The sequence below is a fragment of the Trichosurus vulpecula genome, chromosome 8 (genome assembly GCF_011100635.1).
Source record: "Trichosurus vulpecula isolate mTriVul1 chromosome 8, mTriVul1.pri, whole genome shotgun sequence".
Classification (NCBI taxonomy): domain Eukaryota; kingdom Metazoa; phylum Chordata; class Mammalia; order Diprotodontia; family Phalangeridae; genus Trichosurus; species Trichosurus vulpecula.
The window spans coordinates 113,725,963-113,866,658 of record NC_050580.1 but is presented as its reverse complement, the minus strand read 5'-3'; the positions used below and the strand labels follow the sequence as shown (position 1 = coordinate 113,866,658).

The 140,696-nt window shown below is 44.6% G+C and overlaps 6 protein-coding genes across 19 annotated transcripts; 4 read left to right on the top strand and 2 right to left on the bottom strand.

Moving 5' to 3' along the window:
• Positions 1 to 28,705: 28,705 nt before the first annotated feature.
• Positions 28,706 to 73,020, top strand: SLF2 (SMC5-SMC6 complex localization factor 2). 2 transcript variants are annotated; one of them, XM_036735002.1, is made up of 20 exons: positions 28,706 to 28,958; positions 39,265 to 39,308; positions 39,723 to 40,477; positions 42,122 to 42,179; positions 45,320 to 45,828; positions 46,431 to 46,501; positions 47,978 to 48,100; positions 48,955 to 49,122; positions 50,574 to 50,676; positions 53,814 to 53,889; positions 55,269 to 55,407; positions 60,046 to 60,151; positions 60,650 to 60,826; positions 61,915 to 62,012; positions 62,544 to 62,631; positions 63,159 to 63,287; positions 66,346 to 66,420; positions 68,470 to 68,556; positions 69,624 to 69,692; positions 70,610 to 73,020. In XM_036735002.1, exons 1-20 carry the CDS (start codon positions 28,831 to 28,833, stop codon positions 70,643 to 70,645), a joined length of 3,039 nt encoding a protein of 1,012 aa, XP_036590897.1. In that variant the 5' UTR covers positions 28,706 to 28,830; the 3' UTR covers positions 70,646 to 73,020. The 2 variants fall into 2 exon arrangements, with proteins under 2 accessions (XP_036590897.1, XP_036590896.1); XM_036735001.1 differs by having other exon boundaries at positions 28,942 to 28,958; positions 39,727 to 40,477.
• Positions 73,021 to 79,694: 6,674 nt separating this feature from the next.
• SEMA4G (semaphorin 4G) lies at positions 79,695 to 93,604 on the top strand. 10 transcript variants are annotated; one of them, XR_005008982.1, is made up of 18 exons: positions 79,695 to 80,078; positions 81,779 to 81,854; positions 82,436 to 82,561; positions 83,952 to 84,270; positions 85,427 to 85,575; positions 85,883 to 85,945; positions 86,958 to 87,056; positions 87,359 to 87,452; positions 87,711 to 87,824; positions 88,350 to 88,513; positions 88,632 to 88,801; positions 89,255 to 89,399; positions 89,764 to 89,986; positions 90,194 to 90,309; positions 90,454 to 90,614; positions 90,802 to 90,863; positions 91,077 to 92,316; positions 92,495 to 93,604. XR_005008982.1 is itself a non-coding variant. In XM_036735859.1 (17 exons), the coding sequence occupies exons 4-17, from the start codon at positions 84,147 to 84,149 to the stop codon at positions 91,913 to 91,915; spliced, it is 2,523 nt and encodes an 840-aa protein (XP_036591754.1). In that variant the 5' UTR covers positions 80,024 to 80,078; positions 81,779 to 81,854; positions 82,436 to 82,561; positions 83,952 to 84,146; the 3' UTR covers positions 91,916 to 93,604. The 10 variants fall into 10 exon arrangements, 8 of the variants coding, with proteins under 8 accessions (XP_036591754.1, XP_036591753.1, XP_036591755.1 ...); XR_005008981.1 differs by lacking the exon at positions 79,695 to 80,078 and adding an exon at positions 80,180 to 80,246; XM_036735859.1 differs by having other exon boundaries at positions 80,024 to 80,078; positions 91,077 to 93,604.
• Positions 93,605 to 95,151: 1,547 nt separating this feature from the next.
• Positions 95,152 to 95,956, bottom strand: MRPL43 (mitochondrial ribosomal protein L43). Its single transcript, XM_036735865.1, has 3 exons — positions 95,803 to 95,956; positions 95,536 to 95,642; positions 95,152 to 95,398 (listed from the first exon to the last, which is right to left on the bottom strand). The coding sequence occupies exons 1-3, from the start codon at positions 95,931 to 95,933 to the stop codon at positions 95,172 to 95,174; spliced, it is 465 nt and encodes a 154-aa protein (XP_036591760.1). The 5' UTR covers positions 95,934 to 95,956; the 3' UTR covers positions 95,152 to 95,171.
• Positions 95,639 to 100,082, top strand: TWNK (twinkle mtDNA helicase). Its single transcript, XM_036735864.1, has 5 exons — positions 95,639 to 97,811; positions 98,014 to 98,254; positions 98,449 to 98,556; positions 98,888 to 99,029; positions 99,501 to 100,082. Exons 1-5 carry the CDS (start codon positions 96,569 to 96,571, stop codon positions 99,783 to 99,785), a joined length of 2,019 nt encoding a protein of 672 aa, XP_036591759.1. The 5' UTR covers positions 95,639 to 96,568; the 3' UTR covers positions 99,786 to 100,082.
• A 5,319-nt stretch (positions 100,083 to 105,401) lies between these two features.
• Positions 105,402 to 114,480, top strand: LZTS2 (leucine zipper tumor suppressor 2). Of its 4 annotated transcripts, none has more exons than XM_036736226.1 (5): positions 105,402 to 105,854; positions 110,126 to 110,584; positions 110,790 to 111,464; positions 112,536 to 112,805; positions 113,100 to 114,480. In XM_036736226.1, exons 2-5 carry the CDS (start codon positions 110,168 to 110,170, stop codon positions 113,790 to 113,792), a joined length of 2,055 nt encoding a protein of 684 aa, XP_036592121.1. In that variant the 5' UTR covers positions 105,402 to 105,854; positions 110,126 to 110,167; the 3' UTR covers positions 113,793 to 114,480. The 4 variants fall into 4 exon arrangements, with proteins under 4 accessions (XP_036592121.1, XP_036592123.1, XP_036592120.1 ...); XM_036736228.1 differs by having other exon boundaries at positions 110,123 to 110,584; XM_036736225.1 differs by lacking the exon at positions 105,402 to 105,854 and adding an exon at positions 107,495 to 107,605.
• Positions 114,481 to 114,983: 503 nt separating this feature from the next.
• Positions 114,984 to 134,474, bottom strand: PDZD7 (PDZ domain containing 7). Its single transcript, XM_036736558.1, has 16 exons — positions 134,276 to 134,474; positions 127,488 to 127,628; positions 126,906 to 127,080; positions 125,965 to 126,141; positions 125,732 to 125,879; positions 124,907 to 124,967; positions 123,549 to 123,971; positions 122,930 to 123,127; positions 122,304 to 122,351; positions 121,902 to 122,077; positions 119,336 to 119,427; positions 119,118 to 119,209; positions 118,893 to 118,964; positions 116,098 to 116,709; positions 115,866 to 115,966; positions 114,984 to 115,247 (listed from the first exon to the last, which is right to left on the bottom strand). Exons 1-16 carry the CDS (start codon positions 134,472 to 134,474, stop codon positions 115,080 to 115,082), a joined length of 2,883 nt encoding a protein of 960 aa, XP_036592453.1. The 3' UTR covers positions 114,984 to 115,079.
• Between the last annotated feature and the right edge of the window lie 6,222 nt (positions 134,475 to 140,696).

Below are 140,696 nucleotides of genomic sequence, written 5' to 3'. Positions count from 1 at the left end.
ATTGCCTCCTTGGAAAAACAAAAAAGCATGTGAATATTTTGGACCACACCCAAGACCATCTTTTCTCATGCCTGGAGTGATCAAGCATCTTGCATAACAGCCTTGGAGGGTCTGAGATCATCCTTCTTCCCATCCCCAATAACCCCGGAATGAGTAAGCATCATGCCCATGGGCTAGAAGCTACTATCCTATAGGTCTCTGGTCCAGGGATGATGGACCACACAAGAGGAAAGGGGCCAGATTCCTGGGCTCGGCATGGGGGACAGTGGTGGTGCCGGGCTGATGAGTTTGTTATAAATTAGAGACTCGTTAGGAAGCAGCGGGAAGGACTCAGTAACAGCTTTCGGGGCCCGTCTTTTCGATTTCTTGTTCGGTTTGTTTATTGCTATTGTTCCTGTCTCATAAGCTTATTGCAAAACCAATAAAAATGATCTATTCAGAGTGAGGAACTGCTCTTTTGACTAGTAAGTTGCTGTTTCTGCCTCTAGCCCTGCGGGCCCCAGCCAGGCTGACCGGCTGCCTCCTGCAGCAGGGTCAGCAGAGGGTGCCAGATCCCTGCTCGCCAGTCCACCTGTCACACTGTCACCACCCCCCAGACTGTCCTCAGGCCTCCACAGCCCACTGACCACCACCTCCCTAGTCAGCCCCCTGCTCTATTCGTACTGACCCATGGGGAGGTGGGGGCAGAGCTGGGGGTTAGAAGCTCTGAGCCCATCTGGCTCTGCCTGGCCTAGGGCTGACCTGTCTACAGAGGGCAAGAGGAAAGAAAGGGAATTGGATTAGGAAGAAAATGTGGAGTCCAGGTAGAGCAGCTAGAACCAGCAACCCTCTATAAGCTTTGGCTCAAACCTCTTACTGTGTCTGGAATATAGGACCCCACATAACATCCCCCATCTGTCCCCAGTAATATGGTAACCCCTCCCCATCTGTTTTCTTGTAACATTTCCTGTCTTATCCCCCATAATATGAGGTGCTCTGTAAGATGGGCTCCCATTTACCCCTTACAAAATGAGCAGAAAGGCAAGAAAACAGCATTTATTAAATGCCTACTATATGGCAGGCATTGTACTAAGTGCATCTTCACAACAACCCTGGGAGGGTGGGTGCTATTATTATCCCAGTTTGCAATTAAGGAAACTGAGGCAAACAGATTAAATGGCTTTCCCAGAGTCCTATAGCTAATAAGTGCCTGAGGCCAGATTTGATCTCAGGTCTTCCAGGCCTAGCATTCTGTCCACCATACCACCTAGCTCTAACACTCCCTATGTAACAGCCCGTCTGCTTCCAATAACATGAGCTCCCCAATTTGTCCCCTGTAACACCCCCTCTAACACAGGGTCCCAGTCTGCCCCCTGTACTATTCATTCATCCATCTGCCCTTTATAGAAGGGGCTGGCCCTTTCTGTGTCCTATTGACATCAAGTCCCCCATCTGTCCTCTATGACCTGGACTTTCTCATCTATCTTCTGGAATATGGAGTTCCCCACTTGTCCCCTATAATATGGGGTTTAGAAGCCGCATACACTTTGGCTGTGTGATCCTGGGCAATTCATTAACTTCTCACTGTTGTAGGTGCTGGCCTACATTGGCAGAAGGAGTTTCTTCACCCAGGAATAAACTATCATTTCAATGAAATCAGGGTTCCAATCCCTGTCCTCACAGTTCCTCACCTCTGAGCTGTGCTTTATCATGACTGCCTCCTTTAACAAGGGCTTCGTCTTCTCCCTATGATATCAAGGTCTCCCATCTATTCCCCATAAAATGTGGCCCCTCATTAGTCCCCCAGAATATGGCATAACCTATCTGCTCCTACTATAAGACACTGATCCCAAGAAGGAAGAGAGATCAGTTCTCTCAGCTCTCACCCAGCTCCTGTTGGGCTTGGGAGTCCCCTCCCTCTCCCCCACCATCTCCTCGCCAAAATCATTTGGACCAGCCCTCCTCCTGATGTTCTGCCCTTGTCACCATTCATGACTATAGACATTTTCCTCCTTCCCTTTACCTGTAGATAGAGGTCAGCTTCTTCAGTTGGTCTTTATCATCAGCTAAGGGAAAGACAGTAATAAATTATAGCATTGTTGAGTGATGGAACCCAAGAATCTTATTCTAAGATGCCCCAAAAGGCCTGCACAGCTTCTCAATCTAATTCTCCTCCCATCAGCACTCCATCTCCTTTTAATGCTTCTAGCCCATCTCCTGATGAAGGGAGGTTGGAAGCATGGGACAGATACTGCTAGACCTGTTTGGAATAGAGAAGATGAAACTAAACAGAATGAGGGGGAAAGCTAGCCAGGGAGCCATTTAGCAAAGGAACACCTCTTCAGCAGAGAGGAGCAGCAGCTGGGGGGAAAGGGGAATGAATACCCATTGATTAAGCACCTACTATGTGCCAGGCTCTGTGCAAAGAGCTTTACAAATATCTCATTTGACACTCCTGATAGGTAGGTGCTGTTACCATCACCATTTTACATACAAGGAAACTGAGGCAGAGGTTAAGTAACTTGCCTCACACTGCTAGTAAGTATCTTAGTGCAGAGTTGAACTCAGGTCTTCCTGTCTCCAGGTCCACCACTCTATCCACCATCTCACCTGGCTGCCTGTGGGGGGTGGAGGCGTGGGGAGAAGCATGACCAGAGATGAGGACAGTTTGCAAAAGTCCAAGAGAAATTCAAGCTAAAGCATAGACAAAATCTTGAGTGAGCCCTGACTGCAGGGAGCAGGATGGTAAGATTTGGTCCCATGGTACCAGAATGATAAGGAAGCCCTTTGAGATCCTCAGGACTATGCTTTTTCTACTTCTACCTGAGTGTGGATGTAGAATGGCCTGATGCTGGAGCCTAGGACAATACTATTCAAATGTGGCCTAGGGCCAATGTCACAGTTTGCTTATGCCAGAGCCCCTGTCCCCATTCTATCTTGCCACATGATAATAACAAGGCTTGCTTCCTTCAGACCAAAATCTGGCTCCACTCCCCAAAGTAAGCATTAGGGTCAGGGTTAGAGGTAGAAACTTGGCTGATGGCCTGGGGACAAGGGTGGATACCATCCACACTAATTCAGTTGCTAAAACAGAAGGAAAGGAAGCCTTTCTTTGGTCTTTTGTGTAAATTCTCAAGACACATTACTCATTAAGTAATTTCTCTATTTGTCTATGGAGGTGGGATGGTGGGATATGTAGGAGCAATAAATGGATTTGTAGTAAATCAAGTAAACAATCAAAACCCTTTATGTATCCTCAAAATAAGATTTCTTTAAAAGAAAACCAGACAAAGGAACCCCATCTCTCTGAGGATAATTTTTACCCTCTACTCACTTACATCAAGTGTACCCTCTCTGGACTTTGAAATAGACTCCCTAAATGTCCAGTATTCAAGTTATATTGGCTCTGGTTGGGAGCAGGAGCCATGGAGAGGGAAAAGCTGCCCTCACGTGAATAAGACTGAAAAATCTGTGGAGAAGATGCCTGGAGTATGCCTCATGATGTCCACCATCTTGCTCACCTCTGAGCTCACTTGTCCAAGAACTGACCTCTAATGTCAGTGGCTGGAGGAGAAGTGGACATTCTAAACTATCAATCACTGTAACAGCTGTCATGGTGGTAGTATATTGGGGGGTGGGGAGAAAGATCTACTAGATGGATAGAGAAGGCCAGAGAATGGGGTGTGGCACTTCTGTCCCCACTTCAGGGACTCCTTCCCACACTGGCAGCCCTGACATTCTCCAAGAAGGCCTTTGATTAAAGAGACAAGTGACTTTGCCCATTCTATTGATCAGAATAAATTACTAGGAACTAATTTATGGGCCTCCCCACAGCCGATGACATGGTGGATTGTGCTCTATTGGTCAGTAAATTGGATTGTCAGGGTAGATTATTGGTTCGTATACAGTTATCTCTCATAGCTATATCAGCTAGTCCAGGTAAAAGAGCTTTCTCTGCTGTGAGACACCAGAGTATCATGGGACAGCCATTAAGAGCAAGCCAGAAGGAGGGTAGGGGAGATGAGACAAAAAGAGAGGAGAGGAGAAGTGGAAAAGAAGAAAGCATAAAAGGGAGACAGGGGAGAAGACAAAAAAGGGAGAGGGAAAGAGAAGAGAAAAAGAAAGAGTGGGGGAGGAAAGGAAGAAAGGAAACAGGAGAGGAGGACAGAGAAAGGGAAAGAAGGAGATATAGGGAAGGGAAGGAAAAGGACAGAAGGGACAGCAGGATAAAGAAACCAAGGGAGTGGTGATGCTAAGGGGAAAGGAAGAGAAAGGGAGGAGAGGGGAGAAGGGAGGAATAGAAAAAGAAAGAAGGGGAAAGGAGAGAAGGAAGGAGGGATGGAAGGAGGGAGAATGAGGCAATCATGAGAGGAAAGGAGGGGAGGAGAGAAGTGAGGGAAGGAGAGAGAAGAAAAGGAGGAGTGCAAGGGAGGAGAGAAAAGGGAGGGAGGAGAGGAGAGAGAAAGGAGGTGGGAGGAGGAGAAGGGAGGGGAGGGGAGGCCTCCATGCAGGACGCTGATTAATTAGTGCAGCATCTCAGCATTAAAAGCACATTAGAGTGGAGTTGTCTGAAAAGTGATGGGGAAATGACATCTTGTGCCTCCCCTTGATTCTCCATTGATGGCTTGATGGCTCTGGCAGGGGGGTAGAAGAGCAAGCAGGGAATGGCGGGCCAGGGGTGGCGAGAAGTGGGAGCCAAGGAGTAAAAATGGAAGAGAAAGGAAAGAAAATCTCTGCCTCCACTTGCAAGCTGAGCCAATCTAATAAAACTGCAGCTGCGCCGGCAGCATAACAGAGCCCCAGGCCCAGCCAGGACCCAGAGCTGTCACTCGGCTTTGTACATCATCCACAACGATGAGAAGTTCCGGAGCCGGGATTTCTCAGGCGATTTGGCCAGTGATGCATGGGGCAGTAGATCCCAGCTCGCTCTTCCATGCCTCTGCCAGCCCAGTAATAACACAAACTTATTTTTTGCCAGTGTAATGGATATGACTCAGGGAGCCCATCAGGAGTCAACAGGACTGTTAGGCACTGTTACAATCTGTATGGCTCCTGCCTTCCCTGAGCTGCACAGATCTGCCTGAAAGGTTGGGACCCAAGGAATACAATTCCTAGTTCACAATCCTGTGTCCCTAAAGCATCAGAGAATGGCCACAAATTCACATGGAAATGCATATGTTTAGCTAATTTATTAGAAATCCATTCAGTGTGGGGCAGCTAGGTGGCTCAGTAAGTAGAGCACCAGCCCTGGAGTCAGGAGGACCTGAGTTCAAACCCGGCCTCAGACACTTGACATACACTTACTAGCTGTGTAACCTTGGGCAAGTCATTTAATTCCGATTGCCCTGCCAAAAAGCAAAAAAAAAAAAAAAAAAAAAGAGAGAGAGGAGAGCGGAGGGGAGAAGAAGAGAGGAGTGAAAAGGGGAGGGGACAGGAGGGGGGTGTAATGAAACATCTATTTTTTTTTAATGCAAAGAAGGAAGGCTAGAATACATAGACCATCAGAACAGCTTTGAAAACTATAAGATAAGGGGCTTCTATGCAGCATAATGGATCGAGAATTGGCCCTAGAGTCTAGAGGACCTGAGTTCAAACCCATTTTCAGACACTAGCTGTGTGACCTTGGGCAAGTCACTTAACCCTGGTTGCCTCCAAAAAAAAAAAAAAAATCGGTTCAAATTTTTTTTAAACTACAAGGTAAATTTATTATATACTTTAAAAGAAAAGCAAGCTGTATGTAATAGGGAGCTATAGTTTCATATATAATGAAACTCTGATGTATATGGAAATATCCATTTTGGGTAGTATTTGTTAAATTCAGTATAAAAAAAATAATTTGTTAAAAAACAAAAGTTAAAAGGAGCAGGGGGAGGGGCAGAGAGGGGAGAGAGAAAGAGAGAGAGACAGACAGAGAGAAAGAGAGACAGAGAGAGAGGGACAGAGAGAGAGAGAGACAGAGAGAGAGAGGAGGCATGAAGGCAGTGTAGTATCGTGAAAGTGCACTAAACCAGGAGTCAGAAGACCTGGGCAATAGCCCTGGCTCTGCTAATAACTCACTATGTGATGCCAGATAAGTAACTTCCCCTTTCAGAGTTGATGTCTCTTGATCTGTACAATGAGGAGCCATTGGGCCACTTTCTCTCTAAGGTTCCTTCCAGACATAAAAAGTCATAGGTGTTATGCTTACCAGGTTCACAGAATTGCTCCCTTTACTCTGAGGCTTAATGCAAGGAGAAAAAAGGGGATGTGTGTGAGATGTAGGGAGGAATATACACGTGGCACTGGGCTGGCCTTAGAGACAAGTGGAAAGCAAACACTCAAAGTGACAACCCTCTCCTGGGCTGGTTATAATGGTTATACCATCCCCCGGGCTTAGGAATCATGTGGAGGGCTGAAGCATTTGTGATCTTATCCTACTTTTTGGTGCTCAAAGCTAATCTATGGAAGTGTATACCTTGCCAGGACTGCAGTAGGGAAGAGAAAACTCACCCTGCAGACCTCACAGGATGGTAAAGCAACACAGCACTGAGCTCTCCTGGTTTTGACAGGTCACTCATCAGGTCCTGGTGGTAACACACGGCTAGGATTTCCAAAGGAAATACCATTGTGGCCTAGGATTGCTGGGGCCCAGCATATTTCAAAGGCTTCTGCATAATAAGAACTCAGCCTTATCAGTAACAGGAGTCTATGAAAGTACAGATCGCACCTCCTTCTCTCTTCACTGCTACAGGTTCTAAGGGCAGGACCACGGCATAAGAGTATTAAAGGTATTTGGTCATTTGGAGACAGGACAGTCCTGTGGCCTAGAATCTTCAAACTGTAATCCTTTAACATCTTACCATTTTTAGCCTCGAGCTTCAAGAAGAGACGCTTTTTCAGCCTTTCAGACATGCTGTGCTCTGACTTCCAAATCTCAGAAAGATAAGAGCTTATCATGACGCTCATGACTCTCGTATTCTTCATTTTGGAATTTCATCTCTCAGTCTAGAAATATGAAAATGGAAAGGTTTTGCAATGGAGCCAATCCAGAAGTCACTAGAAATGCAAGACTAGGGAATTTGTTTTATTTATTTCTCATAACAACAAAGCAACATAGGTTCCTCCTATCTTCCTCCCTCAACACTGAGAAAGGATTCCATTACAGAATTTGGATCTAAGCTATGATGCCAGGAGCAGGGGAGAAGCCTCAGCTCATCAGGGCCTGCAAGTAGGCAAAGTTTTCGGCTCAGAGATAGGAGGTCTGCTCAACTGTCTATAAATTAGAGGCTCATTAAGAAGAGGCAAGAAGGCCTTTTGGGGCCTGTGCCTTTCGATTTCTTGTTCAGTTGGTTTATGGCTATTGTTTCTATCTCCTATGTTTATTGCAAAACCAATAAAAATTATCTATGGAAAGCAGGAAACTCATCTTTTGACTTGTTTGTCAGTTTCTGCAATATGTCTACCCTGTCTGATGTAGGCCCTGGCACTTGGTCGCCTCTCCCCTTTCATCTGCCACTAGAGGGTGATGGACAGCAGCTCTGTCCTGGTCCTTAGGTGAGATCAGAGTGGGAAAAGGAATTCTGTGGTCCTGCACACAATAAGAGTTCAGGGAAAATATGGAGATAGGAACGAGAGCTATATCTGCAAGGCTTGTATTAGAATAAAAACATGTGAGAACATTTCTCAGATCATTGCATTATCTCTTCTTTGGCCCCACGAGTCAGCATAAGGATGACTTTTTCCTAAATAGGAGCAAAATAAAGCATGGATTCCACATTGGGCTAAGCTACAATATAATTCCCATGATGGTGGTTCAAAAACAATCAAAGAAAGTCCCCAAGCAGTGACCCAAGTTAAAATTTGCCCACTGAGTTAACGGCACCCCTAAATTTACTGAAAAGTAACCACAGAATCTTTAATGATCACACTGTCAGGTCACAGGATGGTGACTAATGGGCCTGGAGGAGAATGCGTTGGAGAAACACTCCAGGAAATAAATTTGGGTGATTAAATTTCGAGGCAAGTTCATGGAACAGCAACCTGAGACTTAAAATGAGCCATCAAGTTACCAAAAAGAATCAAGTTTTCAATTTAACCGCTGCTCGGGAACCAAGTCTTCAGTCTGTCAATTATTAGGGGATTAGAGGAATACTGCCCCTAAAACTCTGAAGGGCCTTGCCATCTTCCCAGCCCTAGGTTTACTCTCCAAAGGCTCAGTAATAAATTGAGGAGATACTGCTGCCTTTCTCTAGTTAATGTGTAATTCCAACTCTTGGAGTTGGGGGGGTGGGCGGGGAGGGAGAGTGATAACAATGCCTATTGTCACAAAGGGCCTTATACTCACTGTTCCCTGCACATGATGCTCCATCTCCATTTTTTCCCTTTACCTTTATAAAGGCTATCATCCTTGCCTGGAATGCTTTACTTCCTTACCCCCATCTGTTAGGTCCAGCTCCATTCAAGGCTCTGCTCAATTTCATCTTCCACATTACCTCCTTTCTGGGTCCCTTAATTATTATCCCTTCTTCCCCCCCAAAACACTTTGTTTTTCCTTTAATATAGTTTGCATTTAATTAATATCTTTATATATTTGTTGTTTCCCCACAGTAGAATGTAAGCTCTTTGAGGGCATGAATAGCTTTCGTGTGTCTTTGTATCCTTGGTACCTAGCAGAGTGAGTGGCACAAAGTAGGCACTCAACAGATGCTCATTATAGGGAGAGCACTGGCTGTCTGGAAAGTCGAGGCATATATTTGGCAATAGATGTGATATAAAAAAACAAAAGATATCAATACAAAAAATTTAATCCTTGTTGAATTGAATCTATGAGGTATTTCCCCCAAGCAAGGAATGGAGTCATCAGCATGTTTCTATGACATGTCTCACTAAATAAATTAACAGACAAGGCCCAAATTTTTTCAGTTCTCTGTTCTTTTATTTGAATGTTGTATATAGTTTAATATGTACATATATTTGTATACACACACACACATCCATTCAGACAGGGGTCAAACACTTGGCTGGTATTTGGTGATATCTTGAAGAGAAGATGGTAAGGTTGAAAATGATTTTAAGGTTATTAACCTAGACATCCATGTAGGAATGGTGAGTATGGGCAAAGAATTGGGTACAGTGGGAATGACTCTAAGTTTCCTGGGTATTGGGACAATGGCTGCCTCCTTCTCTTACTCTTCATTCCTCATGGAAAAAGGTAGCATTTCCAGACATACAAGCTTTTATCTGTTGGATGGTTCTCTTGAGTATACTGACTGAATTTCATGAAGCATGGTGTAGTGAAAAGACCACTGGATTTGGAGTAAAAAATACCTGAGTTCAATCCCTGTGTTATACTAATCATTTAACCTCTTGTTTTCAGTTTTCCCATCTGTAAAATGGGAAGGCTAGACAAGAGGACTTCTAAAGACTTTCTGGCACTAGATCCTATTATTATTTCAAGGCCACCCTCATCATTATAATCTCTAGAGAGGGAACCCCACCTTGGGCCAAAAACCATGACTGTGATGCTGTCCTCAGTGGGTTAATATGGCCCAGGGTGTTCTCCAGGGACTGAAGACTCATTGGTCAAATTATGACCCTGTATGTTGCTCCCTGGGCCCTATTGCTTACCTTGATTTGTTTGTTCCTTGAAAAAAAAATAAAGATTAGGGAGGACAGGAAAAGCTGAAAACAGGAGATGTCTCCTTGAGGCATGTGGCCAATGGCCTTTCAAGTATGCTCCAAATCTGGCTTCTCACCAGAGCTCTAGAACCTCATTTTCAACTAGCTGCAGGACACCTGGATATCCTACCACCAACTTCTTAAATGCAACATGATCAAATTAATTGTATTTCTTTAAAACCTATTTCACTCTCATAAAGTTCATACACTATGATCAGGTGGAACTTATGCCAGTCCTGGTCCAATTAAAAAAAAATCAGAATAATTGACTACGTAAATAACAAAAACAACAAAAAGCATATGTAGATCAATAGATACACAAAAAACTTTTGACAAAATACAGTACTCATTCCTATTAAAAACACTAGAGAGCATAGGAATAAATGAAGTTTTCCTTAAAAGGATAAGTCATATCTATCTAAAACCATCGGCAAGCATTATCTGTAATGATGACAAACTAGAAGCTTCCCAATAAGATCAGAGGTGAAGCAAGGATGCCCATTATCACCACTATTATTCAATATTGTGCTAGCTATATCAATAAGAGAAGAAAAGAAATGGAAGGAATTAGAATAGGCAATGAGAAATAAAGCTATCCCTCTTTGCAGATAATATGATGGTAAACTTAGAGAACCCTAGAGAATCAACTAAGAAACTAGTTGAAATAATTAATAATTTCAGCAAAGTTGCAGGATATAAAATAAACCCACATAAATCATCATCATTTCTATATACTACCAACGAAGTCCAGCAGCAAGAGATAGAAAGAGAAATTCTATTTAAAATAACTACTTGAGAGTCTGCCTACCAAGACAAACCAGGAACCATATGAACACAATTACAAAACACTCTTCACAGAAATAAAGTCAGATCTAAACAATTGGAGAAATATTAATTACTTATCAGTAGGCTGAACCAATAAAATAAAAATGACAATTCTACCTAAATTAATTTACTTATTCAGTGCCGCAACAATCAAACTACTAATAAATTATTTTACAGAGCTAGGAAAAAAAATGATAAAGAACAACAAAAGGTCAAAAATATCAAGGTAATCAATAAAAAAAAAGTAAAAGAAGGTGCCCTAGCAGTACCAAATCTCAAATTGTATTACAAAGGGGTAGTCAATAAAACAATCTGGTACTGACTAAGAAATAGAGGGATAGATCAATGGAATAGATTAGGTACATAATACACAATAGTAAATTACTATAGTAATCTATGATAAACCCAAAAATCCAAGCTTTGGGGACAAAAACTCACTATTTGACAAAAATTGCTGGGAATATTGGGCAGCAGTTTGACAGAAACTAGGCATAGACCAACATTTCACACTGTATACCAGAAGAAGGCAAAAATCAGTACATGATTTAGACATAAAGGTGATATCATAAGCAAATTAGGGGGGCATGGAAATTTTTTCCTGTCAGATCTATGCATAAGGGAAGAATATATGACCAAACAAATGATAGAGAGCATTATGGGATGTAAAACGGATCATCTCCAGTGGCTCCCTATCATGTCCAGGATCAAATATAAAATGCCTGGAATTCTCTCCCTACCTCCTGAATTCCTTGGCTTGTTTCAAGACCCAATAAAGTCCACCTTTTTTGGGGGAGGCGGGGAAGGCAGGGCAATTGGGGTTAAGTGACTTGCCCAAGGTCACGCAACTAGTAAGTGTGCCGTGTGTCTGAGACCGAATTTGAACTCAGGTCCTCCTGACTCCAGGGCTGGTGCTCTATTCACTGTACCACCTAGCTGCCCCTAAAACCCACATTCTACAAGCAGCCCTTCCTGATTTCCCTTAATGTTAATGTCTTCTCTCTAATGATAATCTGTAATTTGTCCTTGTTTGTATCTTGTTTGTACATAGTTGTCTCCATTTTGTCTCCCCTCATAGGACTGTGGGCTCCTTCAGAGCAGGGTCTATCTTTTTTACTTTCTTTGTATCCTCAGCACTATGCCTGGAACATACTAGGTGCTTAATAAATGTTAATTAACTGACTGAAAAAAATGCTATTATAATTGTATCGCTCTCATATTAAGAAACCTTAATGGTTTCCTAGGGTCTGCCTATAAAATACAAATTCCTCAAAAGCTGGTATTCAAAGCTATTTTGGAAGTAAACCTCAGTACTCTGTATTTTTGGCACAATACTGTAAGAAACAAATTTATTAATTAAATTCTAAGCATCTCTTCTTAGAGAGAGAGAAATCCAAAGGCATATCTTGTTTGGAAAAAAAAATCTCTATGATACAAGCAATTTTCTTTTTACAAATTACAGAGTTCAAGAATAGAGTAAAAATCCACAGTTAAGATTAAACAAGAATATCACGTTTAATTTTATGTTTTTTCACCAAAAAGTATTATAGAAGTTTTAATGTTAGTAAATGAACCCTTAAAGATAATGTCTCCCTAGGAACCCAAGCTCTAGCCCAATCAATACTAAGGGACATTTACCTACATAAAACTCCATACTAAAACCAAAAATGGGTTTTGTTTTTAGTCTAATCATTACCCTAATCAAATTCAGAAAAGAAAGATTTCTTCCTGAGCTGATCAAGTCTCTCTATTTAGATACTGGCTAGGCCTTTGATAAGCATGTTACACCCTAGCTTTAAGAGTTCTCCTATGAATTGTATCTTCTGCCTCATGTTCACCTCTGAAAATTGGTACTCTAGTGAATTTTTGGCTCAGTCCAACACGAACTTTGGTTTTCCTCTCTCTGCCAATATCTTCTTTTTCTCAGGCAGATTTTTCCCTCAGTTGATAGAAGATTATGCCTGCGTTAAAGATCCAACATTATCTTCTTCAACAACACAAAGACTCCAGTTCCATTTTTTTTTTTACTAATTCCTCTCCTCTCTACTTGGAATATGTAATATGCCTTGGAATACGTAATTTCCGAATTCTGCCCATCCTTCGGAGCCCAGGTCAAGTCCTACTTGCCATTTGTCCTCATTGCTGTTACCTGTAGTCTCCTTGCCATGACTCTACTTTCTGACCATCTCCACTTAGACTTCATCCCAGGCATCTCTCCCCATCCTCACCCCTGACCCTTCAGCTCTGAGAGAAAAACCTTTTGCTTTGTCTTGCTGGGATCCAGGCTTCTACAGCACTGTTACTTCTGAAGTGTTCTCACCACTTCCCATATTCCCATGCAGGTGCCCTCCCCCTGCACCTGCCAACCAGGCTTTCCAAAAGGCCTTACTGTGTCTTCCTCCATTAGACTATAAGCAACTTGAGGGCAAAGATAGTCTTCTTTGCTTTTATTTGTATCTCCAGGGCTTGGCACAATGCCTGGCAAATAGCAAATAATAAATGTTTTATCTATCTATTTATTTACTTCTTCCATGACACCTTTCCCAAATACTCAAGACCACAGTAATTTACCTTCCACTGAACTCCCATAACATCCATTATCTGCTTCAGTTATGGGCCATTTGTTATATATGGCCCCATGTTACTTAACTGTTTCATATACATTTTCTTCTGACATCAACTTCACATCTGTTTCCAAACCATGTCACCTCCATGTACTTTGGTTCTACTCCACCTACTAGAACTCAGACTTTGCCCCTAGGATACTGGGCTCTGATGAGTGAGTTTTCATTTCATCTCACCCAGAACCAGACCATTATACCACTTCTTGATCATTTCCAAATCTTGCTGTTTTCCAACTCTAACTCCCTTATTCACGTTTACTTCCCCATTAGAGTGTAAGCTTCCTTGAGGGTAAAGGCTATCTTGCTGGCTTGTTTTTTATTCCCAGCACTCAGCACAGTGCCTGGCATGAGGTGAGTGCTCAATAAATGTCTTTCATTCATTTGTTCAACTAGACTGGTTATTCCTAGAGAGGAGGGACCATGTGTTATTTTTCTATTCCCTTCATTCCCTAGCACAGACTCTATCTTAGCAATCACTCAGGAAGTACTAGTTTATCAAATGAATAAATGAATAAACTACTTGTAATTGATGTCCCTTTAAATGGAAAAAAGGTAGGAGGAGTGGGGCACCACCAGGCAATCTGCCTGACCTGTTCAGGAGGGCAAGCGACCTGTTTGGAAACAGTAGAAACCAAATAATAAAAGTTCTTGCCCACTCCCTGACTGTATCTGGGAAGCAGGAAACCTCCGCTCCTGGGAGTTAGGCTCTGGAAGCGTTTCGACAAAGCAACCTGATCTGGAACCTGGGAGGAAAAGCAGGCCCAGTAGATTTGGTATTTCCATCCTTTCTTGCCATTTTCATGTTCTTCAGATTGCAGTTGAACCACAGTGCACATTTCTACCCATGCTGTCAGGCCTGGAATGGCTTCAACCCAGAAAGAAACAAACCCACTAAAAGAATAAAGACCTACATTCATTTTTAAAAGGACCCAGAGGCGGCCTAAGCTTTCTTCCAACACAGTCTGTCTAGGGCAAGGAGCCATTAAGAGCTTCGGACTCATTCGGCTTGCTCTGTTTTCCTCCTCAGTCTTTTTGTCTATCACATCGTGAGAACTTGTGCATCTCCTTCCCTTAAACTTTCAATACCCTCCCCTGAAGAGAAGAAAAATTGTAATCAGCCTTTGACCTGATTAATAATTAAAACTGCTGAGTTTGGTCTGCCTCCTAACAGCGAGGAGCTCCAAAACCCCCAGCAAACTTTAAAAAATAACCATCCCACTCAAGGGAGAGTGAAAGCTTTTTTTCACTTGACAAACTGACAATTAGCTGCTATTCAAATCCCCTCTAGTCTCAGCATATTGGTTCTCCTTTGAATGTGGCTCTGCATGTGGTGGATTTTTTGGCCTTGAGTTTAGAACTACTGTGCATAAAATCAAAGCCAGGAAACCAGCAGTCAAGAGAAAGGAGGCTATTTGGGGATTAGTGATTTTAGAGTTAGGTTTCTAATACTTGGTGAGTAGTTGGTTAGGAATTTCCTCCAGGAGCATCAGGCAGTAAACACTGTGGGACATGTCCTCACTTTGAACTGGAAAGCTGTGAGTCACCACCCTGGCGGGGGGAACACAAAATAGCATGAAATAACTCCGAAGCTCAGCAGTGGTGAATGGTAATCTGCCTTTTGTAACCGCTTGGGGCTAGATCCAAAGCTCACTGTCTTCAGAGTGCACTGTGAGACCCCAACTTGGGCTAAAAGTTTTCTCTTGACAGAGATACAGACCTGGGACTCCTATGTTGGGCCAACAGCTTACAGGGAACAAAAGAGGGAATGGATGAAATGAAAACAGAGAAGGAGGACAGGAGCATTCAAACTGCTCATTTCCCCCTATGAAACTCAGACACAAAGCAAATTAGTAATGTGTAATCCAGATTGTATCTCAAAGTCTCGTCTGCTTTCCAGGCATGTATTAAACCTTCTAACTCTTCTGGGAGCTCAAGTGCAAAACCAGACAGTTTCTTATTGACTTGGGAGAGAAAAACTGAAGCATTTGCAGAGGGATTAAACCAGCTAGACCAAACTTGCTGCAACTTTGCAACATCAAGCCTGATGAGGTAAATGACTTATAAACACTTTGTATAATTCCATAGAGATTCCTGCAGAAGTGTCCCAAATGTTAGTCAGAAAGTAATTCATCCTGATGTTTGAGGACCTCCCCATTTGGAAAGGCTAGGTCAGGTGTGCGTTGATTAATACATAATGTCCATGTCTCCAAAAATCGTCTTATCAGAGGCTTCCTAAGTGAGGGGTTATAAGAAGAGGGGAAGTCCTGTGACAGAAAGCCCTCCTCTTTCGCATCTTGGGATTGAGGAAGGCATGCCAGACAAAAGAGGATCTAAAGATGTCTACATTTTTATGGAGTTCCAGGAGTTATGCTGGAAGTTCTCAGAGATTGTTGTGAAAATGCAGGTGCTATTTCTGTAGATGTGCAAGTAGTTTTGTAAGAGGGAAGTAACCCACAGACATCTGGTCCAAGAGTGGGTTGGCCAGGAATAGGTCTTTTAGCCTAGGCCAGAGAAGAGGGTGGAGTATGATCTCAAAGTCAGCAATATGGAGAGATGAACAAAAGGAAGAAGATGGCTTGGGTGCAGGGTGGATCAACTTGTATCAGAAGAGAAACAATCCAAGATGGTGGGTTTGGTATACAGGGGGACAGAGCTGCTGGAATGGCTAAAGACAGACTAAAGAACAAAAGACAAGCAGGCTTCTGCTGCAGGCCAGGTAGAGATGGAAGATGTGATGTCCTAGAGTTAAAGTCAGGGTCAGGGGACATTTGCCTCATGGTGAAGGAAGACCTACGATGTCCGTGAATTTTTGACTACAAGATAGAGTCAGAACTATAGCTCCAAAAGAATGAGACCAAGAGGTGGAGCTGAAGGAAACAATTCACCCCAAGATAGGAAGACAACCAAATAGTGGACCATAGGGAGTGCCTGCTCAGACTGTTGAATGTCATTTTTAAACCAGGACCAACAGTGACCATGGTGTTGGAAATTATTGAAAACATTTACATCTGTTTAACCTGAATTCTGACTACATCACCCAGGCTAAAGGAACTCTCTCTCCTAAGCATTAACAAAAGCAATAAAGGGCTCTATTGAAGAAGACTTGGTTAGCATCTCAAACTTGAAACTGCAATGAAAAAACTGAACTTCATCATTGCTATGCTTCCTTGTAAATAACCCAGATCTCTCTAAGTCCCTAACATTGCGATAAGTTTGGTAGTGAACCACCCTGTGTTGGTTGGACTGCAGTGGAAGAAGGAGCCAGCCAGAACAGGAGTTGGCTTAGACCAAAACCCAGGGTGCAGCCTCGGAGGGCTAAACCTATACTTTTTATCCTCACATGCTGATAGTAAATATATAAAGAACTAAGGGATGAGATGGGACCTCAGAAGTAGCTGTTCTGTCAAATTCTGGTACAAAAGGGCTTTTTTCCCTGAAACTTATGGTGGAGTTAATAGGATAAAAGCAGTTCCTACTTCAACACTGTGCCTGCTTTATTTTGTGGGCAGTTTTTAGACAAGACAAGTTAGAATAGACAGGGACTAAGGAGCTGGGCAAGATCATCGGATTGGGCCAGCTACAGCCCAAGTAAAGATCTTAGCCAGATCAATTTTTATTTAAAAAAAAACAAACTCATATACTATGAGTCCTGAGGGTACAGTAAAGGACATACTTAGGGGTGCTAGTTTAAAATGGAGGCAGCCAGTGGCTCAATGGATAGATCATTGGGCCTGGAGTCAGGAAGATCTGAGTTCAAAACAGGCCTCAAACCCTTCCTACCTATGTGACCCTGGGCAAGTCACTTAACCTCTGTTTGCCTTAATTCACTGGAGAACGAAAGGGCAAGCCACTCTACTATCTTTGTCAAGAAAAACCCCATGGACAGTACTAGTGTGCTATAGTCCACAGGGTCATGAAAAGACACAATTGAACAACAACAAAAGTCTAAACTGGAGAAAACAAGCAAGACTCACAGTCTGAGTAGGTGGTCTGGGGTTACTATCCAGAGGTCCAAATTGGGCAGGAGACAGGCAGAAGTTTGGTCAAAGTATACAAGACAGGTCCAATTAAGGTAGAAATGGAAACATGGTGGAAGTACACAGATAGAAATCAGTGTTCAGAGGTCAAAGCCAGGCAAGATGAGAGTTCAAATATACTAGCATAGGTCAAATCAATTCAGCAGCCATATATTCCTAATACTACACATAACCAACTCAACCCTCATCTTTCTCCAGAGTTCCAGTCCTGCATAGGCCTTCTAAACATCTCCACCTGGATGTCTCATTGTTCAATCTTTTTCAGTCATGTCTGATTCTTTGTGACCCCATTTGTAGTTTTCTTGGCAAAGGATACTGGAGTAGTTTGCCATTTCCTTCTCCAACTCATTAGACCAATGAGGAAACCGAGGCAAGTAAGTTTAAATGAATTGCCTAGGGTCATCCAGATAGTAAGTGTCTGAGACCAGATTTGAACTCACAAAGATAAGGCTCCAGGGAGACTCCAGGCTAGCACTCTATCCACTGCACCACCTACCCGCCCCAGGATCTCCTATAGGTACCTCAAACTTACAGTATACAAAATATTACTCATATCTTTGCTCCTAAACCCATTTCTCTTCCCAAGATCCCTTTTTCTGCATGGGGTTTAAAGTTTGCTGCCTTGGAGTCATTCTTCACTCTTTTCTCTCCTTCATACGTAATATCCAATCACTTGTCAAGTCTTGTCAATTCTACCTCTATACCATCTATCATATCTGTCTCCTTCTCTCCAGTTACACAACTACCACCCTAGATCAGGCTTCTATTGCTTCTCCCCTAATTGGTTTTTCTGCCTCCAGACTCTCTCTTCTCTGAGTTATCTCCTATACAACTAACAAAATATTACTCTTTTTTTTCTTTATCTTTCTTCTATATTACTTTTTATTTTTAGGGTACAAAACTCAGTTCCGCAAGTTTTTGAGTTCCAAATTTTCTCTGCCTCCCTCTCTTTCCCCCTCCCCCGCAAGATAGTATATAATCTGATATAGGTTCTACATATACCTTCACATTAAACTTATTTTTACAATAGTCAAGTTGTAAAGAAGAATTATAACCAATGGAATGAACCATGAGAAAGAAGAAACAAAACCAAAAAACCAAAATTTTTAAAAAAGAGAGCAAATAGTTTGCCTCTATCTGCATTCAGACTCTGTAATTCTTTCTCTGTATGTGGATAGCTTTTTCCATCATGAGTCTTTTGGAGCTGTCTTATAACCTTGCAAGCTAAGTCTATCAAAATCAGTCCTCACAAACACCGTGGGTCTGTAATCATGTATGATGTTCTCCTGGTTCTGCTCCCCTCAGCCTCAGATCATATAAATCTTTTCAGGTTAACAAAATAATATTTTTAAAACACAGGTTTGACCATCTCAGTCCCTTGCCCAGAAAGCTTCTGTGGTTCCCTATTGCCTCTGGATTAAACTCCATACTCTGTTGTTTGGCATTTAAAACATGTCTTTCTAGAAATCTCACATTATTTCTCCTCACACCCTCTCCATTACAAACTGGTGAACTTGCTGTTCCCCATATACAATATTCCATCTCCTACCACCTTGGTGCCTTTGCTTAAAACTGTTTCATATGCCTGAAATGCATAAAGCTTTCTCTTTATATTGAAATGTAAAGGGATACAATATGACTATTGTGAAAATAAATTTAACATGAAGGTATATGTAGAACTTACATCGGGTTACATGCCATCTTGGCGGGGGCGGGGAGGGAGGGGGCGAAAATTTGGAACTCAAGAACTTGTGGAACTGAGTGATGTAAACTAAAAAGAAAAAAAAATAGATTAAAAAGAAAAAAAAAGAAATGTAAAGGAAAAAGAGTTCAGATGCAAAACAGACGTCCTCCTATCAAAAAGGGTAGAAGGTGTGAATACCATGATTGCATGTGAAGAGGCCAGCCTTTAGGTATTTCAAGCTCTCCTCTATTTTATAGTGGCAACTTCCAAGTCTTAGATAATTCTAACTATGGCTTCTCTATACTTGAGCTCTTTCTTTTCAGCTACTTGCAGTATTTTTAATTTGATTTAGAAGCTCTAGATTTTGATTATGATGTACCTGGGAGTTTTCATTTTAGGGTTTCAGGAGGTGACCAATGGATTCTTTCTCTTTTCATTTTGTCCTCTAATAGATCTACACAGTTTTGATTCATGATTTCTAGAACTTTATTCTTCTCGTCATGATTTTCAGGTAATCTGATGATTCTTAGATTCTCTCTCCTTGACCTGTTTTCCAGGTTTGTTTGTTTTTTTAAAAAACTATATACCATACTTTTTTGTTTTTAATCTTTCTATTTTAATATTTTGTTTTGTCTTATACTGATTTTCAAGAAATTCAATTCTTAGATAAGTAAATCCAAAATACTAATTCTCCTTGCCATTTTTTCCTCCTTGGTTATTCCATTCCGTATATCATTTCATTTCTTCCAGGTACTCTTCTAGGAGTGTCTAGGACATTCTTTTCTCTCCTTCAAGGGTTCTTAACCTGAGGCTCATAGACTCCCAAGGGATCTATTGATAAATTTGAAGCATGAATTTACAGAGGAAAAAATTCCATCTTTATTTTCCACTCATCTCTAACTAAAATTTAGCATTTCCTTCAATTATTTTAAACATTACTCTGAGAATGAATCCATAGGCTTCATCTGACTTCTAAAGGCAAAAAAAGGTAAAAACCCTGCTCTATTTGGTCTGTGTTCTCTTCCTTTGAGCTTTTGTCCATCTAAAGTATTTCTACATTCTGCACAGTGTTTGTTTTTCCTGTTTCCTCTTATCTCTAATCTCATTTTCTAAATTGGGGGTTGGTTTGTGCCTGAGGCAAACTCCACTTGGGTGTTCCAAGGTGGTAAAGGTAGGATCTGCTTGATCCTGAGTTTAGCAGCTAAGACTAGGCTCCACCCACTTAGGGAAGGATCTGACCTTGCTTCTTGTTGTGGTTCAGGCGCCGGCTGCCTGGAAGCAGGTTTGTTGGTCCCGGGCTGCCTGGTTGTACATCTGTCTGCCTCCTGACTCCAATGGGGAGGAGGCCCCAGAAGCACCTGGTTTCAGCCCGTGTCCCTTGAGGCTGCTTTGGACTTTGCTTTCCACCCCTTTTGTTCTCGTCATTGTTCAATTGTTCCCGATTCTTTGTGATCCCATTGGTAAAGATACTGGAGTGGTTTCCTTCTTCAGCTTATTTTACAGACGAGCAAACTGAGGCAAGACAGGGTTAAGTGACTTGCCCAGGTTCACACAGCTAGTAAGTCTCCAAGGCCAGATATGAACTTAGGGAAGATAAGTCTTCCTTACTGCAAGCCAGGGGCTCCATCTACTGCACCACCTAGCTGCCCCATCCATCCTGGCTTGTTTCAACTCTGCACTTCCACAAGATCCTGGCAGTCTTTTTGTGTTGTTTTGTAGGGACTGGAAGAATTCATAGCAAACTCTCTTTGCTTTTCTTTTATCAATCATACTTTGGATGCATTCTTAGAGCTTTACTAGGGCATTTGTGGGAGAACTAGGCTCTGCTAGATCCAAAGGAACTGTTTTCCTGAAATTCTCTGTACCAAAATTGACAGCAAGACAATGAACTTGCCTCCAGGGCATAGGCAGCAGTCATACTTTTTAACTAGTCACTCATCTACATAAGATTCCCAAAGAAGTATGGGAGGTGAAATTGACTGAACACCCGAAACTATTCACCTGAAAGCAATATGGTGGCTTACTGAGGGTAGATCTTTTGATTGGGGAAGAATTTGTAGAACAGGTAGAGCAAGAGTTCTCCCATCTCTTGCTTGGAGATTAAAAACCATCTCAAAAGCTGAGGATCCTTCTTTAATTGATAAGTGGTCAAAGGATGTGAAAAGGCAGTTTTCAAAGGAAGAAATCCAAGTTATTAATAGACATATGTAAGAATGTTCTAAATCACTAATAATTAGAAAAACGCAAATTAAAACAACTCTGAGGTACCACCTCACAACTGTCAGTTTGGCAAAGATGATAAAAAAGGAAAACGACAAATGCTGGAGGGGCTGTGGGAAAATAGGTATATTTGGAACCATGTCCCAAAGCTACTAAACTGTCTAAAATCTTTGAACTAGCAATACTGCTGTTAGGTTTATACCCCAAAGATATGCATGTATGCGTGTTGTCTACATATGTATACATATACTTTACATATATACACGTATGAAGGAAAGGACCCATATGTACAAAAATACTTATAGCAGCTCTTTTTTGAGGTAGAAAAGAATTGGAAACTGAAGGGGTACCCATCACCTAGAGAAAGGCTGAATAAGTTATGGTATATGTATGTGATGGAGTGCTATTGGGCTATAAGAAATGATGAAGAAAACCCTGAGAAGACTTTTATGAACCGAAACAGAGTGAAGTGAGTGGAACCAGAAGAACACATTATACAATAACAATAAAATTGTGAAAACAAACAACTTTAAGAGACTTAGGGACTCAGATCAACACAATGGAACCAACCATAGTTCCAGAAGACTCATGATGAAACATGCTATCCATCTTCAGATACAGAGGCAATAGACTCAGAGTGCAGATTGAGACTTTTTTTTTTTGGAAGAGGGTAACATGGCTAAAGTGAGAATTTGTACTGTTTGACTATACATATTTGTAATGGTTTCGTTTTTCTTATTTTTTCATGGATGAGGAAGAAGAAGGGGGCACAAACAGGATTCAGAAATAAAAATAAAATAAAACTGAATTTTAAAATTTGCTGAGGTTCTGAGGAAGTCAAAGGGGAAAGGAAAGGGGAAGAGCTTCTGCTGATCCTAAGCTAAAAGGTTGTTGCTGAAAGAGTTCAGCATTCCTGCTGAATGGTACCATCAGTATGATACTATCTAGCCACACTAATGGCCAAAAGTGGGAAGAAATTGTGGCTTCCATTAAAGAGTGAGACCAACAGATTGAACCATCCCGTAGAGACACTATCCTTTGAAAAGAGTAGAAGAGGTGGGGAACCTGTGGTCTTGAGGCCACATGTGGAACTCTGCCACTGGGCAGCTGCTCAACAGTGTAACATCATTGTCATCGAGGCAGTCCTAACACATCCCCTTAATAAAAGGATTTATTCTGTAAAATTTGGACTCAGTCAAAAGGCTTCACCCAAGGACCTAGAAGGCCACATGTGGCCTCAAGGGCCCAGGTTCCCCACCCCTGGTCCAGTGACTGAGCAATGTGCCTGAATGGCAGTGTTGTTACATTGTCCAGCAGCAGCTGCCCAGTAGCAGAGTATCTGGACCAAGTAAGTATCTGTTTAGCTCCTCTTGCCCTGACAGTCTCCCATTTCTAATCCTTCCACTTAGTCTTGTCTTGCTTGCTTGCCTGTACCCTTTGCCCAAGACTTTTTACCCTAAGTCCAAACTAGAGTTCTCTCTTCAAGTCTTATTGACCTTTGAAGAAACGGGGCTCTAACTGACCCCAAAAACAAATACAAGCTCAGGAGCCAGATGTCCCTACATACCATATTAAATGACTTTCCCCTCTGATTTCCATATCCATAAGTCTTCCAGAACTATCTCTGTTCCTAGTCTTGACTAAACTTCATTTGAGGTTTCTATCTCACCTCCCTGGGCTTTTGCCACTTTTGGCATTTCTCCCCACAGCCCCACACAGATACACACTGGTAGGCTCTTCAATACTTTTCTTTCAATGTTTCCTGTCCAGTGATCTCTGGTCCAGCATAATTTAATGTTTACAAATCCCCTTCTTTAACCTGGGGTAGATAAAACACAGCCAAAAGGGGTGGATACTGCAGCACAATGCCAGGCACTTTTCTCAGAGTGCAGAGGAAAGGAGATATCCTTAGAATCTCCCAGGCAAAGGTTGGTAAATTGACTGTCTCATACAGCTGTCCAAATCTGCATTGTTCTCAAATGTATAAGACAACAAAGCAAGGACCTTGATCCCTATTGGGGATTTGGAGAACTACTTCCCTGTTAAGAAGAGATTTTTAAAATTGTGTGTTTTCATTATAACTCCATCTCCATTTATTGATCAAAGGATTTCTTGCCTCACTTAACTCTATAATCTGTTGCTCAGATTAAGAAAATGTGAAAACTATTGTTTGGTGGCCAATCTTAAAGTGACACTTTGGAAACTGGTTGGTTCAAATGCTTTAATCCAAGGAAAGCAATTAATTGATCATTCAGAATGGGTTTTTGCCCCCAGGCTGTTTTTCTGTGTAGAACATGCTTTGAGATGGTTTGGATTAAGTGAGAGTTTTTTCGTAGGGTTTTGTTTTTTTTTTTTGGTGTTTCTTTATAGAATTCTGTTTTTGTCTGGGTGGGTGCAGTCCTGACACTATTCCTCCCTTTCCCCACCCCCAATCCCCTTCATTATACAAACATTACTCTGTCCTACTAAAATCAATTATTCTAAGTTAATCAATCTGATTCCTAAAGGCTTCTGACATTGTCTTCTATTTTTCTATAAACCTTCCACCCTTTAGTGCAGAATTGGGTCTGCATTAGGTACTCTGCAAATATTTATTGAATTAACTTCCCTCCCTGTGATTTCCCCTGCACTCTCCCATTTTTGCCTGTCGGTCGGTTTGATGCTCATTAATTACCTTAGATCTAAAAAGGGGGAGAAGGGGTGAACCAAAGGTCAGTCAGTACAATATAACTCAAAGGCCTGTCTAAATTGTTTTGTCGTACTGGAATTTAATTTCATAAAATATGGCTTAAGTAAATGAGTATTCAGCTTGAGTTAGGAAATCTTCTTGTTAAGAGATGCGGGGTTTCAACAATTATGTGTTGTAACAGGATTTGACTTGTTATTTTTGGAAGTTCTTGTAAAAAGGTCAGTTCACTCATTCATTTATTCAGGATTTTTTATTATATGCCTACTATGTGGCAAGTACTGCTTTAGGCACTGTGGGGGCCACAAAGATACATATAAAGCTGTCCCTGCCTTCATAGAATTTATAATCTAATAAACTAAAGAAGAGATGTATCTAAAAATATATTATAAAATAGAATACAAGAGAGGTGTGATTTAATGTGAGAGAGGTGTAGAGGAGAGATGATTAAATTATCTGTTAATTTGTTAAATTTTCAGTGTGAGTAAATTTCCTAGGTGGAATCAGCAAACACTGAAAATCAGGGCTTGCTTTATTTGTTAATTGTAAGAAAGTGACAGAGAAAATGTTAATATTGCAGTTTAAACTTAAAAGTGTGTTGAGCTTACATTTTTTTGGAGTGGGGCCCAGAGAAAGGGAAATGGAACCAGGAAGGGCTTCATGAAGGAGGTAACTTCTAAAATAGGCTTTGAGGGTTGAGTGGGACTTCCATAGGTGGAGATGGGGGTAGGGAGCATGCTAGGATATGAGAAGGCATAAATAAGTGGACATTTGGTTAAAGTTTGCAAATGTTAAAGCATCTCAAAAGTACAAATGAAATTTTTTACAATAAGTAACTTTAACCCAGAAACACGAAGCAGAAAAAAAAATAGGCCAAATTTGGGGGACAGTGAATGGTCCAGTTTGGCTGGGAATAAGAGTAAAAATAATAGCTGATATCAAGGTAGCAAATTAGATAGGAAACAGATTGGAAAGAGCCTCGAGCCCTGAGAGTTAAAGATGAAGCTGAAACCAGTTGCCAAAGTAAGATTTGGGGATTGCCTTTAGATATTTCCAGTCATGAAAGTGCTTGTCACAATCATTATAGTTAATCAAAAAATAGTTAATATTTTATAAATAGTTCAAACCTTAGTCCAAGAGACAAGATGCTCTTGTGAATACAAATAGTCTTAGGCTCTTAATGAGCAGGCAGCCCAGGTCAAAGACAAAAAAGAGGACCCCCCTCCCCAAACACTAAAAGATTTACAGCAGCATTTTTTTTTTGTCACAGCAAATGACTGGAAATAGAGTAGATGTCTCTCAATGGGGGAATGGCTAAATAAACTGTGTATTGTATAATGGAATATTACTGTACTGTAAGAAATGACGAATATGATAAATGCAGAGAAGAATGGAAAACCTATTAAAGTGATACAAAGTGAAGTAAGCAGAACTAGGAAACAACATAGACTGACTACAATGAAATGGAAAGAACAAGACATTCAAAACTGAGTGCTGCAAAATCATAATGACCGAGCTTGATCCCAGATACCTTTGAGAAGATGTCTCCCTATCTCAACTTCTTTGCCAGGGTTAGGGAGTAGGGGCTTGCTATGTAGTATTGCACATGACGTCAGACTTTTCAATATATTGATTTGCTGAACTTTTCCCTCTTCTCTTTTTTATTCTTTGTCTTAAGGATAACTCTCTGGGAGAGGGAGGAGGGAGGGGTCTATCAGCAAATCTAGGTGATATTAAAAACTTAAAAGATACCAATGAACAATTTTTTTAAGAAGTAGGCTGCCTAGTATAGTTTAATAAGACTTGGAAATCAGGAAGATTGGGGTTCAAATCCTACCAGACATTTATTATCTGTGTGACCACAGGCAAATCATTTAACCCTTCTGAGCTTCAGCATTCTATAAAATGGAGATAATATAAATTCTACCTACCTCCTAGGTTTGTTTCAAACTTTAAAGTGCTACCTACATGTCAGTTATTATTACTGACCAGAAACAAAGGACCCATTTTTAAAATATCAGTATTATGTTGCGCTGTTATTTAGTTTTTGGACATGAAATACAGCACTCCTGGAAGAATTAAAAATGAATATCAAACAGAAGGTAATGGAGAGGTGGGTGATGGGTGTGAACAGGAGGCAACACATAACAAATAAGGAACTTTGAAGAAAAAGAGAAATAAAAGGTGTTGTCAGAAAAATACATGCTAGAAAAAACAAAAAGATGGGCTGACCACATGATGAGTGTCAGAGATGACAAGTATCAGAGTATACCATTGGTATCTTCACTGAGTCAAGGCCTCCAGCACTGCTGGTGGATCGATCCTAAGTGGTGAATTTATGGATGGACGTTGATAAGAGTCTAAGGATGGGTTGCAATTTTCATCATTAGAGGTAACATCCAACTCAGTGAGATCACAGATACATTTTAATACTTTAGAACTGTAGAGAATGTTAAAAAAAAACTCATGAAGCAATCATTTTTAGAAGAAACAGGCCCAGAGAGCTGAAATAATTTGCCAACACAACTAGCAAGTAATAGAGCCAAAGCTAAGCTCTCTGATTCCAAATTTTGTACTTTTTCCCACTGTACCATTACGGTTCTTCATTTTAAGGATTTTCCCCTCCCAATTCAAAACAAAAACAGGACATCTTTAAAGAATGCTCAGAGCAGGCACAGTCTCTAGACAAAACTGAGGGTCTTCTGCTTCATCTCTACTCAGGAATTTCTAGTCAGAATAATTTTGCTTCTCAACATATCAATATTTTTATCAGAAGTCATCATTGTCTCAATGGGAACAAGAATTTCAGGTCCACTAGAAGTTAAAAAAAATGTTCCCCAACATTATTTTGGGTAGATATTTTACATGAAGATAATCTTACAAGTCATAGGGAACATATGGGGATATTTGGGCCAGGTAAATACAAAATAATATTACTACAATTTATTTTAAAATATAAAAGGGAATATATTCTTTTTTTCATAATTGAATGCAGATCAAGGCATACTATTTGCTTTCTTTTTTTGTTTCTTTTTTCTCGTGGTTCCTCCCATTAGTTCTAATTCTTCTTTACAACATGACTAATGTGAAAATATGTTTAATATGAATGAATATGTAGAGCCTATATCAGATTGCATGCCATCTTGGGAAGGGGGAGAAAATTTAGAGCTCAAAATCTTATGGAAGTGAATGTTGAAAACTAAAAGTAAATAAATAAATAATATAACGGATTAAAAAATAAAATATAAAAGGAAGAAAACCAGCTCATTCAGGTGTCATCTGTTGAGATTTCTGGATCAGCTTGGTGTCAGTAGAAGTACATGTATTACTATTGTTATTATAAGATGAAACCATATCAAAATTATTGCTTATCCCAAATTATTAAAAGGGTTTTAGAAGTAGGCGGCACAGTGAATAATATGATGGTCCTAGAGTCAGGAAGACCTGACTCTATATTATATTTAACACACAACCCTGTTCTCAGGCCTCCAAAACTCAGGTTAAAGAGAGAGGTGAGGCAAAATGACCAGGCCAAAGATGTGTCTCCCCCAAAGATGCCCCCAAAGATGTCAATTACTCCCTCCTCCAATTTTAGTTAACTCAAAGCATTTCTGTAGGAACCAGAGGGCCAGATGGAAATCACCCAGTCAACTGGAACAGAACTCCTCGTCTGACTTCCTTTCACTTCATCCAATTGTTTGTTTATTTTGTTGCTTTTGAGTCATTTCCGACTTTTAGTGGCACCATTTAGGGGTGTTCTTGGCAGAGATGTGGGAGTCGTTTGCCATTTCCTTCTCCAGCTCATTCTACAGATGAGAAACACAGGCAAACAAGGTAAGTGACTTGCCCAGGGTCACACAGCCAGTAAGTGTCTGATGCCACATTTGAATTTAGGAAGATGAATTTCCATGACTCCAGGCCAGCACCCTATCCCCTGCCACCTAGCTGCCCCTGTTCATTTTGTATGGACGGATAACTTAAGGCCCTGTTCTCCCTTGGTTAAGGCATCAGAACTAAAACGGGCCAAGTTCCCCCTCTTCATCCTGGACTAAGTGGGCAAGAACTTTTAGGTTAGGAGCTTCCGGAGGGCAGGCAGGGACCCTTGCTTTTCTTTGTATCCTCAGGAGGTGCTAAATCATCAGTCACTAAGACTGACCCACTGAGGCGTCTTTCTTGCTTGAGACGGGGCTCTCTTAATTCCTATTCTCTCTCTCTTTTAATTACTTCCCAATTATCCCATACACGGATTGTTCCTTATCTATCAGTTTGCATGTGTCTTCCCCATCGCATGGTAAGCTCGTAGAGGGCAGGAGCAGTCATTTGCCTTTCTGTGTATCTCCGGTGCTGAGCACGCGCCAGACACACGGTGGGAGGTTAATGAGTGCTCGGGCAGCTAGGCGCCTCACTGGGCTTCAACATCTGGGACACCGTGTTCTTCAGTTCAAACCCGGCCTCAGACACTGCCTAGCTGTGTGACCCTGGAGGAGTCACTTCACCCTGTTTGCCTCGGTTTCCCCATCTGTAAAATGAGCTGGAGAAGGAAATGGCAAATCACTCTAGTATTTTTGCCAAGAAAACCCCCAAGGGGGGTCTCAGAGAACCGGACACAAGGGAAACGACCTAGTAAGAAAGAATGCTTAGTAACGGAGGGCTTGGCCAGAGACACCTTACCCCAGGCTGGGGACTGGGCCTGCACAAGACCAGAACAGCTATTGTCATGGCCGCTGCACTTTCCGGTGACCACAATCACAGAGAACAACCAGAGGCTCTCGAGGGAGGCCCAGGGCCCGCGCTTCGCTCGGGATAAGCCTTGTGATTTCCCGTTTTGGGATGGTTTGCCCTAGGCTCACAGGAGGGTTAAAAAAAGGGGGGGGCGGGGTTTGCGCATGCGTCTGGATAGCTTCGAGCGCCGGCCAATCAAACCAATCAACACACCAATCCCGGCGGCAAAGCCCGCCCCCTTCTGGTGGCTCGGTTCCTTCCCGCCAGCCTCTGCACCACTCTCTGCAACTGTTGTGAGGAGGGAAGGGGCGTGGAAGTCCAGCCCCAGTCCCAAGCCGCTTGGCGCCCCCGGCGCACGACTGCGCCCCCGACCCGGGCCCCCAGCGCGGCGACGGGGACATGCAGCTTGGCGGCGTGCCCGCTCGGCCCTCCCCCGTCTCTTCCCCAACCCCGCGGTCGCGCTGCCCCTCGAGGCCCGATGCGGCCCGGCCTGGTTCGAGGAGGAGTGAGGAGAGCCGCGGTGACAGGTACCGTGGTGGGGCCGCGGGCCGAGGGGCCGGCTGGGGTCGAGAAGGGTTACCTCATCTTGCTGCCGGCCCCCTCGGACCGGACAGCCTCCCCACTGCCCGAGCCTCCTGGGATTTAGAGCTGGCAGGTGGTCTAGGTCAGGGTCGTGTGTGTGTGCGCGCGCTGCACTCTAAAAATGGGCTCAGATGAAACGATATTTCCCTTTGGTGCTCTTGTATTGCATCAGTAAGAGGACCCTGACTGCTGTAGATTTAGTTGTTTACACTTTTTCCTCGGGTGTGTGTGTGTGTGTGTGTGTAAAATTATAAGGTGTGTTGTTTTGCCTTCTACCAGACTTGTTTCTTTCCGTTTTGTTAGTTAATTTGCGTTTTTAAAAAATCTCTAAAGGTAGAATCGTGTGTTTTCCTTCTATTAGCTTTAAGCATTTCCTCCTCTCGCCAGCCCTCCACCCACAGGGCATCTTTGTACAGTTGTTTTTTTTTTGCTTAAAAAAAATTTGTGCTGTTTTCTAAATTGAAGAATGAATTTATTTTCCCTAAATATTCCCCCCCCCATCATTGTTTTTTATCCGCTTGTTACTTACCCCCGGTGCTTACTCGCTGTTTTGTTTGTTTTCTTTTTCTGTAAGTGCTTAAAATTAAAAAAAAAAAAAAAAGAAACTTGATCCATATATTGTCATTTCAGACCCACCGGCTTCTTACCTTAGTATTTTTAATTTAGCTTTGAGCTAATCTACTCCTCTAGGGCTTTAGTATTTTTTAAAATACGAAAAATGTTAAGCCTTTCTTTCAAATGTTAAAATACATAGAGCTAATTAGGAATGCAAATTAAAACAGCTCTAAAATCACTCCCTCCCCCACGGCTCAACCACAACCACAAAAGTCAGTGTTAGAAGGGCTGTGAGAGTATTGAGGCTCCTGTTGTGAATTAGGCTAATCATTCTTGAATAGTATGTGAAATTTTGGGAAAAAAATCCCTATAAACCATTCGTACCCATTGACTCACTGATTTGTCTATTGAGCATATGCTCCAAAGAGATTAGACAGAAAGGTACTATTTATACCAAATTGTTTGCAGCAATCATTTTTATAATAGCATACAAGCAGTTAACATAGTGGTCAGTGGCTAAACAAATCAAGGTATACGAAACATGAGAAAGAATAAATAGGAGGAATCCAGAGAAACGTGGTAAAACTTGTATGAATTGATGCAGAGCAAAGTAAGTTGTACCGGGACTACTCAATGACTACTATAAAGTAAAAGGAAACAGTAGTTGCAGTAACCCATACTGGTCCCAACTAACTTTCTGTCTCATTGGAGAGGTGAGTGTGCATAGAATGCATAGGCTGCTTTTGTAGTAGTTTGGTTGGTCATTTGTGCTTAGATATTTTTTTCAAGGGAAAATTAGGTCGATACATTTAGAAATGACTAGTGTTAAAAACAGCTTCCAGTACAACTTTTTAAAGAGACAAAAATAGAATGAGTAATTCACATTTAAGATAAAATTCCTTCAAATTTATGGCATAATATGTGTATATGATTTCCTGGAAATTTTTGTGTGTAATGACTTTCAGGCAGATTGCTTGGTACTTTAGTAGCACTTCCTTAATTATTCTGTCTTGATTTCATTCAGACTTATGTTACTAGGATAGTGTATATTGCTACGCCTATTAAAGCTTAAAACTGCCTTAAGACTTTTGGGACACCCTGCATTTTCCAAAATACCTTTAATAAGGCATTTTGTCTTCCTTTTTTCGCTCAGTTGCAAATTGAAAAACTAATTATGTTGTGCGCTTTGAGAGGTTGATTCCCAGATATTTTATGCATTTTTTGTAGTTATTTGGAATGGATTCCAGTTTTTATTATTGCTTCTTATCATTTGTTATTGTTTTATAGAAATGGTGTTGATTTTTGATGATTTATTTTGTAGCCTGAAACTTTGCTGAAGCTGTTAATTGTCTTAATGATGATTCTCCGGGGTTATCCAAGTAAGCCATCATATCTTTAGCACAAAGAGATAGTTTTATCTCCTGTTCACCTCTCTTTATTACTTTTATGTGGCAGCTAGGTGGTGAAGTGGTTAGAACACTGGGTCTGGAGTCCTGAAGATCTGAGTTCAAATCCAGATTGAGACACTTAGTAGCTGTGTGACCCTGGGCAAGTCACTTAATCCTGTTTGCCTCAGTTCCTCATCTCTTAAATGAGCTGGAGACAGAATGGCAAACCATTCTAGTATCTTTGTCAAGAAAAGCCCAAGGGGAGTCCTGAAGAGTCAGATATGGCTGAAGATTATTTTAATTCCTTTCCCTTGTCTCATCGTTATTGCTAGCATTTCCAAAACTATATCAAATAATAGTGATAAGAGAAAGCATCTTTGCTTCACTCCCGAATTTATTGGAAAAGATTCTAGTGTATTCCCATTGCGATACTTGCTGTTGGGTTTTGGATAGATACTTTTTATGATATTAAAAAAAAGTTCCCTTTATGCTATACTTTTTAGAGGTTTTAGCATGAAAGAGTATTATATTTTGTAAAAGGCTTTTTCTGCATCTATTGATCATGTGGTTTTGGATGTTTTGTTTTTTTAAAATGATTAATTATGTGGATGTTTTCCTAATGTTGAACCCTCCTTGTATCTCCGGTACAAATACTACTTGATCAGAAGAAATGGTTTCTTGGATAAATTGTTATAGTCTGTTTAATAGGATTGTGTTAAGTTTTTGTTAAGGTTCATTAATGATTTATTGGTCTGTGGTTTTCTTTTGTAAGAAATGGGAGGAGGAGTTTTGTTTCCACAGAACTAAAGGTGTACTCCCCCCCCCCTTTTTAGTAGAAACCAGGGTCTCAAGGTGAGGTGAGCGGTCTGAGGCTTGTACGCATGCGCATGCTTTTTGAGATGGCGGTTTGGGGAATTAGGCCAAACCCTCTTGAACCAGTTCAAGCTTATCTAGGGTCTGGTCTTGGTCAAGAATCCAGGCCTACTGATTTGCATAATTTGCATATGTTAAAGAGGAAAAGTAGGGGAAGTAAAAGAATATAGTTTAATCCTAAACTAAGACAAGGAAAATCTAATTAACTTCACTTTTGCTTCTGTATCCTTATTATCCTACCTGTATAAACTGTATATCCTAGGAAAACTATGTAAAAAAATAGAGATTGTAAACTAACTGTAACTCTAGCAGGAGTGGAGGGAATGGTTACCCCTGCTCCTGCAGCTGTATCAGTGTAAGTGTTCCAGTGAGCACTTCACCCGCTCTCTCGAGGAGCGTAATAAAATGCCTTCCTCAGCCCACTCTGGTCTTGAGATTTTTGCGTGAGAATGGGCAAATCATGTGAATCTTCCTAAGGTCAAGTGAAGGGAAGCAATAGGCAGCGGAAGCTCGTCCCAGATTTACTCCCGGGTCTTGCCTTGGGGTGTCCTGTGATCCCCACTGCGGTGTTAAAAGGACTACTACTCCGGATTCCCTTGGGGAACCCTGTGGTCTGCACAGCCTTCTTAAGGAGACATCACTTGGGACTTTGGGCCCTGTCTTGGGAGCCTTGTGATCTTACTGCCGTCCTAAGGGGCCATCACTTGAGTCCTCCTTAGGGTCTGACCCCTAGGAGGCCCTGTGATCCCCACAGATTAAGGTGGGGGCTACCACTTGGTCTTCCTCTGGGAGTCCTGTGGTGTGTACAGCCTTCCCTAGGGATTATCACAGGGTTCTTCCTCAGGACTTTGGCCCTGCCTAGGAAGTCCAATGATCCCCAAAGCTGTGTGTTCTCACAATTTGGGGAAGTCCAGTGATCCCCAAAACCACATTTCTCACACTTTCAATGTGTTATCTTTTTTGGGTTTGGGTAGTAGGACTATATTTGTTTCATGAAAGGATTGTGATAGGTTTCTTTCTCAGTTTTTGAGAGTAATTTGTGGATTATGTTTGCTAATTGTTGTTTAAAAGTTTTGATAGAATTCTCTGGTGAGTACAATGGGATTAGGATTTTTGGTTGTTTTTTTTCTTTTGGTAATTCCTTTATACCTAGATCTCTTTCTTCTTCTGAGATTAGGTTATTTAAGGTCTTGATATAGCCTTCTGGTAGTTTGAGCATTTTTTATTTTTCAAGGTATCCCTTTACTTCTTTTGTGTTCTCAGTTTTATTAGCATGTAACCGTACATAATATGTTTTGATTATGCTTTTTTTACAGTTTTGTTGTCATTTCACCTTGTTTATTTGCTATTTTATTGATTTGATTTTCTGCTTTTTAATCAGATTAGCTACGGGTTTGTCAATTTTATTAGTCTATACAAAGAAACAGCTTTTAGTTTTATTTATCATTTCTATGGGCTTTGTTTCCAGTTTATAGCCTATCTAATTTTTAATATCTCCTCCCTTGTGCTTATTTTAGGTTTGCTTGTTTATTTTTACAAGTTTTGTGAATATATATTCAGTTCCTTAATCTTCTCTTTTTCTATTTTGTTTATGTATAGTCGTGAGGTGTCAACCTCAGAGTTTGGTCTAAGAAAGACAAACAGTAATAGGTTGTTGCTTGTTTATTTCTCTCAAGTGGGCAGAGCATGCATGCAGAGCACAGTTCCAGACTGACTGGTTTGTCTTTCTTAGATCAAACTTTGAGGTTGACATTGAATATGATTTTCCCCTGGGGACTACTTTACCTGCATCTTAGAAATTTTGGTATGTTGTTTCACTGTTATCATTTTCTTTTACATAATTATTGTTTCTATGTTTTGTTCTTTGACCTACTCATTATTTAAGAGATTTCAGTGTTAAATCTCCACTTGGGTGGTCTTTTGTTTGTGGTCCCTGAGCTAATTTATTTCTATTCTTATTATATTATGGTTTATAAAGGATAGATTACCTATTTCTGCCTTTTTTATATTTGTTTGCATTTATAGGTTTCCTGTTTTGTCATGTTAGCCAATCTTATGGGTGTGATATAGTACCTCAGAGTTGTTAAGATTTGCATTTCTCTAATCTATAGTGATTTAGAGCATTTTTTTCATGACTATAGATAGCTTTAATTTCTTCATCTGAAAACTGCTTGTTCATATCCTTTCACCATTTATCAATTGGGGAATGACTTGTATTCTTATTAATTTGACTCAGTTCTTTATGTATTTTAGAAATGAGGCCTTTATCAGAGATGCTGGTTGTAAAAATTCTTTTCCAGTTTTCTGCTTCCCTCCTAATCTTGGTTGCATTGATTTTGTGCAGAAACCTTTCAATTTAATGTAATAAATATTATCCTTTTTGCATTTCGTGATGTTCTCTGTCACTTGTTTGGTCATTCTGGTTTTCTTTCTAAAAAATGTTTCTGACTCTTCTTTATTATTGAACATCCATCTTTTGTCCTGTATGGTTAGGCTCAGATTTGCTGGATGAGTCATCCAGGGCTGCATCCTGATGATGAGGTGTTTGTGCTTGGACCCTAAATCCTAACAGCCTCTGCTTGGGTGCCTGTGCCTGACCCCCAGGTTCAAAATACATCCAGTTCTTATAAACACATCTTGTTCCCAAAACATTCTATCCCAGGCTGGCTGTCTCTAGCCAAAGGGCAGCCTGCCCTATCTCTGCTTCTTCCTTTGTAAGCTGTTATGTGCAACTCTAGATTGAATTTCAGATCCTGATAATTGACTGAACACTGAGTCATAACCATATTTACTATTAACTGCCCTTTCTAACATGTATTCTAGACGTAGTATTTTGTCTAACAAGACCCTAGATAAGAAACCACATAGAGATTCCCCTTTAACCCTGACTGACAGTGAACTTAGGTTTCACAGTAAAGACCACACACCCCCAGTAAACACCGCCCCCATTTCCTAGAGAATTCTGGGTAACATGCCTGCGCACTAGATATTAAATGTGCATGTTCCTTTAAGAACTAACCACTGCTTGAACATGCCCTAAACCACTCCCTAATCCCACCCCCAAACACCTAACTGACATGCCCCACCCCCAGTCCCCTATTAGCTTCTATAAAGATTCCCCTGCACCTCTTTATGGTTGCAGGTTCCCTAAGAACTCTTGCCCGCTGAAAAAGTTTAATAAATCTTTGCTTCCTTGGCCTAAAGAATGCTTGCGTCCATGAATTCATTCCAGGCGGCCTCACCCTGGGAATTTTGGTTTGGGATCCCTCCATCCCTGGGTTTCTTCTCCTCCCCCCCCAACACTGAGGCCATTTCTCTTCCAAATAGATTATTCTGTCTTCCTTTTTCTAGTGGGGGTGGAATCAGACTTGCTATTTGAAGATCTTTTCTTAATGGCTTAAAGAACTTGCTTCTGATTTGAATTGTTAAATTTAACCACTAGTGTCTTTTGAGTTTGTAGTCACTTTTGTTTGTTTATTGCTGGAGGTGATCTGCTAATTTTTTTGATGGCAATTTCATTTTTCTATGTTCAAAAGTTCTGGATGGTTTTCTTCTATTATTTCTTTCAAATATGGTCTTAAGACTTTTTGTTCTGCTTTAATCGCTGGGGAGACCCATGATCCTTTGGTTGTCTCTATGCAACCTGTCTTTGAGACCCATATGTTTTGATTGTATGATGATCAATTTTAATATTGTTTAATGTTAATTTTTTAATGTTACTGTTTAATGTTATTGTCTTCTTGAAGTTCAGATAATGTTTCTTTTATGAATTTGGATGCCAAGGTGTTTGGTGCGTATAAATTTATCACTGATATTGTTTTGTTATCTATGGTTCTTTTCAGCATAATATAATTTCCTTGTTTATCCCTTATTTTTCCTTGGATTTTCTCCACTTCTTTGTGTTCACATTCCCAGTCAGTTCTCTCTTTTTCTTTGGCGAGGCTTACCATTTTCAGATTCAAGTTTTTTTTTTGATCTGCTCATTAATTTTTCTGTGCAGGACATAAATTCTGCTCTTAAAATTATTATTTCTCTTTTAAGCTACCCAAGAACAGTGTGTTGTGGTTCCATGTTCTCCTCAAGTTCCATAGGGTCTCTGTTCATCAAGTATTGGATCATTTTCACTTATTTTGAACAGTGTGTTGTGGTTCCATGTTCTCCTCAAGTTCCATAGGGTCTCTGTTCATCAAGTATTGGATCATTTGCCTTTATTTTTCAGTATTTATTCATAGATGGCTGAACTTTTTTTTTTATCAGATCTGGAGGCCACATTCCCTTCTGTTGTTACTGTTTTTCCTATTAATTTATCTGTTTATATTGAAGGTCTTTAAGATTTCTTCCTGAAATGATGTTTCCATGGCACTGGAAAGAGGGAGGGAAGACCAGAGTATAGGAGTGAGTTTTAATGTAAGCTTGTGTTTTGTCCTTGACTTGGCTAGTGCAGCTTTGCTTCTGGTAGTGTAGGAGGTGGGGGGAGGGGTGCTGGGTGAGCTTAGAGTGAGTATCCCCAAAAGTAATCCCCCGATTGCTGATTTTTGGGTTATATTTTATTTTTTTTTTATTTCTTTTGGATTCTGGGTGTCTTCGGCCATGGAACCAGCTGAAGTTGCTTTATTGTTCGTACAAAATTTCTATTTTGGAGAGGTTTGAGAGGTCATGGGGATCAGAGATAATATCTGGTCCACCATCTTTTTGCTCACATGACCCAGAAATTGTGACCATAATGTTTTTTTATGGTGTGATTCTTTTTCTGTTTGTTTATTTTTCCCTCCTTGTTTCTGACTTTTTGTTAAAGCCAGACTCTGCACATTTCTGCACAGTTTGGGCTGGTTTTGTTGCTGCTTTCTTGGGTATTAAGTGTTATTCCAAGCTCCCAGGGACAGATTAGGCTAGGGACCTGCAAACTTTCAGTCCTCCCAAAGTGGTCTGACCCGGGCAAAGTCTGATCACTGACTCCCTGGTGAACAAAGATCTGGTTCTGCTCACTTCTCTTTGCATCAGTTCACATAGGTCTTTCTGTGTTTTTCTGAAACCACAGCCTTGTCATTTCTTATAGCACAGTAGCACTCCATTCCAATCATATGCCACAATTTGTTCAGCCATTCTCCAACTGGTAAGTATCCCCTCAATTTCCATTTCTTTGCTACCACAAAAAGAGTTGCTGAAAAGATTTATGCACATATAGGTCCTTTTCATTTTCTTTTGGTCTCTTTGGGGAACAGACCTACTAGTGGTATTGATGGGTCCAAGGGTATATACAGTTTTATAGCCTTTTGAATGTAGCTCCAAATTGTTCTCCAAAATGGTTGGACCAGTTTACTACTCGACCAGCAGTTCATATAGTGTGCCTATTTTCCCTCATTCCTTCCAGCATTTTGTCATTTCTGATAGGTATAAGGTGGTACCTCAGAGTTGTTTTAATTTGCATTTTTCTAATCAATAATGATTTAGAGCATCTTTCATATGACTAAGGATAGCTTTGATTTTATCCTTTGAAAATTGCCTGTTCATATCCCTTGACAATTTACCAGTTGGGGAATAGCTCTTATTTTTATTTGACTCAGTTCCCTATATATTTGAAAAAAAAAAGTCTGTTATCAGAGAAACTTGGAATAAAAATTTTTGACATTACTTCATTGTCTATGTATCTTTCCTCAAAATATAATTTCCCAGATTATCTCTTAATTGGGTCTGTTTTTGCTTTTGTTTTGTCTGAGATCGTGATTGTTACCTCTGCCTTTTTTCATATCAGTTGAAGGATAATAGATTGTGCTTCATCTCCTCACTTAACCCCTATGTGTATACTATATCTTTCTGTTTCGAGTATGTTTCTTGTAAACAACATATTGTTGGATTCAGGTTTCTAATCCAATCTGCTATCTGCTTCCATTTTATGGGTGAGCTCATCCCATTTCACGTTCACAGTTATGATTACTAACTGTATTTTCCCTCCATCCTGTTTCCTTCTGTTTATCCTTCTCTCTTTTTAGCCTGTCCCTTCTCAAAAGTTTTTTGCTTCTGACTACTGCCTCCCTCCATTTGCCTTCATGGACTATTTCCTTGTTGATTAGGGCAAGCGAGGTTTTTGCATTGCCTGTCACCCCGGCCATTTTCCGCTCCTCTGTAAAAGCTCTTTCTTGTGCACCTCTTTTATGTGAGATAATTTTCTCCATTTTACTTCTCCGTTCCCTCTTTTCCCAAAGCACCCCTTTCTCACCCCTTCATTTTTTCAATACCAGAGACACTACTACTATGAGCCTCTGCTTCATGTTGTTCCCACTGTAGTGTGCATAGTCCCTAAAGCTTTATCAGATTGGTTTTGTTTTTCACAAGTTGAACACTTTACATCTAAAGTAATTGTTTTAACCTTTTTTTTTTTTGCATTTTTTCTATTTCTTGAACTTTTTTCCTTGGCAGCTCTTAAATTTCTTAAATTATTCTTAGATGGAAGATAACAGCAATGACATTTAATTCTTACTTAGCAATAGATACTCATCCCAGTTAATGCTTAGCTATAAATGAAATTGGCTTAGATGGAATTATTTTACTAACCACAAGTGTACAAAAAAGGTAGAGGTTTGGGTATGGGGTTTTTTAGTGTTTTTTTTTCTTTTAATAACACACTTCAACTCAGAACCTTTGTTAATTACTCAGCTCTGCATATTGCCCTTTATTTTTTTGCTCCTATTTGGTGGTTTTCATTTCTTGTAGTTGTTAGCCCTCCCGTCATCTGAAGCAGTTTTTGTAATTTCTACATACAATGTTTGAGAAACACTAGTGTAATCTTTTATTTAAAAGAAAAATCAAACAATCTTTCAACTTTAATATATTTGCACTTAAACTGTTTTACTACTGAGAGACAGACATAGTGGTTGGAAAATGGTGGGTTCACGTCTCTTGTAGTTCTTCTCTTCTCCCACTCCCGCTATGATTGATGCTGTATGAATCACTTTAACCCTCCATGTTCCAGCAACTCTAAGACTGTAAGTTGCAGAGGAGATGCCAAATTGTATTGGTAGAGTTATCTCATCTGGGAGTCACTGTCTCTGTATTAAAAAAAAAAAAATTACTAAAAGCAGCAATATTGTTTGTCTTAGAGCTAGTATGGTATTGTGGAAAGAATATTAGGTATTAGAGTTAGAGGTTAGGTTCTTATTACTTCTATAATGCTGGAGGGGAGGTTTGGACTTGATGGTCTGAAGATCACTTTCAGTTCTGATATACTATGATCTTTGATCCTAATAGCTACAGCTTCTCCGTTTAGCAATATTATCTTTGTTGTTACCATATTAACAAACCATTGTTGTTGTGGACCATTTTTCAGGGTATTTAAATAGGCACTCAGTGTGAGATTCTTTTCCCTTAGTTCTGAATTATTGAGATTTTACATAATTTTAATTTATTATATTACATTCATTTGTTTCTTATTTTTCAGAAATCACTCAATTACAGATTTCTTCAAACCAGTCCCAAAGCAAGGTTTGTGTGCTTTTACATAACTTCCTGCATTTTTTTGTAAACAACTAGGGGCTTTAAAATTATGTAGCATTCTCTGGAATTCTTTTATGGAATAAAGATAACACTATTTTTCATAAACTTAATAAGTTCTAAAAATTATAAAAGTCTGGCATAGTAGTGTTTCCTACACTTAAAATTATATCATAAAAGTGCTCACAATGCACATCCTTTAGAGTCTTATACATAGGCAGTTCTGATGGAAATAGAAGACAAATATGCTTAAAGCCCTTAAATTGTGGTGATTGATGTCTGAAGTCTTGAGTGCCTCTACTTCCACAGTAATTCTCGATCTTTATCCTAATCTAACTAAAATTTTACTTTCAAAATTTTAATCTTTTTGACCTTTTCTGTTTTTGTTTTTAATTGAATGTACAGATAGACTTGTGTTGAACTCACCACAAAGGACAAATCATAAATATGGAAGAGATAGATTATTAGACACTGGTATAGGACAATTTGAAAGGAAAATATCCACAACAGAAAATATGTGTAAAAAGATGCCGTCTACACTACCAAACAAGAGTCCTTTGATGAGAGGATTTAAAGAGAAAAAAGGTGAAAGAGATGCACCTGAGAGAAACAGGCCTCCTGTGGTGCAGAAAACCCAGTCTTTAGCGGTTGAAAAACACCTTATTTCTGCTTCACATCATTGTATGTCAAGGAATGAAATAAAGGACACAAGGAACCAGGAAAAATCTCCAATCAAAATGTCATCACATAATCATGGAAGTATGGGGGAGATGGCTAAGTGCACAGATCAAAACAAGACAATTACAGATGCCAAAAACTTGGTGTTATCACCAGAGCTTGCGATTTTGAAAAACAATTCCAGCAAAATTGGTCATAGAAATGACCTATCCAGGTGCCAAGAGTTAAAGTGTTCTATGAAAATGCAACAGGAACCAGTTGAGTCTAAGTTTCAATTGCCTTTAAAATCCAACTGCAGAGAGAGAGAACTAAAGAAACAGAGTCAGAAACTAGCCACGCATAAAGTCATTTCTCCAGAAAAGGCATTCTCAGGAGAAAGCAGCCTTTCCTCAAAACCCTATAGCATAGATAGAAAATTCAAATCAAGACAGGAACAGGCCATGCAGAATATCATCCCAGAAAAAAACAGACTTTCAAAGCAGGTATGTGTATTAAGAACTGAGTAGCTACATTTGTAAAGTCCTAGAAATTTTTTAATGCAGAAATTGGTGTCACATAATTGTCCTCTAATATTGAATTTGTACTAGGTGCTGGTTTTCTATCTTTCTTACATCTGTCCTCTGGAAGAATTCTAGGAAGTAATTCTTAAATTGATTCGGAGAAACAGGTTTTTGTTTTGTTTTTCTTTTCCCAATGCTGGACTTAGAAAGTGATCCATTCTTTATCTTCATTCTTATTTAGTGCAAGCAACTAGGGAAATAGTAAAAGTGTACCTCTCTGTTCTTATTCAAGTTACCAAGCCCAATTATATCCCTGGGTATTGAAAGAATTGGCTAGTGTGATTGAGCTGCTGTCTATAATCTTTAAGATTACAGGAGGATTGGAGCCAATTTTTTAGGAAAACAATGCTTTGTAATTGCTATTTATTAAAGAACTTCTCTGTATATCAAGTATTTAAATAGAAGGAGTTGGTATATTTATTAGAAATCCAAAATAGGGTAACATTAAAGTTGAAAACAAAATTTGCCAAAGAGGAAACAAAACAACTTATGAATGAAAAGTTAAATGTCTATGCATTATGGATAGTTAGAAGAATTAATTACATTTTGGTCTTTTTCCACTGGGGCTGCTAGGTGGCTCCGTGGTTAGAGTGCCAGGCCTGAAATCAGGAAGATGAATCTTCCTGAATTCAAATCTTGCCTCACGCCGCGTGACTCTGGACAAATCAGTTAACCCTGTATGCCTCAGTTTCCTCATCTGTAAAATGAGCTGGGGAAGGAAATGGCAAACCACTCCAGTATCTTTGCCAAGAAATTCCCAAATGGGGTCACGAAGAGTCGGATGTGACCGAAATGACTGAGCAACAACTTTTTTCACTAGGCCATCTTTGAAGTTGTTTGAAATCTTTTACCAGTAGGTTCTTCATATAGTGCTTGTCATTACAGGCTAGTAGTGTCTTGTTTGGCAAGATGCCTTTTGGGTGTATCTGCCTTTTTAAAGTGGGAAGTATTAATGTGCTTCCAAAAGTAAACTGTTTAACTCCATTTCCCTAGGACAGCAGCTATTTCTGAACTACTGTTTTTACTCGTGTTACAATGTAATTCGTTAACCTTCTCTAACTTTATTTTTCTATGAAGTAGCTGGTTATAAGTGGATAGGAAGTCCTAACTTCAAATACACCACAGATACTAATTGTATGATTGTGGGCAAGTCTCTTAACCTGCTTGCTGCAGTTTCCTCAACTGTAAAATGGAGATGATAATAGCACCTACCTCCCAGGGTTGATGTGAGGATCAAATGAGATCATATTTATAAAAGGCCCTTAGCATAGTGCCTGGCATCAGTGTGTGCTATGTGAATACTTATCCCCTCCCTTATTGAGTAAAATTTAAATTGAGTGGAGGAAAACGACATTTTCTGAAGGCTAGTGTTCTTAGCTCTTATGGTAACAAAAGCTGATATTATTAAACTATAGCTCAAAGATTCTAACGTTTAAATCTATCCTCAATATAAACATCTTTCGTAACTCTTATTTTTTTGGGAGGAATATTTCATTTCTTTGTAAAAACAAAAGTAAACATTCACCCACTTACACCTCACAAAATGACTCTTTCTCGTTTTACTAGGAAAATGAACGCCACTCAAGAAAAAGATTACATTTTGATTCACTGGAGGCTGCTTCAGGTAGAACGATACAATTAAATAGGATGTGGAATTGTAAATAAAGGCTTGCATCTTAGTGACTGCATTTTTAAAAAATGAATTGATGTTATTGGAGAATGTAATTTTCTTTCTGAGTATGAATTGAAGCTCTTAGATTAGCTGAGAGTGGTAAAATGATGATCTGGCAGGAGGTGAAATCTTGATTTTATCGTTTATGAAGTGTGTCCCATTTCTTCCTCCTCCCTTTCCCCCTTCCAAAAAAAAAGCTCTTGAGATGTGTGGCATAATGGATAATTGTTCTAGACTTGGAATTAGCAGATGTCTGCCCTTAGCCCTGGAATGCTGTGTGACCTTGGACATGTCATTTTACCTCTGAATTTTGGTTTCTTCACCTATGAAATGGTGATAATAGTAGCATCCACCTTATAAGGTTGTTGATCAAATAAATAGTATATCGATATGCTTAGTAAACCTTAAAGCTGTTGAGAAATGTCAGCTGTAATTATTCCATTTAACATTTTGGTTTTAGCATATGCAGTGTTGTACTCATAGGACTTAGAGCTTGGAAGAGACCTTAGAGGTCCAAGCCCATTCCTTCTTTTTACAGATGAGAGAACTAAGTCTCAGAGACAGATGGTGACTTGCCTAAGGTCATACGGGTAATAAGTAGTAGACTTGGGTCTTCTAACTTGAAACCTAGTGTCCTTTTTTACTATACCATGTTCTGATAAAAGTTTCTGATGAGCCTTGCTGTGTTCCAGTTTTCCCTGTCTTAGTATACCATCTCATCACGTTGGAGTACTTAGTACTCAGTACAGAGACTTGATTTAAACCCAGGTGCTCCAGTTGGGTATAAAGGCATAAACATAGGTTAAGGTTCAGTATAAAGAGAAATTACCTAACAATGAGAACTATCCAGATGCGACATTAGTTTAGGAAGGGTTGGGGTTTTTTCTTTACAGGAAATCCTCAACTAAAGACTGGGAGAGCACTGGTTGGGGATATTAACATATGAACAGTCTCAGAGAGACAGTATCTTGACCATCATCACATGACTGCTAAATTGCTGGTGAAATTTTAACCCAAACTTCTCGGGACTCAAAATCCAGCTCTCTTTCTGCCATACTCTTTTTGGAACCACTTATAGCTCACTAGTGGAGGGGAAATGATAAATTGTAACCCTCCTTTACACTCCTGAGCAGGGCTTTGCTTCCATTTCAGATATAAATTATTAGTTAAATTATTAATTATTAAAACTGTCACTTATAACTGGTTTATTCAGCCCTTTCAACTGATATGTTAGATTTTTTCCTTAATAATCCTCATTCTGATGGATTGCTCAGTCTCTTTTTTGTGAATAGTTAAGGAATTTCATATTGTTCTCTGCATGACAATTCACCCTAACACGACAGTTGGCTGCCTTCTTTTGACCTTAAATTTCCAGTTAGGACAGACCTAGTCTGTCCTGATAGGCAAGTCTATCCCAAATCTTCTTATGTTTTTCTTTGTCTCTAGTTTTGTCCTATATCATTTATTTTTGGCCTTCCAACAAAGCATTTAGGGCAGGTAGGTGGTGTAATACAGGGCTTCTTAAACTTTTTCCACTTGTGACCCCTTCAGCAAAACTTCTTAAACTGGGGGTTGAGACCCATATGGGGTCAGAAATACCTGAGTTCAGATCCAGCCTCAGACACTTAGCTGTGTGACCCTGGGCAAGTCACTTGACCCTGTTTGCCTCAGTTTCTTCATCTGTAAAATGAGCTACAGAAGGAAATGGCAAACAGCTCTAGTATCTTTGCTAGGAAAACCCCAAATAGGGGTCAGACCTGACTGAAACAACTGAAAAACAAAAGTGCTGTGACTTTGGGCAAACATTTAGACCGTATGAACATCAGTTTCCTTTTGTATGACTGAACAACAACAACAAGGCACTTAATCCATTAAAAACTAAATTATTCTGACCTGAGAAATGGGAGTACTTGCAGTGAAGGAAAGAAAATGGGACTAAGGCCCAATCTCTGTATACCGGCAAATTGAAATAGAGTTGAGACATTTTAATATTTTGCTGAAATGTATTTTAGAATGCATCACAATTGTGTTTTATAAAACTGACTAGGATTTTGAAAAATGTATGTCTTGGTTGCCCTGATTTGGGAGTGAGTCCTAATGAAATTATCCAGATAATTAGCTTTTCACACCTGTAGGGCAACATGTTATAAAGGCAAGAAGCTAGGGACTTGAGTTCTGATCCCAGCTCTCTTGTGTGAGTTTATCCTCTCTGAGTCTATAAAATGGGGGTTGTGATAACTGTACATTTTATTTCACTGGGGTGTAGTGAGGACCAAATGAGATGCCCTGTCTAAATGGTCACTATTTATGTGACTTTGGATAAATCTTTCCACTTCTGTGGGAAACAGCTCAGTTCTAATGTCTGCCATGTGAGAGGTAGTATAGTACAGTGATAAGGCCTCAGTGTCAGAGAGGCCTGTGTTTATCCTGCCTATGATATATCCTGGCTATGTGATGTTGGACAAGTCACTTAGCCTCTCAGTGCTCTAGACAACTCCCTCAGGCTATCATTTGAAGAGTCGGTATGGATCTGCATTGGTAGAAGGAGTTTTCTTAATATAAATTAGCTATACTGATTCTGGTTCAAAAAAAGCAAAATAGAATTGTGAAAGGCACACATTAGAAAATCACAAGTCTAGATAACAGTATTAAGAGAAATGGTGTGGTAGGCACTGAAAATGCAAAGCCAAATAAGAGGCTTGGATTTCAGTTATCCCTTTCAAGCTTGAATCCTGTATTCAAAGGCCAGTATAAAGCTACTAACTCATTTACAGAGAGACCCTCTTAAAAGTGTAGTGCATATAGAGCTGGCCTCAGCAAGACTTGGACTCAGGTTCTGGTGCTGACTTTCAGTGGCTATGTATACCTGGGCAAGCTATTTATGAGCAAGTATTGACCAGATTCATATTGTAAATATCAAAGAAAATTAGTTGGTTGTGGGAATTCTGGTTATGTTTTCAAGCACAGTGCTCACCTTTACCTCAGAAATAGCCACAGATTTAAAACCACCATCAGCCCTCAGAAAAATACAGCTTTCTATAGTTTGGTATCAAATGAAATGAAACACTCACTTTCTCCTTTATGTATTTTAGGTGCTGAATCCTCTGAGCAATCAGATGCTAAAACACGCATTGTTTCATCTTCTAAAAAAGAGAAAGAGGTCACCTTACCTAAAGCACCTGTTACATGTTCTTTTTCGTCACTCAAGATCAAGAAACAAAGAGAGAGGAATTTCAAAGATGTTGCTAATACGTCTTCAGTGGAAACATCTAGTAAATCTTTGCCTTTTCAAAACAGCAGTATTACTAAGGGTCCTCCAGCTGTACTGGGAGATGTTGTATTGTGCAGCACAAGCATTTCAAGGCTGTCACGTAAAAACTTAGAAAATTCCAGTTCTACTAGTGATATACTGAGAAAAAAACTAAAAGTTGATTTTGATAGTGATGAGGAAAATTTAGATTGCAACCTGGAAAGTGATGAGGAAGATGTTGCCTTAAAACCATTGCAAGAAATTATGTCTTTGAATTCCAGTCAACCTACAACTCCAGAAAAACCTTTTGTTCCTTCAGAAAAGCCCAGAGCATCATCATCAGATGTTTCAGTAAGTGGTTCTATTTTGCTCATCTTAAAAAAAATTCTGGGTTTATTGTATTCCTAGTTCAGCAAATGAGTTCCTTGTATACTTTTAGTTTTTATATATTGTAAGTAAAGTTAGGATGTAGAGGTGTTAGGAGTTAGAGGCTATAAGTCAGCAAGACCCTTCATCTACCTTGGGAGAAGAGCTGAATTAAATTCTAAAATGTTTGGTTTTGAAATTTGGTTGACGAATAGGCTACCTATAAACTCATTTTGGGTGGTAGCACTACTTTAGAATTTATGATTTAATGAGTTCAAAATATAATTAAGAAGTGGAGGTGAGGTACAACACTGAGGTCTTGAATTTATGTACTCAGTTTTCTTACGATCTAAGGTTAGCAGAACTGTATAAAGAAGATAAGGATGGACTATTGAATATCTCAGTATTAAAATCTCTAACTTGATAGTAGTGTCAGAAGTTGCTTTAAAAGATATCAATTTTAGCATGCAGAAGGCTTAGAATAGAAAATAATCTAATTCCTGAATAGTGACTCTCCAAATAGCCTAATACTTTTGTTTTTAAAAGCTATGTTGCAAAGTATATTTCAAATTTTCTTTTCATTGTAGGTAAGTGTTCGTTTCCAGTGTTTTGAGAACAGTTTAGAGCGCCTAGTGAAGGAGAACGAAAATCCTCCAAGGTTAGCACTGTGCTTTATTTGATTAGGTCAACCATCATTCATATGGAAGCATGGCTTCCCTGAACCTAAGATTGTGTGGCCACAGGCCAGACTTTCTCTACCAGCATAGCACTCACCTGACTGGTACACTTGAACAAGAGACTCAGTCTCTGTAGCTTCCTTTGTCTACAAAGACATCCAAGATAAAAAAAAAATTGCATTTATGGTGGCATAATGGTCTCTTGAATCCTGACTTGAGGGTACTGGTGGTGAAGTATGCCTTCCTCTTGTTGGCAGAGAAGCAGTGGACAGTAGTTGCAAAATGAGTCATATTCTTAGGCTGATAAACAACAGCTAGCTTGTTGGACATAGCCAGTGTGTTGCTTTGTTTTGCTCGGGGTTCTGTTGGATGGGGACAGGTCATCGTTGTTGGGAAGTGATAATGGCTATAAGAAAGAAAAACAAATTATTTGCTTTAAAAAAGTGGTCTCTCTTCACATAGTATCAATTTATTTGTCTGAGATGCATTATCTTATTCATAGACTAAGCTCATTTTAAAATACAATATTACATTATTAAATGGCACTGTAAGATAGTTTTTGTTTCCCACAACAATAACACTTCATTGATAGGACATAGCCTTGGGATCAAAAGCACAAGTAAAAAAGTGTTTTTATATTTCAGTGCTCATTGTACAGTGCTAACAGACGTGGTTTCTGCCCTTAAAAGTTGATTCTTGCTTGTTTACTCTAGGTTACATATTTGATGAGGATGTAGAAAACTTGATTAAAACAACTTAAGCTAGGTGGCGCAGTGAGTAGAGCACCGGCCCTGAAGTCAGGAGAACCTGAGTTCAAATCCGGCCTCAGACACTTGGCACACTTACTAGCTGTGTGACCTTGGGCAAGTCACTTAACCCTGATTGCCCTGCCTTGCCCCCTTCCCCCCAAAAAAAACCATAGGGAAAGGTAGTATGCCTTTCAATTGCTTTTAAAGTTCTCTGAACTCAGTTTATTTACTAAAAACAAACAAACAAAAAAACTTAAACCTACTGAGAAATTCAATTAACATTCTAGAAAACTTTTTATTATTTGGCCAATATAAAATAAAGGAATATATGATAAAAGCCATATGTAAACAAATAAGGGGTCTGCATTCCTTTGGACTTTTTACTCCTTTTGTCATAAATTATTTATGGACATTGAGGGCAACATTGAACTAGAAGGTAGAGGAAATCTGATGGGAGACTGTGATGCTGGAGGCTCTTAGAGTACCAGTAACTGGGGACAAGGACTTCACGTGTTTTACAGATCTGAACTATAATGATTTTACATTTTGCTTTGAACCATAACTTAGTCTCGTGAAATAACTAAAATTGTCATATGGCAAAGTATTTCATAACAAAGGTTTTCCTGCATGTTATAGCTGGTTGTAAAAATTGAGAGTTCTTTAAAATATAAATTGTGTTTTATCATGTCATTTTTTAATTTCTCCTAGGTCAGCTGAATGGGAGGAAGAGCTAAAGGAAGATATAGTGAAAGGTCAGGGAATGAAATCCCTAATGGAGACAGAAGAATCCAGAAAAACAGATGACAATGGAGAACTCCAGGAAAAGCATAAGTAAAAAGCTTTTTGTAAACATGCACTTAATTTCCTTTACATTTCAATTTCTATATAGTATTTAGTCAACAAATCTAATCACCTCTTTTCATGCTGCTACTTTCTAAGCATTGGTGATGTGATTTAGAAGAAAGGTAGGATGCTATGGTGAGGTGACACATGAAGGACCATTCATTTCCCGGTGTATTTATTTCCTGAATTGGTTCTACTTTTTCTCAGACAGCCATGGCTTTGTGCTAAGAGCAAAAAGAGAGTCGTGTTTGCAAACCTCATGGAACACATTCTGTCATGTTAGTCTCCCTGATCAAAGACTGACTTAGATCATTAGGTGAGGGTCAGTGGTGTGTTGTGGAAATATTACTGTACTTGAAGTCTGAGGGACCTGGGTCTGAATAACCTCTCTTGAGTCTCAGTTTCCCCTTCCATATTGAGTGGTTATGAGAAAGGTGCTTTGCAAAATTTAGAGCATGATATAAGTATGAATCATCATTTAAAATTTACTTTATATCAGCGTTTTAAAAAAACAGTTACAACTACTTTCTCATTTTATAGATGAGGAAATTGAGCCCTGGTAAGTGAAATAACTTGTGAGGTCACATACCTAGTTGGTATAAGAATCCAGACTATTGAACCTGGGTTTCCCAAGTGACTAGTGTTCCTTTTGGTGTTCTTTGCTACCTCCAAACTTGCCTCAATATGAGCAAGACTTTAAGTTTTAGTCTTTCCTGAAGTTGATAAAAATGAAACATCAGAAGATAGAGAAATTAATATACACCTGAAATCTTTATTGTAAATGAATACTGTTTAGTCCTCAATAATGCGGGTTTTTTTTTTTGCTTTTCTCTTTTTAATAGGGAGTTTATAAGGAAATTCTTCATTGCTCTCGATGCTATTCCCGATTGCCATCCTGGCGAAGAAATATTTCACTGTTTCAATTATGGAAAAATTTTCAATCAGCATACGTTGGACTTACGGGACTGTAATTTTGTTCCAAAGAGTGCTATTGAAGATCTTATCCTTAAGTAAGAACAGCAACAACAAAAAATTTACAACATGAAATAAAAACTATTGCCCATACAGAAATCTTGAATTTATAATTTGGTCTTAAGCATTATTCTTCTCAGAGGGTGATTACTTTTTATAACCTGTCTGGTATACTCTCAAACTTACTTTAGCTTTGTGTGTTGCCTGGTTAAAAATAGAAGGTGGTAAGTCAGTTCATTATGTCATTTATCCAAAGTTGATGCAGTCTGTCCCAGGAGGTCTAATCCTGTAGATAATAGGTTTCAGGGAGTCTAGCTTAGCATTGTCATTCCACACTTGGGGAGAATGTAAATAAAAACCCCAAGCTGGAAGAGTGAATGGCAGTTACACCTGAGCCTTCATGAGCTTTTTTGCCTTCTCTGAACTATTGGTGTTTGCCCCTCTGTTTGACTACCAGTAGTCCTGGGATGTTTACTGATAAGAGGCTAGGTAGAATTTCAGACTGAACTGCAAGTGAACCAGACACTTCAAGGGAGTAGAGAGTGGCCTAAGAAGTGCTGTCGGTGGAGTTGTGGAGCTGAAAAGTCACAGGTATCATAGGATGATAAAATGAAGAGCTGTAAGGGACCTTTGTAGAAGTCATCTTTCCAGTCTAGCTCTCTCATTTTATAGATGAAGACTAAGACTAAAGAGGTGGAGGGACCTGCGAGTAGCAGAGTCAAGATCCAGGTCCTCTGCTTCCACCATCACCTGTTCTTGCCAGTGTGCCTTTCTAACGTGGACGTAGTCAAGGCCCAGCTGAAAACTGCCGGGCTGGGGATAGGCATGCACATGATGTGTGATGGTCCAGCAGATAAAGGAACTGAGTAGAGATTGGAGGGGTAACTCTCCAGGACTCATACAAGAGGATTCAGTAGAGTTAAATAGAAGATAACCTCCTTCCTTATCTCCTATCTTAGTTTGTCCCTGAATTTCACAATAAAAGCTTTTTAACTTTACCATTTCAATTAAATTAGAGAAGGGAGGGGTGCTGTAAACTAGAAGAGGTGCAGTAATCTATGTATCCATAGAAGCTAGCTAGACAGGGCCTCGCTAGCAGTGAAATTGCTCTGGGATACAGACCTTTCGGTAAGAAAAACCTTATAGAACATGCTTGGGATATAAAGTGAATCCCTAGCCATCTTCCGTCTCCAAGCCCTTTTGGGGGGGATCAGTTGTTCCTAATGCTTTCCTAGAAGCTTAGATCACCGTGGCAAACAGTCAGTTCTAATTGTTCCCCTGGAACATAGCCATTAAGTACCAAATCAGAGCAGACCCTAAACTGACAAAGGTAGATTGTGTTGAACAAGTTGTGCATTTTTGACAGAGGAACCCACTACAGAGGAAGAGATCACTGTGTGCACTGGCTAAACCAGAATGATGACCTTTTTTCTCAGTTGAATGTTACCATAATGTCCAAGGTATGATAATTGGTTTCCTTGTTTTGCAGATCAGGAAAAACGCAACAAATTTTTTTAACAACACAAGGATATCTCAGCACTGCCTATCACTACATCCAGTGTCCTATACCTGTGTTAAAATGGCTGTTTCAGGTGAGAGGAATAATGTGTTTGCCTCATCTTTTAGGTTATCTTCCTTTGTGAGATTATGTCTTACTGCCCTTTTTGTCTGCCACAGTAAGTGCTAGATAAATTTGTTTGAACAAGATGATCATTAGGAAAGGTATCACAAAGTAAGAAGTCTCCGGGAAGACAGCAAGTAACAAACAGTCCACTACTTGGCATATTGGCTCCTATGTGCCAGGCACTGTGCTGGGGGCTAGGATGACAAGTCCCAAGTATGAAACATTCTCTACCTGAAAAGGACTTAGATTTTTGTAGGGGACACAGTGGTTACATGTATGAACAATATACGTGCATACATACAAGTATATTCAGGCATAAATAGAAAGTAATTTGGGGGAGGGCGCTAGTAGCTGAGAGGATCAGCAAAGCCCTCATGTGGTCCTTAGACTAAGCTTTGAAAGGTATTAGGGATCCTAAGGGACAAAGATAAAGAGGCGGGGATTGTCATTACGGGGAACAGCATAAGTCACAGAGATGGGAGATGGAATGTTATGTCTGAGGAACAGCAAGAAAGAAGACCCCTTTTTTAAATGCTTATCATGGCTAGAAAGGCAGGTTGTAGAGGGCTTAAAATTCCCAATAGAGGAGTCCCCATTGATCCTAAGAGGGAAGCCACTGCAGTTTATTGAATAAGAGAGTGATGTGGTCAGACTTGTGCTTTAGAAATATCACTTGGGCATCTCTGTGGAAAATGGATTGGAGAGGACGGGAGGACCTGGAGGCAGGGAGACCAGGGAGGGGGCCGTCCAGCTGAGAGGTGACAAGGGCCTCAGTTAAGGTTGAAGCAGTGTGAGTGGAGAGAAGGAAAAAGGCGTTTGAGATGCTGTGTCGTTAGAGTCAGAGATCTGGCAACCCATTAGGTGTGTAGAGTAAGAAATTGAAGACGATTCCAGTCAGCAAACTGCTCATCATACTCTCCGTATTTTTTTCTCTCTGGGTTTTTGTGACATGAACAGTTTGTTCATGGTTGTTCCTAGAAGGTTAGGTCACCGTGGCAAGCAGTCAGTTCCAGTTGTTCCCCTGGAACATAGCCATTAAGTACCAAATCCGAGCAGATCCTAAACCAACAGAGGTAGATTGTCTTCCTCAGTCTAATAGAAACAAGCTTGGAGATACTGAATGGGTGATATGCTGAAGAGTACTGACTTGAGAGTCAGGAAACCTGAGTTCTACTTCTAGTTCTGCCACTGCCTAGGCAGCTAGGTGGTGCAGTGGATAGAGTACTGGGGCTGGAGTCAGGAAGATGGAGGTCAAATAGGGCCTCAAACACTAGCTGCATGACCCCTGGACAAGTCACTTAAGCCTGTTAGCCTCAGTTTCCTTATCTGGAAAATGATTTGGAGAAGGAAACGGCAAACTACTCTAGTATCTTTGCCAAGAAAATCCTAAATAAGGTCACAGAGTCAGACATGACTGAAATGATCGAACAAAATGCTGTGACTTTGGACAAACTATTTAGACTATATGAGCATCAGTTTCCTTTTATTCCAAATGAGTCTCTATCTAGTCACCAGATGATCTCTAAGTCTCTTGAAACTCTTAACATTTTAGGATTATTTGATATGCTTGAGAAGTTTTGAGGGTTATAAGGGAAATTAGATTATCTAGTCCAACCCCTTTATTTTACAGATGAGGTAACTGAGGCCGAGAGGGGGGAAGTGACTGTTAATGTCATGTAGCTCCTTGGTGACAGAGCCTAGACTAACACCTAATCTCATCCTCTAATTCAGTAAACCTTCCACTAAACAGTGCTGTTAGTTCTAGAATTGGGAGGGGTCTGTCTTCATCTTCCCTAAGTCTTCTCTCTCCATTTTCCTCCATTATTCCTTCTGACATATTTTCTGGACCCCTCATCCTGGTAGATCTCTGCTTTTTCAGTGTCCTCCTTAGTATAGAATTGAATATGATGTTCCAGATATAGTTTGACCTATAGAGTCTCCCCCATTACTGATCTTGAAATTATCACGAATAATCTGAATAGATTTTATCTTCTTTCTATTTCACCCTCCCTAACCCCTGTTGGGTTATATAAAACCTGAATGCTGCCTCTGATTATCATTAGACTTAATTCCATAGACAAAACCTAAATTGATCTACCAGCAGAAGCAGTAATAGCAGCTGGTGGTCAGCCAAAACCTTGGATCTTTTTTTCTACATGAAACTATCAAGCCAGGTCTCCTTTCACCTGTCCTTAAGTAATAGATTTTTAAAAACCTCAAGCTTAAAAATCTGACATTTGTCCTTGTTGCTCTGTCTCATAGATATAAGTTGTTAGATCCAGAAAGAGACTGAAAGATCATCCGTCTAACCCCTTGTTTTACAGATGAAGAAACTGAGGTCCAGAGAAGGGAAGTAACTTGCTCATGGTTGCACAGCTAGTCAGTGGCAGAGATGGCCATTTAACTTCTTTGGTCCATCCCATACAGAGCTGGAACCTGATTTCTAGTGTCTGTTCACAGAGCTTCCCCTCTCACCTTCCTGTCATTGGCATATTGGATAGACATGCCATCTATGCCTTTATCTCCAAGTCATTGACAAAACTATTAAACAGCACAGGGTGGCAATTAGTGACTACTCAGGGTCCAGCCATTCACTTACTTCCAGATTTACCTAAATGTATGCTCAGGTAGGCGATACCTCTCCATTTAAATCTAAACACCCTCCATCTGTAGCATTCCTTTGTTCCACCAGCCTAGTGACTCTGTGCAAAAAGAAAAAGATGCCATATTGTGCTCTTGACTTGTTAAACTTGAAATTGATTAAAACCTCTCAAATCTTTTTCAGATCAGCTGTTTCTCCCATTTTGTGCTTCGCTCAATCTAAGCACCTATGTGTAAGACATTCTGGCCATTTCAAGTGCCTTTTTTTGTCCCTTGTACCATGCTCAGTCTTTTGCGGCTTTGTTCCTTAAAAACTGTTTATGAGATTGTGACCTGATGATGTTAGAACCCATGGCTGAGATTAGTACAGTCTGTTGTCTTTAGCTTTTTCATACATACTGGCTTTCAACTCTTACTACAAAATAAATGAAATTTCCAGTTTCGGTTGTGTTTTCCTCTAAATTTTGTGTAAAAAAAAATTAAATAATGATTTTCTTTTGACAGATGATGTCTGTTCACACAGACTATATTGTTTCTATACAGCTTTTGAATACATTGATAGACATAACAATTAGAAATGGTAAGTATGCAGATTTATTCTTTCTGTTTCCTTAGTATAGAGCTGTTGGATGCTGCCTGCTTTGGGACTCTTAAGTTGAGGAGAGCGGGGAATGGAAAGGGTAGAATAAGAATTTATATAGTGCCTACTATATGCCAAGCATTATGCTAAGTGCCTTTTAAAAGAAATACCTTATTTGATCCTTAAAACAACCCTGTTGAGGTAGTTGCTGTTACTTACTCCATTTTACGTTGGAGAAAATTGAGGTAAACAGGTTAAGCAACTTGCTCAGGGGTCATGTAGCTAGTAAGTGTCTGAGGCAAGACTTGAACTGAGGTTTTCCTGACTCCAGGCCAGTACTTTATCCACTGTGCCACTAGCTGCCTCTGGAGAGGATTAAATATGTTTAGTGATTTAAATTGCTTGTGTAATTTTAAAATGTGTAGTAATGGAATGAGGTGCTCAGGACCTGTTTCTGATCAAAGTTAAAAAGAGTATCTGTGTGTTCCAGTTGTACAGGAGAAAAGAGTTTCCAAATCATTTAAGTGACAGCCCTAATTGGGTAATTTCCCAGCTTGTGGGTTGCTTTGCCAGAAGTGTTGGTATAATTGGAAGTTAAAAATTAATTGGGATGTAGTCAACAGCAACAAACAGTATTACACTGAGAAACAGATTGGCATAATGCACTGTGATAAGGATAACAGTTGTAGGCCAGTTTAATTTTTTTAGGGTTTGGAATTGCTGTTTTTGAGAGAAGACTTCTGCACATAGCAACACGTTCTCGTTTACCTGTGGATTATGTAAGTCTGTAGGAGGTGATTTACCTGCAATTTGGTGATAGGTGGATCTCAAGAGCAATATTATTCCTAAGTCTGGTTAAACATTGGTTACCTAGACTTAGAAATAATCACTCTTACTCCTACTACTGCTACCTGGATATTAGTAAATGTGGTTGAACAAATAACAAAGAATGGTTTTCTTCCTAACTGTCATTCATCTATTGAACCATAGGCTTTCCAGATAAAGCATTGGTAGTACGCCTTTCTGGGGCAACTAGGTGGTGCAGTGAGTAGAGCACCGGCCCTAGAGTCAGGAGGACCTGAGTTCAAATCAGGCCTCAGACACTTGGCACGCTTACTAGCTGTGTGACCTTGGGCAAGTCACTTAACCCCAATTGCCCTGCCTTGCCCCCTTCCAAAAAAAAACAAAAACAGGGAAAGGTAGTATGCCTTTCAACTGCTTTTAAAGTTCTCTGAACTCAGTTTATTTACTATAAAATGTTGTTTTCCTATGTCAGATTTTACCATGAAACTGTGGGAACAGCATATGAAAAATATTTTTCTAGTTTGGAAAAGTATCTACAATAATGGAACTAATACTTTGTTCCTTCTTTCTCGTAGATATCACTGGCGGCTCATCAGTTTGGCCTTGGATCCCATCACTATCTGATATAGCAACTGTGTTTGTCAACATGGGAGTTAGTTTTAAGAGTTTATTTCCTGTGCAGAATCTTCAGCCAGTCTTTAATGAAGATATTTTGTAAGTTTCCTCGTAGATACTAGCGGAGCTTACTAGTCCTAATGTTTGCGGCCAGGAAGGCTACTTTTTAAGCTGTGCTAAAGAAAGGTTTCAAGTTTTCAAATTGTGGTATAGGAAGTTGTGTTTCACCCTAATATTCTTGTCTGCCAGTGTGTACAGGAGATAGAAATGTAGCCCAAGGATTCCTGAATCGTGACATAATCAGGAGCTCAGTTCTTGTTATAAGTCATGTTAGAGTTACTGATTTTGCTCTGCCTTTCTTGTCTAGAAACTTGATTGTGGCCAGAAAAGAGCTTGGGCTAAGTGAATTTCAAAGGGTGCAGGGATTGCAGTTCCTGTTGAGCCAAGCATTGGTAGATTGAGTACAGACAGTTCTTGCTTTATGTAAGTGGACTGTTCGGAAGAGTTCTACTTAAAGCGATTTTTATGTAATTTGATGATGGACATGGGAAAGGGAGGGAGGCACACTTGTCTGTGGAGGGAGAGGGCTGGGGGGGGAGGGGGCTGGCACATGGATCAAGGGCACGTTGGGTCTGGGGACAGAGAAGTGAGATCAGGAGGAGGGGACTGGCTGAAACTGAGAGGAAGAACACATGGGGACCAGACATAGACAGGAAAGGACCAGTGACCTGTGGAGACAGGACAGACACTCGGAGGGCTGACTGGAGCAGAATAAAGTTCTCCTTTCTTGATGCTGGAAGTCTCCACTGTGGAAGTGGTGGTAATCTCTCAGCAAGTCCATTCTGCTTTCACTTGGAGGGCTGTCTTTTTGGGGTGGGGTGGGGGGCTCGGGGTGGAGACCATAGAGTACCAAGCTGAGGGGGCAAGAATGGAGAGAGCACAGTACTGTGGGTTTTTTTTGGTATGGGTATTTCTTTGAAAATTCTTTACATAAAGTTGAATTTGTATAATTCAAATTTATGGAAAGCAAGAACTATATGTGTAGAGGAGTGGGAGAAATGAATGGCAAGGTGGTTGTGAGTAGAGAAAAGGATCATACCATTTTCAAAATATTGCCAAAGTGTTCTTGCCTTACACCAGACATTTGGCTGCCATTTAAATGAGACTTTTAATACATTCTTGTGTAAATGTGGTACATAGATTTTTTTAAAAAAAGCAATTATATTGTTTAACCTTGGCAGTTGAAGAGATTTTTCACCTAGTGACCCAGAGAACCAAATTATTGGGGTTATTGTAATACAGTAGAAAGAACACTGGATTGAAGTTGAGTCTTGTCCAGTTTTAGCCATTAACTAGCGGAGTGACATTGGCTAATTTACTCATCCCTTCTAGACCTAGTTTTCCTCATTATAAAATTGATCTCTAAAGTCTCTTCTAACAGTAACATTCTATAACCATAATTCTGTAAGCTCTTTAAAGGTTCAGATCACTACCCTTTGCATGTGCTCTATAACACTAGTATATACATTGGAGATACTCCATAATAAAAATTAACCCATAATTTGGTCCCCTACAGGTTTGACAACTTCTCATCAGTTATATATATGTTCAGTTTCAAAGTAACATTATATAGAGAGATAATTGTCTTGAACTCAACTCAGCAGGTTTCTAACTACAGCCTCCTCCCTTTTAACCTCTTGCCTTAGTAACATTTAGCGTATCAGCTCTCTGCCCTCATTGGGACCTGCAGTCATATGACACCCCCTAATTTACCCCATTCAAACCACTTTAACCATATTAGATATCCTACTCAGGCTAGATGCCATGCTCAGCCACTTAATGCTGCAATGCTGCCCTTATTAACATTCTAGATCCTCTTGGCCCTTTAGCCTGTAATTAATGATGGCCATGCATGGATCATTCTGACCATGCAAGTTCTTCATTCCTCCTCCTGAACCACAGAGTATCACTTGGGGAAAATTACAGACCATGGATAACCTGTGCAGCAACAAACCCTGTTTAACTTCAGTTAGGGGCTTATTACTTTGCTTAAGGGTCCTGTTTTTCATCTACCATAGATTGCTTAGCATTCATCCTTGCTAGTGGCTGTTCTCAAAGTATTGTTTATGGCAGTTGTGATAGCAGAGGTAGTGGTGGTGTAAATCTTCTTCACCTTTACTTTTACCATCTTTCAGCTCATAGCAAGGACAGTAATCTCTTTAGAGATTTCTTAAGAAAATCAAGCCTCCCCAGAAGGGAACTCCTTCATCTTGTCTCGTTTTTGCCTCTACTTATCTCTGTCTTCTTTCTGCCTCAAAAGAAATGAGAAATTTCCTTAATCTAGTACTAACTATTGCTTTTAACTCTATTTCCTTTTACTTTCTTGACCCTGTTTTTCAAGCAAAATTTCTATCTCTAACATCTTAAGGCAGCAAGGTTGCACAGTTCATAGAGTGCTGAGCCTAGAGTCAGGAAGACTTGAGTTCAACTGTGTCCTCAGACACTTACTAACTTTTTGACCCTGGGCAAATGGGCTTAACCTCTTTTTGCCTCGTTTGCCTCAACTGTAAAATGGAATAATAGTACTAGTCTCAAAGGTTGTGGTGAAGATCAGAGGAAATCATATTTGCAAAGTGCTTATTAGCACAGAGCCTGTCACATAATAAGTGAGATAAACGTTAGCTCTTATTGTTACTGCTAATTTTTGTATTCATTCCTTTTTCTTACAAATGTGTGTACATTTACTTCTTTTTTTAGTAAAAGCCTTCAGTTGAACCTGCTAACAGCCTTTCTGTTAACACCATTCTGTTTTTCTCTCTTTTACAGCCCAACTGGTTTCTAATTTGTTTCTGGTCCTGACTTCTCTGCCTACGCCCAGGATCTTCCCTTTCCAATTCATCATATAAACTAAGTGCCTGATGAATTTTCCTAATGCACAGTTATGGTCGTCTTACGCCTTTGCTTAAAAACTCTTACTGATTCTCCATTTCCTTATGGGCTGAAAGCTCCAGCTCATTAGTCCAGCATTCAAGGCCTTCCACATTCTCTCCCTTTTTAACCTCATACTTCATAGGAACCTTAGCTTCCATTTACTTAGAATGTACTTTGATTTTCTTGCCTTCATTCATGCTGTTCACTCACATAGCCACCTAACTCTAGTTAAGCCCTCTTCACCTCTCACCTAGAGTGTAGAAGGAGCCTTCTAATTAGTCTCCTTGCCTCTAATCTTTCCCCATTCCAGTCCATACAGGCTGCCCCCAAAGTGATCTTCCCTAAAACACAGGTCTGAAGAACCACACACACACTCACTCACTCTCTCTCTATCTATCTATCTCCCCCCCCCCCCCCTTTCTAAACTGCAATGGTTTCTTATTACCTCTAGAGCCAAATATTAGCTCCTCTTTTTGGCAGTCAAAGCTCTTTCACAACCTGGCCCTATCTTACCTTTCTGGCCTCATTACATATTCTTTCCTGCAGTGCTCTTTACAGTCTAGCTAAACTGGCCTTCTTGCTGCTCCATTTAACTTTCCCTTGTTCTAGCTATCTCTCTTATTTCTGTAATGTAGTCCTTTCTCGCCTGCACTGCTTGGGAACCCTGGTTCTCCTACAAGGCTCAGCTCAAGTGCTGCCATCTTTGTGATTCCTCTCCTGATCAGTCCCCTACTCCCTCTCCCCTCACTAGGATATTTCCTCACAAGGTTATCTGATGGGTACTGGTATATACTTGTGTACATGCATGTTGTCTCCCCTATTAGAATGTAAGTTCCTTGGTTGCAAGGACTGTTCTGCTTTTGTAATTGGCATATAGCAGCCATTGAATAAATACTCATTAATTGAATGCCCCCCTTTCCAGGCAGAGAATCATAGCTTTAGAGCTAAAAGGGATCTTAGATGTCATCTAGTCATCCTTTTTTATAGGAGAGGAAATTAAGGTCCATAAAAGTTAAGTGACTTAAGGTTTTAAAATGTTTTCCTGCAACAACCCTGAGAATTGGGTATTGTAAGTATTATCCTCATTTTACAGATAAGGAAACTGAGGATAGGTGAGGTTAAATGACATGCCCAAGGTCATACACTTAATAAGTGTCATGGATGGGATTAGAATGTAGGTCTCTCCTGATTTCAAGTCCAGTTCTCCTTTCACTTTAAAATCAGTGCTGCATCTCAGGCTCCTACCCATCAATATCTTATCCATCCTTCAAGACATGTTACCTCCTATACAGCCTTCATTGATTGCTTCAACTACAAGTGACAGATTCTAATAATTACAAAGGATCCAACTTCCCCTAATATTAGACTTCTCATTCTCCTCTATTTTTTCCATCTCATACTCAGAGAAACATAGATTCCATCTGTCCTGAGACAATGTCTCACTGGCTGTCCTCTCCAGTGCTAGACGTGTTGTTTCTTATGTTCCCTACACCCGTAATTCTCCAAGAGAAGAGAACACACTCTGCCCCTCATCGCCTCTTCCTTCATTCTGGATATTGGTCTTTTTGCCTTCCTCTGAATTTCACTTATCTTTCGTTTATGCCACTCATTACCCTTATAGTGTATTATATTGTAGTTTTGCTTTTGTCCTGTCTTCCCTCTTAGACACTAAGTTTCTTCTGGGGATCGTATTTTATTTATCTTCCTCTGCCTCACCTTGCACTGCCTTGTCCTTAAAAGTGATCAGTAAAACTTTTTGTTGAATGAATGTTATGTACAGTTCACATATCTTTGCTCATTTTTCAGTAAATTTGGGGTGCAAAGCATATCTGAAGAAAAAAAAAGTGAAGATTCTATAGCAGAAACTGTTGTTTCATGTCTTCCAGAAACTAACATTTTAAATGTAGTTAAGGTAAGAAACTTGCCTTTATCAGTTAAAAAAAAGGTCATTTTTGTCTTTTTTGTTTACATTCGGTTTCAGAGTCCACATGGAATAAATACTCTTTCTGGAGAAAACAGTGATAATAATAAATGATGCTTTTGCCTAAGTCATTACTATGCTCAAGAGTATTTTAGGTCATGGCAACTTTTGTATTATTTTTTCTCAAAATACTTTTAATAAGCTCTTTGAGAGTCAGGAATTGACTAAGCAGAAATCCATATTTACCACTCACCACTTTGTTTGGGATTCTACCTGTAGTCCTGTATTCAAGTACAGAACTTTGATTTGTCATGAAGATTAGAAAGCTAGAGAAAATATTGGCAGGGGTGGTTCTGTCTTGTTTTGTAATCATTGCCAACCCCAATACATCAGAAATAACAAGGATGTTTTTCTGGATTTAAAAACTTATACGTAAAATATCTTTCCTTAGTAAGTGAATTTCATTTATTTTTGTGATTGTGTGCAAAGTTTATAGGCTTGTGTACAGCTATATACCCAGAAGGTTACACAGATCAAGAAATAATCTTGCTGCTTTTAATGTTCTTGAAAATGAGTTTGGAAAAGCACCTGAAACAGATTGCACTAGTGGACTTTCAGAGTCTCCTGATAAACCTGTTGAAAAACATTAGAGATTGGGACACAAAGGTAAGAGATAAAGCTATCAAAGAATATAATACTGGTTTGGTGTTATGAAAGCAGAGATTTACTTTCAGTGCAGACAGAATAAAAATGTGTTGTGTTTTCAACATTTAACCCGATATTTGGCAGGTGAGGAATGAATCAGACATAAAGAACGACTACATTTGTTTAAATGTACTATGTATTGTTAATTAACTATATATGTGTTAAAAGCATGAACATTATTAACACCTAATCAAGGCTTCTTAGGTTGAGGACTTCCTGAATTTTTAAAAGATGTTGACAGCTGTATTTCAACGTAAATGATTTCTTTCATAATCTTGTATATTACACATTTATAAATATTATTTTGAGAAGAGGCCTGTAGGCTTCACTAGACTATTAAAGGGGTGTGGTCTACAACGAAGATGTCAAGCACGAAGCCTACAACACTCCCTAGTGCATCCCAAATTAGATTAAAATGTAATTGGAAAATAGTTCTCAAAATAAACAAAAATACAATAAAACATATATAATAGTACATTTTTTAACTAAATCAGTATGCAGCCCACAGGCATCCTTAATCTATTTGAATTTGACACCCTTGATCTACAACACAGAAAAAAACTCCTGCTCTAGATCTATAAACTCAAAAGTGATTTCTACCTTAGATTTGCTTGTGTTCATGTGGGAATGCAGTTTTGGGGAGCCTGCATCTGTGAAATTCTAGGTATGGAGTTATAGAACTGAAGATTATTTCATTTTCTCAAGAACACAAATTGATTTAGAGAAGGAAGATTTTATATCAGTATCACAACAAATGCCATATGTGGAAGTGGAATTTCGTTGTATTTACATGGTCTGTGATCACAACACAGGACTAAACTAAAGTTCTGAAGATTAGGTTCATCTTAGCAAAGAGCTCTAACTCCTCTGTGATGAATTAATTGGAATCTTTAAGTGCTTTTTCATAATGTACTGGTTTTGAAAATAGGGATTTGGGGGAGACATTGGGAATAACACAACTTTAAGTCAATGTGAATGGACTTTGGGGTGTTTAATCCCTGCATGATAACCATCGTGAAATGTACTCCATTCTTATCTTTGCTTTTCAGATGCCTGAACTCTCTATGGCTATAAGTGAGCTGTCCACTCATCATCACAACCTTCTGTGGTTGGTGCAGTTTGTCCCTAACTGGACAGCACGTGGAAGGTATTTGAGATTGAGGAGGAAAAAAAAAGATTTTAATTGCATTTACTTCAAAAAAGTATAGCTCTTTGGGAGGAGAGATCTTTCTATTCTTTGTACTTGGCTCTTGGCTCTTGGCACAGAGTAGTTGCTTAGTAATGCTCATTGAAAGTGTACTTCCCTTTTTTTTTATATTGCTTCTCATCATCCCTGAGTGGCAGATCAGAATCATTTCTCTTCTTTCTATTATGATAATGCATAGAACCAGCAAGGACTAGAGTCTGTTGCTTAACCCACGTTATTTGCTGCCTGGACCCTGGGTTCTGGAAGTCATTCTTGACCTTATAAAACATTCGTGTAAAATGTTTCCCCTCTTACATCAGTAATGTTGTTAGCTCTAGAATATAACTCTCTTGGAACATATTGGATCCATTTTAAAACTGGAGTACATTAAGGACTAATAAAAATTGTGCTTTAAAAAAAATTTTACCTACTTTTTTGCTTACCAAAAATATTATTAAAAAATGTAAATGCAATTTTAAATTCTGATTTTAGGCAGGTGAGACAGCATCTCAGCCTAGTGATTATTGCTAAATTTCTGGACAAGAAACCAGAAGATATTCCAAGTGCCAGCGATCTGCAGGTATGGATGTCTTTTTATATAGTAAATTAAATTTAGCTATGGGTTGATTTTTGGTTTAAGGCAGGCCTGTACAACCTGTGTCCCACCAGAGGATTTTGGTTGGCTGGGAAAAATGTAGAGGAAAACATTCTTTGTATGTAGAGGAAATCCTTTGGGTGCAGGTATGCAGATTGTGCAGGCCTGGTTTAAGGATTCACTTTAAGGATTTTGAAAGCCTAGAACTTCTTTAAATTGCTTCTGACAACTGTTGCCTTTTTCTTAGGCTACTAAATAGTCTTTTTTAAAATAGCTAAAATTTGGTTATTGCGTGCGCGCGCGTGTGTGTATATAAAGGTTCTTCCAGGGAGGATATAGGGAGGATTCTAGGGAGAATATAATGCCAAATACAATACTAAAGCATGTTCTTGATGCCATTCTTATAAATTAACTTGAATAATTATTCATAAAGACAACAACTTTTGAGATATCTAACAGAGAGCAGTGCCTGGTACTGATATTTCACCTCCCCTGTGTCTTTCCCTTGGCAGATGTCTCTCCTTTGTCAATACCTTATACAAATGAAGCCTGATTTGCTAAGGAAGATGATAGCAAAGAAAACAGGTGAACAGCAGGATAACCTTACCCAAGACTGTTTAGGTCTAGACCTTGAGCAACAGGTATGTTTTAAGACTAGATTTATCTAATAAGAATACACCCCTCTCCTTTCTTTGCAGAAGTGGGGGACTTTGAAAATGGAATGCTATGCATGCTTTCAGACTTGGTTGAGCTGAACTGTTCTCTTCCCCGCCCAATTCTTTATTGTAAAGAACAGTTTTCTGGGTTTTGGAAAAGAAGATAGCTGGATAGATATGGAAATAAAAATGATGTAAAAATAAGACATCAATAAAATCTTATTTTTAAAGATTAAATGATCTGGCAGAACATAAAAATAAGAAGTTTGACCTTCCTTAAGCTTTATGATAATAAATGAATTTCAGGAAATTCACCAAAAAATGAATCTTATATTTCCATTTATTTCTGCTATGAAATTTTTGAATAAATCGAGTAACAGAAAATAGGTGCTGATTTCCTTCTGTAAATCTGGCACAGTCAATTCATGCAGTTTGATGGATAACATTTATTATTACAATGCTGTAAGATCGGAGTTCATTTAATTTTAAGCCATCTTTTTCTCATTGTTACTATTTCTTCTATTTTTATTAATCTTTAACAAATTTGTGGTCAGCTGTATGTAGCTGATTAGGGGAATGATTCCCACATTAATCATTTCCTACCTGTCAAAATGTAATGTTTTATGTTTCTTATATTTGATGCTTTTCATGTTTAACACTTCTAACATTTTTCTTAAAGAAGGTATTTGTAATATATAAGTATAAGGTTGCGTATTTGGCCTCTCTTTATTTTTTATTTCCAAACCATACCTTCCAGCATATCTTCAGGAGGATACTCCTGTATGCCCACTTGTGCATTGAAATCACCAAATATCAACATGTATGTTGATTTAATTTGGAAGTTTTTATGGAGTTCTTTAGAATTGCTCTTCCTATCCACTGTAACAGGTATTGGCCCTAAAGTTGTAGTTACTGTGATTGTGATATTTTTCCATGTTTATCATGAGCCTTATAGTAAAGGAATTCCATCTTATGAAATGAAATTTTTTGTTGCTTCTTACTTTTCAAAGAAGAATTTGTGAGCTATGTTTCCATTTAACTGCAACTTTCTTTTTTCTTCTGGTTTCTTTTATAGTGAGACTGTCAAGATGAATACAATTCATTTCCTCTGGTAGTATGTCCATTTATTGGACACTAGAAAAATTCACTGTACCAACAGTTAAGCTTTATAGATTATCTAAAAAAAGGCATAATTCCTAGCATCTTCTTGCCTCCTGTTCTGCCACTCGATCACCATCACAGTAGAAGCAGAAGGGGGCTAGACAAGACATTGGCATTTTGTGTTTGTCTTTGGCCATGGCCAAACAATTCATCACCATGGTGATTTAGCTTTTCTATTCTTACATGTGCTGTTCCTTGGAAAACAGACATAGTCTATTGTCAGTATCATGCTTAAAGTCGTTCCAGCATGGTAGAACCTGCCAGAGATTGTGTTCTATTGGCATAATTTTCAAGAAGCCAAGGTCACATCTTTGTGTTATGAAGCATTAGAGTAAGACTTTCTGTAATGAAGTATATATAGCCACTACCACCAACACTAAATCTCTGTTGTGGCTATGGTCCTGCTTTAAGAAAGGTACTTGTTGAAATAAGGGTAATATTTAGAAGAAATAAAAGGAGCACATAATTAAGTTCAAACTACTTGTTACTAACTATAAATATAATGGGATTCGGGGAAAGGAGGGAAGGAAAGAAGAGTGCTCAGGTGCTGGAATAATTTTTAAAGAATGGGTGATCAGCTATGTGATTGGGGCGGGAAGTATTATTTAAGATAGGAGGAGGAGCATGGGAATGGCAGATGAGCATATTGTGTGCTGGAGATTGACCATTTGAAAATGGTATAACTAGGGTAGTGGGTACATGTTGAAGTGTAGTGGGAAATAGGGTTGAGCAGGTAAGAGCATCAAGTTATGAAGAGACATAAAAGTCTGGCAGAAATTTAAACTTTATCAGCTATTATAGATTATTAGGCAGAGGAATGACTTTCAAAACCTTGCTGTAAGAAAATTAGTCTATCTTGTGCAGTTGGTAGCAAAAATATAATATGAGTGCCTGAACTATGACGGTAGAAGAGATGGATAATGAAGGAATGAATCAAATATTCCGAAAAAGATATTAAAAGACCAGACAGTTTGAATATATGTAACGGAAAGCAAAGAATTACTGACACTTCCAAGGTTTCTTGCTTAGGAGACTAGAAATATATAGTCACTAACTCTGACAAATAAAAATGAAGAAGTGGAGCTGATAAGTTTGAAATGAGGGTATCCATGTGAAGTCCTAGAGACAAGAAAAAAGAGTGGTAAGAGGTCAGCCTGGAGGTCTAGGCTTGGAAATAATCAGCAAAAAACCTTAATAAATTTTTATTAGAAGATGACTGTCTCTTCCTATTTTTTATCTTTTGGCAATGTAGAATTGAGTATCCTATGAATTTAATTTTCTTAGGTTGTAGTCTGTCTCAATTTATCAAAATTTAAAACGGAACTCATCTTCTACATATAAACCAGGTCTTCCCATAGAATTCCCAATTTCTGTTGACAAGACCACTATTCTCCTAGTCACTCAGGCTTAAAACCACAAAGTTATCTTTGACTCTTCCTTCTTCTTCACTACCCACATCCAGTGAGTTCTCAAGTTCTGTCAGTTCATCCTCCACAATATCTATCAAATCTATTTCCTTCTTTCTGGTCGCACTGCTACCCTCCTAGTTCAGGACCTCAATGCTTCTTACTTAGACTATTCTAATAGTCACTTAATTGACTTTTCTGCCCTCCACTCTGGCTGTCACACAGCTTTCAAAATAACCTTCCTAACATACAGGCTTGTGACTCCCTATTGTGTAGATAGGTTAAGAAGTTAGTAATTTATCCTGTTATTTAATGTCCTCTACAGCGTTTGTGTGTGTGTGTGTGTGTGTGTGTGTGTGTGTGTTTTCTCCTTCATTTTAGTCCATTATAGAAATAACATTTTGGTCTGTCCGACTGTAAATGTATCCTTTTTTTCTCCCTGGGAGAACTAATTATATTAATTTAATCTTTTCTAGGTATATTACCTGACCTATGTGCTTCTTCACTTAGTCAGTGAAGTTAGTTCCTATTGGTTCCCTTTTCAACGAAGGGTGAGGGATCTTTAATATTTTTAATGTAGTATTAAGAAGAGTAATTGAATTCACTTCACATGTAGAAAAACTATTAGCAAAAGTTAATTTAATTTGGCTTTGCTTTGGAGCATGTTTTTTTAAATAATTTATTTTTAGTTTTTTACATTCACTTCCATAAGATTTTGAGTTTTCAATTTTCTCCTTCCCCTCTTGTAAGAACGTTACCTGCAGCTTCTGTGGGGGTGTAAGACTAAAAACACCAGCACACAGGCGGGCTACTAGCACAGGTTCTTTGATCTGCTTTTCTAAAGGAAAGCAACTTTAAAGGGATCAACAATTTTACAAACATATATATCATTCACTTAGTTCAGGGGAAAAGTCAGTACCCTGAACTTCAGAGAAAATGCAGACAGAAATTACAAGCAGAAAATATATAAACAGAGAAATAAAGACCAACAGACAGGATTTCTAACTGTCTGACCATAGCAATACATACATAGTTATCAGAGAGAGAGAGAGAAGCATCCACACTTGGGTTTTTCAAAGCCGGGAGGCTCCTTCATCACTACCCAGAGTCTCATCTGGCTACATCACGTCGACAGTCTGCCCCTGAGTGAGCCCCATAGCAAAATGCTAACCTCAGAGCATATATACACTTCTTCAGAGCCAGAGGGCATCACAACCCTTGTGAAGCAGGCTCGTGTGACTTAGGCTTCCATGTGACTTAATCAGGTCACATGGGCCTATTAATGGATGAGGAAGAGCTTTCCATTAAGCAAAAATACATTAACAATACACTTCCCCTGTGCAGTCTGATATAGGCTCTACTTACACATTCATAGTAAACATATTTTCACATTAGTCATGATGTGAAGAAGAGTTAACTAATAGGAGAAACCACAAGAAAGAAAAAAATAAAATAATGAAAGAAAAGGAGAGTAAATAGCATGGAGCACGAGTTCTTAACCTGGAGTCTATAAACTTAAAAAAATAAAAGTAACTATTTCAGTATAATTGGTTTTCTTTGTAATCTTATATTTTTTATGCATTTAAAAACATTCTGAGATTGAACATGTATAAGCTATATGAAATTCCTTACTGTCTCTGGGAGGGGGGAGGTGAGGAAAGGAGAGAGAAAATTTGAAACTCAGTTTTCTTAAATGAATGTTAAAAATTGTCTTTACATATAATTTGTGGAAAAATAAAATATTTTTTAAAATTAAAAATAAATGCACAGGAAAAAAAAAGTTACTTTCTTGTAACTAGTATCCTGTTGATAGTACTTGTTAATTTTCCTTAAAACACTGAAGTTGAACCTATTTTTGTAATGTTGTGAGATATAACACATGATTATCTCAAGCAAATAGAGTGATGTTCATAAATTTTGACTAACCAAAGTCTGGATCTAGTTGAAATGGACTTTGCCCTTTTGTAAATGTTGATTTTCACAAAAATAAACAAGTGTATCCACAGTAGCTTGGTAAACTTCGATCTCTTCACTTTCCTGACTCAAGCACGATGAACTAATACAGTCATCAGTCTTTAATGTGTTTGTGTGCACTATCAAATTCTTTAAAAAATGTTAACTTAGAAATTAAAGTTAACTTCCCAAGGAATTCAGTATCATAGGTCTTTTATTAATAAAAGCTTGTTTTGTTTCTGGAGGAAAACAGGTCATCTATTGAAGCTTGGATATTCCTTGGAGAATGGACTAAAATACTTCTCATATTTCTGAGGAATTCAGCGCCTATTCTAAGCTCTAGATCTACTTTTCATTAAAGCCTCCATGGCTAAGAGCTATTTAGAATTACCACTTTTACTTTTGACTATTTTTCTATATTAACTAATAAGAAACCATAATAGTCCTATTGTGTTGGCAGTACCTGCCGTCACTGATAGGACAGAGTTAGGGTACGATTGTTTTGGTTGATTAACATCAGAAATTGAAAACTGGGGGATGATAGATTTGAAAATGATTGTCAATTGGTCTGGCTAACTGTGTAACTTTGCATCTTTTAATAGTTTTTGATGCTTCAGAGTTAAGTCCCTTGTCTTTGTTTCACGTAGAAATATTTGCTGCAGCTCTGTAGTTCTCTGGAGAAGCACATAAAATGCTGTATCAGAGAAGACACAAGATTTTTTCATAGGACAAAGGTAAGTGTGAATGTTCTTTCTTACCAAATGGTAGTAGACACTTTAAAAAAAATATATGTGTGTATATATATATATATAAGTTCATTAATAATTTAAGGCATATTGAATCCTAAATCCATGTTTAGTGGCTACTTCACCAAATATTTTGTTGTCTCTTGTATTTTGGATAGTCTGAAACTATGTGACAATGTGTATCATGTGCATAACTTTCACATCCTAAATTAACTGATAGGTCTATCAAGTGTAGCAGTGATCACTTGAATTTAGTACACTTTTATTAAGTGAAATAAACAACTTAGTACACAGATATGAATTTTTGTATTGAATTACAGATTTTCAAATACCTGTTGGTGGTAGCTCTTAGTACTAGAATAGAAAGCCTTGGTTTCAGAAACACATTCTTTTGAACACTTACTAGAGTTACTGGCCCGTAGAACCTTAGGGTTGTTGCTGACAGACAGGTTCAAAGAGGACCACCCAGCGGCTTTTTTGAAGTGGAGGGTCTGAGTCCAAGTTGGTGCCAGAAGCCCTTCTTTTATTTACTCAGGGTGGAGAGTGACAAAAATGATCTAAGGAATTGCTTCAGAGGATGGTCTTGCTGAAATGACAAGTTTCATGCTTTCTCTAAACCTTACCAGAAGAAAAAATAGCAACTTATTTAAGTGAAATTGAATCTGTTGAATTCCAGAGGCTGAACTGAAAGACAGCTACAAAAAGTTATCTAATAACATTAACCTTGTTTAAGCAGTTAAAATTTTTTCTAGAAATAGTTGTATCTCAGGTGATAATTTAACAAACAGTAATATTAATTGGTTCAAGGATTTAAAAGAATGCATCATTTTCATTCTGGTGCATTGGTCTGTAGAGAGACTGATTAAACATGTATGTTCTCAATATGGAGAGAAAAAAGCCACAGTATTTGGATTGCTTTTAGTACTAGAAAGAGCCAAGATGGAAAATGCAATTGCTTGAACCCTCTTATGCTGAAGCTTGGTGGCCTGGGAGACCTGTCACCTCCCACAAGCAAGGCTATCTATATCAATGAGTTTTTTGTTTTTGTTTTAAAGGTAATAGATTTAGTTGCCATAATACAAGGAAAATGGCAAGAAATGATCCAAAATTCTCGGCCTGTTCAGGTAACCTTTCATTATATGGTTCTTTTTCTTAACACTGAATACTTAGTGTGCTTTGAATATATGTGAATATAATATATTGCTATATTATGCTTTGTTATAGCATATTACTTAAATGATGATTCATAGTATCAGGGTTTTTTGGGTTTTTAGGAATAGTGCATAAGGGAACACTTCTTTAAAATTGTGTTGCTGAAAATACAAATAGTGTGTATTAAAAACCAGATGCATTTAAATTGCATTTCACTGAAAGGATTTTTTTATGAAGATCATCCTTTAGGACTTTGTAGTAAGCTCTGCTCAAAGAAGCCTTGCCATAATTGCTTAATGCCTACCTATCTGGTGTGAGATTATCTAAGTACGTGTAGATTATATTGAAATCTTGGGAATACAGAAGGGAATCTTCAGAGGTAATGACTAAGGAAAAGTGAGCTCATGCTATCTGATGTTTAGATGCTTTTAATATTGCTGCTATTCTTAATTAGATGACCTAATAAGGCATGCATTTCCTTATAGAGAAAGGCGTTTGTATACTTAACCAGTATTCTCGTGGGATAATTGGTAAAGTGTTTTAACTGCTTTTTTCTTACTTTCTAACTTCTGATAAGGTTTTTTTTTCTTTTTTAAGGCCACCAGTACATATACTAAAATAGCATTGATAGAGATGGGTATTTTATTTCCAAAGATTCATGTTAATCCACTTAGCATTTTTCTTAATGTCCTTACTCATAGCATGTACTTTCATTGTTAGACCACCACCATTTGGTTATGGATACTAATTACTCTAAAGTTGTAAGGAGGCAATATAATACAACACTTATTGCATTGATCTTTCTCTTCAAAAAACATAATTTGTTTAGAATTAGTCTGGTCAGTAGTCTTATGACTTGATCTAAGCTCACCTTCCCATTTCTTTTTAGGGAAAGCTGCATGACTTCTGGGTACCAGATTCTTAATTGGAATAGCTAAAATGTTGACCCAAGAGAAATTGAACAGGACAAGAACCTTTCCTGAAAATGTGGAAAATGTAGTTTCAGACTTACATAGAAACATTTGCATGGGGAGACAGGCAAGTAATGTGCCATTTCAATCCAGACTCTACGAGAGAATGTAAAGTATGAACCTTGGATGGGATTGTCTGATCCCTTTACAGGAGATGCTAAAGCTAGAATTTGATTCCTGTTTTAGGAGGAGAACATACATCTGATAATATAGTGTGTCATGTATGAATGTACTTTAAAAAAAAACCATCAAATCATTGATTTATCTTGCCCTGACAAGTTACCCAAAGTTGTGAATTGAAGTGCTAAGAAGTTTGGATAGATTTGCCAAGATCATGAATGTTGCTGTCCCTTTGTAAAACTCTGGATGGTGATTACTTATAAGGTGTGTGGGCTGGAGAACAATTCACTCCACTTGAAAACCACAGGCTGCTCTTAATGTTTAACACACTTTGATGCTAGCCTTTGGTTAAAGGATAATCTGTTATTGTCCTGGTGACTACTGGTTACTATCAAAGGACCTTTGATAGCAACAAACTATTGACACTTAGTTTAATTGAAAGGGTTTCTTCTAATACCTCAGTGTCTATGAGTATTTCCTAAAACTGAATGCCAACTAGATGTTTTTAATTATTAACTTTGGTGATATAGCTCTATCTGGAGTGTCATTAGAGTCAGAATAGAATAGAAACAGAATAATCCAAACAAAAAATCCAGGACACTAGATTTCTTTCTTTACACATATCTTTTGGAAAAATACTTGGTCCCCACAAATGAAGGCATGGGAGAAGAAAACATTATCTGTAAGAAATCAGGTGGTTTAAGTGACTAGAGCCTATTTTAAGCACTGGGGCAGTTAACATTTCTGTGCCACAGACTGAGTTCCACCTTCTTTGTAGAATAGGGTTTTTTGGATTCACCCAAGAATCAAACCTATATGACATTTCTTCAGTCACCCTCATTAGAGAGAGAGAGAGAGAGAGACAGACAGACAGACAGACACACACACACACACACACACACACTCCTTATTAAGTCTACTGGCAATATTACTACTTCTTCAAGGTTTTGTTGTAAACTGTCTATCTTTAGTAGAAAAAATGAAAGGGTTTATTTAGATTTGGCCAAAGGGCAGAGGCTCACTGATGCTGGACATATGCGTGTATGTGTATATACATGTACATGTATATATACACACACATATCTTTTGACATGTTATGTGTATTTTGTAAGTGTTCATATATTCTCATTGACTATTGTGTAAAGTGTACAAATTCCTGAGTATAAAATAGATTGCTGTGATTTTTGTGTAATTAAGGCATGTAAATATTTTCTTGTCATGTTCATTAAAAGGGTTGGATTAGATAGTTTAGGGAGGGAAGGCTGGATTGTTTGGGAGTGTGTTGTTTTTTTTAATAGCTCTCCCCTTTATTGTTTACTGCATTTAAGGCACAAAAACTGCCAGACCTGTGACTTTCTAACCACTTTGGTAAACTTTTATTTAATAATTCTCATAAAAATAAAAATTTTTAAACTTCGACATCTATAGCAGGAAGGATTGTTGCATATTTCATTTTTTTAAAGGCAAATGGGAAAATTACAGTCTTAATTCTAAAACAAGCAGCTTCACTTCGGTCTCTAGGTCATGATATGTTATATTAGTGTGCATGTAGGACTCCATTACTGAAAGTTTTGGATCCTGTTTTAAAGTAGTTCTTCAGTTTACCTGCCAAATCAGTCAACAAACATTTATTAAGCACTTACTATATTCTAGGCACTGTGCTAAGTCAAGGACTTTCAAACCAAGGCACAGAGTAACATCCGCCCTTAAGAAGCAGGCCTTCTTTCTTATGGGAGAGTTAACATGTAGTTGTCTCGAGATCATGAATCTAATAAAATGTAAAGGACCTCAGAGGCCATCTGGTCCATCCCCCTCATTTGTCAGAGGAGGGAACCTACTCCCAGGTCACATAGGTAGTAAGCATCAAGGGCCAGTGCTGATGGACTTCTGAAACAGTGTCCTTTGTACTGCCCTGTGTCCTGTCTTCTTGAGACCACAGTTCTTGCTTGAGTGTGCTCCCAAGATACGTTTTACAAAGAATCAGAATTTGCTGAAAGTGCAGAGTGAATATAATAGTGATACTGGAAAGATTGTTTCTAAGACAAACCTTCCTAAAGAAGTACTCATTGTAAAACCAGTCTGTAAGCAAAGTTTGTCCCAGTTAGTTTTGTTTGGTAAGATTAACCATGCCAGGAACTACACTATATAATTTTCTAAACTTAATGTCCATATTGCAAACTGAAAATAAAGACATTTATTTGAAAAATGATTTTGCTTATATGTAACTGACTTTTCTAACTTTTTTTTTGTTGTTGTAGTGGTTAATAGAAAATATATCTTCCTCTTACTGAGGTCATATTAATGAATATATCTGTGTATGTGAAAAATCCATTAACCGGTATTGGCATTTGTACATTGTCTCCTGCTGGCTGTGGTGGAGCTGTCAGAAAACACTAGGTGACAGGTTGGGATGTGTTAGAAAGGTTTTATGTATTTGATGTTACCATTTCAATCACAAGAAAGGTGTTTAAATTTCATTTGCAGAAGTCATGTGTCAGGTAGAAAATGGTAACTGAATCAGTATTATCTATTGATAAGAGCCCTGAGATCAGTGGCTAGCACAGTGCTTGCAAACCTTATGTGCTTTTGATGGATGTTCGAATTGAAGCCTATGTCAATATAAATAATATAAATATAGTTGATGGAAAGAACAGTTAATGAAAGTTACATAGAGAGACAATAGACAATCCTGACCCTTGAGGATCTCAAGAGGGAGACTGCAAGCAAACAGTTCTGTATAAACAAACTAGAAACAAGATTAATAGGACAGAATTAAGAGGTATTGAGAAAGACTTCATTCAGAAGATAGGATTTTAGTTGGGACTTGAATTCATGAAAGCCGGGGGACGGAGCTGATTTTGTTTTTTTTAAAGTACAGGAAGGTTTAATGACAAAGAAATAACCATGTGCATGGGACTTCGCTAACATATCAGGAATATTTGGGAAGTGCTCTTGGCCTCCTGGTTTTATATATCTGGATCTGGGGACAGGGTTCAGGTGGCAAGTCAGATGGAGCTGAAAATAGGGGTTGGGTTTTTATTAATCACCGGTTTTCTTTCTCATTGTTCTCTGCCTCTGTAGCCCTGATTACCCACTAATTCAACTGTCCAGAAGGGCATCTAAAAGGAAAAAAAAGAGCTTTTTTTCCCTCTTTCTTATGAAGGTTTTGTATTTGTGTTTAAAATCCTTTAAGTATGTTACTTGATATTTTAAAGCTTCATTTTTTCCAGTTTGAGCTTCTAATATTTGGTGGTAATTATTAAGGGCTAAGTAGCCACTTGAACTGCTTCCATACCTCTCACACCCGTGTGTGTGTGTGTGTGTGTGTGTGTGTGTGTGTGTTATCTCATCCTACAACCCCACCTTTTGCTTTGAATTATTCAGTTCTTGACCGTATTCTTCTATGTATTGTGGTAGTGTTTCTTCTGGGACTTGGGAGGGCAAGTTGAAAATACAGACATGTTAAAAATGTTATTTTTGCAATAACACTGCATTTTTGTGTTTTTCCATATATTATAGTCTAGTTTCCAGTAATCCCCAAGCGAAAATATTTTTGTGCCCCTGGACATTGTCAGTTCTTGTTTTTCTTCTCTCATCCTTACTCAACCACTGTGCTTGATCATCTCCCCTAGATCAGAGTGTATGACCAAAATTATCAGAAAAAGAAAGACGTGTTGGGGTAGAAGTCATTAGTATCAGAATTCCAGTGGCCTTCTACTACTCTAGGAGTTGCTGTTTAACAGGAAGCTGAAAGGAACAATCTATTGGCATACACTCATTGGAAGAAGTTTGATCACACAGGTGCCAGATATAGTTACTAGAGACCCCAATGCCCTTAAGTAGATTCCTATGCCCAAATGTAAGTTTTTTTACTCCTGATTGCCTAGCAGACTTAAGAGAGGAGGGCAGCAATCTTGGGAAAAAACCCTTCACAACAGCTCTGACAGTTGACATGTCTGCATTTGAAGACATCTACTACATATCAATCAAAACACTTCTCACAGGCAAATTAGAGGCACCTAAAGAGAGGGCATTAGAGAATTGCAGGTGTGTTTTTATATGAACCTACTGGTTCCAAATCTCATGTTAACACGAGAATGTGTTTTAATCCTGTAGTTGTCAGGAGTTTGGGGGCAAACTGCCCAAATAAATACGTCTTTGGTTATGAGGAATCGTATATTCTCTGTGATGCAGAAAGAGGACAACAAATGGTTGGTCACAGTGAGTCCCATAGAAGTGTCCTGAGACTCGGGTTTTGGCCACTGCACTTTGCTGACTAATGTGTCCCTCAGAAGTTTCAGAGAGGCAAACTTGAAAATGTAACCTTGAGTAGTTTGAGCGACTGGTTAGAGCTAGAAAGTCTTAAGAAGCAAAACTTGGTGAATGATAATGAAATGTCTGAGAATGTTGTAATCAAGACAACCCCCACAAGGAAGCAGTTAAACTTGACAGCCGTGAAAGAAGTTGAAAATTTGTGATTTGCCTGTTGACAACAACCCAAAATAAAAGGCCCAGGGAAATGGTAAAGGAAAATGCATCTGGGAATGGGAAACTGTCCCACAAGCCTTTGCTGTACTTTTTTCCCACTCTAGAGAATCATTGGGAAAGTTTCATGGGTTTCTGTTCCCACCCTGGGAGTATGGTGGAGATGGGATCAGGGCAGAGTTAAGACCAAGATTCTGCCTTCTTAGAGAAGACAGAACCTAAATGAAGAATGCTTTAAAGGTAAGAAAGCACAAGTTACTTAACACAGCCTCACTTTCAAAATGCTTGACTGCTTACATGGCATTTTCAAAGCCTTTTCATATGATCCAACAAGTCCATGAGTTGGTGTAATGGCAAGAGAACTGATTCAAATCCTGGCTCAGGTAATTTACCATATAACTTTTGGCATATTTTTGCTTTATTAAATTACTGAAACTTAAATACACAATACGGAAAGAAAAAGAAACATTATAAACTTAAATACAGATTTTTTTAAAAAACATCTCATGTGCACAGCAGAATATGAGAAGATGAAAATTATATAGCAATAAATTTCCATTTCAAGAAAGCCTGTATAATAAATACTACGCATTGTGTTGAGAGCTGTCCATCTTTTTTTTGCTTCCTTGTTTTCTTTTGTTCTTTTGCCCCACTTCCTGCTAGAAGGCTACAATTAAGTGTAGTTATATTTACATATGGATATGTTGATACACATACACACGTACATAAAGTATATACATACGTAAACACACATACATATATAAACATGCTTTCCCTTAGAAATTCTACTTCTTAGTCTAAACACCTTTTTATACCCCTCCTCACTATTCCCTCACTCTCCCTTCTAGAGATCCCCCCCTTATCCTCTCCCCCCTCCCTATCCCTTTAGCAATTTGTTTCTTTCTGAATTTAGAAGACTTTTATACGTGTGTGTGTATTTCCTCTTGAACCCATTCCCAGTGAAAGTAGGTTTCCAACTAACAGCTGTCCTCCCCCATCTAATTCTTCTGTGTCAGTTCTTCCACCTTCATTTGTATAAAATAATTACTCTTTTTAGCTGTTCCTAAATGGTTTTACTTTTTAAAGTCATCATACACAGGTCTACCTCAGTCTTTCTTATGAACAACCTAATTATTAATAACAATCTTAGACATACGTTTTACATTTTGCATACATAAAAGGTAAACAGTCTGTCCTTATTGAGTCCCTCGAAATTAGTCTTTAGTATGTACCTTATATTTCTCTTGGCTCTTGTATGTCAGATCTATTAAGTTAAAAGTTTTTTTTTAAATAAAGTCCTGAAAGTTTGACAGTTCATTAAATGTCCATTTCTTTTTCATTCAGGATTATGCTCAGCTTTGCTGGGTATGATATTTTCCACCAGAACCCCAGTTCTTTTGCTCCTCAATATAGTGTTTCAAGACCTGTGGTCTTTATGTGTCACTGCTGCTAGGTCTTGTGTGATTCCAATTGTGGCACCACCATATTTAAATTTTTTTCCCCTTGTTGCTCGTAATATTTTATCCATGAGCTGGGAGTTTTGGAATTTGACTATAATGGAATAACTGGAATTTGACCATAATTCTATGAGTTTTCCTCCTAGGATCTCTTTCAGGTGGATTTTTTTCTATTTCTACTTTCCCCTTTTGTTCTAATGCTTCAGGACAATTTTCTTTAATTATTTCTAGTATTATTATATCAAGATTCTTTTTTTTTTTTTTGATCATAGCTTTCAGGTTGTCCTATTATTACAATGATTTCTCTTCTTGACCTGTTTTCCAGATCACTTGTTTTTCTTATGAGAAGTTTCATGTTCTCTTCTATTTTTTCATTCTTTATCTTTTGTTTTATTATTTCTTGATCTCTTATAACTTTGCTGACTTCCCCTTGCCTGATTCTGATTTTCAAGGAGTCATTTTCTTCCTTAAGAATTTGGATCTCCTTTTCTAATTGGTTGATTTTCTTTTCACAATCTTGTTTTTCTTGTTCTTTTTTTTCCTGTCTCATTTGATTTTTTAAAGTCTTTTTCAAGTTCTTCTGTGAATTCTTTTTGAGCAGGTGACCATTTGACTTTTTACTGTTTGGCATTTGAGCCTGTTTCTATACTTGTAAAATGGGAACAGTGCTTACACTTCCTACCTTACAGACCTATTGTGGGAAAAGGCCCTTGAACAGTTTGTATGGTCCCAGAGAAATGTTAGGTATTTTCCCCATTTTACAGGTGAGGAAACAAGCCCAAAGGAATTAACTGATTCATATGCACAATTAGGACTAAAACCCAACCTTTCTGACTCAGTCTAGTGCTTTTTTACCTCTCCATCTAAAAGATTGAGACAGTAAGGACTAAAAGGATTTGGTAAAGAAATAAGCTGAGGAAGTAGCGATCAAGGAAAGCTTTCTGGAGGACGTTGTTTTTAATAACCATTTTCCTTTCCCTGTAGGATAAAGCTTGGCTTTGCAATCAGATCCAGTAATAGGCCTTATTTTCCCCTAACAAGTCAAATATTCGTCAGTGATTATCAAGCAGTGAAATTGCAGGTTTTCTTAAATTAAAAAAAAAAGATAAGAAGGAAACAAACATTTATTAACCACCTATTACATGGCCAGACACCATACTAAGCAGGTTGCAAGTATTATGTCATTTGATTCTCACAACAACCCTGTGAGGTAGGTGGTTTTGTTAGCATTCCCATTTTACAGTTGAAAATGAGACAAGTTAAGTGACTTGGGCCATAGTCACACAGCTAGTAAGTGTCTGAGGCTGGATTTGAACTCTGGTCTTCCTGACTCCAAGCCCATTGCTCTGGCCACTTTGCACCCTAATAAAGTGAATTCCTGGGTTTTGTTGACAATGCGTGTACCCCTAAGCAAGTCCTTTTTGGGACTCAGTCTCCTCTTATATTAAATCAGTGAGGTTAGGTTAGATGATGCTGTCTTTTAGATAAAAGCTATTAGAACCCTCCATAATCTGACCCCCCACTTCCTGTCCAAAATTTATTGTCTTCACCTCCTGTTTCCCCAGATGCCTCCATTTAATCATGCCCAATCCAACCCTTTCTCATTTCTTCTTTGCTTTTTTTGGTTTCCCTTCACCCTGAATGTCCATCTCTTACTGTTTTGGGAATCTGCAAGTTTTAGTAAGGGTTAGATATCTGTGCTTGTGGTTTATCCAGAGAAGCAGAATTCCCTTTATGCGTCTGCGAACAGACTGTCACCACCCACAACCCCACCCCCTATACACAACTACACAAAGCTGAGAAAGATGGGGGTAGTTACACATGTTTATTACAAAGGAGGATTGTGGGGGTGGTATATTGGGAAATGATTTTTAAAGGCATAATTAAGTTACTAAGTGGGAGAATTGTTTTTAAAGTAAGTGTTCCAGGGGGATGGGAGGTACTCGGGTCCTTTTTCTATTCAAGAAGTTTGCTGGCTTTGATGTACAGATGAACCCATGAACCTGGAAAAGAGAAGACTGCAGGAATGTGATCTTAAAGGTATCTCTGAAGGGCTGTCATTCGGAAGAAGGGCTAAGACCTTATTCTGCCCCTTGCCCCGGAAGATCTAACTCGGAGCAGGGGAGAAAAGTTGCCAGAGTGCCAGATATAGCTCGGGTGTAAGGAAGAATTTCCTTGCAATCAGAGCCATCCAAAAAGTGGATTGGCTCGGTCTTATTACCCCTTCACTAGACCTCAGTCCAACGCTGGGCCTATCTTGTCTGATTTTTTGTAGAGGTTATTCTCCAGGGAGGAGATACTTCTGACTGGTTTTGTGAAAATTAGAACTAGTTAATGAACGAAAGGGGTGGGGGCGGGGGGAGTCTAGAGGCCCCGTGATTAAGGAACATAGATTAAGCAGTGGAAGAGGGTAAGTTACTGAATTTCTAGTCTAATCCCCTCATTTATTTACGGTTGTAGAAATTAGGTGATTTGCCCAAAATCTCCCCCGTGGAAAGGTCCAGAAGCAGGATGCAAAACCCAGGCCCTCAAGATTCCAAAGCCCTGTATTCTTTCCACTAGATAAGGTTCCCACTCATGACTTATCTATGCGAGGAGTAATCCGTGGTCAGACTCCACCTTGGCCGAGTGGAGATGGGTTTCGAAGACAGGCGGGTCTGAAAGGGAAAAAACGTTTACCAGGAGAATACAAGTTAATGAACCTAGGAATCTTATCTCAGGACCTTGTAAACTGTCGGGGGTGGGTCCGCCACTAAGCCATTAGGTTCCCTCCCTTACTGGATGCAGACCCGGAACCGATCTGGCCTCCTCCGTGCCTCCGTTTCCCCGTTACGACCAAGTTGAAGGATCTATGCCAAAGTGCAGGGGCAGTGCAGGCCGCTAGGGGGCGCAGTTCCGTTGCAGAGATTCCAATGAACAATAGTACGAGGTCCCTGGAGACACCGGGAGAAAAGAACCAATACGGCTCCTGTCTGCGCCCCGGGAGCAAACGACCGAGCGGGCGACCTAAGGTTTCTGCCCGCCGGGCACTCCTTGGCGCAGATCGCTGTCCCTTTACAAGATAGCAGATGCTTAGAGGAGTGCCGGGGGCCACGCTTTTTCCCACGCTGGCCGGGGTGCGGGCACTGTTCGAAGCTCGTCTGACCCGGTGGCCCAGCCCGATCCAGAGCCGGCGCTGAAGAAACCTGTGCTCCCCTGCGACCGAAGAGGCCCATCCAACCCGGAGGTCGGCCGGCTGGGGCAGGGGACGTGGCCCGAGCTGCGGCCCTCACACCCGGGTGCCGTGAGCCTAGAGAGGCGAAGCCCGGCGTCCAGCCGAACGAAGGTAGTCGGCTCTCTCCCAGCCCCGCCCTCCTACCCCTCACCCGGCCCCGCCCCCACCCCACCAGCGCCGCTCCGGCCACGCCCCCGGCCCCGCCCCCTCCGGGCCAGGGCCGTGCAGCTGGAGCCGTAGTGTCCGTGTCGCTATGGACCCGGATTTAGGACCCGAAAGGTGGGTGGGGGCGGGGAGGGTCAACCCTCCCTCCAGCTGTCTCCAGGGTCGGGGCTGGGGGCGGTGGCTGGCCTCGTCCGGCTTGGGTGCTCGGGCCCGGCGCCAAGGCCGCAGGTGCACGGACCGGACCGGGCCGGGGACTGCGGTGGGAGGCGCGAGCAGAGCGGGGCCTCAGCAGGTGTGAGGCCGGAGAGGCCCGGGCCGGGGTCCTTTCCCGCTCCACCCGCCGGTAGCGGCGGGTAGCCGCACCTGGGGATCGGAAGGGGCGGGGGTCTGCGGGGATGCTGCCTCTGCGTGGCGTGGGGCACTGGGAGGGCCCCGTGGGTAGGTAGGGTCTTCCCCAAGATCTGGGTTACGTCCAGGCCCCAGAGGACAGGAGAAGAAAACATCCTCAAACTGCAGCGGGAGGGGCCCAGGGCACCCCCGCCCCCAGCCAGGGCATGGGCTCGGGAAGGTGCAATCAGCCCCCCGTGGGGGCTTCCTCCCAATGCTCTGGAGGAAGGAATGGGGCTGCTGACCTCTTCCCACCTGGGCCACTGAGAGTACTGGAAGCCGGGACTGGGCTTTCTGAGATCTTCACCTGAGTAAGGAAGGGGAAGCTGGAGGAGGCTTCTGGAGGAGGTCAGACCCCAGACTTAGAAGGCCACATGCAACTGGGTACACCTTGGGACCTACCCTGGTGAGAGATGTGTGTGGTGGGGTGAGGGGAAGACCAGCCAGAGCTGTAGATAGCACGAGGAAACTCCCAGGACACCTGCGTGGAAGGGCTGCTTCTCAGCCCCTGTGACTGGCCTTTCCTCTTCAGGTAGAGGGGCCTTTTGGGAGAGGCAGCCTGTTCTCCAAATTCCAAAGAACATTTTTAGTAAAGTTTTGCTCTGGAGGCTTTAGTGACTTTTGGTCCCGACCCAGCAGCCCTGCCTGAGGAAAGAAGCTGAGGCTTTTTAAATTAGCCCCATTCTCATCCCTCCCTAACTGTTCGTGAATCATTCCTAGCCCCTTTCCCTTCTTCATGGAAAACTGGGTCCCTGTAGCCCAGAACTTAGCCATTTCTTCACTGCTTGTATATCTGTGGGTATTAACATACACAACTGAACATGAGTTCATGTTTGTGTGCTCACATACATGTACACATGTACATACATGCATACACACGTATGTGTAGGTATGTGTCTGTGTATATATGTACGTGTGTCTAAGCCAAAGCTGCCCACATCCAATGGTACTGGGCTGACTGTATACCCTCCCTCAGCAAACAATCACACCTCCCCAGATCTTCCACCCATCCCAACCTTTGCCCTTTAATTAAACTCCATTGGTCTCCACGCACATGGTATGATCTGCTTCACCACTTCCCTCCCCCCATCCCAACTCCCCATGGCTATTCCTGCAGCTTCCCCCCCCCCCTTCAAAGCATGCTGGTTAATGTTTTACTGAGGAAAGGACCAAAGCCTATGGGGATGGATGGTGTTGTGATATTCTGTTGGCTGTGATTCCAGGCATTATCCTTGGGCTCTGCCCCCAATTCTTCCTAGGTCTCCATCTGGGAACCTCCCGCTCCTCCATCAAAGAGGAATAGAGGCCCTAAGTCTTCTGTTTGTATAGAGGCAGGTAGGTGGTGCACTGGGTAGAGTGCTGCTGGACCTGGAGTGAGGAAGAACCGATTTCCAATGTGGCCTCAGACACTCACTAGCTGTGTGACCCTGGGCAAATCACTTAATCTTTATTTGTCTCAGTTTTCCCAAATGTAAAATGGGGATAATAGCACCATGAGTTTGAGCTTACAGATGCCCACCCCCACGCCTGCCTGGGGGGAAGGAAGGAGGGGTGAGAAATATCATTAGATGGTCCTGGCCTTCTCCTTTCCCTTAGGAATCCCAAGTAGATCAGAGACCAGCTGGCCCTCCTCCCCCACCCCAGGGAATCTTAGCACCCCAACCAGCAGTATACGCTTAATTTAGGCTCCCTATATAGACCTCAGTGTGCATGGGCATACATATGTAGAAGTAATCCATACATGGATAGACACAATGAACGTAGAGACTCTGAGACCCTGGGCAAGTCACTAAACTTCCCTGACCCTCAGTTTCCTAAAATAATGGTGCTTGAGTCATGTCCTTCACAGGATGAGGAGAGGGCTTTGAGTAAAAGGCTCCCTCTGCTCTGACTCCGGTCTCCATGCATTTGCTCAGGCTGTGCCCATGCCTGGAGTTGACTCCAGCCTCATCTCTTTCTGTTAAAGTTCTCCCTTGGCTTCATGGCCCATCTCAGGTGCTACCTTCTCCATGAAGCCTTCCCTGAATCCCCTCATCCCCCAGGTAAGAATTCTCCAGTTTCTGGACTTCCCCTTTGCACTTATCTCTCTCTCTCGCTCTCTCTCTGTCTCTCTGTCTCTCTCTCTCTCTCTCTCTCTCTCTCTCTCTCTCTCTCATATAGTTGCATATGGGTTTTTCCTCCATTAGACTGTAAGTTTCTTGAGAGCAGACTCTGAGTCTCATCTCTTTTTATTCCCATTGTATTTGACACCAGAGTGCCTTGCACAGAGTGGGTGCCTGATGAACTGAATCTTTGACTATCATTAGTAGTGACAATGAATATTTTCTTGAGTATTTGGTCCATGGAGGAAACCACACAGGTCTTGGTCTTGGGGGGCAAACAGCCTAAGATGTTGAGGGCAAGGGTAAAAGGAGACATGTCTATAGATAGCCCAGCATCAAGTGATCAATGCCAAGGGAAAGCTTAGCAGAATGTTATGGGGGTTTGGAGGGAGAAGTCACTCTTTGAAGATTAAGGAAGGCTTCTCAGAGCTCCCCCTCTACAGATTTACAGGGATGCACACTTTGTAGATGCACATTCATGTGGAAAGAGATGTATGAAATACATGCAGATAGGGGTACGGCTGCACATTTGGTGTGAATAGGCACACTCGATTCTTCGTACATAGTACGAACTAATAAACGGTTGTTGAATGAATGAGTGTGTAATGTTGCACAGAGCCCTAGCCTGCGAATCCAAAAGCTTGAATTTTAGCTCCAACAGTGTCATTGTAAGTCTCTGGACAAGAGACTTCTCTCTAGGGGTAGCTAGGTGGTGTGGTGGACAGAATGCTGGGCCTGGAGCCAGGAAGACCTGAGTTCAGATCTGGCCTCAGACACTTCTAGCTGGGTGACCCTGGGCAAGTTATGAAACCCTGTTTGCCCCAGTTTCCTCATCTGTAAAAAGAGCTGGAGAAGGATATCGCAAACCAGTCCAGTGTCTGCCAAGAAAACCCCCAGTGGGGTCACAGAGAGTCAGACACAAGTGAAACGACTGAACAGCAGCAACTTCTCTCAAGGCCTGTTTCCTCCTCTTTATAAGGGCTGGATGATCTATAAAGTCCCTTTCAGCTCTAACATCCTATGATGGGCAAGGTTCTAATGATAATGATGATAAAAATCCAGAGTTGAAAAACAGAGTAAAGGGAGAGAAATAAACAAAAGGACAGATTAAAACCCGGGGAAGAGGGAGACGAGGCTGGGGTCACAGCCCCCCATAGTGGCAAAGCGGTCAGGGCTTGCAGATTCCCACGGTTGTGTGTGTCTGTGAGTGAGTGGAGTGGAGGGGAGAGAGGGCTGTTGTGGAACTAACTCTTGCTGCAGGTAGAGAAACTGAGGCTCGATTTTGGAGTAGGGGAAACAATACTTTTGCCTTTTTATTTTGTGGACGCAGGATCGTAGAAAGCCAGGACACACCTGAATGTGACCACGACTCCCAGGGCCTCAGTTTCCCTGGACTGTGATCCCTTATGATTTTGTGACGTCATCTCCCCACCACTGGCTTCCCCTTTACTCTTTCCCTGGTCCCCCGCTCAGGAGGCTCCTGGGGGCTCTCGGGGTCTGGGCTACCCTTGGGTCCCCTAGGAAGATGTGGGAGGGGCTTGGGCCCCTCCTTCTGTGCCTCCTTATGGTCTCTTCTGCCCCTGGTCCCCCACCACGGAGACCGGCCAGAGAGCTGGATGCCACGCCAAGGACAACTATCCCTTACGAAGGTGAAGGTGACCTCATCCCGTTGAGGCTTGGGGTGTGAGGGCAGGGAGCTAGGGGATGAGAAGCTAAGGTGGGGACTGGGTGAAGAGGCAAGGATTAAGGTCCAGGGGCACTGGCTAGTTAGGATTCAGGCCCAGGAGTGGCTGAACCATGTCAGCTTCTCATTCATTTCAACACCTTTGGGACTTTACCCTCGTCCAAGGCTTTTTCCCCTTATTTGTGTCTAAACTTTCCAAATTTCTCATCTTGAATGTCCTAAGTCTGTGGCCTTTTTTGTCCCCAGACTCAGAGATTATCTGTTGTGATTGATTCTAATAAATGTTCCTCCTACTTTGGCTACTCCCACTAGAAATGGATGGCCCATTGCAATATCTATTCCTTCTCTTGTGCCTGTCAGCCACACACTTCAGTTCATAAGAATGGGTCTTCTAGAGTTCATTTGCAAGGGAAGAAGGGACGTAACAAGGCAGGTCCATTGGGAGGGTATATAAAAGGAAGTCTTTCAGTACTAGGCTGACTGAATGGTGCCCAAGTTTTCTAACATTATCCTTAGTTCTAGTTTCTCCAGCTTGGCTCAACCTTCAAGATTTCCTCTAGTCTAGGAATGTGTCCATTGGTGCTGGACTCCCTGGGAGGCCCCAAGTCTTTGGCCTCACCCAAGATAGTTCCACACCAATATGGGATTCACCTACCTGAACCTTCTGGGTCAAGTTTATTCACCATTTCTGTCAACTCAGGTTCCCCTAATAATTGCTAACATCCGGCCAGCCTGATCTCCTGGCTCCTGGATCACCTGCTGACCCCACTAACCTCTTACGCATAGTGATGCCTATACTGACTTATCCAATCAGCAAGTCTCTGGAGTGCATGATATCAGAGTATTAGAACTATCCTACATAATCACTGGTTAACCTTCCCCTCTTCCTACCAAAATAAAGACAAGGAAATACAAATAGGTTAAAAGTGCTCCCTGTCACTTGAAAAACAGAGTAACAGATTAATTCAATATATCATCATGGAAGTACACAAAAATAAGCCTCTATTACAGGAGCAAAGAGCACAGGATCAGGCAGAGCTGGGGACTGGAATATGAGTATGTGAAGGCTGGAAGGGAGCCGAGCCTAGGGCACCAATGCCTGTCCTCCACATCTTCCCCAGAGCTCTCCGAGGCCCGACACTTTGGGGGTCATGCCCATAATTATTCTACATTGCTGTTGGAGGAGGCATCAGGAAAGCTGCTCGTAGGGGCACGGGGTGCCTTGTTCTCTCTTAATGCCCAAGACATCGGAGATGGAGCCCACCGTGAGGTCAGCCATCCTGTATTCTCTGTGCATTCCAGATCCATATACAAACTACTGGGGCCCTTATGTAACACACTCCTTCCCCCCTCCTCCTTCCCGCAGACTTCTATATACCTTAGGCCCCTGTATATAACCTAGATCCATGAATATCCTACCTGAAGTTCCCCATGGGAATCCATGGGCTTCCCTATACCTATCCTCAGCACTCTCACTGCCTCCCCGCCCTCCACACACACACAACCACAGTAGTCCTTTATTGATGTCCCACCCTGGGTAGGGAAGTCCAAGAAGTTTCTTCCCTTCCCTCCCACAGATCCGATGGGAAGCATCCCCAGAGACTCGGAGTGAATGTGTCCGGAAGGGAAGAAATAACCAGGTAGGTAAGATTCCCCTATCCCTTTCCCTACCCCTCACTACAACCACCTAAACCTCATATCCCATTGAGTGAATGGAAAGAAGAGAGACTGGAGGCAGGGCCACCCATTAGAAGTTTAGTACATCAGGATAAGAAAGAGATTATGAGTGCCTGGGCCACAGCGGGGGCCACACTGCAGAGGTCAACTTGCCTGGACCCAGTGACTAATTAGATGTGGGAGCGAGAGAGTAGTCTGACATCACTGGGATGATTAGTTTGGGTACCTGGGAGGAGGAGATGGGAACGTGATGGGGGAGGAGTGAGTTTTGAGGGAAGGATGATGAGCTTTAGACACTGATTTTGAAGTGTCACTGAGACAGCTGGGGAAAATATTTAACAGATACCTGAAAATGTAAGTCAGGAACGCAGGAGAGGTCAGGGCTAGAGAGCTAGAGGGGTGGAAATCGGCGGTGTGCGAGGGTTATTGAAGTTGGCCATGGAGCAACTGCTATCATGAGGGGAGGGGGTGTCCTGAGAGAAGAGTAGCAGGCCAGGGATAGAGTCTCAGAGGCTGCTTGCATTTGGAGGACGGGAAGAGGAAAAGGGGCGGAGCCGGGGGGGTGGTGGTGGTGCGAGGGCTGTAGAGGAAACAGTAGGGCTTCATAACCTCCTCTGTACCACAGGTGCCTCCGGCAGTCTGAGGAAGCCTTTGGACACCCACTGCCCCATAGTTTTAAATACATGAAGTAAAATACAGAAGGTTTCAAAGGAAACCAATTATACTGAAATATGGTTATCACAATACTAAAAGAATTAGAAAGATGGTTCAGAGATGCAGAAGAAGGATTAAGAAAGTGAAGTATCAAGGAAACTAAGGGAACAGCAGAGGACAGTTATAGTTAAGACTGTCTAAGGACACCAAGATGTTAGGATGAGCGATTCCAGTTGAGTAGATGGTGGAGAGGAGCTGCTAGCCTGGCCAGGGACTCATGCCCCTTCCCCACCTTTGTCCCTCTAACCTGACCCCGTCTAGACTGAGTGCTTCAACCATGTCCGGTTCCTGCAGCGTCTGAATGCGACGCATCTCTATGCTTGTGGGACTCATGCCTTCCAGCCACTGTGTGCTGCCATCGTAAGGCTGATCTGACCTTTCACCTCCCCTCCCCGCCCCATCCCAATGCAGCATTTAGCCTGGTCCAGATGCAGACTTATTGCCTCATCATCACTGCTTTACCCACTGTCCTCTGATTCCTGACCCCTGAAGATTCATCAGGGGTGATTCCCTAATGCCATAGAATAGGGAATTTGACCTCCCTGCCCCATTTCTGGGGCTCCGAGCATCAACTCCCCAGTGACTGTAGCCTTGCCATAATTCTGCCCCTCACCTTCTGATCACCTGCCCATGCCCATTCTGAGCTGTTTGTCTTTCTCCAGGATTCTGAAGCCTTCACTTTACCCCCTAGCTTTGAGGAGGGGAAGGAGAAGTGTCCCTATGACCCAGCCAGGGGCTACACAGGGCTGATTGTTGGTGGGTGCTCTGTGTGTGTGTGTGTGTGTGTGATGCTGCCCCAGTGTGATGCTATGTGCTGCCCACGTATCAGATACCTGTGTATACAGCACATCTCCCCACAGTGCTAACATGCCCCTCCACTTGGGTGGTATGAATGACACATCCTGCCTGTGTCAGACAGCTCCCTCCATGTGTATATGACACCATCCCCTGCAGAGCTGACATCTACCACTCCTGGGGAACATTACCCCGTGTTTGATGTCTCCCTGACCCTAGATGGTGGCCTCTACACTGCCACAAGATACGAGTTCCGGAGCATACCCGACATTCGTCGGAGCCGTCATCCCCGCTCCCTACGAACTGAGGAGTCCCCCCTACACTGGCTCAATGGTGAGGGGAACAAAGTTGATGACTGAGGCGTTTAGGGACCAGTAAAGAAGAGGGGCCGGGTTCAGAACCTGGGGGCCTAGGAAGGTGAAGAGGCAATGGCTTGTAAGGGCTGGGGCTGGTTGGAGTTTTTAAGATGGAGGGCCAAGCCCAGGACCTAGACCCTAGGCAGGGCAAGTAAAGTTTGGAGATGAATGGACAAGGTGGTAAAAGGGGGTGGGGGAGGAGGTGGGGAGAGGAGATGTATTTCCATCGTTTATTCTCTCTCTCACTTAAAAATAGGATGTTTCAGGCCCAACTGGGTCCTTCTCTTCATCCCAGCCCCCAGACACGAACAGAATGTTCTAGATTAACGTACATTCCATATAGAGGTGGGGAAATGAAAACTCCATGGAGAAGTCCTTAGAATAATAATGGAGGTTAGGGGAACCTACAGGAAATATTTGTGGGATCCCCCATCTGAGGAGGGTACTTGGTATAGTTTGGGTGGTCCAGGGATCCTCTTCTCTGAGGCCTCTGCCCCTCCAGATGCAGAGTTCGTATTTTCTGTCCTCATCCGGGAAAGTGAGGCCAGCACTGTGGGAGATGATGACAAAGTCTACTATTTCTTCACGGAGCGTGCTGCAGAGGAAGGTAGCGGCTTCTCACAGATCCGGGGACATAGGGTAGCCCGTGTAGCCCGAGTTTGCAAGGTAAGCCAAGTCTAGGCATCTGGACCAGAGAAAGATGTAAGGCAGTTTGGGGTGGAAGGGTTCCCCAGATCCCCTGACCCTATCATGATGGCTGAGCTCACCCCTCCTCTGGCTCTAGGGTGACCTTGGTGGAAAGAAAATCCTACAGAAAAAGTGGACATCTTTCCTGAAGGCCCGGCTGACTTGTCACATCCCCCTGTATGAGACCCTGCGTAGTGTCTGTAGCCTGGATGGGGGTTCCTGGGCCCACACACGCTTCTATGCAGCATTTAGCCTGGCTGCTCAGTGGTCAGTGCTAGGGGACGAACCCTGGTGGGGGGTGGGGAGAGCCCTAAAGTAATTGGGGATGAACTGAGAGTTGGGGAGTCATTTTGAGGGAAATCTAGGGATTAGATCAGATGACTACCTGACCTCTGAGAGGGCAACTGGTATTAGGAGGCAGGATGATTCCAGGGAGAGATTTCTGGATATTCCCAGCCCTACCAACCTGGTGAGGAGTACTTAAGGGGGCAGATTGGCTGCAAAGGAGGAATTTCAAGCATGTTGACCTCTGTCAATGGCTGAGACAGTGGGGGTGGCTCAGCTGACTGTTCAGTAATGGCCAATCAGCCACAAAGTCCAAGGGCAGGGAGGCGGGACCTTCCCCTCCTCCCTCCAGTTTCTGCCCTAGATCTCAGAAAGCCAAGGAGAGGGCAGACTGGTTCTTGGATGTGAATCAGTCCCTCTCCTCCCACCTCCCAGGAGGACCCTGGAGGCCTCAGCCATCTGTCGTTATGACCTGTCTGATGTCCAGGCATCCTTCTCTGGCCCCTACATGGAGTACCAGGATGGTCCACGTCGCTGGGGTCGATATGATGGGACTGTGCCAGAGCCCCGACCAGGCTCGGTGAGGGAGCAGGGGTGGGGGGGGGTTGTCCTGCTTTACTTAAAGAGTCCTGAATCTGGGGTGGGGGTAGGGACGGGTCATTTTGTTCCTTGGGAGCCTAACTTCTCCCAGCTGAGGATGTTTGGCTACTTAGAGATGGTAGCGGGATCAAAGAGCCTTGGGGTTGCAGATGGAGGACCTGAGTTTAAATTCTAGCTCTGCTCTTTACCACCTATATGAATTTGGTTAAGTCACTCCCTTTCAGCCTCAGTTTCTTCATCTGTAAGATGATCCTACGAAGGGGTTCTGACTCATCAAGGCTGGGCCTTCAGATGATCCTTCCCTGGGTGTCCAGCTCCCTCACCTGAGCCCCTGTCTCCCACAGTGCATCACAGATGGCCTCCGAAGGCGGGGCTACAACTCCTCTCAGGACCTGCCCTCCCCTGTCCTGGACTTCGTCAAGTTGCACCCACTCATGGCCCGGGTCGTGGGGCCAGCCCGGGGGCGGCCCCTCCTGCTGAAGCGGAACATTAGATATACTCGTCTTGTGGGGACCCCTGTTACTGTGCCAGCTGGCCCGACTTATGATGTGCTCTTCCTGGGGACAGGTGTGAGACCCCACTAACACCCATTTCTCAAAAGTCACCGCTACCAACTCCTAGTCACTGGACATACCCTAGACTCCACTGCTTATACCACCTGCTCTCCCCACCCCTTAATCCTGAGCCTGCTGAATTTTTTGCTCCTGGGAACCAGCTGAGGGGGAGTTGTCCTGGTGAGACTTTGACCTTGCTCCTACTCCCAATCTCCCTCAGCTGATGGCTGGATCCACAAAGCCGTGGTCTTGGGCCTTGGGATGCACATTATTGAGGAAGCCCAGGTGTTCATGGAGCCCCAGCCTGTGGAGAACCTGGTCATCTCCCTTGCCCAGGTACTACCCATCCCTAATTGATCTCTTTCCTGTGATGCTGCCACTGGCTGTACCAGTACCAGGAGGGAAAGGGCTGGGGTCACAGCATTCATTGTGTGGGGCATGAGAGGTTGTTACTAACTAGCCCTCTTCTTCTGGTCCCAGCACAGCCTGTATGTGGGGGCCCCCAGTGGGGTTGTCCAGCTGCCACTCTCCCGATGCTCCCGGTATAGCTCCTGTTATGATTGTATCCTGGCCAGGGACCCCTACTGTGGCTGGGATCCTAGTGTCCGGGCCTGCCAGGAAGCTGCCATGGCACCCAACAGGTACTGTGGGCTGGGAAGGGTGGAGGCCATTGTTGTTCATTTGGACCAACAGGTGGATGGCGGTGGGGGAGAGCACCTGAATTTCATGCCTGGGGATGCAGAGCTCAACCTTTGGTTTTTATCAGTGGGGAAACAGAATCTGTGAGCCATGCCACCGCTCATGCTTTCTTCCCCTACTCTTTCCCAGGACAGCTCTGATCCAGGACATGGAGAGAGGCAACCGTGGCTGTCAGGGCAGCGTGACTATAGGTAACGAGCCCGTATAGCCCCATCAGTGTGTATGGGTATGGCTTCACCTCCTCCTCACAGCACGAATGGGAACCTCTCCCTTCTTCCTAAGTCTCTCATCCTGGCAGCCTGCCCGAGAAAGACAGTATGGAGGGTGAAGGATGTTCCCCAGCGCTGGGCCTTTTCCAGTCCCCTGCCCGCACAATCAGGCTTTCATCTCCTTCCTGCCTCCAGAACCATACCTGCCATCCAGGAACCGATCTGTACTGAAGGGGGATGATGTGCTTCTACCCTGTGACCAGCCATCCAATCTGGCCCGGGCCTCATGGCTACTCAATGGGAGTCGGCTGCTGATGGATGGGAGGGATGGCTACCGTGTGGGTGTGGATGGCTTACTGGTGATGGACACCCGGCCAGAACACAGCGGTCACTACAGCTGCTACGCAGAGGAGAACGGGCTCCGTACCCTGCTGGCCTCCTATGGCCTCACAGTGCAGCAAGCCCTCCCCACCCCAGCCGTAGCCCCAGGCCTGGCTCCCCCAGCCCTTGGTGCCCACCTGACCCCAGATGTTCGTCTCCTTTATGTGTTGACCATTGCAGCCCTGGGTGGCCTCTGCCTTGTTCTGGCCTCTGTGCTCCTCTATGTTGCCTGCCTTCGAGGCAGCGGCCGCCGACGCAAGTATTCACTGGCCAGAGGTACCGGCAGGGCAGGGGGCTCTGCTGTCCAGCTGCAGACAGTCTCTGGTCAGTGCCCTGGGGAAGAGGATGAAGGGGAAGAGGGGACAGACAGGGCAGGAGGACCTGAGGGGGGTGGCCTCCGGATAATTCCTGGGGAGGGGACCCCAGCACCTCCTCCTCCTCCTCCCCCACCCCCCCCCACCGAGCTCTCCAACGGGCTGGCTGCATTACCCAGCCGTCTGAGGAGGATGAATGGTAACAGTTATGTATTACTGCAGCAGAATGAGGACCGGGCACCTACTCTACCTTGCTCCTTCACAGAGGAGCTCAGCCGAATTCTGGAGAAACGGAAGCACACACAGCTGGTGGAGAGGCTGGATGAGAGCTCCGTCTAGGCTGGCCTCCCACCTCCCACCAGTTCCCATCTCCCTTGGTCTCTGGCCCTGGCCTCCTGGCCTAGGTCCTTCTTTTCCCTCCCCCCAAACTCCACCAGCCTTCCAGCCCCTAACTTGCCCTCTCCAGCTTCCAGAGCTGACTTTCAGACTGACACCCTTCGTTCAAGCTGGTCCTTTAGCCGTTAGCCTTCTAGGCCTTAGCCCTACTCAACTCCTACTACAGGGGTCCGAGTCATCACTGTCCTGTACCACATAGCAGAATGTCTTCCCATGTCCCACTTGAGACCATCCTCAAATGATTGAATGGGGCCACTGGTCAGGGGTCTGGGCCCCCAGGCCTTTAGCCTTCCCTCAACCACCCTTTGCAGAACCTGTGACCTCAAAGAGTGAGCTACAGAGAGGTAGGTCTGCTTGTGGAGCACCACCCCCTAATTCCTAAAAGAAGGGGTGGGAGGTAGCTGGAATTCCACGACATCCTTCTTCCCCCAAGCTGAGAAGACACAAGGGGGCAGTTGGCATGTAGACAGGGCCTCTTGCCCAGTGACTGCGCTGTTTCAAAGAGCCCCTGTCTCTTTCCAGCACTACAGCTGCATGTTGGGCTGAGGGCAGAGGGCAGCTGCAGCAGAGCCTCCTGTTTGCTGTCTGCTTCCCACCTCCTGCCTCGGTGCTGAGTTCTAAATGGTGACTGGAGAAGTCTGAGACCCTGCTCCCCACACTGTGCCCAACAGCCCCTCTCTGTGCTGGATAGGTCTAGCATTGCAACCCCTGAGCAGTGTGTGTGCATGTGTGAGGGAGCATGTCTGGTGTGCACGTGTGTCTGCCTAGGTGATACACCCTCCCCTTTTCCCATAGGTATACCTGGGTTATATTTCTTCTACTTAAGGGTAGCACATACCCTGCCCAATCCCATCCAGTTCTGCCCTTCCAACCCCAATCCTCTGTGATGACACCCCTGCCCCCACCCCAGCTCAGGGCTTTGTCTCCAAGTTTGGCACTGAGAGGAAGCAGCACATAGCTCCAGAATTGTCTTCTCCACACACACCTCACATTTCTGCTCACACCTATACATGCTCATAAACAAGGTAACATGCACTGAGCCCCCCCAGGCCCTGCCAAGAATGAGATGGTGGCTGCACTGTCCCTCCCTTCATTGCCTGGGGTTCCCAACCTGTTTCTGACATGTTTGGTTCATGAACATTTCATGGGAGTGACTTCCCCCAAGACCGTCTCCCTCCCACTCCCACTGGAACTATGCAAAGGGCAGGTAGTAGGCAGGCTGGGAGATGGGATTCCTTGGTCCTGCCTCTGTCCTACTTCACTGTGGTGCTGTAGGGGTCCTTGGGTCAGTGAAGGTGTAAGACCCCAGGATGAGGTGGGACAATCAAAACCCCCTGACTGGGGTTGTTAACCCCATTGGACCAGGATGATGACTGTTATTGATGCTGGGAGAGAACCCAGGACTACCATGTTTTTACTGCCCTTCAAACAGCGCCATGAACCCTTCCCTTCCCCCAGCCGAATGTATTTATTATGAGAACCATGGAAGGGCTCTATTTTATTACTAACCCCTGGGGGAGGACAAAGTAGGGCAGAGGACAGAGAGCAAGTGGCTCAGCTGGGGAGGGGGTTGGGACATGGGCTCATCTCCCCACTTCCTTCCTGTTGGTCAGTAAATAATGTCCTCTAAACCTCGTTGTCTTTGTCCAGTTCATACCATGGTACTTCTCAGCCTGCTGGGAAAGAAAACACTCCCAGAGCACAGCAGGCTTTCCCCAAGGTATAAGAGTGATGTCAGTACAACTCTCTGGATTCTGGCCTGTGGTGCCACAAAGTCACTACTATCTTCCGAGCTGGTCTTCCTTCCCACATGGACAGGCTAGGGCAGAGATACCTGGGAGGGAATTCAGCCTCAAGGAAAAAGAAGCCCCATGGGGGAAAGGTTAATAAGCTCAGCCTCCATCTGTGTCCAGTTCATTTTGTGGTGAGCCCATCTTAAAGTATTCTAGGCCTGCACTTGCACAAGTGCTGAGCTTGAAATTCTTAATCTTTACAGGAGGCCCTGAGCAAACCCGAACAGGTCAGCAAGGGTTCTTCCAAGAATCCAGGACCAAACTTCTGATCACTTCCCTCAGGGAGGTGGAAAACAGCACAGGAAGTTCCAGAATCCACCTCAACTCATGGAATTTAGAACTAAATGGAACTCTGGAGTCTTCCTTAGGCTTAATAAATACTGACATCTGAAAAATAAGGAGAACTGCGAGGGTTTGGAGCTAAACTGTGGAATACAGAGAAAGGTAGAAATGCTGTTCCTGTTCCCCTAGTGAGCCAACTAGGTACGTACGAGATGTGTGCAGAGTAGACAGGACCAAAGAGAAAAGCTGGGCATATGTTGGGAAAGACATTTCAGGAAGCGAGGTGGGGCATTCCACACATGAGGACGACCCGGGCAGAGGTGTGGGGCGTTGTGTTAAGGGCCAGTGGGCCTGGATGGTAGGGTAAATGGTACTTGGGCAAAGTGTAAGACTGGAAAAGAACCACAATGGGAAAGCCTTCAAATATCAAAGGAAAGTTTCTATTTGATCCCAGAGCACACAGGGAATCACTGGAGTCTATGGAGTAGGGGTGGGGGAGAAACATGGTCAGGCCTGCACTCTAGAAAAGCCATTTTGGCAGCTTGGAGGATGGATTCGAGTGGGGAGAGAAAAGGCAGAGAGAGCAATCAGAAGGCTACTGCCAATAACCCAGGCATGGGATGATGAGAGCCCAAGAAGGAAGGTGCCTCTTGTGAGTGGAGAGAGGAAGATGTGATGAATGCAGAAATGACACGCCTGGAAAATAGGATGGGTATGTGGAACGAGAGCAAGGGAGGCGGCCCAACTGTAATACCGGAAGGGTGGAAGGGGAAGAGTTTCATCTAGAGCTCTCAGACATACTGAAGAGAAGATGCTTCTGAGGCACCTCACCGGGGATGTCCACCATGCAGTTCGACACGTGAGAGCAGAATTGAGGAGGGGTTAGGGACCTGGAAATGCTCTATGAACGAACCCGCAGGGCTCCCAGCAGGGAAGAGAAGGGGAAATGGGTTCTCAGTGATCACCCGATCGGCCTAACTTCACATAGTGCTTCTGGAAATCAAACCTGATTATAAACCCAGCGCTCCTTCTACAGGTCCCCAAATCATGGTGGGAGGTCTTCCTTCGGGAAAAGGGCGGGGGGGATTGAAAACGCACCACGGCTTTGTAAGGATGAATGGGCTTTATTGGGGTCTGCGGTCAGGCCCATCCGCAATGCCTGCCTTGCCCAGCTGGGGAGGCCTGTTGGTAAAGGGGTGCCACTGGCCCTGGATGCTCGGGTTGTACGTGTGGTAGGGCTTCCGGATGCGAATCACGTCCAGGCCCGACTGGTCGGCCAGCTTCTGGATCAGCGTGGCAATCTCCTCCGCCGTCTTATTACCGAGAGCTACCTCCTGGACCGAGCCGTTCACTAGCGCCGAGGGAACGGGGCACGGATCAGGCACGCCCGGGGCCAGGTCCCCGAGCGCGGGACCGACCCCCCACCTCGGCTCGGCGCCTCCCGGCGGGCTCCCGCCCCCGCCCGGCCCCCCTCTGCCCAGCACTCACGGTACTCCGCCACCACCTGCGGCACGTGGCATTTCTTGGCGGTCACGTAGAGCACGACCCCCGGGTTCCTCCGCGCAAAGTCCGTCACGTGCCGCTCCACAAACTCCCTGCGGGCGTAGGGGAAACACGCACGCGCGCGTCAGAGCACTTCCAACCCCTCCTGCCCCCGGAGCCTCCCCGGCAGAGGCCCTTTCCCCGGCCGACTCGAGGGGAGGGGGGGAGGAGGTCTCTGGGGTCAGGGGTCAACAGTAGGCGCGCGGCCCCCACCTGGCGCCGCGGGACGCAGGCGAGTCACGGCTGACCCTGAGGCTGAGGCGTTGCAGCTGCTGCACGTAGCGTCCCAGGCCGTTGTGGAGGACGCTGCCCAGAAAGCGGCTCGGGGTTCCGCGGGCCGTCATGGCCAGCACGGCGGGCCGGACGCCGAAACTCGCGGAACCTTGGATGCAAGAGCCGGAAGTCAGGGAGCCTTGAACCCTGCTGGAAGGAGGGGGGCGGGGCGTAGCCACCAGACTTCCGGCGCTGCGTGGTCGCCCTAGAGCACGCAGAGTTTTGCTTCCGAGGTCGGCAGTTGTAGCACTCGATTAGTTCCCACGTTGTTTCTGTGGCCTCCTCGGGGCTTGGGTCAGAGGGGACCTTTCGGGATGTGTGGGCGCTCCCTCGAGAAGGCTCGTGGGGCCTTGGAGAGGGGGAGGAGTAGCTTGTAGGGCATCTTACCCATGGAGGGTAGGCCCGGGAGGGGAGAGTGCGGTAGGACCGGGAACCCAGCGAAGGCGGGGGTTGTAGGGAGGCCATGAGAGGTAGGGTCCTAACTCAGGGGAAGGGGCGGTCTTGGAGACTGGCGAGCTTTTGAGAGGATGGAGCCCCACTGGGAAAGGGCCATGAAAGGGGAGGGGTTCTGTTCCGATCGTGGTGCCTGGTACACAGCGGGTGCCCAATAAATGGTTCTCGGTTGTGTAATTGATGGTAGGCCAGCTCGGCTGAGGAACTCTAGGTAGTATCGGCCCTTTATTCCCTTCCTAGGAGCCAGGCTGACATGTGGTTCTCTCCCCAAAGTGGGTGCCCCTTGCGGGCCTTGCTGACCCTTCGATGGCCCATAATGTGGATGGGTTGCAGGGGCCTCCCCCGGGGAGGAACTCCCCGTAGGCCCTATCGGAAGGAGGTTCTGCCAGCCCCTGAAACCCCCGTGGTCCTTGTTACAGCGGCTGAGATAAGGCAGTACCTTCGAGCCCGGGGGATCCCCTTCCAGGACGGGCACAGCTGCCTGCGCACACCCAGCCCATTCCTGGGGCCCCAGGGCGGAGAGGCAGAGAGCTGGACTGAGGGTAGCCCCCACAGTCTTTTCATTGATAAGACTACAGGCCACTTCCTTTGCACTGGCAGTCTGGCTGAGGGCAACTGGGAGGACTTCCAGGCATCTGTGGAGGGTGGTGCAGCTGGGTCCTGGGCTAGGGAGGATAATGGAAGTGAGACTGTAGACAGCCAAAGCAATGATGTGCTGAGGATCTGGGATCGGGCAGTGCCACTCGCTGAACTGCCAGACCAGGAAGAGATTCGGGTGGCCCGAACAATGTTCAATCTGGCAAAGGTGTCTGATGCCACACTGAAGCTCTTCAATGTCCGCTATCTTAGAGCTGCCAGAAGCTTGGTCTTTCCGTGGTTTTCCCCAGGGGGCTTGAGTCTTAGGGGACTGAAGCTACTGAAAGCAGAAGGTCAGGGGGGTGGTGTCTGCTATGTGGAGACTACTTTGCCCCGGCCCAGTGCCTACCATAACCTATTTGGGCTGCCGTTGATTAGCCTTCGAGATGTGGAGGTGGTATTGACCAGTCGCGAGCTTGATAGCTTGGCTTTGCATCAGGCCACAGGGCTACCCACACTGGCACTACCCCGAGGGTTAGCCTGCTTGCCCCCTACCCTACTCCCCTACTTGGAACAGTTTCGGCGAATTGTACTCTGGCTGGGTGATGACTTGAGGGCATGGGAGGCTGCTAAATTGTTTGCTCGAAAGCTGAACCCCAAACGATGCTCCTTGGTTAGGCCAGGAGACCGGCATCCCCGCCCCCTAGAAGCTTTGACCCAGGGCTTGAATCTGCAGAGAATACTACGGTCAGCCCTGCCTGCTGGCCACAAGTCTATAGTATCTTTCCGGCAACTGAGGGAAGAAGTCCTGGGAGAACTATCTAACGTGGAACAGGTGGCTGGAGTGCGCTGGGGACGCTTCCCTGACCTCAACCGACTTTTGAAGGGCCATCGAAAGGGCGAACTAACTGTCTTCACAGGTGACCACATTAAAGATGGGTTTGACCATTCTCACTTGGGGGAAAAGGTGGCTCTCCTCAAGGGGGATCTCATTGGCATAGGGGTTGTGGATTTCATGGGCCGTGTCAGGGATCAGTGATAAACACTTGATTGTGCCCTCAGCTTTGAGGGTGGTGACCCCCATGTCCTTTCTGAAACATACCTTTGTCATGTAACCCTCAGGACCGACAGGCAGCGGGAAGACAACGTTCATTAGTGAATATGCACTGGACCTATGTACACAGGGAGTGAACACACTATGGGGCAGCTTTGAGATCAGCAATGTGCGGCTGGCCAGGATCATGCTGACCCAGTTTGCCATGGCGAGGCTTGAGGAAAGACTGGAAGAGTATGATGAGTGGGCTGACCGCTTTGAAGACTTGGCATTATATTTTATGACTTTCCATGGACAACAAAGTATCAGGTAAGAAACCTAGTTTTGATTGGCCTGACTTCAGGTCCAGATTGTTATGATTTGAAGGAAGGATGAAACTGCCAACTGAAGCTTCAGGACTTCTCAGGTTGGCCATTATACCATGGAAGCTGATTGCTGAGTACACTGTATGTTGGTGACTGCAGACCTTTTCCCTCTCCCTCTGTTCACCCTCCCTCCCCCAGGACTGTGGTGGACACAATGCAACATGCTGTTTATGTCTATGATATCTGCCATGTGATCATTGACAACTTGCAGTTCATGATGGGACAAGAGCAACTCTCTTCAGACAGGTAACATCTCATCTCCTTCCCCAGTCTTGGACAAGATCGAGTTTGCACAGGTATCTTTTGGGACTCAAAGCTCATTTTTCCTCCCTGCAAGGTGGGCATCCTGGAAATGGGATGTGGATATATACACACACACACATACACTTGCTTGTGTGCGTGCTTGTGCACTTTATTTTTCTGAGGCAGGAGCATAAGTGGGATGGGTTGGGGTAGAATGTTGTTTGTGACTCTTGTGAGTATTTTGTCTTGGGTAACTCAGGAGCGGGAGGGTCTGACTGTCCTTATTCCTCTGCCAATGACTGATAACCTTTTACCCCTCCTGGGTTGATGGCAGGATTGCAGCCCAGGACTACATTGTAGGAGCCTTCCGGAAGTTTGCCACCGACAACAGTTGCCATGTGACCCTGGTCATTCACCCCCGGAAAGAGGATGGTGACAAAGAGCTGCAAACAGCATCTATCTTTGGTTCAGCCAAGGTCTGTATCCTGGAGATATATACCTTGTTGTAGATAAGAGGGATGGAGGGATGGACTTAGGTATGCTTTAGGATCCTCTATAGCAGGGCTGTCCAAATGCAGCCGACAGATAGAGGGGCATCCTGCAGTGTGATTTATGGGACCTGCCTACAGGCATAGAAATTTACATAAATGCATTAGTAAACCCAAACTGAGCATTCCCAGAGCTCGCTAAAATGGCAAATCAAAATATATTGTCTATTGTTTCAGTAAAAACCTAAGGTTGAACAGCCCTGCTCTATAGTATAAGCCTTCCAGTGGGAAGATGTACACATAGTAACAATCCCCTAGCTTTATCTGCACTCCTTAAAACTTGTCCCCTTGTTCCTACTTCGTTTTTCCTTCCCTCCTTCACTTATTCCCTGCTCCCCTAATACATTTTGTTCCTTTTTCCACCTACATGGCCCTCCCCCCACAATCTCCCTCTCCCAGGCCAGTCAGGAGGCAGACAACGTGTTGATCCTTCAGGACAAGAAGCTGGCAACAGGTCCAGGGAAACGCTACCTGCAGGTGGCTAAGAATCGGTTTGATGGGGACGTGGGTATCTTCCCCCTGGAATTCAATAAGAGCTCACTGACATTCTCACCCTCAGCCAAAGGCAAGGCCCGCCTCAAGAAGGTCAAAGATAATGAACTAGACCCCCAAAAGCCTCCCTCTAAGAAAGGGGGAGGAGCATCTGGGAAGCAGAAGGACAAAGCCCAGACCCTTCCCCCCTGACAGCCATGGTAGAAGCAGTGTGGAGGCTGTGTTCAGTGAGCTCCCACACCATTTTGAGGTGAAATCCAGCTGTGAGCTTGGTGCCTTACATTTGTGGGAGCTGCTGCGCAGAATGTCCCCCTCGTGTCTTCGTGTGGGAGTCAAGAGAGTTTGCAGTCCCAGGAGAGAAGGCATGACTATGGGGCCATCCCCAGGACAGTGTATGATTCTGACCCCAATGAAGGTGGTCAACAGCTCTAAAGAAAGCTGAGTCACGGCTTTTTTTTTTTTTATGAAAATAAACCTATTTTTTCCACACTTTTGGTTGCTGTTTATTATCCTTAGTTCTCAAAGAGAACCAAAGTGACATCACTATGTTGGGAGTCAAGATATAGTGTGTCTGACTGGTTGATCAGACCAACATGAGCTTGAAAGGCTCTACCACAAGTCAGGTACAATAGTTCACATGAACACTGGAGTGGAGAGGTCTCTAAATTTATATATCTCACTTTTCTTTTGAGCTACTTCAATTCTGATTTGCTCATGCAGCATAGTGCCTTCTTTGATGAGGGCATGCTATGCTGGGTGGTTCTTTGCCAGTGTCTTCCATGTCATGAAATACATTCCAGCATTCTTCAGAGAGACCTTGATTGCTGCTTCTGACCTCTGACCATGTATGTATCTGCCTTGTGTGAGTTCTCTATAAAAGTCTTTTAGGCAAAAGTACTTTTGGCATTTCAACAATGTGGCCTGTCCATCAGAGTTTAGCTCTTTGCAGTAGAGTCTGAATGCTTGGCAGTTTAGCTCAAGAAAGGACCTCAATATCCAGTACTGCATCTTGCTTGGCACTCTTTAGAATCTTTCTAAGACAATTCAAATGGAAGTGGTTCTGTTTTCTGCATGGCGCTGGTACACTGTCCAGGTTTTGCAGGCATACAACAATGAAGTCAGCACAACAGCTCTACAGAACTTCAGTTTGGTAGGCAGCCTAATACCTCTTTCTTCAGTGCCTAAAAAACACTGAGCTAGCTCTGGCAATGTACGCGTCAACCTCATAATCTATGTGTACATCCCTGAAAAGTATACTACCAAGGTAAGTGAACTTTCCATCATATTCAGAATTTCTCTATTTGCTGTAACCAGTAGCTCCATGTGTAGATGGTATGGTGCTGGCTGGTGTTTTCTTAGTGTAGACTGTTAGGCCAAAATCAGCACAAGTAGAAGAGAATCGATCCATACTTTTTTGCATCTCAGCTTCAGGGGCTGTATTCAGTGCACAATCATCTGAACAATCATGCACCAACTTTCCCTCCACTTTAGTTTTAGCTTGTAGCCTTTTCAAGTTAAATAATTTACCATTAGTCTGATAGCTGACCTTGATGTTTTCATCCTTTTTGAAGGTGTCTGACAAAACCGCTGAAAACATGCTCTAAAGCATGGGAGCAGCAAGCAGCCTTGTTTCTCTCCATCGGTGACTGGGAAAACTGGAGAGCATTGTCCATTATCCAGAACTCATGCAAGCATGCTATCCTGAAACTGACGTACGATACTGATGAACTCTGGGCAGCCAAATTTTGCCATAATTTTCCACAAGCCTTCATAACTAACAAAAGGCTTTGGTCAGATTGACAAGCATTGTGTACAGATGTCTATTCTGCTCCTGTCATCCCTCCTGGAGTTGTCAGGCCCATATTGACTATTTCTCAGCCCTTTCTGAAGCCATACTGGCTCTTAGGTAGATGACCACCTTCCAGATGAAGAGTCAGCCTACTCAAGAGGCCTCTGGCAGGAATCTTGCCAGCAATGTCTAAGAGAGACTCCCCTGTGATTGTCACAGGACAATCTATTTCCTTTACCTTTATAGAGATGAGCAACAGAAACATCCTTGAACTCCTGGGGGATAACCTCTTGCCATATAACCTGTAAGATTTCAGTTAGCTTTTGTATGAGCAGTGGGCCCCCTGCCTTGTAAATCTCAGCTAGAATAGAATCGATAACAGGCCCTTTGCCACACGAGAGGAGCCTAATGGCATTCAAAACCACTTAAGTTGGAAATTTGGCTAAAATGGCAAGATGGTATAGGTGTCTTTTGATTTGAGCATAAATTAGATTTAAGTGAGGCATAGTTGCACAGTCATCATCCTCACTCTTCCCGAGTCCTCAGAGTCCAACGTCAAGGCAAAATCAAGGTGACTGTCAATGGCCTGAGATGCAGTGGATGACCTCAGTATCTGTAATGTCTGATCAAGCTCTAAGGGCTCCACAGTGCCTGCTTTAGCAGCCTTCATGGCCTTTGGAACAAATTGTTCTCCTCCACCCATTCCACTAGGAAAGTCTTCACATACTTGGGATAGACACTCCCATAACTCACTGAAGGGTTTGAGACCCCTTGGTCGCCTTCAACATGGTTTAACTGAAACAGTTTACCAGGGTGTGGCAGCTAAACATGCTATAGTTTCTTGGAGCCACAGGTTAGAATTGGATGAGTCTCCAAGGCAAAATATGGATTTTCAATAAAATAGAGGACTTTCAAGCTTTCTCAGTGAAAAGACCAGAGCTGAATAGAAAATTTGACTTTCAAACACAAGAATCAAGAGAAGCATGAAAAGGTAAACAAGAAAGAGAAATCATAAGGGACTTACTAAAGTTGAACTGTTTTGTTTACATGCCTACATAGAAAGATGATGTGTATGATTCATGAGACCTCAATATCATAGTAGCTGAAAGGAATATGCATATATGTAGATGTATATATATATATATATATATATATACATACATGTGTCTATGTATGTATATATGTAGGTATATATAAATATATATATATACACACACACAAAGGGCACAGGGTGAGTTGAATATGAAGGGATGATATCTAAAAAAAATAAAATCACTTTAAAGGATAAGAGAGGAATATATTGAGAGAGGGAGAAAGGGAGAGATAGAATGGGGTAAATTATCTTACATAAAAGTGGCAAGAAAAAGTGGTTCTGTAGGAAGGGAAGAGGGGGCAGCTGAGGGGGAATGAGTAAATCTTGCTCTCATCGGATTTGGCCTGAGGAGGGAATACCATATACACTCAATTGGGTATCTTACCCCACAGGAAAAAGGAGGAAGAAGATAAAAAAGGGGGGATGATAGAAGGGAGGGCAGATGGGGGGAGGAGGTAATCAAAAACACACACTTTTGAAAAGGGACAGGGTCAAGGGAGAAAATTCAATAAAGGGGGATAGGTTAGGAAGGAGCAAAACAGTTAATCTTTCGCAACATGAGTATTGTGGAAAGGTTTTACATAATGATACGCATGTGGCCTATGTTGAATTGCTTGCCTTCTTAGGGAGGGTGGGTGGGGAGGGAAGAGGGGAGAGAATTTGGAACTGAAAGTTTTAAAAACAGACGTTCAGAAACAACAACAACAAAAAAAGTTTTTTCATGCAACTAGGAAATAAGATACACAGGCAATGGGGCATAGAAATTTATCGTGCCCTACAAGAGAAGAAGGGAAAGGGGGATGGGAGGGGAGTGGGGTGACAGATGGGAGGGCTGACTGGGGAACAGGGCAACCAGAATATATGCCATCTTGGAGTGGGGGGAGGGTAGAAACGGGGAAAAAATTTGTATTTCAAACTTTTGTGAACATCAATGCTGAAAACTAAATACATTAAATAAATTAAAAAACAAAAGAAAAAAGAAAAAAAAAATTGGATGAGTCAAGTGGACACCAGAGGTGGAGGAGCATCCCTGAAAAGGGTCAGCAGCCATCATGACAGACGTCCTAGTCTTCCCTGGACACACACTACCCCGTTAGACTTTTACACCTTTATTAAAAAAGATGTTTTGGTTTTTTTTTTTTAGCTGTGATCGCCACATATGACCACCAGATGTCAGTGGTGCCCCCAATACCATGATGCCAAGGTCTCTTGTCCTTATTTCTTATCCTTGGGATAGAGAATGAGGGGTCTCCACCCAAGCCCCTTTCCTGGGGACTGTATATCTTTGCTTCCCAGCAGCTCTTTGAACTAGAGCCAGGGGCATGGTATCAGGAAGGGGGAGCCCAATCTGACCCTGAAAACTTGGCCTTTCCTGCTGTCCTGCCTTCCCTGCTATCACCCCAGATCCGTTTCCCACCTACCCAAAGTATGGAGAACAGGAGCGGTACTGGGCCACTATCTCTGATCCTTTCAAGGGGCTGGGCTCAGCTACTAGAAGCTTGTAGTGCATTTATGTGTATCCATCTGTGTGTTTACATGTGTGTCTGCAGAGTTGTAATGGCTGGTAGTACTGGCTGATGAGCTTTAATAGTTCAGAATGAAGCTCCAAAACTGTTAGCCTTGCGGGTGAGGAGCTGGGGAGCCTATTCTTGGGCAGTCTTCAGGGATAGGTAGAGGGTTTTTTTTGGTGTATATAAAGGTTGATAGGATAGAGCTCCCGGTTTTCTCTAGGTCTCTTAGACTGGATGGAGCTGAGACCCTTGTTTTAATAATTCCTAGTCTTGGGCTGGCCAGGCTGGGAGACTTAGACACAGACTCCGAAGTACAGCCAGTCCTCAAAACTTCAAGTTTCTGGGGTTGGGGAGGAGTCTGTATAGCTTAGCCTATATGAACAGTATGGATTACTCAATGGACCTTCCCCAGGGTGCCCTTTGTGGAGCTTACAGAAATTGGTAAATAAAATCTTGAGCCATCTGTGCTGCCTCACATTCGGCCACCCCCACACAATACAAACCAGAATGGCCAGGGGAAGGAAACTAGACAACCTCCCTTCCCTCCCCATCCCCGCCACAGCCCCACCCTTTGAACAAACACACACCTTAGCAAACACCCTAGGTCCACACAAGAATAGATACCTATACACGTTTTTCTGGAACTCTCACTGAAACATGCGAGAGTTGGACCAGGCAGGTCCCAGTTCATGTGCCTCAGTTTACTCATTTTCCTATTCAACACACATATTAAGAGCCCTTGGAAGTGGGGCTGAAAACACAACCCAATATACTCAAAATCAGTCTTCCAGTAGAGGAGAGTCCAATGCCCAGGCCTGGACTAGGTGGGGCCTCCGTCTGGTGTGAGTTCATTAAGTGAGAACTTGATAACTGATCATTATGCTCAGAGCTCTTTGCTAGCAATCAATATTAAAGGTCTTGTTTTCTAAGGTTTACAATCTAGAAAAGCAGGTTAAAGGACTGGGGGAATACTTAGCTAAGGAACTTTTTTGTAAGCCTTTGCAGCTGGCTTCCAGCCCTAGGACCTGTGCTATCAGTCCTAAAGAGGCAGTATAATAACTTCAACCCCCAACCCCCACCCCTTCCCTGCTTTAGCTGGTTGGGACTTCAGGACCGAGAAGAGGAACATCTTATTCTACTAAAGGGCAATACTTACAAGGCCTCACCAGGACCCAGACAAAGGAATGATCTGGGCTTCTCTGGGGTAATGAACCTGACGCAAGGGTTCCAGGAATGGGGTAAGGGGCCTGAGAGGACCGGGTCTCAGCCCTGAATCATCAACTCGGAGAAGCTCTGCTGCTGCTCAACCACACCACCCCCACATGGCTAACTCCGGTGAAATTCGAGTCCTCTTGGGTCACTAAACCTAAGGCGGAGGCGGGGTTGGGGAGTTCAATAACCACTGGGTGCTGAAAACGGGCTAGATCGGGGTCTGTGGTTAGGGATACAAACAAAGCGGGGCAGCCCCTGCTCAGCCGAGGGATCCCAGAAGTCCAGTGGGAGCACGTGGAGGCGACAGGAAGCGCGCCCTGTCCAGGCATTTTGTTTTTAGCGGCGGGGGGGGGCACTGTGGGCCCTCACTCACGGACCAAACTAAAGTTGGAGATCGGGGGTGTCGGTGTCCTAGGATCTCGGCCTTCCCACCACCCCCACCTCCGGCTAGGGGTCCTGAGACGGTAAGTCCTTCAGGGTCAGAGGCGCGGGGTCAGGCCGGGGCCCCCGCTCGGTTGCCGCAGGCCCTCGGGTGCGGCTCTGCCGGCCCCGCCCCGCCCCTCCCCTCCCGCCTGGGCAGGCGATGGCAGCGGGCGGAGCAGCCGGGAGGCCTCAGCCGGACGGGAGACGGAGCCAGAACCTCGAGGCAGCCTTCGGTGAGTGCGGGGTTCGGGGAGGGCTCCCTCTGAGGCAGAGCAAACTTGGCTGGGGTGGCGGCACGCTGGCCCACTGCGGGCTGCAGGAGCGCATTGGGAGCCCGGGCCCGGACATGCGAAGTGTCCCGTAGCTCCACCTTCCCCAGCCGTCCGCCGCCACCCGCCGCTCGTCCCTCGCCCCCCAGGCGCGCCAAGAGACCCAAGCACGCACAAAGAAAGCCGCGGGCGCCCCCCGAGCGTGCACCGGAACCCTCGTGCGCTTGCCAGGACCCGCGGCGCGCGGGGGGAGGGAGGTGCGGAGGGGGCGGGCCGGGGGCGGAGCTTGGACGAGTTTACCCCAGTTCTTGCTTCCCGGCCGGCGAGGCGGTAAACTGGGATCACGTGCCCCCGCGCGGACACGTGGGCGCCGGGCCGGGAGGGGGGCGGGGTGTACGTGAACCCGAAGGGTTGGCTCAGCCCCAGGGGGCCTCGTAGCGGCCACGAGCACCCCAGCCCGTCGGGACCTGCAGCCGCCGAGGGGAGCAAGGCCGGAGCGAGGAGCCGTCGGAGGATGGGGCAGTGATGGGAGGAAAGCCGGGTCCGTTTCCGAAGTGGCGAAGTTCTCGGAGTGGGAGGGATGGGGGCGTGGCTGGTCCCGACGGGGGCGGTGCCCTTAGGCCTCCCGGGGCGGGGCTGTTTTCCCCTTTCGAGGGAAAAAAAGAAAAACAAGACTCTTTCCAGGGAGCTAAAAATAGCCCTGAGGTTGGGAAGGCTCAGGCTAGAGGGGGACTGGGGCGGGGAGGACGGCTGTCTGACCGCCCTCCCCTCCTCAGCCCCGGGCGGATGCCCGGAGGCTTGTCACGTGGTCGGGGGGGCGCTGTGCCCGGGGTTGGCCGCAGCAGTCCTGGCACTCTCTCCTCTCCCCCCCACCTTGTTTCGACAGGTTTGGGAGTGGGGGGGGGAACCATTCCCTTAGAGGTCCCAAGCCCGCAGCATGGGGTTGGACAGGAACGCAGGAAGAGGGGCCTCTCCAAATTCGTCTGGGCTCAGGGCCCCCTGGAGCGGCCCCGCGTCTCTCCTTCCTTGTTCGCGTCCGGTCCTAGGCCATCCCGGGGACTGGCCGCTGGGCGGCGTCGCAGAGACCAACCCTGGGGCGTTGGGGGAGCTCAGGATCCCTTACCCCACCTCCGCTCGAGACTGGGAAGGGGTGGGGGACACAGATGCTCAGGGCCGGCCTGAATGGGCTGGGAAGGGGAGGAGCCGCCAGGCCTTTTGTGCTGGAACTCTAGCCAACTGTCACCTTTTGGACTCGCCTGGGGGGGGGGCGGGGCTGGGGAGGTGTGCTGACCCTCCCAGGCTGCCCCCTGCCTTTACATGCCCCCGTGCACGCCCCGCGTGGGGATGTGGAAAGGCGTGACTACTCAGTTCTAGACCCCGAAGTTCTTTGGGGGCTGCGTTTGACGCGTGTGAATCCTGCGCGAGCAGCATCGCGCATCCGTGCTTACATGTGCACGTCTGTGTGCTTACCAGAACACGGGTGACGTGGGTTGCGCGCGTGTCGGAGCCCAATCGCTTGGGGGCGGGGCTACCTCCCCTTCCCTGGGCTCTGCCCCTCCCATACTTGGGTCAGGGAGGGGGAGGGGACGGAGACGGGGTGGGGGGGGGAGGGGAGGCGGAGCCCCGGTCGGGCTCTCGGAGTGTCCGAGGATCTGGGCCGGAGCGAGGGCTCGGAGGGAGCTGCTGGGGTCTGAGCATGGAGCAGCGCGGTGGAGGTGAGGGGGGCAGGCACGGGGAGGGATGCCATGGTGCCTCAGAGTTAGGTGGCAGCCTAGGGCCTTCGTTAATGGACTGGGGAGGGATGATCTTACACTCTACTAGTTGGGGGGCGCAGAGAAGGAGCCTGCTACTTTGTCTGAGATTGGATTCAGCTCCTCTTGCGTGGAGAGGGACCCAGCACACCCCAACCCCCCGCCCCAGCCCTTCAGGCTTTGGAGGCAGTTTCCTTAACTCCAGATCCTCAGACCACCTTGGGGCGGGGGGTGGCGGCACCAGCAGCTGGAGCCCTGCCTAGCCTGGCCCTCCCACTGAAGTCCAGACCGGGGAGGTGGGGGGTGGGAGGGAGGGGAGTCCTCCCGCTGGGCGAGTGTGTGTGTGTGTGAGAGAGAGAGAGCGAGCTCGAGCCGAGGGGCCCCCTTTCCCACAGAGCAGACACAGACGCTGCTCAAAATGGAGCCTCTGATAGCCCCTCCCTCTTCAGCTTGGAAGGAGAGAGCGGGAGCCCGGCCCCCCCAGGCTCTGGCCTAGTCTGGACTTTCAGACACTGTGGCTGTCCTGCTCCGTCTCTCCACCCCCACTCCCCCTTCCACTTCTGCCATCTTTCCGCTTCTCTCGGTCTCCCTGCCCTTCCCTCCCACCCTGTGCTTCTCACTTTCCTTGTGCTCACAGGGAGACAGATGAGGGAAAATTAGTCCACCTAGTGACCCCTGAGGACAGACCCCTCCACCCACCATTGTGTGTGTGGGCTGATTCACCCTAAAGTGCCGGGTAACTTTAAGGATGGTATATTAATTGGGGAGGAGGTCTCATCTACTAAAACCCCCCCCCCACCTCCCCGGTCTGGGGCCTGGCCTAAGTTGTAGTGGATCATGCTCTCTGGTCTTAAGCTGCAGCTAGAGGGAACCTGATGCTCTCTCAGCTCCTAAAGCTTTGAAGATATTTCACCAGCCCAATTTTGTGTTTTGATTTGGGGAGGGAGGCGCTGAAGGGATTGTACCAGATCTCTGTCTGAGGGCTTTTCTAATTCTTGAAATAGTTTGATTCTTAAAATGGGGAGAGGACAGGTTAAAAAAAAAAAGGAGAGTGTATTTGCATGTGGCCATCACCAAGCAGGGAATAGGAAAAACATCATAAACTTATATACATATTCATACTTAAAATCATGCAGCTTCCAGGCTTTGTGTTGAGTACATACACACACACACACTCACACACACACTCACTCTGTCGTGTTGATCTCTGGATTGTGTCCTGATGGCTTGAACAGATGTCTAAAACCCTTGGAGGCCTCAGGAAGGGCTGGGGTTCCGGGTGGGCACCTCCCCTTCCCAACCCAAGAAGGAGATGAAGCTTGTGAGGGTCAAGAGTCACCAGACCCTCCTCTCTTTGGCTTCAGCTAGATCCTGGGAACATTTGCAGGGGTGGGGTTAGAGCCTGTTTTCAAGGAGAAATCTCTTCAGGTCATAACTAATTATTCTTCCTCACTGGAGTTGTTTATATTCCTTGGGACCAATCTGATGTTGAGAGGTTTAGTGGGTGATATTGGGGGTGGGGCAGGGTTTGTCATGGAAACAAAGCATCAAACTCTGTCTCTAGTGAGCCAGGAAGGGGTTCATTAACCCCTCAAGTTTCCTTTGGGCCAACTTTGTGAAAACTGGGAGTAGGTGGACATTGGTTTGTATGGGAGGGGCAGGTGACCACTGATTAATTTGGGGAGCAGAGGATTGACTGGTATGGTTTAAGGAGAAATGGCACAGACAGCTCTCAGTTCCCTAATTACCATCTGGGCATAGGGATAGTATGTGTGTGGTGTCTCTCTTGGAGTGGGTAGTGAGGTTTCCCCTCCTAAGGGCTGAGCCAGAAGAGAAGGCTCCTTTGGAAGCCAGAGAGACCTGCCTACCTAGTTGGGGACAAGTCCCGAGACCGTAGTGTAGGGGCTTAGCAAGACCTGAAACTTCAGACTGGGGTTTCTGCCCTACCTGGAGGCCCCAGACTCATCTGACCAGTTGGGCCGGCTTGGCCACTTCCCTCCCCCTATCTGGCCCTTGCTCTTGACACCTTTTCTAGCCTCTCTGTATTCTGCCTCCCCTTCTGTGCTCCCACCCTCCTCCCAAAAGAAACCTATTTCCCATAAGATTTAAATCTATCTCAGACCCCTGGCCCCTATGGAGATAGAAGGAAGCTCTAGAGACATGAGAAATCATGACCTGTCTCTTCAGCCTCAACAAGGGGCAAGGAACAAGACATATCCATGTGTTTGTATGTATGTATGTGTGTATGTTGGGAGGTAAGTTTTCAGGGTTTTGGAGAGGGGCTTAACGGGGCAGGCTTAGATCTAGGAGACCTAAAATTGGGGCTGCTTTGTAGTGGCTGGGGCTTAGAGAAGAAGTGGGAGTGGGTCAGTGGCAGAGGAACTTTGGGTGGGTACTGTTTCAGCAGTGGGTTATGGTGGGAGTGGAGATTTGGCAGGGGCTTAGGAATGGGGAGCTCTGACCGTGGCCTTCTTTGTCCAGCAGGTTGCCTTCAAGGCCTGTGGCCAGGCCACAGTCCCTCCAGCCATGGCAATCATCCAGACTCTGCCTGTGCCCCTGGAATCTACCCCTGAGAGCACAGTCTCACACCCGCCCCACCTGCCCACCATGGGCAGCGTGAGTAGCCTTATTTCAGGCCGGCCCTGTCCTGGAGGAGGGCCTGCGCCCTGCCACCATGCCCCCTCGGGACCTCCCTTCTTCCGGCAGCAGGATGGGCTACTACGAGGGGGTGGTTGTAGGGCCCAGGAACCACTGTGCCCCCCAGTACCCACCAGAAAGCCTGTGGGAAATTCTGGCTTTGCATATATCAATGAGGACTTCCGGGGAGATTCACCCTCCAGCCCCTGTAGTGACACTGAGGATGCCCGAGAGCAGCAAGCCCGAAGTGCCCATCTCAGGGGCCCACCTCCAAAGCTCATCCCTGTGTCCGGAAAGTTGGAGAAGGTGAGAATGGGACCCTTCCTTCCAAATCCAAATGACTTTTCAGAGTGCTCAGTGAGAGGAGAGGGTGGGATGGGATAGAGCCTCTTAGCACCTTTGATGACTAGCTCTGCTTCCTCACCCAAGGGATTGCCAGGATTTAGACAGAGGACTTGGGAGAGGGTACCTCATAGTAGCTAGATGGTAGTACTTTGTTACTCTGTTTCAGAACATGGAGAAGAGTCTGATCCGGCCCACAGCCTTCAAACCTGTCCTGCCCAAGCCTCGGGGGCCACCATCCTTGCCAGCATTCTTGGGGCCGCGGGCTGGTGTTGGGGGGATGTCAGGGAGCCAGGGTAGTCTGACCCAGCTGTTTGGGGGCCCTGCTTCCTCATCTTCCTCTTCTTCCTCATCCTCTGCTGACAAGCCTCTGACTCTGAGCAGCTGGGCCAATGGTTGCCCCTCAGGGACACTTTCTGACTCTGGCCGAAACTCGTTGTCTAGCTTGCCCACTTATAGCACAGGGGGAGCTGAACCAGTTGGAGGCTCTCCAGTAGGGCACCTACCTACTGATGGCCCTGGGAGAGCAGTGCTGCCTGGCCCTGGGAGCAGCCACCGTGGGGTCCCCACGGGTCCCTCGCACTCAGACAGTGGGCGCTCATCATCTAGCAAGAGCACAGGCTCCCGGGGAGGCCTCCTCAGCGGTGGGGGTGCCAGGGTCTCTCCAGACAGCGGTTCTTGTGGGGACCGATCCCCTCTCCCTGGTCCCCCCCCACCTCCTCCCCCACCCCTGCCAGATGAGTCTCTGCTGCGATGTGCTCTGCAGGAGAAGCTTCGAGAGCGGGAGGCAGAGCTGCAGCAACTTCGGGACAGCCTGGATGACAACGAGGCTGCCATGTGCCAGGTGATTGACTCCCCACTCTCCCTTGGCCACCATCCCCTGCCTGAAGAGAGGGCCTGAACTGAGTAGGCAGAGACTGAGTGGAAAAAAACGTGTGTGCCCCAATATGCCATGTGTCTCTGGGCAACTTTGTGAACTTCATTTGCATCCCCCTCTCCTCCCTCCTTGAGGGATGAGAAACTGGAAGATGCTTTGAAAGTCCCTTTTGGTGATGAGAGAAGGGGTTGGATGAAGGACAGAGAACTTGAATAATCTCAAACAATAGATAATTCAAAAGGAGTGACAGAACCTTCCCATGGGTGCTTCACTTTACAATTCATAAAGCTCTTTTATACCAGTACTTTGAGGGAGGCAGAGCAGACATCACTACCACTTCCCCCCCCCCCATTTTACGGATAAGGAAACTGAGGCCTGGAGCAACAGAGTAACTTGCCCAGGGTCTTACATCAAGTTGATGGCAGGGTCAGAACTAGACCCTCCCTAGTCCAAAGCCTCCACTACCCTGCAGTCCCTCAAATCTTTGGTGCTGGACTGTACCCTAGGGTGGCAGCAGCAGCTGACTATCACTACCTAGCTGGTTCCAGCTTAACATTAGAGCAAGGCTAATCTCCCTGAGCATAGGCTGGCCAGCCGATGAGGGGACCCAGACACATTCAGCTGTGAGTTATCTACAGCGTACTACTTAAGAGATATCTGTAATACCGTGTTGCTCATGGAGACGTTGAAGTTCTGGGTTTAAACATGTGCTGAGGCATATACAAGGAATGCACATAGAAGAGGTGTGGAATAGTAGAAAATACTGGTCTCTGGAGATCTTATGTTCAAACAGCAGGCCCACGCTTAGTGGCTTTGTAGTGATGGGCACATCACTGCCTCTTGGAGCCTGTTTGCAAGATGGAGATGACAGTTGACCAGATCACTGGGTTGTCCTAAGGAAAACCTCCAAGCATTTTATACATGCAGGAAGGTTGAGAGCCAATGGGGTATTTGCATAAGGGGGGTGGGTAGACAAACTCAGTATTTGTGAATGTTTGCATTGGGACTGTGCCTTTGTTGATGGCCCTGTACCCCCAGGTGTATGAAGAAAAGCAAAGGCGCTGGCAGCGAGAACGGGAGGAGCTCCAGGAGGGCTGTGTAACCCAGGTAATGCAGGCGACCCAGAGAGCTCAGCGGGCACAACAGCTGCTGCAGCTGCAGGTGTTCCAGCTGCAGCAGGAAAAACGCCAGCTGCAGGATGACTTTGCACAGCTGCTGCAGGAGCGAGAACAACTGGAACGTCGATGTGCGGCCTTTGAGCGGGAGCAGAGTGAGCTCGGTCCTCGACTCGAGGAGACCAAGTGGGAGGTGGGTTTGGGGACCCTGGGAAGACTAAGGGAAGAAGATAGGCTGAGAATCTGGGAGGGAACCTTTGGGGACCAGACTAGCATCTGCCTTTCAGGCAAAAGTTAGGGTTTCAACCTCATTGTTTTAAATGACATAATTACCCAAGGTTTTCCAGCTAGTAAATGGGGGAGCTGGGGCTCAGAGTAAGGTGATTTGCCTTCACATCTTTCACCTGCATCCTCTTGGCTCTGTTGACCCTCTTCCCCTGTTGGGTGTGAGGTCATCACTCACCACTGGTCTCCCCTCACCTCTAAGGTCTGCCAGAAATCGGGGGAGATCTCCCTGTTGAAGCAGCAGCTAAAGGAGTCCCAGGCGGAGCTGGTTCAGAAGGGCAGTGAGCTGGCGGCGCTGCGGGTGGCACTTCGGGAGGCCCGAGCCTCCCTAAGAGCCAGTGAGGGGCGGGCTCGAGGGCTGCAGGAGGCAGCCCGAGCACGGGAGCTAGAGCTTGAGGTCTGCACTCATGAGTTACAGCGCAGAAAGAATGAGGCTGAATGGCTTCGGGAGAAGGCTGGACAGCTGGACATGGCTGTGGCAGGACTTCGGGGGGCCCCAGAGCCCATCCCTATGCCCACCCCTGACCCCTTCCTGCTCTCAGAGAGTGATGAGGCCAAAGCTCAGAGGGCAGCAGCAGCTGGGGCCGGGGGGAGCCTTCGGGCCCAGGTAGAGCGGCTGAGGGCCGAGCTGAAGCAGGAACGGCGTCGAGCTGAGGAGCAGCAGGGAAGCTTTGAGAGTGAGCGCCTGGCCTGGCAGGCAGAGAAGGAGCAAGTCATTCGCTACCAGAAGCAATTGCAGCACAGCTACATCCAAATGTACCGGCGCAGTCGGCAGCTGGAGCAGGAGCTGCGGCAGCTAAGCTTGGAGCTGGAGGCCCGAGAGTTGGCAGACTACAGCTTGCCTGAAACCCCACCCTGTGTCCACCTGGAGGAAATTACAGCCACAGAGATCTGAAGACTCATAGGTTAGAGGAGCCAGGGGATGGGAACCAGCTTAGAGACCCCTGAGTTGAGGGGCTCTCTCATTTCTCCACCTTTCTTTGTCCTGGTCTGGCCTCTAGGATGAGTGCAGGGACAAGTTTCTGGGCCAGTTTTGTGCCCAAAGGGAGCATTTCAGTAGAGCTCATGGCGCCATGTGATTATTGGTAGGATGATGTCAGGCATGCTCATGTCCTATCTGGGGGGAGGTGTGAAGACCACTCCCCCACTCACCTTGTCCACCACCACTCCAAATCTGCCCCTGGAACACCTACCAAATCTGTCCCTAGCATTGAGAGCCTAAGGATTCCATGCCAGAGAGAGAAAGCTCCCTCTTTCCGCCCTCCCCGCAATATGTGCCTCCCTTCCATGTCCTGGGGTAAAGGAGGAGGGACCTGGGATGAAGATGCCTTGGTTCTTCATCAGGTTGCTCTCTCTAGAGCCCCATTCCATAGCCCCCTGTGTGACCAGGAGCTGCCTTCAGACCAAAGGAAGAACTCAGAGACTTCTCATTTATTTGTGTTTGTTACTATTCCGGTCTCTAACATCACCCCACCCCCCTTCCTGAGTTTATGGCATCTTTTAAATTGTATATTTTTCACACGTGTAAATTTCTTGTACAAACCCAAAGAAAAAATTAAAAAAAATTGTTTCTAAGAAAATGAGTACACTGAAAGTGTAAAGTCTGTACTCTGCCCGTATACACACTGCTGCTGGCTCCTTCTTAGCTCCCACCGTGGTTTTGGGAGGCCCTGCTACAAGCCCAGTAGAAAAAGGCCTGGAAGTCCTTATGTAGCGTGACTTGAATGGAATTTACAGGGCTTGAGGTACCAGGGCAGTTCTCTCCTTGCGTTCTTAACCCTTAGCTAAGTAATGGCCAGAAGCAGGGGGATGGATGAGATGGCTCCTGTTCCTCTCTCACCTGAAGGGTCCTCTCTGGGAGAGACCAGACAGGGCAGGGAAGAAGAACTCTTACCCCTAACCCCCATTTTCAGCCACCATATGCCAAGTCTTGAGGCTCTGCTGGGACTAGGGAGGAATGGGGCCTAGGGAGTAGGGAAGGCTGGTTAGTAGCACCATTGTTCACTTTCTGTTCTGCCCTGTTTCTGAGAGATATGAGGCTTTAGGCTAAGATGGATTAAGGAAAGTGGTTGTGGTCATCTAGGGTAGTGCTAAGGAATGACCCTGATCTCTCTGTTAACTTACTTGGGGGAAGGATCAGGGAATCTGAACCAGGAAGTCACTGAAGAAGTGTGACCTGGGGCTAAGAGATTGTGGAAGGTGCTAAAGGACAAGGGCAAGGGACCCTGACTACTATCTCCATGGGCTCCCGAGCCTTGTTTCGATAGGCCCTTCGGATGGTGTCCACAGCTCGCTGGTGAGTCACCTGTTGGAGGCTCTCCCCATCCACAGATACAAGCTCAAAGCCAGCCTGATGGAGAGGTCACAGCCTTAGCTCCTTCCTCGTTGCAGTCCCCCCTCTGGGGCTCTGGCCTCTCACCCCACTTCCCAATCTGAGACTGGAGGAGGAGCGAGGGGGAAGTATCCAAGGGAAGTGTGTGGGGGAGGGTGGGGGGGACGACAACACTGACAATGAGATTTTTGTTCTGTATTTTTTTTTCTTGCTGTGTGTGGGGGGGTGGAAAGACATAGACAATGGTCCCTTTGTGCCAGGACTGGTGTGGGGGGGGGAGTGTTTCTGCTCCACCCAAGACAATTCTCCCTCCTCCCACCCCCACCCTGTTCTGCTTAGTCATAGCATCGTTGGACTTAGAAGTGAAAGGGATCTTAAAATCACCTTGTCCACCCTTCATTTTTACATGAGGAAACTGAGTCCCAGAGAGGTGATGTGACCTGTAAATGGGTGAGCTAGGTCTTTTGAATTCACATCTAGCCTGCTTTCCACTCGGTCACTCCTGATTAAATCTATCCCCCTTGGCCCCAAAGACACTATGCTTCCTCTACTCCCTGCCTCCCCCTCCCCACAATAGACGGGCCATATTTGGGACTCAGATTGGAATGGCTCCCCACGGATGTATTTTGCCCCTACCTGCAGAGCCCCACTGAGGAAGGCTGCTCCTCCAGGAAAGATCTTCTCAATCTTCACCATGGGCTGCACCTTGGACTCGATCCCCCCGGAAATGCTGATTCCTGGGAGTGGGGCACGAGGTCAGACTCCCACCCCCAAACACCTCCCGGGAACGGTGGCTAGCGCAGTCCTCAAAGCTGGGGAATTCACCGCACCACGGCCCCTCAGCGACCCCTCCCACTGGCCAGCTCACCCAGGGATTGTCTGAGCTTGGAGAGAGTGACGGTCCTGAGCTCCCCGTCTCCGTCGCGATCCGGAGGCGTCTCTTGCTCCTGGGTGCCTCCAAGCTGGTCAGGGTCCCCAGCGATCACCTGCGCTCTAGGGGCGGGGAGGGGAAGCCGGGAGCGGCGGGACTTGGTGTAGCGCCCGTTCCCGAGAGCCGGGGACGGGGAGCGCCTGCTGCCTGGGGACTTGCAGCGGCTCCGGCTGCGGCTGCGGCTGCGACCCCGACTCCGGCTGCGTCGGGCATCCTCGCGCGCCCGCCTCGGGGGCTCGCTCAGCAGCCAGTTGGGCCGAGGGGGTCGAGGGGCCACGGGGGGCGGCCGGGGCGGCGGCGGCGGGGGAGACGCGCTGCGGCGGCGGCCGGGGCAGGAGAAGGCATCCACGGGAACATCCCGCAGCGGGGGGAAGGGCTTGTGCGAGCGGCGAGGGGCAGCGGCAGGAGCCGGGGGACTCTGGACGTCCGCCGGAGGCGAGACCTGCAGCCCAGCCAACCGCTCGCCCAGCGCACCCACCGCCGCCTCCTCTTCATCTTCCTCCTCGGCGAAGCCATTCACAGGGAGCAAGTAGAAACCTCCCCGGCTGTCTGTTGAGGAAAGAGGGGGTCTCAGCCCCACCCTCCTTAGCCTTCACTACTGGCCCCCTTTGGGGTGGCAGAGGTCACTAAGGAAGAATCACTAAAGACCAGGCTCTGCCCACTCAACTCTCCACTTCTCCCCCGCCCTGCCGCCCCCCACTCTGTTTCCTAGGACCTCGGTACACCAGGGTCGTAGACTGAGAAGAGGAAGAGACCTCAGACTGCTCTAGTCCAACGTCCTCATTTTACAGATAAGCAAACTGAGGCACAAAGTGCTTATAGTGACTGCCCAAGGTCATGAAGGTCCAGTCCTTTAATTCCAAATCCAGGGTCCTTTCTTCTCAACCACAATGACCTTTTGTACAGGGCCTACTAAAACTACGTACCTATATTTGTGTGGGATCTACTGAAACCAGACTTTTGTGTTTTTAAAATCAGATTTGAGGAGGGTCTACAAATGACTAGTCAGTCCTGGGAGCTGACAGGCCAAACGCAGGAAGGAATCCCTGTTGGCCTCACTCAGCCTTCATCATCTTTCACAAATACTATTGTAATAACTGCTGGATAGTTCAGTGCATAGATCACTGGGCCTGACCTCAGACACTTACTAGATGTGTGACCTTGGGCAAGTCACTTAACCCCATCTCATCTTTATCATCTGTAAAATGGACATAATAACAAATGACACTTAACCTCCCAAGGATGTTGGGGATAAAATAAGCTAATATATGTACAAGCAAAACAGTTTGTATTTGCAAGACTACCTGTAATTATTATTGACTGGATTCCCTCTTTACAGTCTCCCCCCTGTCTCTGATCTCTCCTCCACTGAGCTGCCAAGATTATCTTCCTAAGGCACAAGTTTTACTGTGTCACTCCCCTATCCGAGAAACTCGAGTGCTTCCCTGTTGTCTCTAGGACAGGGCTGGGGAACCTTCAGCCTGGAGGCCAAGAGTTCTGAGAAGTCTGGATTCAGTCAAAGGGCCACACTTGAAGACCTAGAGGGCCACATGTGGCCTCGAGGCCACAGGTTCCCTACCTCTGCTCTAGGATAAGATAGAAATTCTTTAACTTGGCTTTTTTCTTCATGATCTAGCTCATCCTGCCTTTCCAGCTTATTGTGTGTCATTGCCCTTCTTGGGGTCTCAGTCAGACCCACCTAGCAGCAGTTCCCTCTACATGACATTGTCACTGCCATGTTTTTGCCCAGGCTCCCCTTCTGGCCTAGAGTGGACTCTTCCCCACACTTCTGCCTCTTAGAAGCCCTAACTTCTTTCAAAGCTCAGCTCATGTGCCACCTTCACTAGGAAGCTTATCCTGATTCTCAACAACTGGGAGTGCCCTCTTCCTCTTCAAATGATCACAAATATATACTATTCACATGTTGGATCTCTCCCAGTTGAATCTAATCTTTTGCTCTAGAGGACAAGGTCTTTTGTTTCTGTATCCCTAATGCCATCTATAGACATATATATATAGATATATATGTGTGTATGTATATATATGTGTGTACGTATACATACATGCATACATTCATATATACAGTGCTTAGCAATGATGGTTGGATGGTATTGGAAGACCAGATCTGATTGGCTGAGAAAGGCATGGCACCTGTCAGATGAACATAACAGTTTAGCTAGCAGGGCTTAGATAGTAAGCTTCAGTGGTAAACCCTGGGAGAGTCTATGTATAGGGAGAGACTACACTTATCCTGGGGGTGAGAAAGTGGAGTTCCAGTGAGCACAATTCGTATTGGGAAAAACATTTAGACCTCCTATCATTTGGAGCCAGTCCAGGGCTGATGAGCACTTATGGATGTTGTAGCAGAGATTTCTGCTTAGGTATGGACAGAACTAGTACCATTTAATGACTCTTCATTTTCTGGAACTGATTCCAGCCTCTTACCACTGTCACCCCCAAGCTAATTCAGGTACAACTGAAATTGCCCTTTCCCTCTCCTTTACTATTTACATAGCTCCAGCAAGACCCAACTTGTGTTTATGTAAGACCATTAAAAAACTTGGTTTGAAAATCCAAACTGCCCCCTTCTTCCTCCACCCTGGGGCAGAATCATTCCTCACCCACCTACCCATAACAAGGCATTCTCTGTCTAGAAGTCAGAGTCTGGGCCTCTGGTATAGTGCTTTCTTCTCTCCTCGTTCCCTCCCCCACCCCTTGCTTTAGACACTAACCAGGCACAGGTGTGATGAGGTGGCGCTTGGGTGGTGTGTCCTGCCGAGTGGGTCGAAGAGCTGGGGGCCTCACTGTGGGGAATCAGATGGTCAGTGATCTCACTGGCCCAAGGCCTTCTTTGTCAGGTAGAAAATGTCATACCATACAGTGAGTGGATCCTCATGAGATTCCAGGAGATCCATTCACACACACACACACACACACACACACACACACACACACACCTGCTCGGCTTTTGAGTGCTTCGTATGCTTCAAGCTCCGCGGGCGTCACTAGGCTGTCAAATTTGCTGAGGTCTCCAGGGGTCACTGCACTCCTGGAAGGTGCAGGAAGGAAGGGGGTAGTGAATGAGGAGGCTTAGCTCCAGGAAAGGAAGGTAGGGGTGTGTGTGTGTGACACATGATAGATCGTCCTAGATGCTGCCTCTTCTTGGTGCCCTTACCTGATGTCCCGAAGCAGCAGCAATTTCTCTGGCCGGTCCAGGATGGCCAGCAGTGGCCGCACCAGGTCCTCTACCCCGCCCTCATGGACATACTGCAGACATAATGACTAAGGGTCAGACAATGAAAAGATTTGTGGTCTGTGTGCATGATGGGGGCTGAAGAAAGTTGGAGGTCCTCTGTCTAGTCCTACCAGTCCTGTCACCAGAAACTTAAGACCCCTGGGCTGCTTCTGCTAACCTTGGTACTGGTAACATTTCCTGCCAGGATAGGGGAACAGACTGGACGACTTGGGCTAGGAGAAGAGGGGAGAGAGGAGCCTGGTGTTGTGGCTCACCCTAGGAGAGGGTGGAGAAAGGGCCATGGGCATTTCAATGCTTCCACAGAAAGCAGCCCTCTGTAGGCAATTGGGCCACCTTGGGTCTTACTCTAAAGTGACTTTGTTTTAATTTAAACACTGGACTCTATTTGTCTAGAGGTGGACACTGGGCAGTGACTCTGGACGAGCAGGCAATGGGTTGGGAGTCTTGGAGATGAAGTCACCGTCTGGGAATTTCTGGTCCAAGCGAAAGGTGAGGCTGGGGGTGGGAGAAGGGAGGACCTCTCGCATCTGCCAGGTGAGTCTCCAGGTCTACAGCCACACACAGGCTGCCATCCCCAGGGTTCCCAATCCACCCACTTATACAGATCTGCCTAGCGATGACGTGGAGTACAGCTCCACCTTGTGTCCGTAGTGTGACACACAGATAAGGAGCAGTGCAGAGACGCACCCTCTGGTGCCCAGAGAAAGGAAACACAGGCTGCAAAGATACACAACGGCCCCCTTGTGGCCAGAGTGTGACGTGCATGCGCACGTGCGCGCGCACGCACATACACGCATGTGCCCATCAAAACATGGAGACACGCACTTTTTCTGGTTACCAGTCACACACACCCACAGACAGAAACACACACACGTAACACAAATACAGAGATGCAGCACTGTAGACTTGGAAGGTATCTTATCATCCTTCTGGTACCACCTGAAGCAGGAGGTAGAAAGGAATTCTTTCCACATCATCCACCAATCAATAAGCATTTATTAAATACCTCCTATGTGCCAGGCACCATACTAGGTACTGAGAACACAAATATAAAGAATGAAACAATCTCCTCTTCTTACCTTCTAATATCATACCTTGACAAGTGGCTGTTCAACCTTTTCCAGAAGACCCTTAGTAAGCGGGCATCTACTATCTCCCAAAAGATCCCATTCCACTTTGGAATAGTTCTAATTGTTAGGAAGTTTTTCCTTTCCTTGACCTTCACACCACATACACCCAGACACATATGGCAGACAGTCATACATACATAAATTGCATCAGTATCACCATCCACATCGCCTAGAGCTGGATCTTCAGGATTATCTAATTGAAGCTCTTAATTTACAGAGGACAAAACAAGCCCAGAGAAGGAGAGCTACTTGGCTAAGATCACTTCCTAGTCTATGTATCGTATACATCCTGCTAATATCACAGAGGTTCAGAGCCGCCATTCCTCCATCTATTAAACAAATGTGTTGGCTGAGATGGTCTCAGAGACTTTTCCTAGTGCTGCTGTCCTTCAGCTTTATGCTGTGATGATTTGGCCTCCTGTCAAGTTTTGACAAAATTGGAAGCTTCTTGAACCTCATTTTCCCCTCTGTAAAACAGATGCCTTGTCCAACCAAAATTGTACACTATCTTCTAGAGAAAGAGTTCTTTCCTCAGGGAGGGATACCCTCAGACATCTGGCTGATAGGTCCCTGCTTTTGTTTAACCACTCACAAACTCCTCTGTTTGCCATTTAGAGCCCTTCACAATCTGTCTCTAGCTTTTGCAAGCTAATTATGAATTACTCCCCCTTACACAGACTCCAAGCCAAAATGGCATGCTTGCTGTTTTCCATATAAGATACTACATTTTCTGCCTCTGTGCAAAGTCATGGGCTGTGCCTCTTGTCCAGGAGGCCCTCTCTCCTCACCTCTACCTCTTTCCCAATCATTGTGCATTTTTAATATACCCTATATCTATCTGTGAATATTTTGTTTTCCACTAGAAAGCAAATTCCTTGAGGCCAAGGAATTTGTATATCCTGAGCACCTAGTACAGTGTCAAGTACATAGTAGGTATTTAATACTTGTTGGTTAATTGGTCATCCCCACCCAACATCATCTCCTCCAGTATGGATAGAAGAGACAGGGAGGTGACAGCCTAAGTGAGTGATACCTTCCCCTACTAGGGTACTGGGGTACTTAGGGGGATGATGATAATTTATATAGCAATTTAAGGTTTGATATGGATCTTATTTGATTCTGACACCTTTTTGAGATTGTTGCTATTATCCCTCCTCACAGATGAGATTAGTCTCCCAGAGGTGAAAGGATTGCTTAGGTTACCTAGCTAATAAATATGGGGGGTGGGATTTGAGTACAAGCCTTCCTGATTCTTAAGACCAGCACTAAGCTACTCCCCTAAATAAATGGATATTAGGGGTTTAATGGTGGGAGGGGAAAGGTCAAGGTGAAGGAGGGAGCCGAGGGAGGCCTACCCGAGTGCAGTGACGAGTGACAGCCAGGACCTCATCATCGGTCAGAAGGCGCCGGGCCAGATCCTGTATGAGGGGGAGACGGCTCTCCCACGCCTGGATTCGGTCCTCTCCATTGGACAGTTTGCTGGAGTGTCCCTCTGATCCAGGGAAAAGCATGGTTTGGGCTCTCTCTCTGTCTAGGGTTGGAGGTGGGGTTGAGAAGGACCCACAAGGGAACCAGGATCCAACAAGGAATGAATTTCTTGATGACTATGCAGACAGGGTTTGAAGACCTTGCCCATATAGACTCCATGCTCCCCAAAACCACATGCATACCAGCCCCCTCCCCATACCCTGAGCCCAACCCATAACACTGTTATGTTCTCTGAGAACCAAACCCCAACACTGCCAGAGGGAACTTACCCCTTCTCAGTTTCCAGGTAACAAACTTCTGCACGGGTCCTGATCCCCCTATGGAAGAGAGCTGAGCTCCGACCTCATGGCTGCATCAAGTCAGCAAGTACCTACTGACCACCTTTTCTCCTGTGCCAGGCCCTGGGCTTGGCTACACTGAATGTGGGGGAGACTAGGGGGGAGGGATGGAATGGAGCAAGAGACAGGAGAAATTGAAGAAACGCTCCCAGCCCTGAGGGTTCACAGCCTGGCTGGAGAAACAACCTAACACATACTGAGCAACCAGAGAATGAGACAGGGTGCTGTGTTGCTATAACAGTAATAAGCTGGCTGGCTGAGGACTGACCAGCTGTAGAAGCTCAGAAGCACACGCACACACCACACCAGGTCTATCCCTTACTCTGGCTTCCTCAGGGGAAGGAAGTGTTTACACCACAACACAGACCCTCCCACCTTGCTTTCCCCTCTCTAAATCTCAGTTAACCTGAGGTGACCTTGCTCCCCACCACCTGGGAAGGCTAGCCAGACTCATTTCACTGACAGCGAAGGTCAGTTAAGCCAGTCTCTTACACTGGTGAGGGGACATTTCAAAGACAGGAATCAAAGGCCTGCCTCCATCACAATTATTCTTTTACCTTTCTCTCCTTCCAGATGTGAACGGACCCTGCAGGTACTCTCATGCTCTAGCACCGAGGCCTCGTTCTTGCCATCTCCTGCTGGCCGCCCACTCTTCCCCCCCTTGAAGAAGAGGTTCATCAGGGTCTTGGAGCGCTGCAGGGCACCCTTCTCTGGGGGCGACCCTGACTTCTCCTTCCGTCGCTGTTTTTTCTCCTCTGGGTGTGGGAGACAGGAGGCTGGAGGGCTGGGGTGGGAGGGGGAGTAACGGGAGGGTGGAGATGGTCTAAAGAGGGGATGGAGGGCCACTGGAAGGGGTTGAGGGAGGGGAAGCAGAGTCTACCAGCTTTCATCCAGAGATCTCACTGTAGGAGAATGGCATCTAGGTACCCTTCTCTCTCCTCCTCTCCATCCTAACCCTCCCTGGGAAACTTCAGCCTAGAGTAATTTGGAGAGACTTATGTGGAGGTGGAAAAGGAGAAACAATATGATAACAGAAATAGGATGAGACCTAGTCCAAGATTGCAAGGGCAGAGCCAAGCATGGGGGTCCGAGACCTGGGGTAGGGATGGAGTTAGAAGCTATCGTCAAAGACTCGGATTGGGTAAGAAGAATAAGACGCGCCCATCCCCAACATACCCCATAAGGTCAGGTAGCTCTGGGAGCGAGTGATGGGTGGCCGAGGCCTGCTGAGAGCCAGGAGTAAGGCTGTTTTGGGAGACTCGGACAGTGCGGTGTCAAGGCGAGAACCGGATCTTCGGGCAAGGAGGGGCCCATCTGATCGGATGGCTGTGTCTCTGAGGATAACCGTAGGCCGGACACTGCACCATGTCTCCACTACCCCGCTGATCTCTGGCTCAGTCTGTATGGCTGTGTCTGCCCGTCCCCAGCCCCTGGACCCTGACCCAACTAGCTCCTCTGTGGATAGGCCAACATCCACCATGTCAAAGGGGAGGCAGCTGGAGCCAGAGCCAGAACTGTAGGGGATGCTGGAGGAGTAGGAGGACACAGTTGAGCTACTCTCCGACGTCTGTGACAGCTGCTGCAGGGGCCCATTGTTCACTATGAAGAGGCAGGGGCCTAGGTCAGTCTGGGGAGATGGACAGGAGCCTACCCTCTCCCTAGAAGCCTGGTCCTACTTCCTCCTGGCCTTCTAAGATCCCCGCTGTGTGTAGAAGGGGACTAGCCAAGTTGGGAGCAGTGTGGTAGGAAGAGCTATGGTCTGGGAATCAGAACACCTGGGTTTTAGTCCCAGGTCCTCCACTGATTCCCCAGGTAACTTTGAGCAAGTTGCTTTCTATCTTATCTCGGGCTCTTTCCTCAGCTGAGGAGTGAGGGGATCGGATTATTTGTGATGATACTTACTTGCCTACCTTGTAGGATAGCTGTGAGGTTCAAATGACAAAAAGCTCTCGGTGAACTATAAAGTGCCACATGATTAATTGCAAGCTAAATGATTATTGCAGATCAAGGCTTCCGCACCTAGACCTCTGTCCTTGCTCATCTCGGCCTTGTGGCTTCCCTCAAGTCTTAGCTAGAGTTCCAGTTTCTGCAAATGGCCTTTCCCAGTCCTCCTTCACCTGGGTACCTTCCCTGGGAAATATCTTGTTTGTGCATAATTGTTGTCTCCCCCATTAGACTGTGAGTTCCCGGAGGGCAGGCACTGCCAACGGTGTCCATGGCATCAAGAACCCTGGTTGTAGATGGTTCTTCTAAGGCCCTGCTCTTCCTTGAAGCTAAGCTTTCCTAAGGGACACAATTCTGAGAGCTGTAGAATTAGGGATTGAGTTTAAAGTGTCAAATTCTTTCAAAGGCGATTCAAAGATACCCTGGACCCCAGCTGAGTGACTGGTGGGGGGTGGAGGTTCTTGGAGGGAAGGGAGGCTTCTGGGTTAAGCTTAGGACACCCAGGCTCTGGAAAGGTCCCTCTGCCCCATTCCCCAGACACACATGGAGCCCCATGGAGTCTAACCCATTCTGCCTTTGGAGCATCTTACGTTGGTCCAGCCAGCAATACTCGGATACCATCTCCTTGTAGGCTGGATACCTTCCTGTCTCCTAAAGGGGAGGGGGGAAAGGGGGAAAGAAGGTAGAGGAGGAAGGGGAGAGGAATGGAGAGGGAGGGAGGAATGCATTGCATTAAGGATGGGGATGGAAGGGAAATTAATGGGTCAGTGTGGGATTGGGGAATTGAGAAATGGGGATAAGGGTAGGAATATGGTATCTTAAGCAATGGTGAGAATATGACCCAAGAACTGGTGAATGATAGCCACTCCCTCCCTGGTTGATCTCTTAAAATCAAATCTAGGGCAGCCAGGTGGCACAGTGGATAGAGCACTGGCCTTGGAGTCAGGAGCTCAAATCCAGACTCAGACACTTATTAGCTAAGTAACCTGGGGCAAGTCACTTAACTCCAGTTGTTTTCCTTCCCCTTCCCCCACTCCCCAAATCAAATCTACAAGTCACTTGACTCCAATTGTTCCCCCCACCCCCAAATCGAATCTAAAAGGCCTACAATCTCTTCTTCCTTTCACTACTAATGGCCCCAAGGAGCAATCTCCTTCTTGACCCCAAGCCTTGTTCTCTTGAGAAATCATCCAGTTCCCCCCACCACTCTGAGATACAGAGCCCCTCCTTCCACTGAGAAACTAGGGCTTGAGCTCTCTGATAAAGTCAGCTCCTTGTTTAGTACTTATACTTGCTACTTTTAGAAAGTTCTTCCTACAGTCTGACTTTTATCATTCCTAACCTAGTAGCTACCATTTCTGCCTTCCATCCCCAGGGTCCTCTGGGTCTATGATAGCCTTGTGGTCAAAGCCTACCTTTATGGTCAGCATGATGTGAGTCTGGCCCTTCAGCACCTCTACAGCCTGGCTGTGACTGATGTGGTCAAACTTCACTCCGTTGGCTGCCAGGACCTGGTCTCCCACTTTGATGCCATTCTCTTCAGCCAGTCCACCATGGTCCACTCTGAGACCAGGGAGATAAGTCAGAATACCTCCATCCAAGGGCTCCTCCCAGCCCTTAACCCCCAGCCCCCATCCATTCTACTTACTTGGAGACATAGATTCCCAGACCAAACTCTCTGCCCCCTCGGATGTTGAAGCCAAGGCAGAAATCATCAGAGGTCGTGTACAGGTGCACTATACGCCTAACTCCATCGTCCGAGCTGCAGTCTGAGGGTGTTGAACTGCATTTCTCCACCACTAGCCTTCGATTGACCACATCCACCCTAGTATCCAGCAGACCAGCCAAGAGAGTGGGGCATTAATCACTAACAACGTAGGACAGGAGGTGGGAGAAGCCCTCCAGCACTTCAATGCCCCCCCATCCCCAGGCACAGGGCTCCCCACAGACCCTCCTTAGATACCTCTCACATTTCACTGAGCAAGGGTTAGGGGAGATAGTAGCTCTTTTCCCAACTAGAATTCCTCCAGAGCTGGATAAAAAGCCCCCAAGAAAGTGAGCATCATTTTGGGACACGGACATGGGACAAAGAGATGCGGAAGGAGAGTCCCCAGGAAAAGAGAGGATGAGGTCTGAGTTCCCCAAATGCTACAAAGATGGTCAGGCTCACTCACCAAAGGCCTACCCAAGGGACACAGGCAGGAAGAAAGAGCCCAAGAAGAGCAGGAGGAAAAGAACAGCAATCTCTGAGGAGAGAGAGGGGGGACATAGGAGGGACAGAGAGAAGAAAGCACAGGACAGAATAACAGACCCAGTAGGGAGAGAGGGGCTTGTATCACCATTTTAGATTTGGGAGCTCTCTCAGCCCACTGAGGGGGTCACTGAGTCACTTTTTTCCCCAGGCTGCAGGAACTAGTCTGTGGCCACACGTGTACTTTCCAGGTTCCTTACAGAGCCCTACCAAATTACAGGCCCTCTTCTCAGAATCCCAACCCAAGTCTCACCCCTTCCCTTTCCCTTTCTCCCAGAGGCCCTGTCTAGGTGAGGGTGAGCCAGGGGGAGGGAAGGTAAGATAGTTGGAGCCCTTACCACGTGGTTTTCTCCTTAGAGAACTTGATCCCGGGCACACGGCCCATTCGCCTCACCATCATACTCAAGCGGCTGCTCCCCGTCAGCACCTTCACAGCGCTGCTCATAGTGGTACTCTCCAGGCTAAACCCATTCACCTCCGTGATTTTGTCTCCAACTCGGAGCCCAGCTCTCTCTGCAATGGCATAGGATGAGCTGAGTTCTTCCCTATGCAGCTTGGGAACTCTTAATTCATCCTGTCTCCCCCTTCAGACAGGGGCTCCTCAAAGGCAGAAGGGTGATTCCTCACTCAGATCCAGTCTCCACCCTCCAAACCTGGGGCTCCCTGAGGATAGCAGTGTTTCTCATTTTAGAGTAGGGGCTTTCTAAGAGCAGGGCCTTGTCTACCCATTCATTGTGTCTTTCCACTCTGGGATGCCTGAGGGCTGGATTTTGTCTTCCCACACAGTGTCTCCCTTTTTTGATCAGAGACTCTGGGGAGAAGGTTTTATCTCCTTATTCAGATTGTGGGCTCCCTGAGAGCAGGGCCCAGTTTCTCCCCTCTCTCCTCCCCAGGACCCAGAGAGTATAGCAGAAACTCACCTGCACTGCTCCCTTCCTCCACTTTGCTGACAAAGATGCCCAGACCATGCTCTGAGCCCCCACGGACACTGAAGCCCAACTTTCCTGCTGGGCTCTTTTCCACAGTGACTGCATTGATGATGTCACTCTCATCACTGTTGGCTGAAGGCAAAGAAAGATGAGCTGGCATTGTGGACACTCGCCTTCCCAGAGGGAATGCCTAGCTTTTTTTTTTTTTTTAGCACAGTAGGATATCACAGACCATCCTTTCTCCCCTACTGCAGTGAGGGGCCCTCTTCCCTGGGGGGCAGAGGAGAAGATGGGACAGCCTGTAAAATCCCTTCTAGTCTAAAATGTCTATGGTTATGAGGGCAAGCATGGTACAGTGTAAAGAATCCTGGGCTTGAAGTCAGAAAAGAATTGAGTTCAAATTCTACCTTTGACCTTCGCTATGTGACATTGGACAAATCACTTTATCTCTCCAAGTCTGTTTCATCTGTAAATAGCCATAGTACCTACCTCACAGAGTTATTGTTAGGCTCAAATGTGGATAATATGTGTGTAAAGTGTTTGTGATATATGTGATATATATGTTGATAAATGTGTATATTGTACATATATGTGATACATGTAAAGTATTAACCAAAGTTTACTATTATTACTTATGATCATTACTTTTATTAAATAAGCCAGAGAGGGTACCTGTCATATGACAATACCTAAAGACTCCATCTGAAAGAAAAAAGGATTCTCTCTCCTTTTCTTTTCACACATTCCTTTACAAAGAGCTCCCATATATCAAACCTTGTGTCCAGCCCTGTAGAGATGATGGGAGAAGTCATTCAGAACCTTGCCATAAGTATATCTGCTGAAGGGGCTATGGATGGCTTGGGGGTGAATGGGGAGGATATGATAGCACTTTTCAGATATTTGGAAGACTGTCACGTAGAAGAAGAAACTTACTTTGCTTGGCTCCAGAGGGTGCAGGGAGGGTGATTTTAGACATGCAGTCTACTGTGACTTTCCCTACACCAGGGGTTCTTAACCTGGAATCCACAAAGTTTTTGTTTTTTTGTATTTTAATAACTGTATTTCAATACACTCAGTTTCCTTTGTAATCCTATGTATTTTATTTTGTCCATCTGAAAGCATTATTCTGAGAAAAGGTCCATAGGTTCCACTAGAATGCCAACGGGATCCATGATACCCACACAAAAAAAGGCCTACACCATAATTATCCATGATTTGGCAGGTGACATTAGATTGCAATAAACTTTGGCCAAGAATTCTAGAATTTTGAGATAAGGAGCAAGAAAGAATAGTATAGAAAATTGATGACAATAAAATTCCCAGAACCACTTTGGGGCTGAACTGGGATAAATATAAAGCCTTATATTTGGATTCAAATAATCAATTTTACAAGCACATGGGGGAGGAAATATGGTTAGATCTTCTGAAAAAGATCCGGGGGTATAAGTGTACTGGAGGCTCAACACTAGTCAGCAGTGTGATAGGGTAGTCAAAATGTTAATGCAATTGAATTAATGGAGGGAGTCTAGAAATGGTGATAGTCTTATTGGTCAGACCACAGCTAGAGTTTTGTGGATTCACATCTGAGCAAGGACATTAATGAAATGGAGGATATCTTAGAAGAAGGTGACCAGATTGGTGACGGGTCTCAAGATCATGGTCATATGAAGGAAGGATATGAGAGCTGCCTTCAGGTTTTTGAAGGGCTGTCACATGGAAGAGGGATTAGATGTACTCTTAGCTCAAGAGGGCAGGACTAGGAACATTGGGTAAAAATAACAGAGAGATAGATTTAGGTTTTGATGTAAGGAAAAACTTCCTAAGAATCAGTTATCCAAAAAGAGAATGGACTGCCTTAGGATGATATTAGGTTCCCTCTTCCTAGATGTATTTAAAAAATTAAAAGGGCTAAATGACTACTTGTTGGGTATATTGCAGATATACTCTGGTTCAGGAGTGGGTGGGCACTAGAAGGATGCTGAGGTCCCTCCATGCTCCTGAATTCTACAATTATCAAGTGGAGACCTCAAGGGGAAACCAAGTCATAAAGGATTTTGGATCCTTCAAAGAGCTGGTTTAGCACCATCTGGGGGAATCTTTGTTCCATTGCCCTAATCCCAAACCACAGATAGGCTCTCCTCCAAAAATGGTTCTGGGGACAAGCTTAAGGTTCTGAGCTAGAGAGACAAAGGAGATATCATAACCATTGATAAGCTCAGTTTGGGACATGGTTTTGAGGAACCAGGGAGACATCCACATGGAGGTATACAGGTTGAGACATAAAGATTTGGATTTTTCTTTGTCTCTATATTCACACTTGCTCTCCTGCCCCCACTCTAAGCATTCTCTCTTTCTCCTAGGGTTGTTGTGAAAATCAAATGAGATAATATTTATAGAGCACTCAGCACAGTGCCAAGAACATAGTAGGTGCTTAAAGAAGGTGCTCTTTCTTTCCTTCCTTCTTCCTTCCCACCTCCTCTTCCTTCCTTCCTTCTTTCTTTCCATCCTTCCATCCTTCCTTCCTTCCTCCCTCCCTTGGTTCCAGGCTCACAGATTGGGTGGGGGTTTTAGGTTCTAGGCTCACAGGTTCCAAAGTTCCAAGCTTAACTGCAGAGGAAGTGCTGCTCATCCCCTCTGGTTTCCCTGACTCCCTTCAAATCTTAGGCAAAGTCCCACTTTCTGCAAGAATCCTTTTTCCATCCCCCTTAATTCTAGCACCTTTCCCCTGTTGATTATTTCCAATTTATCCTGCCTATGGCTTGTCTGTACTAAGTGGCTTTATGTTGTTGCCCCCATCCCCCTCCCAGACTGTAAGCTCCTTGAGGGTAGGGGCTGTTTGCTCTTTGCTGTTCTTTGTATCTCCAGTGCTTAGCACAGTGCCTGGCACATATGGTAGGTGCTTAATAAATGCTAGTTGGCTTGATTCTAGACTCAGAGATTGACTCACTATTGAGAGAACAGTAAAGTTAGAAGCCTGGTTTTATTTTCCAGGTCCTGAGACTTGAGACTCAAAGATGAGAAGGCGAGATTTCAGTTCAGAGATTATGGAGCCCCATTCTAGGCTTAGAGATTGAGGAGGTTCTAGATTCAAAGGCTGGGGTGGGGGGAGTGGGACTCTGGTCTCTAAGGCTAGTCATAGGTTCTAGGTGCTAAGGCTGGAGGGCTTCAGGATCAATGATTGAGGGTGTTTCTGAATTGAGAACCATAGATTTAAGGTTCAAAGTCTGGGGGGAGGGCAACGCCCCAGGCGTAGGGGTGGGGGGTGGGGTAAGAAAACTCAGTACAAGGGTGAAAGGTTCTGGACTTAGAAGCTAAGAGGTGGTTTGAGGCTCGGGCCAGAGGGTCCCATCCCCATGTGGCTTCGGTCTGGGTTTTGAAGAGGTTCTTTAAACAAAAGAGGATGCCCCTCTCCCCCTTCTCCCTTGGGGCTCCAAGAGGAAGAGATAGAATGACCTCCAGGGGGCACCAGGGTGCTCGGGTGGGGGTGGGGGTGGGGTGGGAGGAGCTCCAATGGCATCGTGGGGTTTTTGGAGAGGAATCTTAAAAGGGCCACGCACCCTTAGCCTTTGCCCTCCCAGTCAGTAGAGTGACCCATTTGGCATTGGCCTTTTCAGAGCCATCTTTTTTTTTAAGTCCCTGCTCAAGTAACTCTGAGGCTGCAGGCTTCCCTAAACAGCCATGACTTCAGCATGGCCGCCCTGGCCTGGTCAGGTAAGTGACTTTGGGGCACAAGGCCCGGAATCAGAGGTGGGGTGGGGTAGGGAAGAGATTAAGGTGGGAGCCCCTCCTTTTAGCTGCAAAGCTACGGCTCAGAGCCCCAAGCAGGAGAGGGGGGGGACGGTCCACCCAGGGCAGGACCCTTTCCATCCCTGAGCTTCATTTCCCCTGTCTATAAAATGGAAATATCCTTTGCCCTGCTGGCCTCCGGGATGTGATCGAGCTTTGAGCCCGAGGTCCTTCCCCTCCCCTCTCCCTCCCCCTTCTCCTCCCCCTCCCCTTTCTTCTCCCCTTCCCCTTTCCTCTCCCCCTTCTCCTTTCCTCTCCGTTTCCCCCTCCCCTTTTCTCTCCCCCTCCCCCTCAACCTCCCCCTCCTGCAGCCTGAGCAGACTGGAGGCCCTGACAGACTCAATTTGGGACATGAATTTGAAATTTCCAGGTGGAGATGTGGAGGAAGCCATTGCTAGTACAGGCTGTGTTAAGGGTAGAGACCATCCCTTCCCCTCCCCCCATTCTTTCACCCCATTCCATCCCCATTCTTTTCTTAGATAAAGGCAACTTTGGGATTCTCTTAAGGCAGGGGTTCTTCATCTTTTTTTTTTGTCATGTACCCCACCTTTGGCAGTCTGGTGAAGCCTATGGAGCCATTCTCAGAAAAATGCTTTTAAATGAATCCAATGAAACATACAGGATGACAAAGGAATTCTACTGAAATATGGTTATAAATAAAGATATTTTTTAAAGTGCTCGCAGACCCTAGGTTAAGAATTCCTGTCTTAAGAGAATGAGATTCTCTGAAAATTTCATGTGGCTGGGGCAGCCTAATAGAATCAGGTGTAAATGGCCCTAAGGTATTTCTGGAACCTAGTGTCCCTGAAGTCAGGTGCTTCCAAGTGTTTCTGGAATTAGACTGCCTATGTGTTTCTGGGGCTGTGGCCTTGTGAGAGTGGGGCCTAGGAGAGAAGGAGAACCAAAGCAACCCAGGGGTTGGAAGTGGATGGACTTGAGCATTTATTAAATGTCCACTGTGTGCTACAAATATAAACAAGAATGAAACTATCTCAGTTCTCAAGGAGCTTATATCCTAAGTAAGCTGGGGTGTTGGAGGTAGCTGGGAAGAAAAGATGAGGAAGGGGATGCAGGATGTCCAAATACTTGTCCCATTTCTCTCTTAGTACTGAAAACAGGTAAATGCTACAGGATAGACCTAACTGTTGGAAATCCCTTCCCTTTCCTGAGACTGGATCTCTTTTTTTTTTTTTTTGAGCTGGCAGGGGTGGAAATCCCAGGTGTAAGGTGTCCTATGCACTTTATTTCCACATTCAAAGCCCCTGTGGTCTGATTGCAACCTGCCTTTCTAACTGTACTCTTCAATACAGATCCCTTTTTCTAGGCCACGGTCTTTACACAAGACTCTAGTCTCCAAGCTTTTGTTTTCTTTTCCTGGGCTGCCCTCTGGGTTTCCCTAATCCAAATGATACTGGCTTCTCTGGATGCACATTTATTCTGACTCCCTAGAGGAAACTATTCTGAGCCCCTTGCCTAGCTCATACTGATCTGTCTCTCATTTAAACTTCTATAGTAGCTCATCTACTCATTTAGCTCAGAGCAAACATGATGTCATTCTGTGAGGTCAAGACACATACATCGGTTTTGTGATACCTGAGTAGCCAGCTATTGCTAGAAAAACCCTGCCCCCAGCCACTAACTGCAAACCCCAGTCCTGCCGTTTGGCAGGTAATTGAGAGTGTCTTGGGCCCCTAAGACATTTCCAAGGAATGTAAGCTAATTACCAGGAAAGCCTAACGATCTTCCTTTAACTAACTGAGTGGGCCAGCTGGAGCATCCCTCAGTCTGCCTATGGCCTTGAAGGATGAAAGCCTCAGCCCCAGATATTCTTTTGAATTATGTGACTGTTCCTAGCTCTTATCTCATGAGTCATGTTGTGGGATGTATGGCAAACTGGACACAGAGATCCTGGGTTGTAATTCCAATTGACACTTTGTCAGCTATCTGATATGTTGTATTTACAATCTATTCAGGAGGTTCCTCTAATGTATCATGGTCATAAAAAGTGAAATAACACAGGCTTGCTGAGTCTGCAAAGTAACATATGTAAACTTTAAGAGATAGTTAAGCACTGAATCCTGTATTGTCTATATAAACCACCCTCTCGGTTTAAACGTGGTCATTTGCTTTGGGAATTTTCCCTGGATGACCGCCGGCTAATAAACTTCTCCATTCAAAACTTATACTCTGTGGCGTGTCTCACTCGCTTCTGGTATAACAGTTTCAGCCAGAAAGCGAGCTCCCTGGGGGGAACTAGGGGCCTATGGTCCAGCATAGGCCAACACAAAACTGCATGCATGGGGTCATCAGCAAATACCTTTGGATGGATTGGAGTAGGGCAGGAAAGACAGCAGTTAGAAATGAGATTAAGTTTGTTGTAGAGAGGAATCTTGCTTCAGGCAATTGGACAGGGATCCTATGATTGAGAGTTTGCACTCCTGTGCTCTCAGATTTGGAGGGAGCTAGAACTAGGAGAGAATAGCCCCATATACTTATCCTTCCATGCCTGGGATATCCAGTCATTCAGAACCCTTTTTCATAAGTTCCTGGGGACTCAGAAGCCCTGATCCCTTGACATAACCTGGGAGCCTTACTCCTGTGGTCACATTCCAGAGCCAGTTGTAGGGGTGAGTGTTTCTCCTTTTCTACCCAATGAACTTTTCTTTAGGCTCTTCTGTCCTAGATATGTTTATTAATCTCTCAGGGACAAGAATGACTGGACTTACTGCAAAGAGGTTGATGATTGCTCTTATCTCTACCCCAACCCTGCCTCATTTCGAGCAAGAAGTAGGCTAGAGAGAACTCAAGAGATCAGACTTCCAAGAGTGGGAAGGAGTGGGGCAGAAGGAGAGCAGGAGCACTGAGGCACAGCGGGCGAAAACCATCTGTCTCTCATCTCTGGTGCCCACTCATAACTTCTCCACTGCTGCACTCCCCCATGCCCTCCCCTTCAAGTCCTGGGCCCCTCCCTTCTCTGCAGGCACGCTCCCTACCTTCTATGGGGGAATTGATGAGGATGACTCTGCCCATGGGTGAGGAGGCTCGGATTCCCCGGGGGGGCCCATACAACAGCCGCTGTTGCCTCCTCAGCAGGTATCGCGTTGCGGAGCCAGTGTCGCTGCCCAGGTGGCCACGGGAGGAGAGGGAGCTCAGTGAGCCCGAAGACAGGTCCCCCAGGCCCAGGGGGTCCATGGCAGTGAATCGCTCTATGATCTCACGATACGCTCGAGCCTCAGCCCTGGACCTGGGGTCCTATGTTGCTCTGCTGTCCTCGCCCTGGAGGCAGCGGGCTTCTCCGGCCAGGCCAGGACATAGTCCTTGGGGCGGGGTGGGGGCGGCGCGGTCCTCCCAGGGGCCTTTTACTCCCTCTTACCGTATCTGCACAGCGGGGACATCCTAGGCCTGGCGAGAGAGGTGGAATCTTAGGGCCAAGAGGGGGCGGTGTCCTACTCCTCAAGGCAGACGCCCCCTTAAAACAGTCACTTCTCCCACATCCCACCCCGAGACAGGCATCAAGGCCTTTAGGGACGGGGAAGCATTTCAGTCCCGGTTCTGTCCCCCAATTCCTGCTTCCACCTCGGCCTCTTTGTGTAATCATCCAATCCAGGGCCCTGATACTGAGTTTAGGGAAGCGTCCATGTCCAGTACTAGGGCCCAAGAAGGGACCCAGAAGGGGTGGGACCTGAGACTTCTGGTTTCTGGCATTTAGGGAGACGACTGTCTCTGGGAATTTCACCACTCCCCTCACTTCAGCGGCGCCCCCCCCCCATATTTGTGAATATTCAAGAAGGGATGAATATTGAATGAAAAGAAGCCCCAGGGGCTGGGGGGCGGAAGGGAGAAGGCTTCAGTACCAGGAACAGCTCCATAGGTTTTTCTCCCTTCCCCCTTCCAAGAGATTTGGGAGCTCATACCTGCGCCCTTCGCCCAAGGCCGGCCTCTTCCACCGCCCTATATCCCCATCCTGCTATGCTGCCCTCCCGCCTCGCCCAAGACTCACAGGAGGAGGGTTAAGGCGACTTCCCCCTCCCCCACTCCCCCATCCCCTCAGCAACTAGGGAACTCCCAAAACCCGGGCACAAAGACTCTCTGCAGAGCTCCAGGAATACAGCAAGTGGCGGGACGGGTAGTTTATTTCCACTCTCACTCTCACTCTCTCTCTCTCTCTCTCTCTCTCTCTCGATTACCCTCCTTCCTCCAGCCAGGTATTCCCTCAGTCTGTCCCTTTAGCTCCGCTTACCTGGCTCGGTGTTCCGCTACTGCGGGCCTCACCTGAGGCTGAGAAGCACCGCGGGTTGCCTGCAGCCGAGGGCCCCGCCCCCTTACGGGAGGCTTTGCACAGATAGGTCTAGCCCGAGTCAAACTGAGCTTCTTATTGGCTTGCTTGGCTGCCAGTCTACTTTTCCTGCCCTGCTCCTAGTCGGACATCTCTGCGCCCCTGCGTAACGGGGTTTGCTAGGGGTGAGACCGGCTCTGTGGCTGCTGTCTGGTTGCTGGCTCCAGGACCAGGGGCTGAGTGTGGAGAAGCAAGCAAAAGTGGCCCCCGTTAAGAAGGGCTGATCGGGACACCCTGCTTCCCGCCCCTTTCTCTTCCCCTTGTCGGTTTAGGGAAGCCTGAAAAGCCTGGGTCTTAGCAACAGCGAAGGTTGTGAGAATCAGATGAGATGATTCATTTAAAATGCCTCAAAAACGTGTCAGTTTTCACTGTTGTTTCTGCCGGACCTCCAGCCCCACCCCCTTAGAACTGTGTCCTTTGTGGGGCCTGAGAGATCTATCACTCATTGTTCTTAGGTGGAGGAAAAGAATGCCACTTGGCTAAACCAAGGGTCTGTGCCTCTCGGGGTGGGGAAGGAGGTGTGTATGTTATTGAATGAGTAGGAAGTGTGTGCCGCCTGCTTAACTTCTATTAGCTTCCCTTTGTGTATTCTTTGTGTGCTGATGTGCATCTTTGTTTGACTGTGTTTGCGATTAGGTATTGATCTGTGCGTATCTGCGTGTGAATGTGGAATTATGGTGGGTAGGAGTGTGTGTGCCTGTGAGTGTGTATCTAGCTGTGTCTGTATTCAGGTTAAGGCTTTGTCCGTTACCGACCAAGGTAACGGGAGCGGGGCTTCTGGCCAGCTGGACAAATCCCAAGGGGAGAGGGAATCCTCCTGACCCACTGACCTGACTGGCCAGCGGCAGCAATTCCCAGAGGCAGTGGGTCTTCCAAGAATTCTTGACAAAGGTTAGTCTTCTGTGCCAGGGCCAAAGGACATTAGGTGGACTGTCCACAGACAGGGTGACCTCAACCTAGGCTCCCCTTGTCCATTCATTGTTTTAACAGAGTAGACAGATTTCTATGCAGCCCTCAAGACTTCCCCCCCCCCCCACCCTTAGCAGCTCTGGGAGTAATGTGCCAGAAGAATAAAGGGGGAATTCCAGAGGAAGAGATTTTTTAGTGTGATACCTGAGTAGCCAGCTATTGCTAAAAACCCTGCCCCCAGCCCCTAATCGCAAACTCCAGAGTGCTATAAAAGAACAGGCTGAGTTCCTGCTTCTTGGCGAGTCCCCACGGCCCCTGAGATATTTCCATGGAATGTAAGCTAGATACCAGGAAAGCCTAACGATCTTCCTTTATCTAACTAAGTTGACTGAATTACAACTTTATCTCTTGTCTCAACAAAACCCAGCTGGACTATTTGTCCCGGTCTGCCTACGGCCTTGAAGGATGAAAGCCTCAGCCCCGGATATTCCTTTTCTTATGTGATTGCTCCTAGCTCTTATCTCATGCTCTACCGTGGATGTATGGCAGATTGGACGAAGAGATACTGGTCAACGCCTAAGTCAGCTATCTGATATATTGTATTTACAATCTATTTAGGGGGTTCCTTTCTTTCTGTAAAGTTAACAAAGGCTTATTGAGCCTGCTAAAGATAACATGTAAGTTTCAAAGAGATAACTAACATCTGTACTTAGTATTTTTGTATAAATACTGCTTCTTCACTGGCATCGTGGCCGTTCTGATTTGGGAGACTCTATTTCCCCGAACGGTCGCCGGCTAATAAACTTCTCCATTTAAAACTTATACTCTTGTCGTGTGTCTTGCTCGCTGTCGGTATAACATTAGGAGGAGGTGATTTGAGGGGAAAGGAGGCTACACAGGAGGTCAGTGTGAGGAGAGGCCTGGGGAAGGGGAACAAATTTAGCTCTATGATAAAGCTCTGTGATAAATACCACCAAGGAAGGGGGGGGAGCAGAGAGTGGAAGGTACTCTGGAGGAGAGTTCTGGGGAGAATGACAAAGAGTTGGGGAAGGAATTGTAAGGAATGTGATCCCAAAGATTGGGGGTGGAGAAGAGAGAGGGAGCCCTGGTTGTGAAGCTCAGAGACTTGGGAACTAAGGACAGAAGAAACTCTAGGGGAAGGACACAGAGCTGGTAGGGTGAGGGCAGAGATTCCTGGCCAATGGTCAGCAAATGCAGAAACACATAAACAACTAGGAGCTGTAACCTGAACCTCTTAATACCCTCAGTTGCTGAGGGCACTCCTTCTTCTGCCACCCCTCTCCTCTCACACCCCAGCCCCACCTCCTGCTTCTGCAGGGATGGCTGGAGGTGGGGGAGGGCCTTACCCTGGGCCCAGGGTGCTTTTGCTGAGTTAACGGTCTCATGTTCCTCAGCTAGGAGAGTAAGCACCAACTCTCCCAGTTCAGTCCTAGGATTCCCAGTATGTGTGTGTGTGTGTGTGTGTGTGTGTGTGTGTGTGGCAAAGGGGGCAGGTGGGCCCAGAGTGGAGCAGCCTGGTCTGATAGCCTCTTTTCCTCCCACCCACCAGAGCTGGACCCCCAGAACCCCCTTCCAGCCTTGAGGGCCTGTGTTGCTTCCTTTAGCCCTGTTGGCTATGGGGTGGGGTTCAGATCACATCATGGGTGATTTCCAGTGGTAGCAGTGAGGGAGGCTTGGGCTGTCCATCAAATGTAGAAAGCGAGAGGGAGGGAGGCAGCTGCCAGAGGAGCGTGAGTGAAAGCTGGGTTTGGCAGGGTTGGGTCCAGTGGAGGGAAAAGGGGGTGGTGGTTCTGTGGTGAGCTCCAGGTGCTGCTGATCTCACTTGTCACCCCTTCATCTTCCCAAGGCTTCAGCCTTCTCCCGTTCCCACCACAACTTAGCCAACCTCTAAGTTTTAGGAGTTTGAACAAGTGATTAGTTTGTGTTTCTTATGTATGTATACTGGGTGCATGCCCCCAGCATCACTCCATTTGTGTCTGTGATGTCCTCCATGTGCCACTATTGTGTAGTTGTGGGATGGGTATGTGTGTGTGTGTATGTCTTTGGGTGAAGGGTTTGTGTGTATCAGTGCCTGTTAATGGTGTTGGGATGGATAGGATAGAAGGTTAATCCCTATGAAGGATTTTGCTTAATGGTGGCCAGATGGTCCCTGGGGGCCTCTTGTTCTCAATGGGAGACAGAAGGGACACCCAGAGGAAGGAATATCTCTCCGTAGAGGCTCTCTCTCTTAACAGGTCTGCCCCTGGGAAGGGTCCCTCTTTATCTGTGGAACAGAAGGGGAAAGGACTCTCAGGAGGTCCCTGTTCTCCTGAGAGTGGTGGGGCAGGGTTAGAGGGTGTGTCTGTCTGCTGTACATAAGTTTCCAGCTTCCACCTGGGCAAGAAAAGTTGGGAAAGCATGGACTCAGAGCCCAAGGAGGGAGGAGAGGCGGGGACTGAGCACCCATCGGGGGCAATTGTGTTTAGCTCCTGAGTCTGTGGCTGTGAGACAGAAAGTCACTGTGCAACTGAGATATTTGGAACAGGAAAGGAAGAAATTACCTGTGAATGGCACAAGGACAGGTTTACAACATGCATACTTATGCACAGGCCCCACACATTTCACTCTGGCATGTACAGGAGTTCATTAGATGCAATTCAGCCAGCATTTACAAAGTACCTACTTTGTACAAGTAGTCTTGCTTGACATTGGGGATCCAGAGACAAAAACAAGATGGTCACTATTCTCAAGGAACATATAGCTTGCTGGAGAGATACATCTACACAGATATGTAACGTGAGAAGACAGATAACACTGGCAACCAGGGAGATGGGGAAAGGTTTCCCCAAGGAAGTAGCACTTGAGCTGAGCCTTGGAGGAAACTAAGGATTCTAAGGGGCAAAGGGGAGGAGAGAGAACATTGCAGGCCCAGGGAACCACAGCCTATGCAAAGGCCCAGAGAAGGCAGATAGAATGTCAGGCTCAGTAGGGTAGTCTGGCTGGAATGTGGAGCATGTGAACTAAAATAGGAACTAAGTCTGCAGAGGCAGGTTGGAGCTGGATGGAGGAGGCTTTCCGTGCCTAGATGGGGGGAGGCAAAGGGGAGCCACTGGAGATGACCCAGTCAGCGCTGTGCTTTGAGGAAGGGCATTTCGTTAGCTCTTTAGAGGACATGTTAGAGAGCAGATAGACCAGAAGCAGGAAGACCAATTAAGATACTATTGCAGTATCCCCAGTGAGAGGCAGTGAGGGCAGGTTGCCATATAAGTGGAGGAAAAGGGACACATGAGAGATTATGGAGGTAGATTTGCCAAAACTTGTTAATTGATTGGCTGTGGTAGGTGGGGTGAGGGAGAAGGAAAAGATGACTCTGATATTGTGAATATGTGTAACTGGGAGGCTAGAGAATTTTGTAGGAGGCTTGGGTTTGGGTGGGAAGGTAATAAAAGAAAGATCATTAAAATCTGGAACTCAAAACTATGTAGAACTGTGTGTGGTAAACTAAAAATAAATAAATTAATTAATTTTAAAAAATAAAAAAAAACATCTACTGGGTTACAGGTACTATGCTAGTGAAACAATCCTTGCCCTCAAGGATCTTACATTCTATAGGAAGAGACAATCTGTACATTAACATGTATATTCATAATATCTGTAGCAATCCCTCTGGGGCTAATTCCCTCAAGTGAACTCATAGTGGTAGGCCTGGTCTTTAGAATGCAGCTGTGACTTGGTCTCTCAAGTTCTAGGAATAACTCTAAAGGGCTATTTCTCATACTGCCCATCACTAACCTCCCCCCCTCCCAATCCATTTCCTTTGCCTTCTATTCACAGTTAGCCAGTAGACATAGATTATCTTTTAGAAAGGATATTTACTAAGAAGGTATGCTATGAACATTTGGTATAATACTCTGCCCCACCCCCACCTGGAGGCACACCCTGGTCTTGCATGCTCAAAAGAATAGTGGACTAAAATTTAAAATATAGTGGTAATAAGGCATATGTGCAGAGAACATAGGTGGCAAAAAGGTGCTTCCTGACTTCTGACCTTGGAAGTCCTTTTCTCCTTTTGTGGAATCTTTATGAGGTTCTGTTCCTTGTGGCATCAGTGAGGGACTAGATGGTCTACTGGGCTGGTTCCTCCCACGGTATAGCATCTCTGTTGGATG

Excerpts from the sequence above, each read along its gene's own strand:
- LZTS2 (XM_036736226.1), top strand. The coding sequence starts at position 110,168 with ATGGCAATCATCCAGACTCTGCCTGTGCCCCTGGAATCTACCCCTGAG. Across the intron at positions 111,465-112,535 it reads ACGAGGCTGCCATGTGCCAG|GTGTATGAAGAAAAGCAAAG; the intron begins GTGATTGACTCC and ends CTGTACCCCCAG. Across the intron at positions 112,806-113,099 it reads TCGAGGAGACCAAGTGGGAG|GTCTGCCAGAAATCGGGGGA; the intron begins GTGGGTTTGGGG and ends CTCACCTCTAAG.
- SEMA4G (XM_036735859.1), top strand. The coding sequence starts at position 84,147 with ATGTGGGAGGGGCTTGGGCCCCTCCTTCTGTGCCTCCTTATGGTCTCT. Across the intron at positions 87,453-87,710 it reads CTACACAGGGCTGATTGTTG|ATGGTGGCCTCTACACTGCC; the intron begins GTGGGTGCTCTG and ends CCCTGACCCTAG. Across the intron at positions 89,400-89,763 it reads CAGAGCCCCGACCAGGCTCG|TGCATCACAGATGGCCTCCG; the intron begins GTGAGGGAGCAG and ends TGTCTCCCACAG.
- MRPL43 (XM_036735865.1), bottom strand. The coding sequence starts at position 95,933 with ATGACGGCCCGCGGAACCCCGAGCCGCTTTCTGGGCAGCGTCCTCCAC. Across the intron at positions 95,643-95,802 it reads CCTGCGTCCCGCGGCGCCAG|GGAGTTTGTGGAGCGGCACG; the intron begins GTGGGGGCCGCG and ends CTACGCCCGCAG. Across the intron at positions 95,399-95,535 it reads GCAGGTGGTGGCGGAGTACC|TGAACGGCTCGGTCCAGGAG; the intron begins GTGAGTGCTGGG and ends CCTCGGCGCTAG.
- SLF2 (XM_036735002.1), top strand. The coding sequence starts at position 28,831 with ATGCAGCTTGGCGGCGTGCCCGCTCGGCCCTCCCCCGTCTCTTCCCCA. Across the intron at positions 60,827-61,914 it reads TTAGAGATTGGGACACAAAG|ATGCCTGAACTCTCTATGGC; the intron begins GTAAGAGATAAA and ends TTTGCTTTTCAG. Across the intron at positions 69,693-70,609 it reads AAAATTCTCGGCCTGTTCAG|GGAAAGCTGCATGACTTCTG; the intron begins GTAACCTTTCAT and ends ATTTCTTTTTAG.
- TWNK (XM_036735864.1), top strand. The coding sequence starts at position 96,569 with ATGTGGTTCTCTCCCCAAAGTGGGTGCCCCTTGCGGGCCTTGCTGACC. Across the intron at positions 97,812-98,013 it reads CGAACTAACTGTCTTCACAG|GACCGACAGGCAGCGGGAAG; the intron begins GTGACCACATTA and ends TGTAACCCTCAG. Across the intron at positions 98,255-98,448 it reads CATGGACAACAAAGTATCAG|GACTGTGGTGGACACAATGC; the intron begins GTAAGAAACCTA and ends TCCCTCCCCCAG.
- PDZD7 (XM_036736558.1), bottom strand. The coding sequence starts at position 134,474 with ATGGACCCCCTGGGCCTGGGGGACCTGTCTTCGGGCTCACTGAGCTCC. Across the intron at positions 127,629-134,275 it reads CATCAATTCCCCCATAGAAG|CCAACAGTGATGAGAGTGAC; the intron begins GTAGGGAGCGTG and ends CTTTGCCTTCAG. Across the intron at positions 126,142-126,905 it reads TCTAAGGAGAAAACCACGTG|GGTGGATGTGGTCAATCGAA; the intron begins GTAAGGGCTCCA and ends GCTGGATACTAG.